The sequence below is a fragment of the Podarcis cretensis genome (assembly GCF_951804945.1).
Source record: "Podarcis cretensis genome assembly, chromosome: 15".
NCBI classification, from domain to species: Eukaryota; Metazoa; Chordata; class Lepidosauria; order Squamata; family Lacertidae; genus Podarcis; species Podarcis cretensis.
In genome coordinates this window covers 36,218,622-36,357,500 of record NC_137185.1, presented here as the reverse complement: position 1 = coordinate 36,357,500, position 138,879 = coordinate 36,218,622, and the positions used below count along the sequence as shown (strand labels likewise).

The 138,879-nt window shown below is 44.3% G+C and overlaps 3 long non-coding RNA genes across 4 annotated transcripts; 2 read left to right on the top strand and 1 right to left on the bottom strand.

The window, feature by feature from the left end:
* The first annotated feature begins 67,498 nt into the window (after window positions 1-67,498).
* LOC307204037 lies at window positions 67,499-87,503 on the top strand. 2 transcript variants are annotated; one of them, XR_013833478.1, is made up of 3 exons: window positions 67,499-68,476; window positions 81,590-81,789; window positions 87,468-87,503. It is a non-coding gene; the product is annotated as an uncharacterized lncRNA (long non-coding RNA). The 2 variants fall into 2 exon arrangements; XR_013833479.1 differs by lacking the exon at window positions 87,468-87,503 and adding an exon at window positions 82,552-83,711.
* On the bottom strand, window positions 81,709-120,609 carry LOC307204039. Its single transcript, XR_013833482.1, has 3 exons — window positions 120,135-120,609; window positions 118,902-118,944; window positions 81,709-81,795 (listed from the first exon to the last, which is right to left on the bottom strand). It is a non-coding gene; the product is annotated as an uncharacterized lncRNA (long non-coding RNA).
* LOC307203993 lies at window positions 111,270-116,682 on the top strand. Its single transcript, XR_013833429.1, has 3 exons — window positions 111,270-111,573; window positions 112,338-112,635; window positions 116,085-116,682. It is a non-coding gene; the product is annotated as an uncharacterized lncRNA (long non-coding RNA).
* Window positions 120,610-138,879: the final 18,270 nt, after the last annotated feature.

Here is a 138,879-nt window from a genome sequence, read left to right as displayed (position 1 = left end):
TATACAGAAAGTTAAAACCACAATAGAATAGACAAAAACGTAATTACTACTCATGCAAGCTTTCTAAATATTTGGGTAGAAATAAGATTGTCTTCAGCAAGTGCCAAAAAGAATACAGTGGTACCTCAGGTTAAGTACTTAATTCATTCCGGAGGTCTGTTCTTAACCTGGAACTGTTCTTAACCTGAAGCACCACTTTAGCTAATGGGGCCTCCTGCTGCCGCCGTGCCGCTGCAAAGTTCTTAACCTGAGGTACTATTTCTGGGTTAGTGGAGTCTGTAACCTGAAGCGTATGTAACCCGAGGTACCACTGTACAGTGAGTTCCAAAGTGTCAGTGCTGCCACACTAAACGATCGAGTTTTCATAGATGCAGCGCAGGTATTGTGTAGCAGCTGTCAATATGTGTGCTCTACACTCACCCAAAGCAGTTCTCAGCTCCTTGCATGATGTCAACTGTGCTGCGATGTGCCCCACTATTCCCAATCATTCCTGCAATGTGCTCTGTGGGCTGCTGCTCTTGAGGTTGGCCCAGAAGCTGTAGATTGTGCCAGAGCAATAAAATGTGGCTGCTCAACTGCTCACTGGAGCAGGGAATTGTTTTTGTACCTCTTATGGGTTTGGCTGTTTTATTTGTTTTATCATGGTGGGCCCTTGTGGCGAAGGGTGAGTAAGAAATCTAATAAATGCAAGGCCATTGTGCATCTTTCAGGGGAATCTCAGGAGTTGAATGTGGCTTTCCAGGCCTTTGTGACTCCCCTCATATTACACTTCCTCCTTAGTCTCACTCCATATTCCTAGACCACATTTCTTGCCAGCTTGGCTTTGCACTCTTTTTGAGTGTCTTTGCCTGGCTGGAATTTGTCCTTGAACTCGGATAATGCCTTTTGCTTGCCTGGATGGTAGACAGAAAAAAATGAATTTATGTGTACAGCTAGCCTACTGCACAAGGGTAAAAATATTTCTTGTTGCCCTGTTCACATTTTAGCCTGTAGCCCTGCTTACCACTGGCATGTGGTCTTTAGAAGATTGCCCAGAATGGAAGGTGGCCCTGGGCCTGATATACACCAAAATATGTGGTCATTCTTTCCAATTTGTAATCCTTAAAGTAGTCATTTGTGCCTTATCAAGAAGATGAAGACAAAGAAATGCATCAACAGACCAGAGGGGGAAAGAGGACTCTGAGTTCTGTAGTGTGTGTGTGTGTGTGCGTGCGCGCGCACACACAAATTTTGAAATAATTAGCAGTCATGGACTGGCTGGACACAGAGGAATGGTGTTAGGACCCACCAAGGGAAGAAGGTTCAGAGTCTGGGAGGTGGTGGTGGGACAACAATGAGGTGTCGGAAGTTGAGGAGGTAACAGGGCTTAGTGAGCGGAGGAGTCTGTGGCAGGGAGAAGTCCAGTATCAGAGACAGAAGCTGAAGCAGGAGAGTGGAAGAAGGGAGACCAAGAGGCAGAGTTGAGTCAAACTGGTGAAGAGTCACAGTTGTCTCTCCAGTGCTATTTTTATAGAAAATGAGGTGGCAGAAGCCACCATGAACGCCTCCCTTGTTCTCTTATAATGGCAATGGTGCCCACCTGAGGGGTGCCTTCCAAGAAAGCAACTGCCATTATCAGAATTCAAGGGTATATTTCAATCTGGTGGAAACATCCAAGGGTGCAAAGCAGGGCCAATTGGGTGGGGGTGTGGTAGGGGTTGTGGCCTATGAGAATCCTAGAGGCCAGATAGAGAGGTCTGTAGAGTCTCATTCAGCCTCTGTGCCATCCCACGCTAATTTATATGCAAAGTGCCTTGGGGAAATTGACAAGGTTGATGCATAGGATCTCACCACCACTGGTTTGTATCCAACAATAGTCATGAGTAGACCTGTTGAAATTATTAAGCATGCCTAACTTATGTCCATTAATATATATATTTTCATTGTGTTTATATATTCTGCCAAGGCACCCAAGGCAGTTTACAATTTTAGAATACTAAGCAAATGATATAACATGTAAAATAGGAGTGGAGCAGTCTGACTGGAGCAGGCCCTGAGAGTGTCTGTGCCTCCCTCCCTCATATTCTTCTGTTTCCTTACGGGGCAAATGGTGTCCATTAGCCTTGCCAAGAGAAAGGGGGCAGTCCAAGTGGAACAGGCCCTATGTTGTCTATGCCTGCCTGCCATGGGTCTGCTCTGCATAGATGTTAGTTGGATCAAGCCTATTGTCTTTTGCACCTATAACCAAAGCAAAAGTTAAATTTAAATAAAAGGTGAAGAAGCAGGAGATCTTGGCTCCACCACCAAAGATCCAGGGCTTGACCCTGCTACCAGGATACCACCTCAACAATGCCTCTGGTTGCAGTGGTACTAGTCAGTCTCCTTTTCTATATGTACCCAAAGGCCCGAGATACCCAAAGCTATATCGTATCGGGGTGGGTCATAGGATCTGCAGCAAAGGATTTTCACAGCAGTCTCCAGGAGAAGTCATTTAAAAAAGAAGCATTTTGTAACAAAGAACAGCAGGTTTGGTAAAGAGACTCAGATCAAGAGGTCCAGATTTTGAAGACTTTCCTAGCTGTGGGCGTTTATTATTGCTGGTGCAGTTCGTACTGGTTGAATAAAAGTGACATTTTGGCATTGCCAACCAAGCTTCACCATGCCAGTAAACAAGGTTGCTTGTTATCCTCCAATAACTATTGAAGACAATGGCAAGACTGCCTCTGGCGTCAGTAGGCTTTGGCTCAGGCGTGGTGTGGATACATGTTGCCATCTTCGAGGCTGGAAATAGCCTAAGAAGTCAAATGTCCTGGACGATTTGTGTGATGAGGCTGGGACTCTTTTTAACAGACGTTCTGGTAACCTTAGCCAATAGCTACCTGTCATCCACTTTCCGCGCAGTAACACTAGGAGACAACTAAAATTGAAAGACATATAAATATACTGAAATGAATCCACAGAGAATAAATAGAAACATGTCACACCCATGCACTTGAATTTCCTCTACCACTAAAGAGAGGCTTCCCACCTGTGAGGTTCGTGAGTTATGGGTCTTTTCCACTTGCGGAAGAAATGTAATATGGAGCTGTCCCCAAGCAGGTCCAGGGCTTGGAGCCTGTGCTTCATGCAGACACGTGGCCTCAAAGGATATATAATTAGATCCCTCACCACGTTAACAAAAATCCCTGCCAATTAATCACGTGCATTTTAGTCAATTAGTGACTGAATCAATCCATTTAATCTGCTTAATTTTGCATATTAATAAACCAGGACCAAAGAAAGGGTGGAAATGCTATTTTTTAGCCAATGCACGCACATGTAAACAGTCTGCAAGAGAATGGGACTGCCTCTTCTTAGATGGTATCTTCTACCTGCAGGAGTTTACCAGTTCTGTAAGGTTTGTAATTAGAAGTGGAAGGAAACGCACTCTTTAAATTCTCCACCTTATTTGTGAGTTAAGGACAAAGTGGGGAGCATCACTCCTGGAGGAAAAGAAATTCTCCAACAGTTTTGGGGGACTGGGGTTCACAATTCACACAGCTTCTGCCTTACCCACTAATGATGTTTTTTTGGGGGGTGTCGTTGCTGTTTCAGCTGTTTTTATGGACAAAGTAGGGGAAGTTTCCCCTACTGCCAAGCTAGCAGTTCGAAAGCACCTCCGGGTGCAAGTAGATAAATAGGGACCGCTTACCAGCGGGAAGGTAAACGGCGTTTCCGTGTGCAGCTCTGGCTCTGGCCAGAGCAGTGATGTCACGCTGGCCACGTGACCCGGAAGTGTCTCCGGACAGCGCTGGCCCTCGGCCTCTTAAGTGAGATGGGCACACAACCCCAGAGTCTGTCAAGACTGGCCCGTATGGGCAGGGGTACCTTTACCTTTACCTTTTTAGGGGAAGTTTCGGGAACGGACCATTGCTCAAAGGCTGAAGAGAAGGTTAAGAGTCAGTACAGTGTAGTTGTTAGAATGTTAGACCACAACCTGGGAAAGCAGGGTTCAAATCTAGGGTTGCCATACATCTGGAATTTCCCCAGACATATCCAGAATACCACATTCATCAGTAATGTCTGGGCAGAAATCAACCAAATGTCAAGGAAAATGCAGATGTATGGCAGCCCATGTTGGCAGTGCTGATTTTCAACCTTTCTGTCTGGATTTTCATTGTTTGAAATGTGGCAACATTATTCAAATCCCACTCAGTCACTGGGGCAGTCACTGTCTCTCAGCCCCATCTACCTCACAGGGTTTGTTGGGAGAATAATAAGGTATGTGCCACTTTGAGCCCCAAAGGTGGGATAAAAAAGCAATAAATAAACAACATAAATATGATTTTCAGGTTTAGAAGTTTCCAGGTTTAATTCCTGCAACCTCAAGATACAAAACATATTAGCTCAGGGGAAAATGTGTACTCTTCCTCAGGAAATTATTTCTTCAGCTTTCTTTATTTTTTAATTTTTAAAAGATCTTCTGTTTCTGTTAGAACTTTCCGAAGATACATAAATAACTCAACAATCTAGTGAACAAATCTCTTTCTTACTCTCTTTCTTTCGGCATTTGATGGCTTCCGCCTCCCAAGCAAATGACATTGCAATGGAGGTTTTTAAAGTCAGGAGTCAAATGGCGGTTTAAGTGGAGACCAGGCTTAAATGGGTCTCATTATTCAGAGAGAGCAAGAAACTCAGACGTCATCTGCAACGGTTCAGAACAAAGACTAGGAACATAGCATCCTGACACAGAGGAATTTTATAAGTGTTGATATATGGCTTACATTATTAACTATAATTTCTGTAACTACAACTAGAGGAAATAGACAGGCAGATGCACTGAGAATATTAATGCTCATTCCCAAATTACTTGCAGTTCACTCCAGGTTCTCTTGTGAGCCAGGGCTGACGTCTCGTTTTGTAACAGATTGCCTTTCGTTCAGGTGCTTTGGCCTTTGTGAGAGAGCTGCTGCTCTACATGCTCTGCTGTGCATCATAAGGACATCTCATCACTGCTTACATTCATACTTGCAATTCACCTTTGAACGTTGACAGTACTACTCAAAGCAGCCATATAGTTATGATGTCAATGGTCGGTCAGGCTGAGAGGCCCAGGGGCTCAAGAACCTAATTTGGACTTTGCAAAACAGTACAGTGGTGCCTCGCAAGCTGAAATTAATCCGTTCCGTGAGGCTCTTCGTCTAGCGGTTTTTTCGTCTTGCGAAGCAAGCCTATTGACAGCTTAGCGGATTAGCGCTATTAGCGGTTTAGCGGCTTTTAGCGATCAGCTGTTAAGCGGCTTATCAGCGGATCAACTGATAAGCGGCTTAGCGGCTTAGGAAAAGGGGGGGAAGGGGGGAAAACCCGCAGGAACTCGCAAGACATTTTCGTCTTGCGAAGCAAGCCCATAGGGAAATTCGTTTTGCGAAGCGCCTCCAAAACAGAAAACCCTTTCGTCTAGCGGGTTTTCCGTCTTGCGAGGCGTTCGTCTTGCGGGGCACCACTGTATGTGAAAGGCAACACAGACATCTTTTGAATTATTATTTTTTAATCAGTTTTTATAGGTTTATCTTTATTGTTGAATTTGATGATTAAGCGGTATATAAATTGTTTAAATAAATTAATAAAATAGACGCTTCCTCAGAACTGGGGATCTTGCCATATACTAGTCCCTGTTCAGTGTCAGTTTGCATTTCTTAGTGCAGAAAGTATTGATCTGATGTGTAGGGATCTTTCCTATTCTAATTGATTCAAGAGGGTTATGGAAGCTTCTCTGTGTGAAAGAAACAAGCAGAAGGTTCCTGATGTTTGGGTTATTCCTTCAGAGAAGCTGAGCACAGCTGGTTTAAACTAGTTCTCTGATCTCTTTCTGTCAAGGTCATGCTGACTATAAAAGTAGGGCCAGAAGGAGCCTGGGTTTCTCTCTTTCTTTCTGGTGTGGTGTTCTATATGTAGTGTTAAGGTTTTAGACTTATTATAAGTTATTGTAAGTTTAAGTTAAGTCTGCTGCAACTGGATTTCTTATGGACAGTGCCAATCTAGAAGGTATTGGGTTTGTGACCATTATGCTCATTTGCCTTCAGTAGCAGTAAAGCTCTGCTGGGTGAAATATAATTGCCTGTGGTCTATTTTCTGGGAATCCTGCAACATGTTTAAGTTGTTACTCTGCTACCTATACATTGGAATCTACTCTGGCTCAATATTGAGTAGAATTTCCATGACATTCAGTTCAGTGTGGCCCCATATCCTTTACTCATGTACTCATTACTTCTGAACGTTCTCTAATAGGAGGCCGTTTCTTGATTTCATCTGTGAAATGATAGAGAGGGTATACCGCCCCATGTGTTCTATCCATCCGCTCTCTGCGTTTTCTTCCAAGCCATCCCACATGGCTCTTGCAGTGGGCGCAGTTCCTCAGAAGCACATAAAAGAAAATGCTGGACCACTGTGGTGTGTGTTTTTCAACAGAAAGTATGTAATTGTTCCAAGACTCCCACCCCAACTCTTTGTCATTCTGTTAAAATCTAATTACCAAGACAACTCTCTTCATTTTAAGTCATCATCGGGCCCAATTATTTCTAATGCATGCACGCAAAGAAAATTAACAAAAAAAAAAAAATAACAAGAGGGAGGGAGCGAAAGGGGAAAATATGTATACAACAAAACAGCACATATGCACTCACACACAAAAGACATTGAACAATGAAAAGGCATTCGGTAACCTCCACCTTTTTTCACAGTCAGACTTCAAGTTTGTATGTGAATTTATGCCAGTTTTGACATTAGCAAAGAGAATTAACAGTTCTCGCAAAACAAAACAAAAAAAATGTATTTTTTTTTTAAAGAAAGGAATGAAACTTACACAAAAGAGATTTTGTGTTTCAGGCAGAATAAATTATAGAATGATGTTATTAAAACACTTAGTTGTTAAGTTGCCAAGAAAAAATCCAGTATATTCACACGGACTCGAGGACCTGTCTCCATGCAAAGTAATTAAATTAGATTTATGGGCTGCATTACATCAGTGTTTGATAGTTCATTTTTCCTTTCTTCATATTTTGTCCTGCTTTATTAGAGCATGTGACAGATGGTAAAAATAGTGTGAAGTTTCTTGGCCCTGTGCTAAATCCCCCTTCGGTAGTATATCTCTCTTCTGTCAGTTCTCCCCAGCGATGATAAATTAACCTCTCCTCCTTTATCCCAAGTGTGGCAGTAAAGCAGTCTTTGACACAGAACTATCACTTTATCTTAATCTGTGCTGTTCTAGGGGTGGGGCAGAGCACAGGGGGATGGCGGGGAAGAGAGAGAGAAAGAGAGGATGCAATCAGGAGTCTGAATTGATAGCAGCAGGAAAGGGTCTGTACATGGGACAGAAAACAGGGGGATGAGCTTGGAGATGTTGCTCCCCATTGGTTTGTCGAATTCGTTATGGGGCTGGTGTCCAACTTAAAGTATTCCATCAGTGCAAGGATATCTGCTTGCATAATGAGCTCTCCCCCCTCCATGCCCCCCCCGAAATCTGGTTTGGAGGGATAGGGAAAACCCCAAAACCGATTTAGGAGGACAGGACAGGAGGACAGGCCAGAGGAGAAGGTCCATTGTGCAAGTGTAAATCCTTGTGCTGATGGGACATGGTGCTTAGGCACGGCATTGGATACAACTCATAGATGATGATGATGATGATGATGATGATGATGATGATGATGATTTGCTGGTCTCCCTTTGGCTGTTGGTCAGGTGAAGGTGGATGAAAACAGCATTGTATCCAAGGAAATTGTTTTACAAAAGTGTATTTGGGAAAATACAATAGAAAAAAATATGTCTATTGGGAGAAAATTACCCAAAAATGCTGGTGGGTTTTCATGAGGACTTTCAAAAGAAGAACTGGTGCAGAGAACTAAACTTAGAACTAGAAAAATGAGAAACACGGAGAAACTGAAATTGGGAGTTTCTCCCATCCCTACTCCCTAATAACATTGTTTAGATCCGCGGCTGTAGAATATAAGTGATTTTTGGTATGAGAACCAGTTGTTCCTATTTCCATTTTGTAATGTTAAAGGATATGTAAATACACACAGCTGAGGAGTGTCTGCTATTGCCACGCCATCTGTGCATTTATGCAGGCAGGCAGGCAGCACTAAGGCTGCGTTCATGTTGTTGTTGTTTAGTCGTGTCCGACTCTTCGTGACCCCATGGACCAGAGCACTCCAGGCACTTCTGTCTTCCACTGCCTCCCGCAGTTTGGTCAGACTCATGTTTGTAGCTTCGAAGACACTGTCCAACCACCTCGTCCTCTGTCGTCCCCTTCTCCTTGTGCCCTCCATCTTTCCCAACATCAGGATCTTTTCCAGGGAGTCTTCTCTTCTCATGAGGTGGCCAAAGTATTGGAGCCTCAGCTTCACGATCTGTCCTTCCGGTGAGCACTCAGGCCTGATTTCCTTCAGAATGGATAGGTTTGATCTTCTTGCAGTCCATGGGACTCTCAAGAGTCTCCTCCAGCACCATAATTCAAAAGCATCCATTCTTCGGCGATCAGCCTTCTTTATGGTCCACCTCTCACTTCCATACATCACTACTGGGAAAACCATGGCTTTTACTATACGGACCTTTGTTGGCAAGGTGATGTCTCTACTTCTTAAGATGCTGAAGGCTGCGTTCACACATGAGGTTAATTCTGTTACTTTTACTGAATACAAGGCAAGTGCTTTTGTCTCATTTTCTCACGTTCCTTTCAAACTGCAGTCAGGGTCATAGCAAGTGGGGCAGTGGGGGCGGTCAACCCTGGGTGACATCTCTAAGGGGGGTGACAACATCCCCCCTGGGAGGATCGCTGTGCAGTCTCCCTGGGTGCCGATCGGCCCTCTGGGCGCTGATCACCATGCCGATCGCACCCAATGGTCTCTGGCCACAGGCTCTGCGCTGCCTGCCGGCTGCCTCCCCCCCCCCCGCCAGCTGTAGGGAAGATGAGGCCCTGCAGTGTGCACCTCTCTGGGTGCCTGAGAGGCTTCCTCCGCCATTGACTGCAGTACAGTGGTACCTCTGGTTATGAACTTAATTCATTCCAGAGGTCTGCTTGTAACCTGAAACTGTTCTTAACCTGAAGCACCACTTTAGCTAATGGGGCCTCCCGTTGCCACCGCATGATTTCTGTTCTGATCCTCAAGCAAAGTTCTTAACCCGAGGTACTATTTCTGGGTTAGCGGAGTCTGTAACCTGAAGCGTCTGTAACCTGAAGCGTCTGTAACCCGAGGTACCACTGTACCAATACAGTGGTACCTCGGGTTATGTACTTAATTCGTTCTGGAGGTCCGTACGTAACCTGAAACTGTTCTTAACCTGAAGCACCACTTTAGCTAATGGGTCCTCCTGCTGCTGCCGTGCTGCCGAAGCACGATTTCTGTTCTCATCCTGAAGCAAAGTTCTTAACCTGAAGCCCTATTTCTGGGTTAGCGGAGTCTGTAACATGAAGCGTCTGTTACCTGAAGCGTATGTAACCCGAGGTACCACTGTATATCGCTATGTTGCACTAAGTTTCAGCCACACCAATAGTTACCGCAGCATGAACAGAACACTAAAAATCAGGACAGAAGCTCCTCTGCTCAACAGTTGTTTAGTTGGGAATACATTAGGGAAGTATATTCAATCCTTAAGTCCCACGTGTGGGGCTTGACTCACTCTCTAGCCAAAAGAGCCCCCAGCAGAGTATTAAAACACAAGTACAGTATATGCGGGTGGTACTGTGGGTTAAACCACAGAGCCTAGGACTTGCCGATCAGAAGGTCGGCGGTTCGAATCCCCACGACAGGGTGAGCTCCCGTTGCTCGGTCCCTGCTCCTGCCAACCTTGCAGTTCAAAAGCACGTCAAAGTGCAAGTAGATGAATAGGTACTACTCCTGCAGGAAGGTAAACAGTGTTTCCGTGCACTGCTCTGGTTCACCAGAAGCGGCTTAGTCATCCTGGCCACATGACCCGGAAGCTGTACGCCGGCTTCCTCGGCCAATAAAGCGAGATGAACGCCGCAACCCCAGAGTCGGTCACGACTGGACCAAATGGTCAGGGGTCCCTTTACCTTTACCTTACAATATATGCAGTATATGCAGAAGCATGGGGAATATAGGTTACTGAACCTTTCAATATCCCGCTTTAGATGCTTACAGTGTGTACAAAATACAAAGTTGTTCTCAAAATATGGAGTCTGGGCTTCGACCAAGGGTAGCTTGGTCAGGGTGCTTGTTCACTTTGGGGTAGACGGACTTTTCTGAGGTTGTTCCAAGTTTGACAAAATATTGAGCTGAAGAGAAAGGCATGCAGAAACTAAGCACAGAACTCCTGCAATTTTCCGAGTTAAGGGAGCCACAAACAGATTATTTCTGGAATCATAAAACATGAAAGTGAGCGATAACCTCGCGCTATATTCCATTCCATTAGTTTTGCAGAAGTGGCTTTTACATTGTGTGAAAGCTCAAATATAATGCGCAAAATAACGGAAGCATCAGGAAAATGGAACAAACTGCAATGTGAATGCAGCCGAAGAAGTGTGGGATTGGTCTCCCTGATGCGCTGCTTCGTCTCTGAACTTGTCCAGTTTGGACAAGCAACGAATGGAAGGTGCTCTGCGCACCCACAAATATAATGAGGGATCTGCACACATCCACACATGTGCACACAGTTTCTGCCTTTTCAGACTTCCAGAAGATTTGATTCTGTGTATTCCTTCATTATGAAGACCAATCAGTCTCCAGTCATGACAGGACCTGCTCTCTGTTCAAAAATCAGTTTTTTCTCCTATTTAACAAAGGCCGTTTTTGGTACATCTTTCTTTTCTTGTCAGCCTCAGCTGAAAGGCATTGATCAAACTGTTCAGCTGCTTGGACCATAACTAAAGAACACAGACTATTTTGTCACAGACAGGAATGTAATCTCCCGCCTGGGCAAAGTAGTTCTGTTCCCTTTGTGTCTCACTTTGGCAAGGAGGCTGAGGAGAACATGTGCAGATGTACAGACAAAAGAGATGACTTCAGTCTAGTTATACCAGCGTGAATCAATAGTTCTTTTGCTGAACTTTAAGCAGAGGTCCTTGTTATGGGCCACTTTAATTTAATATTAGTTTTAATCTTTGCTTCCCAAGTATAAAGATGGAGTGTCCATCAGTAAGTCCTATTAGGACAATCTTCTCATTGAATGTTGGTACGCAGAGTTTCTGTGCAGTTTTTATTATCACTGAAGTACCAGGTGGATGATCTCTTGAGCAAACAGTAGTAACTAGTTATAGAAAATTCCCATCAACTCAAATGAGGACAGGCTCAGCATGTATAAGCTATTCTGGTGAGTGTTTAGTAGGGATGTATGAAGGTATCATTTTCCGGATTGCTCTGCATTAATCATGTGCAACACTGTTTCCATTCCACTGCAATTCATATGCTGCCCAAAACTATTTTATTCATCTCAGTGTCCGCTGTGATGAAATTATGTGCTTTGCACAATTTAATTGATTAATTATGCAAATCACATATATTAAATTATTTGGCCCCGTTCATTTCAAGGCAAAAGAAACGCAACGCAAATGATTGGGGGAGCAATCATTTGAAAACTGAAAGCCACAGCTACAGTGAATACGAGTCATGGTTGCTAGACTGATTTATTTCCAGACATGGGATGAATAAGCAAGCACTGACAAGTTATGCTCTTCTCAGAATCCTGCAACATCCCTGTTAATGGTAGGGGAAACTCATCTGTATTCCATTATTATTACCATCATCAGGGGACGTGGGTGGCGCTGTGGCTTAAACCACAGAGCCTAGGACTTGCCGATCAGAAGGTCGGCAGTTCGAATCCCCGCGACGGGGTGAGCTCCCGTTGCTCAGTCCCTGCTCCTGCCAACCTAGCAGTTTGAAAGCATTTTAAGTGCAAGTAGATAAATAGTTACCGCTGCAGCGGGAAGATAAACGTCATTTCCGTGCACTGCTCTGGTTCGCCAGAGGTGGCTCAGTCATTCTGGCCACATGACCCGGAAGCTGTACGCCAGCTCCCTCGGCCAATAAAGCGAGATGAGCGCCACAACCCCAGAGTCGGTCACGACTGGCCCTAATGGTCAGGGGTCCCTTTACCTTTTATTACCATCATCATCATCATCATCACCAAATACAATAATAATCATAGTAATCATAGAAAGCTTTAAAAAGAATATGGTATATTCTATAATGGAATGCAAGGTTCATATTTGTACCAAAAACACCAAATATCCATGAATGTTGCCAAATAAACTCATATTTAGTGGGAATGTGCCAGCTATGAGATTGTTTGGTCATATAAATCACAAACGGCGCCCAAGCAGAAGCAAAGTGAGAGGATTCCTTGGCAGCATGTATTTTGATTCAGTTTTTTGGAAATGGCAATGAACATGACTTCTTTAAACCGTATAGCCATAGGATAATGAGATGCATCCTTCCACCTTTGATACATCACTAGATGAGTGGTAACCAACAGATATAAAATTAATTATCAGGAAGAAAGGTCAGCATCAAAAATGGATAAGAGACATAGCTTAGTGTCCAAGATGACCTGTTTGCCAACAATAATACCAATCTCCATTGCAGCCTGCTTCCAGAACTTGTGTACATAGTTACCTACTCACCACATTTGTCAATATATTTCTCATACTTCTTTCTCTTTAGTCCACATCACAGCAACTCTAACTCTAATCTCTCTTCTGAAATCTCTGGCTTTATCTGTTGAGGGAGAGAGGGGGCACATCCATTTGTAGTCTCAGAGAGAGTCACTTGATCATATGCTCTCCTTAATCACACATCACCCCAGGGTATCACCTCAACACAGGAAGCTTAGCCTAGCTTAATTAGTTTTTAACACTTGCTGATTCCAGGCAATTAAAAGTATCCAGCACACATCTTAATGCCCACAGATCTGGCTTAATACGCACCAACTTAATATACACAGATCTGGCAAAATGCACCCAGTCTGGCACCCAGTCTCAACACTCCAAGCATTGATTAATCCTAACACGAGCCCAATCCACAGAGTATAGAGGTCTATTATTATTATTTTTTTATAAATGTTTATTAAAATTTTTTGAATACAAATGCAAAAATAATCAACAATATAGCATATATCATGACATATTTTCAAAACCTCTTTGGACTCCCTCACATCTCCCGCTCCCACTTACATCTTCTTAAATTTTAACCAGCAAATTATCATCTTATTTATATTCCTAGGTCCCATTCTTTTAAACATAGTCTAATCGTTCTCCAAATGGTTTATATTTTCCTTGATCTACTTATCATCCTAATTCCATCTAATTTAGTGGTGGTCAATTATTTATGATCTAGCATCCTTCTTAACATTCAACCAAATTACAATGCTTTTTTAAATAAATCTTAAATTTCTTCCAGTCTTCTTCAACCTTCTCTTCTCCCAGGTCTCGGATTCTGCCAGTCATCTCGGCTAATTCCATATAGTCTATCAGCTGCATCTGCCACTCTTCCAGTGTGGGTAGATCTTGGGTTTTCCAGTGTTTAGCGATAAGTATCCTTGCTGCTGTTGTTGCATACATAAAAAATGTTTGGTCCTTCCTGAACACCTTCTGGCCGACAATACCCAAAAGGAAGGCCTCTGGTTTCTTAGTGAAGGTATACTTAAATACCTTTTTCAGCTCATTATATATCATTTCCCAGAAAGCCTTCACTCTAGGGCAAGTCCACCAGAGGTGAAAGAATGTTCCTTCATTTTCTTTACATTTCCAACATTTATTATCAGACAAATGGTATATTTTGGCAAGTTTAACTGGGGTCATGTACCATCTATATATCATTTTCATTACATTTTCCTTCAAAGCATTACATGCAGTGAAGTTCAACCCAATGGTCCACAACCTTTCCCAGTCCTCAAACATAATGTTGTGCCCAATGTCCTGTGCCCACTTTATCATAGCCGATTTAACCATTTCATCTTGTGTATTCCATTTTAACAGCAAGTTGTACATTCTTGAGAGTATCTTAGTCTTAGATTCTAACAGTTCTGTTTCCAATTTCGATTTCTCCACCCGGAACCCTAACTTTTTGTCATTTTTAAAAACTTCATTAATCTGAGCGTAATGTAACCAGTCTCGCACTTTGTCTTTAATTTTCTCCAAACTCTGCAATTTCCAATTGTCTCCATCTTTTTCTAATATTTCCCAATATTTTGGCCATTTGGCCTCCATATTGGGTCTTTTTCGGGCCTTAGCTTCCAGCGGTGAAAGCCACCTTGGAGTTTTATTTTCCAGTAAGTCTTTGTATTTTGTCCAGACATTAAGCACTGCTTTTCTGACAATATGGTTCTTAAAGGCCTTATTGATCTTAACCTTGTCATACCATAAATATGCATGCCAACCAAAAGCATTGTTAAAACCTTCCAAATCCAATACATCGGTGTCCTCGAGAAGTAGCCAATCTTTTAGCCAGCAGAAAGCTGCGGCCTCATAGTACAACTTTAAGTCTGGCAGGGCAAAGCCCCCTCTTTCTTTCGCATCAGTTAATATCTTAAACTTGATTCTTGGCTTTTTGCCCTGCCAGACAAACTTAGAAATATCTCTCTGCCACTTCCGGAAGCACTCCGTCTTGTCCACAATCTGCAATGTTTGGAACAAAAACAACATTTATTATTATCACAAACTCATATCACTACGTTTGAGGACTGGAGGTAATTTAAATGAAACTGTTTGTTCAGATTCCCAAGAATTCCTAGGAATCTGAACCCCCAATTATCGCAAGGAGGTAGAACAAGTCTTGATGCCAGTGGACCATCTAATAGCTAGTTGGGTCTGGAAGTTTACATTTGAAAATAAGAACTCTGATTTGTCATAGTTTATGCAGAGACCAGACACTGCCCCAAAATAATTTATAGTTTTAATTACCTCTGAAAAAGCAGCTTTTAGGTCTTGAAGCATGATTGCAATACCATCAGTAAATAAATATATTATTTTTATCCTATCTTGTAATGCTGTTGCATGCATATTGATGAACATGGTCATCCTATTGTCCTCTTGGGATTGTAGTTCTTAGTGCCAGTCATGGCAGAGAGCCATCTTGATGTTCAGCTACTCTAAACATACCTGGGCTCTAGATAAGTTTTAAGATCTGGACATGGGCTTTTGCAATAAGCAAGAGAATTGACTCAGGGCGTTTCTAGACTGTTGCTGATTTGGAGAATGTGCATTTTTTTGGTACACATTACTTGGCTGAAGAACAGCATTGCACAGCTGGGTGAAGTGGGCATTTCAAGTGTTCAAGTGTTCAAGTATTGCTTTGGAAAGTGTGAATTATCTAGCTTTGCCTTTAAACATGAACTGAATTGAATTCCCCATCTCTACCCATAATTTAAAAATTCTGAGCTCAGGAATTTGTTCTGAAATCCAGAACTGAACTGAGATTACAGTCCTTCCTTCAAAAAAGAAAAGAAAAATTCATCTGGTTCACACGCTCACAGCTTCCCCCCGCCCCCATTTATTGTTAACAGTTGGGAGACAGAAATTCATGTCAAAGTACCTAAAATCAACCTGAAATCTCCCCATTTACTTTCTGTCCACTACTGCTTTATGACATATCAGGGTTCTGGGTGCCAATTTATATTTCATGAAATTTAGGAATGAGATGAAATGTCCCTCATTCCATTCCTTTATTGGGGTTCCCTCTGCCCTTTAAAACACATTGTAAAGCATTGCAGGACAGCTTTCAAAATAGATCAATAAAACTAAGCAGAACAGAGACCATTGTTGAGCCAGGTATATGCCTGAATGTCTTGAGCTACCTATGGATTGCCTAAGCTGTATTATCTAAGAACATCTGGGAGAGATGCTCCATAGAACCAGCCTCAGTAAACTACCACTTGCATTTTGTACTAACCAAAGCTTCAGAGAGGTCTTCAAAGACAGTCTCATAACAATGCATTACAGTAGTCTAATCTGTTGTTGTTGTTGTTTAGTCATTTAGTCGTGTCCGACTCTTCATGACCCCATGGACCAGAGCACGCCAGGCACTCCTGTCTTCCACTGCCTCCTGCAGTTTGGTCAAACTCATGCTGTTAGCTTCGAGAACACTGTCCAACCATCTCGTCCTCTGTCGTCCCCTTCTCCTTGTGCCCTCCATCTTTCCCAACATCAGGGTCTTTTCCAGAGAGTCTTCTCTTCTCATGAGGTGGCCAAAGTATTGGAGCCTCAGCTTCAGGATCTGTCCTTCCAGTGAGCATAGTCTAATCTAGTGATTGTCAAATCACAGAGCATGCTCTCTGTGACTGGGCTGGATCAGTCTGGAAGCTCATGTAATAAGGGAGGAAACAATCTCATCGCACTCTCCCTACCTGGAGGAATTTAGTTTCTTCTTCTGAGTACTCACCATTTATTTTATTTTATTTTAAGTGATGTTCTCCCATTTCCGTGCTGCTCCAGTCTGAGTGTCGCACCACATTAAGTAGCCAATCCAATTCCATTATCAGTCTAAGTAATTCTTATCATTAAACGTGTAATTTATTTCCTCTGCATTTTCCAAAATGTGAAATATTACTGCTCATTGTGTGCCCAGAGAGAAGGGGAATGCTCCATTAAGTTCAACACGGCTCCTCCATAAGACACAGTAATTATATGCATTTTTTACTGCTAACTTCCTACTTGTAGATGCTAACAAAAGAAATAAGCTTTTAATCCAAACATAATTAATATGAATTACCTTCAAACTATACCCTGGCTTTGCACCATTAAACTTAATTTTTGTTTTGCCTGATAATTGTGTTATCATTACCATTTATAAGAGGACTCTGGGACCTTTACTCTCTTCTTCGCCAGGACCAAAACAACCAGCAAGGGAAACCTATGCTGCCTTGTGTTTCTGGTGGTGAAGCCTTGGATGCTGATTGGCTGAGCCAATGCAATGGCTTCAGTACAAAATGGAGCAGTTTGATGTCCAGCTTCTGTGTGGGAAGAGAAGGTTGTCTGTTTGGCTGGGATTAAGAATTCACACAAGGGATGGCTGAGAACTGAGATGGGAGTAAGACAGGGTTTCCATAACTCCTGAGCTCTGTGATGAGCTTATAAAGTTGTCAGTGACCCCAACTCTCAAGGAGTGTGTGTGTTTGTAGGTGTGGTGGTGAAGTACATCTTTGAAGGCTGGTTCCAACATCTGTTGAAATGCTCCTTGAAATTTTCCACAAAGCTTATTGAAATTGAAATTCTCCTTGAAATTTTCCCTTTTACAGCAAGAATACTCATCGCAAAGTATTGGAAGACACAAGATCTACCCACCCGGGAAGAATGGCAGATGAAGGTGATGGAGTACATGGAGTTGGCAGAAATGACTGGCAGAATCCGAGACCTGGGAGAAGAGTCGGTAGAAGAAGATTGGAAGAAATTTAAAGACTATCTACAAAAATATTGTAAAATTAAGGAATCTTAGAAGGATGTTGGAATGAAGTTATGTGGTTTTAGCAGTAATGTTATAAAGGAGTATTTAAAGATGGATTGTTAACAGGTGAGAATGTGAAGTTATAATATATTAAGATAAATTATTAAAATAAAAGCAAAAATGGAAAGGATTTGCTGAAATAACTAATTGAACTAGAATACAGAAAAGGGAGGTGTGAGGAGGTCAGGGAAACAAGTAAGTGAAATTCAAGACTTGGAAAGGTTGATTTGTTTTTAATTGTTTTTACTTGGTGGCGCTGTGGGTTAAAGCCTCAGCGCCTAGGACTTGCTGATCGAAAGGTCGGCGGTTCGAATCCCCGCGGCGGGGTGCGCTCCCGCTGCTCGGTCCCAGCGCCTGCCAACCTAGCAGTTCGAAAGCACCTCCGGGTGCAAGTAGATAAATAGGGACCGCTTACCAGCGGGAAGGTAAACGGCGTTTCCGTGTGCGACTCTGGCTCGCCAGAGCAGCGATGTCACGCTGGCCACGTGACCCGGAAGTGTCTGCGGACAGCGCTGGCCCCTGGCCTCTTAAGTGAGATGGGCGCACAACCCCAGAGTCTGTCAAGACTGGCCCGTATGGGCAGGGGTACCTTTACCTTTACCTTACTTTTTTGTATTTTGTATTTTTTGCTTCTTTTTGCTTTGTTTTTTCTTCTTTTATTCTTGTAACTTTTTTGAAACTTTAATAAATATTATTTAAAAAAAAAGAAATTTTCCCTTTTACTATATATCTTTGAATCTTTGGAGGAAAGGGAAATGTTAGAATTATTCTTTTGACACTGTAAAAAATAATTGTTTAAAAGTGAAACTCTGCACCTGTATACATTTTTTTAAACGATAAAGCAGCATGGTCTGAGAATACTGTTGTATTGTGAAATCATGTTATTAAATAAAATAGTTCCTCACTGACAAGGGAGGTAAACTCTGTACATGCACATGCCTTATATTTCTTAGGTTTATGGTTCCTTATTAGTATTCGGGGGGGCACTGTACAAGCATGCCCCCACTTGTGTGTGATCAACTCACCCATGACCACATATCTACGTGGTGTCGGGAAATAAATAAATAAGTTCTAACCTGAAATGGTGGGAGAGAGCTGGAAACTCCTCATGGCTTGTGGGGAGACCCTCTCCAGGTTCTGAAGTGGACGTCAGTGAGCCCAAAGTCCAGGGAGAAAAAAGATGTCATGGGCTCCAGAATGGTGTGAGGTCTGGAGGGTTGCAACACGAAAAGGGGCCTTTTTTGCAATGGCTCCCTGTTTCTGGAATGCCCTCCCCAGGGAGGTTCCATGGGTGCTTTCACTAAAAAAAATCTTTAGGCGCCAGGCAATAACATTCCTCTTCAGCCAGGCCTTTAGCTGATTAACATCCTACACACTTTAAAACATGTTGTGGGAAAGGGTGACAAATATATGACAAATTGACAAATTGCTGGAGGAATGAGGATAACTGAATTTAAGATTAGAAAAGAAAAAGAACTGGAGAGAACCAAAAGTGATAGATGCTTCCAGGCCTAATCCTGGCACTCACACGTTTGCTAAAGAGGGAGTGATACACCAAGTGAGGGTATGCTACAAAGCTAGATTTGGAAAGCTGAAAGGCTAACTTGTGGTTCTACAAAACATAGCTAGACTAGAGTGAAGAGGAGTACCAAATACAGGAATACAGGAAGACCACATCTTTACCATCAGTCAAGCCCTAGGGCAGCTCCTTCTGCCCCTTCCTTCTGAAGAGCAGAGCCAGATACTGGGATTGCATCACCAACTGCCAGGGCCAAAAGAGACAAGCAGCTCCACATGTTTCAACATGTCCAGATTCACGGAATCCTTTTTTCTTGATGGTTTCAACTGTTTTCAAGCAAGCTTGACTGAAGAGGTGGGGGAGGGGCAAACCCTGTTTTCCAGTAATGAGTCTAGATCTAGATCTAGTCTGTGACAAGGACTGGGGTGGGAGGTTGGAAGGTTGAGCAATTAAAGTTGACTCAGAACTTTTGCACCACAGATCCACTGCCCACTCCCCACTGACTTTTCGCTGTAAAGAAAATTCATTGGAAAGGATGGGATAACACCGTGTTGATGCCACACTGTCAAACCTCCCTGTAAACAAACCAGAATGAATAAACAGGTCATCTGGAAGTGACCCTTGTATAAAGCACGATGGAGAAGAGAAGACCCTGATCTCTTATGCGACATGGGAACTCTTGTCGAAGGTCAGTCCCCTTCTTTGAATAGAAATATTACGGACCACCAAAGATAATGGAAGGGAGGGGGTTGCCTCCCCACTGTCACCAACAGTGCACAATTGCTTCCCAACTGAACAGGGCAGAGCTAATTGGCTCGTAATGCCCGTGACTGAATGATGAATATTCTGGAGCAGACCCCAGAAGAAGGAAAAAAGACAATTCAATTAGCTGGCCCATTTGGAGGAACAGCTGAGCCAGACAAAAAGCTTTTCCGCATTCTCCTCCAATGAGCCTGGGGTGTGGGGTAGCCTTGGCTTGATGCTGGCAAGCGGGCAGGTGTTGAGAGACCCATCTAATAAAACATCCATGAGTCATTCAACCGAACGTGCCATAACATGTGTGGATCTGCTTGGAATATGAGGTTTGTGAAGTAGAGGGGACACAACCATTTCTACTAGTGTGGCTTCATGATGGTACATGTAAACTGAGGGGAATAGCAAACTGGGTGGGCAGCTGCTATCCTGGCATGCATGGGGTGTAGTTGGAAAGCCTTCTGAGCTACTAAATCATTTCTCACAATTTTCTGGACCCAGCCAGGCCCCACATGCTCCATGTGCAAACAAATACCAGACTGTTTGTGTCATATTCCTGATTCCTGTGATTCCCTGTGCTCCATAGAGGACAATGGCAGTAGAAAGCAAAAAGGTAGTTGAGTAAGGGGATGGCTGAATCAGTTAATTTCAGTTTCTCATTCTTCTTAAGTTAAGTTCAGTTCTTCATATTTCTGCATCCATTTGCAATGTTTCTTTTTTAAAAAAGAAGAAGAAGAAATCTTCATGAGCATTCATCAGCATTTCCCCATGTTCCTCCAAATATACACAATCTGCATTCAGCTTTGCATAATATACAGCATTTTGTGTTGTGAACCGCCCCAATATCTATGGATGAAGGGCAGTATACAACTTTAATAAATAAGAAATGATAATAAAATGTAGTGCACATTTTTTTGCAAGGAACTTTGCAAGGAATTTTGTCTGTCATGGTCAGAAAGGCAACCTCACTGATGCATCAAGGTGCTGGTGGTCTGGCCAGAAGGTGAGGGATATTGTGGGAAGAGCGAGGATGCAGCGCCACTCAGCCTGACTGGTGGACAAGGCGGGGCAAGAGAGCCACTGGGTGTGGGTCCCAGCCAGGCATGAAGGATAGAGTGAAGATGAGCAAATGAGAAACGCGGACTGGAATGGAGCATAGAAAGCAAGCATGAATATGTGAGGACAGTGGGGGGAGGCCACTAGGTGGCACATCGGAAGATGGCTGACAATAACATCTCTCCAACCCACACGAGGTAATCTGGAGGCTATGATGGGGGTAATCTGGAGGCTATGATGGGGGTAATCCTTAACCCCCCCCCCAGGATTGTGGGGGGGGGGGCGGCCCTTGCCTGCTGTGCCCTATACCACCCCCAAATTTGTGGGGGTGGGGGCACTAGGCACAAAGCCCTCCTGTGGGGTTCCGGCACTCCTGGACGCCATCCCTGATTCGCGCCTCTAGTTGCAAGAATCTTCAAAAGAAACAATTTGGATGAGAAGACTTGCACATACTTCAAGGAAGGAGGGGGAGTAAAGACTGCTGACAGAAGAGATCTCTGATAACAAGACAAGAATAAAATATGAGAAGATACATCAAGATACGGTACGGCAAATGACTGAGGGGTGAGGAGGAAAAAAACTTTCCTCTTTTCTTATGTGATTAAACAAGAATCCCCTCCCCTAACGAGTCAGAAATGTCGTTTTAAGGATTTAAGCTGTGGATTTAAGGCTGTGTGGAGATAAACTTTCGAACCAAAGCAATGTTTCAAGACGAAGCTGGAAAGTTAAGAGTTTTGGAATGACACAGTTAAAAATGCCGTCGCCATTTTGGGAGGCATTGTTGGAGCTCTTGAGTCTGGGAGGAGAAAGAAAGAAATAGAGCTGTTTACATATCGTGGATTAACTCCTCAGTGGAACTTAAGAGTGACAAATGCCCTAATTTATGATGGAAAGAGCGATGTTATCTACGAAGAAGATATATGGAAACCATCTGGACTTAGATTGGAAGAACGGGAAATTCACACAGGATTATTATATTTGTTTATCGGCTTAAGGAGACTAACAGAAGAGATCGTAAAAGAAAAAGAGAAATTATATGAACAAGATATGACGTGGAAACACCAAGATAAGACTGGATAGAATTATGAACTTTGTCTGGACTGATTGGGACTGATTTGGACATTAACGCAGTAATAAGAAGATGATCTGAATCCCCCTTTGGATCTTGAAGTATGGGTTCCCCCAACAAAATTTAAAAATTTGGCTTTGTAATTTGGAATTTATGTGATGTGATTTAATTTGATGTGATTGGCCAGTTAATAAAAATTACCTCGGGTTACAGACACTTCAGGTTACAGACGCTTCAGGTTACAGACTCCACTAACCCAGAAATAGTATCTTGGGTTAAGAACTTTGCTTCAGGATGAGAACAGAAATCGTGCTCCAGCGGTGTGGCGGCAGCAGGAGGCCCCTTTAGCTAGAGTGGTACCTCAGGTTAAGAACAGTTTCAGGTTAAGAATGAACCTCCAGAACGAATTAAGTTCTTAACCCCAGGTACCACTGTACAAGAAACATGGGACAGTGATTGAAACAGAAAAAAGAGGAAAGAGCATCGCCTGAGGTGAATGAGGAAAGTTTACAGCTGAGTAATTGCCCTTTTCTCCTCACAGAGCTACAGTTCCTAGAATGGCTCAACAATCAATACCTCTTCCCAGGGAATTCTGGGAATTGTAGCTCCTTGAAGGGAATAAGGGTCTCCTAACAACTCTCAGCGCCCTTAACTAGTTTCCAGGATCATTTGGGGGAAGCCATGACTGTTAAAGACTGGTATGATTCTACTTTAAATGCACAGTGCAGATGTTGTGTGTCTGTGAAAGAGAGACTCTGTGTCCATAACTGTCAATAGCCGTATAAATGGCCACACCCACCGGAAGCTCTGGTCATGCTTATTGGCATATGTTCCATCACCCCACGCCACCCGACCACATGGGCAACATCGCCCATCCCTGTCCTAGATATGGCATCCTAGATATTGCAGAATCAGGTGTGGGGTGACGATGACCACCAAAATATGGCAAAATCAAGTAGAAGAAATACAGAGACATCTGCCACCCCCACTAATGTGACTAATGAAAATGAATGTGATCTTAATGAATGAGTAATGAAACAAATGTGATTTTAATGAATGGATAATGAAACGAATGATTTAAAAAAAGAGAGAGAGAAGCAAACAGAGAAACAAATTATCTACCTATCTGTCTGTATCTTGCGCCACCCATATTGGTGGACCTGCCTTGTAGATGTTGGAGATTTCTTTATTCTAATAAGCCATGAAAGCCCGGTGACGAGACCACAAGAAAGAGGCAAAATGACGTCTCATAATTATTTATTGAAATTACTGCTGCTGTCAAGCAAGTCTGAATTATTGCCCGACTCCATTAGCTGACTTGCTATATGTGTGTGAGACAGAGGGAATGAGAAAATGATGAATGAGAGAGAGAGAGAGAGAGAAAATTAGAAAGGGAGAAGACAGAATGAAAGAAGAGGGGGGGGGGAGATACCCTGATCCAATTTATTTCTGCCAGTGGAACTCTCCTGTCAGAACACGCAGGTGATGGTTTGTTCTGGCAAACCACTGTCATTTCAGCTGCCTGCAAATCTAGCTTTGCTGTACTCATTCTTTTCCCAGGTAGATGCTTTTCAGAGTTGCAGGAAACATGGAGCAGCTTTTACAGGGTTACTTTCCTTGGAAGGAGAAACTGCAAGAGCTATAAGGTACTTTAGCAATAAACTGTTTATTGATGAGTGTGCAGGATGAGCAGGCATTCAGCCTTAATTTTAAAGATCCAGCATCCTCACATAAAATAAAGAGCCCTCTCCCTACGCCAGGAATGCAGGAGGAGAAAGAAATACAGACCAGGGGATGAATGGTGGGAACCTGGGTTGAAGGTGGGGGATCTCCCCTTTCTGTCCAACTTCAGCCACTTTTGAAGGGAAATCAGGGATGCTGGCTCTTTTCCCTCTGACCTGAAGGCTGAGGTGGGGGGGGGGGTTGGTCAACTGAGGGGAGGAGGATGAACAGGATGTGGCAGCAACTGAACAGAAGGTTGCAGTCTTGTCACCTAGAACCAAGCTCCACTTCTGAAGATGAGAGCCCTAATGGAGCACATATTTGCAATCTCAACATTTGGTCACTACCATGCATCTATTTGTCTTGATCACCTCTGTGTTCCATATTCTGCCTGAGGTTCTGTGGTTTTTATTTCTCTCTGCATGCAACTTTGAAAAGTGATGGAGAAATAACTGGGGTAAAGACAACAAACAAGTAAGTGTAACTCATGCTACAGTCCAATCACAAGCAAGACCCAGTAATGTGGAAGAACGTGGTAGAGGGGAAAATCGCCATGTAAAAATTTAAAATGGAAAACTTTGTTTTATTGGCCTCACTCTATGATAGGTTAGTCAAGTGTCCTACTTTACAAGGACAGTCCTCTGTCTGAAAGGCTTCTCCTCTAAGTCTGGTTTAAAGTTGGAGAACCATCCAATGGGGGAACAGAGGCCTCGGCACCTGGAGAGAAGGCACCAGAGAAGGTATGGAGAACCTTTGATGATTGGATATTAAAGGTAAAGGTAAAGGTACCCCTGCCCGTACGGGCCAGTCTTGACAGACTCTGGGGTTGTGCGCCCATCTCACTTAAGAGGCCAGGGGCCAGCGCTGTCCGGAGACACTTCCGGGTCACGTGGCCAGCGTGACATCGCTGCTCTGGTGAGCCAGAGCCGCACACGGAAACGCCGTTTACCTTCCCGCTGGTAAGCGGTCCCTATTTATCTACTTGCACCCGGAGGTGCTTTCGAACTGCTAGGTTGGCAGGCGCTGGGACCGAGCAGCGGGAGCGCACCCCGCCGCAGGGATTCGAACCGCCGACCTTTCGATCGGCACTGAACTACGATTCCCATCATCTCCGGTCATGCTTGCTGAGGCTTGGTTCCACTGAAAATATGAACAATTCTCACCAATTATATCTATTATCATACAGGTTATTATACCTATAATATTATGCACATATTCACTCCAGGTTTCCTAATGTAACAAGCACATAAACAGATGCATGCAGCAATGCATAAAACGGTATAAGAATGTATATGTATTAATATACTTATAAAATTATACTGAAGAAATATAGAACCGCATGGGGCTCAGCTCAACATATAAGCAAAAAAATGTTTTTTGTAAGTGTATAATTTTGCATAGCATTAAAAAGGTAAAGGTACCCCTGCTCGTACGGGCCAGTCTTGACAGACTCTGGGGTTGTGCGCCCATCTCACTCAAGAGGCCGGGGGCCAGCGCTGTCCGGAGACACTTCCGGGTCACGTGGCCAGCGTGACATCACTGCTCTGGCGAGCCAGAGCCGCACACGGAAACACCGTTTACCTTCCCGCTAGTAAGCGGTCCCTATTTATCTACTTGCACCCGGGGGTGCTTTCGAACTGCTAGGTTGGCAGGCGCTGGGACCGAGCAGCGGGAGCGCACCCCACCGCGGGGATTCGAACCGCCGACCTTTCGATCAGCAAGCCCTAGGCGCTGAGGCTTTTACCCACAGTGCCACCCGCGTCCACTGCATAAAAAAAGAAAAAGAAAACACAAGCAGCTCAGACATAAGAGGGTGCTCAACACAAGAGGTTGATCAAAGCTCAGTTGGGTCAGACCTGATTCCTTCTCCTTCTCCTTCCCTCGCAGGCACATGGGTCATCTGGCAAGAGTCTTGTCCCCCAGTGCCATGGTGAGATGTGTTTCTGCTGCAACTGCAGTAATTCGATATAATTTTTCAGCTCTTCATAGAAGTCTGCTAATCTTCCCCAGTGGGCAGTGCTGCGGCCGGGCATCCGCAGTGATCTGGCTGGGGGCGGATGGGTGACGCCCGCCTCACGCTGACCCCAGCTGTGTCATGTCCCCGCCAGCCAATCAGTGCCAGCGGGGGCATGGCCGTGGGTGATTTAAACCACAGTGCAGCCAAGGGGCTGCCCTCTTTCACCACATGCACGTTTTATGCAAATCCCTGTCCTCCTTGGGCAGCGCATAACCCAACTACATGAGCAGTCTCAAAGTCATGCAAATATTTAATCATTTATAAATTTGTTGTTGTTTAGTCGTTTAGTCGTGTCCGACTCTTCGTGCCCCCATGGACCTGAGCACGCCAGGCACTTCTGTCTTCCACTGCCTCCCGCAGTTTGGTCAAACTCATACTGGTAGCTTCGAGAACACTATCCAACCATCTCATCCTCTGTCATCCCCTTCTCCTTGTGCCCTCCATCTTTCCCAACATCAGGTCTTTTCCAGGGAGTCTTCTCTTCTCATGAGGTGGCCAAAGTATTGGAGCTTCAGCCTCAGCTTCAGGATCCCCCTTCATGGATCGCTGCCTTGCCGTGGCAAAGGGGCTTTAATAACTCAGAGAAGCTATGAACTATGCCGAACAAGGCACCCAAGATGAACAGGTCATAATGGAGAGTTTTGACCAAACGTGATCAACCTGGAGGAGGAACTGGCACGCCACTCCACTATCCCTGCCAAGAAAACTCCATGGACAAAGACAACAGGCATTTATAAATATTGTGGACTAAATAGGGGAAGTTGTTCAGAAGTGGGAAGTTTCTAGCACCAGGGAGTCATGGGGAGTTTCCTGCACCACAAGACTCCAGCACTTTGCCTCCTACACCAACAGCCAAAATTCTACCTCAAGCCTTGCAGGCTGGAAAGTGTTTCTTGACGCAATCTTAAGTTGCAGTGCAAGCTGGGTCAACACAGTCACTTTACTTTTGACCTTTTAGTCAGCCACTTGACCTCAGCCACTCACACTAAGCTTTCGAAAATCACATAATCACTGTATGGTCTTCAGTCTGAGCAACTTGCCTCACTGCAGAGGACCAGCCTGGCTGAGGGCCTGTTGCCCTTCCTACACTGCTGCCTTTAGAGGTTGCCTCACACCAGACAACAGTGCTTGTTTCTGGCCCTTCTGAATGTCAGAATGCCAAACGGCATGACCTCATCCATGCTAGATGGGGATATCAGCAAGCTTAGAGAAGCCCCCCAAAAAATTTGGTAGTGGAACCCAACTGGGAAAAAAAATCACCCTGTAGCAACGAGGATCATGCTCGGTGTGCATGAAATATTGACTAGCCATGTGATGGAAGATGGGAATACTTTTGTTGCCAGTCAAATATAGGCTGCATTCAGATGCTTGTTTTATTGTGTTTCTTTCACTCTGCAGTACCTGTTGTGTTTGATCAATATACTTTTTGATCAATATACTGCCATGTCACACTAAACCTCTGCTGCCATGCTATACTCATTTGTAAACCCTGAGGGAAAATCTGTATACCCACTCCCTTGTGGAGCATCTTCAGGAGAAAAAAAGGCTAAGGACTAAAGGTAAAGGTAAAGGAACCCCTGATCATTAGGTCCAGTCGTGACCGACTCGGGTTGCGGCGCTCATCTCGCTTTATTGGCCGAGGGAGCTGGCGTACAGCTTCCGGGTCATGTGGCCAGCATGACTAAGCTGCTTCTGGTGAACCAGAGCAGCGCACAGAAACACCGTTTACCTTCCCGCCGGAGCGGTACCTATTTATTTATTTACTTGCACTTTGAGGTGCTTTCGAACTGCTAGGTTGGCAGGAGCTGGGACCGAGCAATGGGAGCTCACCCCGTTGCGGGGATTCGAACCGCCAACCTTCTGATCGGCAAGCCCTAGGCTCTGTGATTTAACCCACAGCACCACACAAATGTGGAGTGGAGTCCCAAAGACGGTTGAATTGTGCCTTGTACTTCCAGCAACTCCTGCAGCCAAGCTGGTGCCCAACATATTGCTCTGCTTTCCTTTGGACCACATCAGTGAGGCTGAAGGGGGGGGTTTTGTCATCAGTGAGGCTGAAAGGGGGGGAGCCCAGGACCCCCATACATACTGCCCAGACTTGTGCCCTGGAGAGGTCACTACAAGGTTTGATTTCATCCCTGAAGGCGCACTCCATTGTCTTTCAAGATAGACAGATGCCAACAACAACAAGCTAAATTTTAAATGGCTGCAAAGAACTGTACGCTGAGATACCACCCCAGTTTTCATCACATGAGAATCAGTGGCATGATCATGAAAGCCACAGGAAAATTATATCATAAAACTCAGACAGTGTAGTTTTTCTAGAAACAATTGTTCTGGAAACAGTTAACATGGAAATGTGTACTAAACCACCATGAGGTTCCACCAGATTTCCAGGAGTAGCTTTGGTATCATGTGAAAGACAGCAGAAATGTGAAAATTAACAGGTAAGGAAATGTCAGGAAGACAGAATAAATTGCAATCTGCAGGCAGCCATAGTGATAGAAAACTCACAAGCTGAGTTGTGACTGATCTGTAGTGAAGACAATATGATCAAATTCAGAAATTCTAATTCATGCTGTTCATGAGTAGTGAAATTGGAGAGGAGGGTTTTCCACCAAATATTATTGGGAGGAGGTGAAATTATTACATGTGTCCAATTCTTGCCATACTCAGGGTAGACCCACTGAAATTAATAGACATAGCTAACTTGGATCTATTAATTTCACTGGGTCTTCTCCGAGTCGAGCTTAGGTGGGAACAACCCGTTATTATATTTGTTGATCACTTTTCACAAAATGAATCAAAGCAGATGACAAAAAGAATTAAAATGCATAAACACATTTAAAACCCACAACACAGAGTAAAACAAAAGAATAAAAACGTGCCTGTCCACCAATAAAAATAAAAAGGACGAACCCTTGGTGGAAGATGAACTGCAGTGGAGTGGAAACAGTGCTACAAGCAACTTGTAGGGCATGGAAATGGAAATCCAAGCCTTATTACCTTTGTATCATAGCTACAGACTGGCAAACCATCTCACCACAACTGCCTCTTCACACATACATATCCAGGAAACCTGAAGGTTTCCCTGATGTTCCATGAGGGCCAATCGGCTTCTTGCCCACTCCCAGTTCTCTGAAAGGCTCCTCAAATCTTACTCTAGAGAAAGTGAGGGGGCTTAAAAAAACCTGTGGCCCCCTGACTCCCCCCACATGTGCTTCCTTTCCCCAACCTGCTTACTGATAATAATGAGCCCAGACACTTTTATTATCATTATTAATTAGCACTTTCAAGCAATGGAATTAAATCAATATGGTGGACTGAAACTAATTTTAACAAGCCATTGAGATCAATCATCGGGACTTTTATCTACATAAATGCCACTAAACTCAGCTCGTTAGTGTAACATTAGCTGGGGAAAGGGGTGGGGGAGAGAAAAGGAAGACTGGCGGGGTTTTAATTAGGGAGACATAAACCGTGCCATGATTTTTCTTCTTTGATTTGCTTTTAATCTCATCTGCAAGTTCTGCCAGTGCCCGACTTGATTATTACTCCCTTCAAAGGCAGCAGGGGGAGAGCAGGAGAGAGAGACACGCAGAGAGAGAGAGGACAGAAGCAAGGAGACACTCAGAACTGCTTGGCAAACTTAACTGGCTGTCTAGCACTTTCCCCCATTTATATCACTAATGGCTTCCAACTGCCAAGTGACCTTCGCCTCAAGGTAGAGTAGAGTCAAGGGAACATTGGACAAGAGGAGTAAGGTCTGCTCTGGCTCCCCTGGGAGAGCACACATATACAACAATGTATAATTTTGACATTCAGTTCTGAATCCAGCCCTATGGTGCTGATGTGGTGGGGAATGCTGGGGTCTGAAACAGTCTTTCCTCCAAGGACTGCCACTCATAGAAGGGCGTTTCTGTAGCCCAGCGATGGGGCACCTGTGGCTCTCCAGTTGTTGTTGGACTACAAATTCCCTGACTGTTGGCCATGCATGCTGGGGCTTATGGGAGCTGTAGTCCAGCAACATCTGGAGGGTGGCAGGTTCCCCGTCCCTGCTGTAGTCAGTCACCACCATTATGTCAAACAACGGTCATAATTGCCCACCTCATGGATGAAGCTACCAACACAAACACATTTGTCTGTTCTGCTGAAACTGGGCACAAATGACCCATTCTAGTTATACCTATACAAAGGTCTGTATAGTTAAAGCTATGGCTTTCCTAGTGGTGATGTATGGAAGTGAGAGCTGAGCCATAAAGAAGGCTGATCACCAAAGAATTGATGCTTTTGAATTATGGTGCTGGAGGAGGCTCTTGAGAGTCCCGTGAACTGCAAGAAGATCAAACCTATCCATTCTGAAGGAAATCAGCCCTGAGTGCTCACTGGAAGGAAAGATCCTGAAGCTGAGGCTCCAATACTTTGGCCACCTCATGAGAAGAGATGGCTCACTGGAAAAGACCCTGATGTTGGGAAAGATTGGGAGAAAGGAACCACAAAGGATGAGATGGTTGGACAGTGTTCTCGAAGCTACTAACATGAGTTTGACCAAACTGCGGGAGGCAGTGGAAGACAGGAGTGCCTGGCGTGTTCTGGTCCATGGGGTCACAAAGAGTCGGATATGACTAAACAACTAAACAACAACAGTTATACTATACTATAAACCTTAAGAACATGTGAAGACCCTGCTGGATCAGATCAAAAGCTCATCTAGTCTAGCATCCTGTTCTCACCATTTGAGAAGCTCACAAGCAGAACTAGAACACCACAGCACCCTTCCCAGTTGTTATTCTCCCTGACATCTAGTTTTCTGTGTGCAATGATTTTTTGAATATGGGGTATGGAGGAAAGCATTCAGTAATGTGAGTCTCCGCCAGCAGTATGAAGTGACAAAGCTCCACCATTAGCCTAGCAAAAAAGTGAGCAGCTTACTTGCAAAATATCAGCTTGAGTAATACTTCATTGGCTGCTTGAATGTTTAGGAGTAAAAGTATGAGTTTGTTGGTACATTGGTTTGATCCAGGGGTGGGAAATGTGAGTCCCACCAGATGTCCCATCATCCCAAACCACTGACCACTTTGGATGGAGCTGATGGAAGTTGGACTCCAACAACATCTTGAGGGCAGCATGTTACCCATCCCTGTCTTAATGAACGGCCAAGCTAGACTGCTACCAGAGGCAAACTTGCCATTTGTATCCATTTGGTTCTCCTTTTCTCCCTTCCTTTCTTCACCAGCTTCAATAAATTGTATTTATTTATTTTTACTGTGGTACTTAACTGGTGAAGATGTGATGGATTAGTAGAACACCATGTGTGATGTGCCCTTGTGAATGCTTCAGTCTGTGTCAAGATGTTTCAATTCTGGTTTGAGGATTTGCAAATGGGTTCATCATGTTCCAGAAGTCAACTTAAAAGTAGCTGTGACATGGATCCAGATCAACAAAACTATATTCTGCAGACTTTCACAACAAATCCAGAATATCATTAAAAATTGTATACTTCTACCCAGAAAGTAAGCCTCATTTAGTATACATTTACTACCAGGTAGGTGTATAGATTTGCAGCCTGAGAAAATAACAATTTACATATATTTGATTCCCACCCACCCCCATCTTTAGCCATGGACTAGATATTCAAAAGGCCATTCATCTACAGGAATTAACATTTTTTCCTGTTAGACATATTACAAATGATGACCACAGAATATCTGACTAGTACATACCAATGGCCATCTTTGTGGGGGTGGGGTCAGACTAGATTGAACGTATGGTGCATCATATTCTTTACTGCCATTTATACAATTCACCTAGCAAATTTACAAATAATTACTATAATTTAAATAGAAATATGGCTTCCTAGAATGGGGAACAAGACTGTGACCAGGTGGTGTGTGCCTGCTCAGTCCCCTTCTGGGTGCTGTGAAAGGGCAAGCTCAAGGCTTCTGCTCTCCCTTCTGAAGGTACTTTATTTTTAAACCAGACTTGGAATGGCAACCATTTGAAGAGAGGTAGCCTTCGGACAAAAGGACTGTTCTCTGCAAAGTTGGACAGATGGCCACCCTTGTCTCAGCTTAGCTTAAAATTTAGGATCTGTCCCCCATTGCCATGTTTACTCTACACATTCCTTTCATTCATATCTATGAAACAAGAGCCACTTCACCTCCTTTTTTTGTTTCCAGTCAGAGGTCATCACTTTCCATTTGGAATCAGAGCTGAACAGGATCTCAAAGGTCATTTAGTCCAGTCCACTGCCAACGCAGAGAATCTCTAATAGGTAGACATCCAACCTCTCTTTAAAAGCTAAGCAGAGTCCACCACGTTCCAAGGCAGTCTCTTCCCATATTGAACAGTTCCTCCTCATATTTATTCAAAATCCTGTTTTTTGTAATTTGAACCCATTATCTTGACTCCTAGAATTCTGGAGCCAGGATAATCAGTGTGAAACCCACCAGTTGTTGTTGGACTCCAAGTCCTATAATTCCTGATCACTGGCCATGTTGGCTGAGGCTGGTGGGAGTCCAAGAACATCTAAAGGGCGCCAAGTTGGTTGTCCCTGTTCTAGAGCAACAGAAATTGCATTTGTTCCATCATCCATCAGACAGCCCTTTAAATAGTTATCATTGCTCTCCAGGTTGAATATATCAAATTCTTCCAAATTATCCTCATGGGATTTGGACATCTCAACAGGAATAGATCAGAAATGAAACATCCCCTTGTCACGTACATGAAAGTGTTCTTCAGTTTCCTTGGCCAGTGTGGTGTAGTGGTTAAGAGCGGTAGTCTCGTAATCTGGGGAACCAGGTTCGCGTCTCCGCTCCTCCACATGCAGCTGTTGGGTGACCTTGGGCCAGTCACACTTCTTTGAAGTCTCTCAGCCCCTCTCACCTCACAGAGTGTTTGTTGTGGGGGAGGAAGGGAAAGGAGAATGTTAGCCGCTTTGAGACTCCTTAAAGGGAGTGAAAGGCGGGATATCAAATCCAAACTCTTCTTCTTCTTCTTCTTGGCAGGTTATTTCCTACAATCCCTAACAAAAATGCTTCAGGCTTTTTTACAAATGTTAATTGGAACATTTTCTTCAACTCATTGTATATCATTTCCCATAACTTTTCATTTCCCATATGATAAAAAGTCCCTTTTTCCTTACATTTCCAACATTGCAACAACGGCAATGTCTTAATAGCACAAGGATAGAAGAACGAAGAAATCCTGACCAAAGAACTGTGGCAAGAGAAACTGATGGACTATGTGGAACTGGTGAAATTGACACACAAACTGTGTGATAAGGACAACTGTAACTTTAAAGAAGAATGGGAACCCTTTACAAAGTGCCTAAAGAAACAACAAAGTGAACCGGACTCCTTGATAGGTTTTGAATAAAGGTAAAGGTAAAGGTACCCCTGCCCGTACAGGCCAGTCTTGACAGACTCTGGGGTTGTGCGCCCATCTCACTTAAGAGGCCAGGGGCCAGCGCTGTCCGGAGACACTTCCGGGTCACATGGCCAGCGTGACATCGCTGCTCTGGCGAGCCAGAGACGCACACAGAAACGCCATTTACCTTCCCGCTGGTAAGCGGTCCCTATTTATCTACTTGCACCTGGAGGTGCTTTCGAACTGCTAGGTTGGCAGGCGCTGGGACCGAGCAGCGGGAGCGCACCCCGCCGCAGGGATTCGAACCGCCGACCTTTCGATCGGCAAGCCCTAGGCGCTGAGGCTTTAACCCACAGCGCCACCTGCGTCCCACAGGTTTTGAATAAACATACACAAATTTATTATTGGTAACATACAAATAGATAAATTAAGGATCTTTACATTTTTATAATATGCAGAGAATAACATGTGCTGAAAAAACAGATAGGGGAACTGAGGGAAGTTTGGGGGTGGGTTTTTTTCTTTCTTTTTGGGGAGGGGGAGGGGATAATAGGGGGAATTAGGATGACACATTTTTGATAAATTGTTATGTTGAAGTTCCTAATAAAAAATATTTTTAAAAAGAAAGAAAGAAATGAAACTTCCCCCAGATAACAGCCCCCTCCCCGCAAAAGCGGGGGGAAGAATCACTATGACAGGATCAGTTTGTGACAGCTGACTTCTTTTGAGAGATCTCCTCTGCAGGATCTATTCTACAAATGAATTTGGTAAAACTCCCAATCCTTTGTTCCTCCTGGCCCAGTTCCTCCTGTGGGGTTCTTCATGTGTGTTCACCTATCTTCTCGAAGCAAGGTAAGCAATGAGAGGAGTGAGCAGGCACAATAACTTGCACACACTTTGGTCTCTCCTCTGGGAAGTAGTGTGGATCACACCCCAGAGGAAGATGGGAGTGAATGGGTGGCAGCAGCAGTGGCATGGCAGTAGCCACATTCAAGGGGTAGGGGTCCCACTTTGAACATCTACTGGAAACTGAGAGCCAGTGTGGTGTAGTGGTTAAGAGCGGTAGTCTTGTAATCTGGGGAACCGGGTTTGAGTCTCCGCTCCTCCACATGCAGCTGCTGGGTGACCTTGGGCCAGTCACACTTCTCTGAAGTCTCTCAGCCCCACTCACCTCACAGAGTGTTTGTTGTGGGGGAGGAAGGGAAAGGAGAATGTTAGCCGCTTTGAGACTCCTGAAGGGGAGTGAAAGGCGGGATATCAAATCCAAACTCTTCTTCTTCTTCAGTGATGGCTGCAGTGCAGGCTTCCCCAAGCTGGTGCCCTGCAGGTAATTTGGAATACAGCTCTTATCATCCCTGGTTACTGGTCGCATTGGCAGGGGGGCACCAGTTTGGGGAGCACTGCTATAGTGCATCTAGGTAATGGATGCTGCCCCTACTAGCCTTTGCATGTGATGTGGTTCAAAAAGAGAGAGTTAATATTTGTATGCAGCAGAGGGGTGGGGGTGCGGATATTGAGAACATCAGGATGGCACTGGGATTTTAAATCACTGAGCCCTGCCTGTCAGCCAGTTTCTCTGCAGAAAGCTCTTAGCAGTTAATTTCTGGGTAATTTATTATCCTTCAGCTTAGCCCCACAGTACCATTAACAGTACAGTGACACAACTGAGTGAAATATTGTCTAATTTATTATCTTATTACTCCTCTGGAACAGGATCAATTAATTACCCATTAAAGTATTTCAGTTGCAGAGATTTATTAGGGGACTCAGCGTTTTAACAGATGATTAGTTATATATGTTTGTTTGCCGGAGGAACACAGACTAGCAAACAACTGGAGGGGAAGGGGAGAGGCACACTGTGCTAGGAGGGAGCTAATGGATCTTTTCTGGACTCTCTGAAAATGGAGCAGTCAATGACAAGAATTATCGACTCATTCACTTGTGGTTTGGAGATAACCATATGTACCAAGAGGGAAGGAGGGGGGAAGAGGGAGAGAGTGTGAAGGGAGAGGGGGAAAAACTCTCACTCAACTGCTTTTTCCATTCAATAAATTTGCTTCAGAATATATTGGATTGGGGTTTGATGGCTATTTCGTGTTTTGCAGAGTGCTGACACTGGTATGATTCAGTAATTATTGTTTCTTTTAAGTTATTGCTGTAATTTTGCTTTCTAAGATCCCAATCAATTCCTGCCTCTCAAGGGCACGCTTGAAAAGCGATATTTGAAAACAGCCCTCTGATAGATTGCGCCGTTAGACAGTGGCTGAGACAAATAGCCTAATCTGGCAGAAATTAGCTTGGCTTCCACAGATAGTTTTATACAGCAATGTAAATTATATTGTCAGGGCCAGTCACTTTCCTGCTTAGAGTGCAGCTAACAAGAAGCCATGGAGATATTACAGGGGCTGCCTTTCATCCCTAGAGCAAGCTGCTGCAAAGCCATTTATAAAAGGGGGGGGGGAGAAAGAACTCCACAGCAGGCGGCTGGGAGGAAGAATAGATCTGACTGTGCCTGAGCCTAGGCTCAGCTCATGATCAGCCATGACAAGGTGGGCATTGACAGGGGGTAGATGGAGAGTTCTAGAGTGTAACCCACACCACCTGTGCCTAAGTAGAGGAGGAGGTGCTGTTAGTGTTGTGCAGTGACTAGACTAGCATGGGGGAAACCCATGGTGGTGGATGGCGCCTCTCATCGAGCCTATACTGGGGAGTGGGCAGGCTTACTGAGGTGTAAGGTGGAATAGTAAAGGTAAGGGTAAAGGGAACCCTGACCATTAGATCCAGTCGTGGCTGACTCTGGGGTTGCAGCGCTCATCTCACTTTATTGGCTGAGGGAGCTGGCATACAGCTTCCGGGTCATGTGGCCAGCATGACTAAGCTGCTTCTGGCGAACCAGAGCAGCACATGGAAACGCCATTTACCTTCCCGCCGGAGCGGTCCCTATTTATCTACTTGCACTTTGACGTGCTTTCGAACTGCTAGGTTGGCAGGAGCAGGGACCAAGCAACGGGAGCTCACCCCATCACAGGGATTCGAACTGCCGACCTTCTGATTGGCAAGTCCTAGGCTCTGTGGTTTAACCCACAGCGCCATCCACGTCCCTTCCAGGGTGGAATAGTAACTTTCCTCAAATCAGGACCAGATTACCACCTTTCTAATAGTCCACACTGCCCTGGAATGGTATAGAGGAGTTGTGGACAATTTTGAGGCACAATTCTAGGACATTGTGGGCAACTGAAACAGCAAACACCTGGTGTTCATGGATAAACTGGGAAAGATTGCCCAAGGTGGTGGCATCAGCAGTCATGGGCTCTGAGGGGCTCCAATGCCTGCAAATTCCATCCACTTCTGTGAAACAGGGAAGGAAAAGCTACAGTGGTGCCTCGCAAGACGAAAAGAATCCATTCCGCGAGTCTCTTCTTCTAGCGGTTTTTTCGTCTTGCAAAGCAAGCCCATTGACGGCTTAGCGGATTAGCGCTATTAGCGGCTTATCGGCTTTTAGCGGCTTAGTGGCTTAGCGGATAAGCGGCTTAGCGGCTTAGAAAAAGGGGGGGAGGGAAAAAACCCTGCAGGAACTCGCAAGACATTTTCGTCTTGCAAAGCAAGCCCATAGGAAATTCGTTTTGCGAAGCACCTCCAAAACGGAAAACTCTTTCGTCTAGCGAGTTTTCCGTCTTGCGAGGCGTTCGTCTTGCGGAGCACTACTGTACTGCTGTTTTTAGATTCCCCATTTTAGTGAATGGGCAGGGAAGCATTTTTAACAAATCCGATTCAGTCCTGAATAATGAATTGTACTGAAAAGGCACAGATCAACTTTGAAACAGATTGGGATGCCCCCCAAAGCAGAAGCAAAAGAATGAGCAAATGCTCTGGGTTCAAAAGGGAATCCAATAATACAAACTCTGCCCCAGAAGGAACAGTAAGTGGCTATTTAATGACCACTTCAGGAATGCCAGAACCACATGAATGGACAGGAAGCAATTAATTTAAGAAGCAGAAGCAGTTTTAAAAGGAAGCGGTAAGGAGGAAACTACTAATTAAACAAGTTGTAGTAGGGAGAATCTGAAACAGGTATGTTGATAAATACTTTCAAAGGGTCTACACTGAGCATAACTGGCATTGGATACAAATCTTGATTTCTTCACTGATGCCACCAAAATAATATTGTTGACAATATAATATGATGGCTGTGTGTAGCTTACCCTGTTCCACCCAGTGACGCCCTGTGGGAATTTGACCTGTCACACCCCAGAGCCCACCCAACCTGGATCCATCCCTGAATCAATTCAGAGGGCGAAACTAAAGGTTTTTTAAAATATTTTTTTTCTTTTCACCCATCAAAACCATTTTAAAAGGCAGGGATGCACAGCACCTCGCAGGACTGAATCCTCCTGCTTAGCTATTGTTAAGTGAGGTGGTCCAATCCTGTGCAGGTGCTGCTTTACACTCCACAGGAGTGATGCCTGCTCCTGCAGGGTGAGGTGTCAAGCAAAAAGGAGAGACGTGGGAAGACACAGTTGCCAGTGAGGCAGGTCTTGACCTTTATCATGTGCGGCCTGCCTCTCTTTCCTGCTTGATGCCACACCTCCTGGGAGCCACAGGTGACTTTTGGCTGATACAACCCAACTCGCAGCAATCTGTGGCTGTGTGCACGTGATTCATCTGAGGCCCGGGGTCCTCTGAATATATGCAGTTGCGTGTCGAGGTCCCCAGGGCCACCCCAAATAACTCACACATCACACATACATTTTTTTTAAGGTTTTTGGCATAATTTTGGCCACAACTTTATTAAAATACAAAAATGTGAGTGGTTGCTTAGGCATTGGTTGCAACTATCTGCCCCCCAGTGGGGGACAGACTGACATTCCGAAAACCTGTGAAAGTCAGAAAAGGGGAATACATTTGGGGGTAGCAACGGAGCAGGGAACCTGCCCTCAGCCCTCCCTAAATGCAACCAGGGGCTCTTGCGTGGCCCTAGCCCCTTGACAGGATTCGGACAAAAGCAATAGTGAGCCCCTGATTCCTTTAACAGAATCCCTTGCAGCAGCAGCATTAGAGGTGCTGGCACAGCCAATCCATGCCCCTCAACCAACCATAGCTGTCAACTTACAGATTTGAAAATAAGGGACCAGCAGCCTTGAAAATAAGGGACCTGCAGCCAAAATAAGGGTCCTGTAGCCTCACCTGTTCCAGGCACTCCAGTCTTCCTGTCCTCCTGCAGTCTGGTAAAACTCATGCTGGTAGCTTTGAGAACACTGTCCAACCAACTTTGTAACCAGAGGTTCAACTGAATAGAATCTGAATCACATGCACCACAAGGCCTATGCAGCCTCAACTTAAGATGGCTCCCTGGCCTGGCTTTGCAATGCAAAGTTTGCAGCAGCACGTGCAACAAAATGGCGTCCAGCATTCAAAACCCCCCTCAGCTTGCATTAACTAGCCACACACAAGGCATGCAAGCTCCACCCCCCAGTCGTTCTTAGACTTCTTATTGGGTGAGCAACACAGCCAAGCAACACAGTTGGAGCCTCCCTCCTCCCTGGCCAGCAGGGAGGGAGGGAGAGGAGCTGCTTCCTTTGAAATTTAAGGGACATCATTTAAGGGACATTTAAGGGACATCTATCAATAAGGGACAGCAGCGGGACATGGCGCTGGAATAAGGGACTGTCCCTTCAAATAAGGGACACTTGACAGCTATGCAACCAACCAAACCATAAACCAATGCCTAATCGCAACCTTACAAGTTGTGACGATTTGCTACGCAGTAGGCAAAAACCAAATGGCCCCAGCCAATCAGCCAGATCGACAAAATTCCTACCGGGCCCCTGCCCCAAGAGCAGATGGCCCCATTATAGGCATAGCAAGGTCAAAGCGAACAAACGTAAATATAGGGAGGGGGGACGGGCAATCCCATGCCCGGGGCAAAAAGAGGAAGCTCTGTGCCTCGTGCAAGGAGTTTTAACATTCCTGGCTGTCAATCAACAAATGGCAACATTAACTTCTTCCCAACAACAAGGGAAGCCCAATCACAACAGTGGCCAGCGATCAATTAGCCCGCCCCACAACTTTGGAGTGTCCTGTCCTGCGGCCCCTACCACAACACGTGCTCTCCATGAAAGAGAACACGCTTTTTCCTCAGGTTTCAGCCGAATCTGGTGTGCAGCCCTAGATAATATTGCAGGAGGTGATCTTGGTGACCCTCTGTGCAAGACCTCTTCTGCAAGTTAAGATAATAAGATTACCCCCAAGAGGTGAGCTTCCAATTTTATGATTCTAATCAACTATGATTCCAACTTGTTAACAGAGCATTCTTGCCCCACCCCCCAATATGGTTTTCATAGTATATTCATCATGATTTGTGCCCATGATGGTGTCAGGCTGATTATATAAAAACCTGCTTTCAACACAGTTGGCCCCTGCAGCGTTTTTTGGACATTTCAAACCAGCGAATCTCCTGCTTTTTATACCTCTTTTTTTTGGGGGGGGGGGAGTTCCACGCTTGCTGTGTTATACTGCAAAAGTGCCCCTCCAAACGACAAAAATGTGATAACATCAGGAAGCATCCCGGACTGATGTGTGGACAGTCCACCACTAATATTCTATTATTGCATTCATGGCATTTTGCAGAATACACCTGTGAAAAACAAAAATGAAAAGCAGACTGGAGGGTCCTTGTGCTTTTAAATGTATCATTACAAAGTCCCCCCCCCCTTTTTGTGTGTAGACATTCAAAATTTGATTCAAATGAATTCAGACATCAACATTACACACCTTATACTGGCTTTGTTGTTGCCAGTGGGAGACAAGAGACCATCTTCCAGTTTATGGGGTGGAGCCTTCTGAATATAGAACTGTCAGCAAATATGAGATAGCTGTTTTGCACGTCTCGCGTTTCTGCTGATGCAAGCTAGAAACAGCTCTATGATCTGCAGGTATAACACGCTGCATTGCCTCAGTGTTTCTTAACAGCTCCCAAGGAGATGCACACAAACACACACACACGCACACACAGAGGAACCTTTCGAAAAGCAGAAGGCAGCTGCTCTTTTACAGGTGTAGGTCAGGGAAATCAAGGGGTTTGCCCAGAAGCGTTCAGAATCCGTGTTTATGCAGTATCCATTAGTGTATGGTTTCTCAGATAGCCCTCGAGTTGGAATGGGGAATCCCAATTCTGCTCGACTGATAAAGCTCTAAAATCTTAGAAAATGTTGCAGCTGTGCTTTAGTATTTATGAAGGGCTGCCTTGCTTCCAATATGAACACTTCTCTGGCCTTGAGAAGGGAGAGTGGAGTTGCTTCTGTCAACCCCATCCCATATATTGGCAAACCCACCCATGCTTCCACTCGTTATGAATTTGAAAAGTATGAGAAGGGGTGCCACATGGAATCATAGAATTGTAGACCTGGAAGGGACCCTAAGGCTCATCTAGTCCAACCCCCATAAATGCAGGAATCTTACCTAAAACATCCATGACAGATGGCCACCCAACCTCGACTTAAATCCTAAGTCTAAGTAGAGAACCTTACATTTGTCCTTACTGAAATTCACTTGGTTAGTTTTGGCCTAGTTCTCCACTCTGTTAAGCTCATATTGAATCCTGGTGTTCACTTCTGAAGCATTAGCTACCCATTTTGATCCTTCATCCAAGTCATTTATAAATATGGACTGGTGACCTTGGCCCTGACACCAGGAAAGGTCCTCAAACAGATAAGTAAACAGTCGGTCTGTGAGTACTTAGAAAAAGATGCTGTGATTACTAAGACCCAGCATGGATTTCTCAAAAACAAGTCATGCTAAATGAATCTTTTCTTTCTTTCTTTCTTTCTTTCTTTCTTTCTTTCTTTCTTTCTTTCTTTCTTATTTTCCTACCTCCCTTCCCTTCCCCTCCCCTATGTTTTTTAAGAATATTTATTAAGATTTTACAAGATCATACATACAAAAATACATAATAAAACAGAAAAACAGAAAAAAATACAAAAAATAAACAATAAACAATAAACAAAAAAAGTTAAAACAAATCCACTTTTTTTGTAACCTTAAACTCATTAGCTTGTTTCTTTGACCTCCTCACACCTCCCGTTTTTGTATTCCCATTAATATAATCAAATCAGCAAATCCTTACCCTCTTTCAATTATCTTGACTCTATATCTTAACATGTTAAAACTCTATGTTTTCACCCATTATCAATTCCCTTCCCCTCCCCTATGATGGAGTTACAACCTTGGTGGATCAGGGTAATGCTGTGGATATAGTGTATCTTGGTTTCAGTAAGTCAGCTTGTTTGTATTTATAAACAACTTGGATTCAGGGATTCATGGGTCACCAATGACTTTTGATCCATTTGCCCCTTCTTAGGCAGGACCAGACCACCCACCCCCCAATGAAGCAAGACAAGGCGACCACCTCAAGCAGCAGGATCCACAGGGGCAGCAGATCTAGCCTCCAAGGAATGTGTCACAAGAGCTGTGGCAAGCTCCTTGAAGGCTAGATCTGCCGGTTCCCTCCCCACAATGCCACTTCTACATCACCCTCTTGGTGAATAGGAGGCACTGATGCACTTCCACTCATGTTCCTGATGTAGACATTTATTCCTCCTTTGTTCCTGATGTAGATCTTCACTCACCCATTCTTCCCTCACTCACTCAGCCATTTTGTGCTTAGTCTCGGTTGCTAAAATGTCTTGGGTCAGCCCTTTCCTCAGTCTCCTCACTATGGTAACCTGGAAGTAACAGAACTACAGTGGTACCTTGGGTTAAGTACTTAATTCGTTCCAGAGGTCCATTCGTAACCTGAAACTGTTCTTAACCTGAAGCACCACTTTAGCTAATGGGGCCTCCTGCTGCTGCCGCGCCGCCGGAGCACAATTTCTGTTCTTATCCTGAAGCAAAGTTCTTAACCCGAGGTAATATTTCTGGGTTAGCGGAGTCTGTAACCTAAAGCGTCTGTAACCTGAAGTGTCTGTAACCCGAGGTACCACTGTAGAAGAAAACCTGCCCCCAACTTCTGCCCTGGCTTTAGGGAACTAGCAGGGCTTCCAGTGTGGTGGAGGGTCCCTCACTCTGCGTCTCCCCAGCCCCTCATTAGAATTGTGCTGCCCCCCATTCATTTACTGGCAAGACAATGAGCAATTTAGCTTTGCAACTGCCATAAGTGAAATCTGGAAATATTGCTACAGATCTGCAGTAACAAAGTTTGGAGGTGCAAGGGCACCCCAAATGGCTAGAGTGAACAAGCTATTAATAAATGGTAGGATTTAGAAATATTTGGAGTATGGAAGGGGAGATGCCAGGACAGTCAAAAAATACAGGCTAAGCTTCTTTTCCAGGCCAGGGCCTCACCTGGGATAGAAGTCCTTAAGACAGGCATGTCCAAAGGGGTCTAATCTGCTCCGCCAGTTAGTTTAATCTGGCAGTTAATTTCCTGTGGTAAAATCCTTTTAAAAAAACCCTCAACAACATCAAATAAAAAAAAAAAGGTCAACAACTTTGGTCGGCCCTCACGGCCCTTCAATTCATCAAATCTGGCCCTCTTTGCAAAAAGTTTGAACACCCTGCCTTAAGAGAAACAAAAGGTGCTGGAAGCGAGTCATTAACCCGTCAATGGAAACCGCGAACCAGGCAGGAGGTTCTGCCAGTGAGGGAAGGAGGTTGACAAGGTGATGGGGGCATGATGTCACACAGGAAAAATGTTGTCCTTTTTTTAAAAAAAGGACTGGATGGGGGGTGGCAAGCAGACAGATGGGGAGGAGTTACTTGGAGCAGGGGGGTTGGGGAAGTGGAAAGGAAGCAGGCAGATCTCCATGAGCTACTCTGAAGGCCAGAACCATCTTAGCAGGCTGGTACAGAGGCACGGAGATGGCAGTCAGGATGCCTTGGGAATCCAGAGCTGCACTGCTGAGGGAACAAGCCCCTCTCTCCAAAGTAGACCCGGGTGTAAATACATGTACAGACAATAAACTGTATTTCTCAAAGCCACTGGTCTCTGCTGTACCTTGCTTTCCCACCCAAAGCACAGCCCAATGTGAGCACCTCCTAGAACCACCTGGAATATTGCTTCCACTCGGCTTGCAACCTTTGCAACAATAGGTAATCAACCTTGTTTATTCTTTTTTTTTTAAAAAAGTGTATTTCTACTTTTCAAGTTTATACATTTCACTGATTGTACAATCATTTTGACATTTCTAAAACTTGACTTCCTCCCCCCTCTTTCTGCGGTTTCTTATATTTATTTTTAATATCTTCTGCATATCCTAATTAACTTAATTTGCTCATTTATTCATCTTCTTTAAATATATATTCTTATGAAACTGCAGGTTATTACAATAATCCTGGCAGTGTTTTTATCTGTTTACAATTTATCTGTAAATATTCAATAAACCATTTCCATTTTTTAATATAAAGTTTGTTATCTTGATTTCTTATTCTTCCAGTAAGTTTCGCCATTTCTGCATATTCCATTAAGTTTTTGTATCCATTCTTCCTTTGCTGGGGCTTCGCTTCTTTCCATTTTGGGGTGAGTAGCATTCTTGCTGCTGTAGTAGCATACATAAATAAATTTCTATACAGTTTACGTAATGCTGTCCCTATAATTCCCCAAGGAAAAGCTTCTTGTTTTTATTTTATTTTTTACAAAGGTTATTTTGAACATCCTTTTCAATTCATTATATATCATTTCCCCGTAAGCTTTAACTTTACTACAAGACCACCACATATGCTAAAAAGAACCTTCTTTCTCTTTACATTTCCAACACTTGTTTGATTTAGATTTATACCTTTTTATAGTAAGAAAACCCACACAAGTGACACTGACACAAATGCCCCCCACATACACTACATAGAAGAATAGAAGCATTCCCACCCCACCCCACTCACCATAGCCACCCCCTCTTGCCCCTTTTTCTTCCTAACCTAACACTGTATGTAACACTAATGTCTCACAACAAATGAAGCTGATCTGTGGAAACCGCAGCTTGAAAAATGAGACAATGCACATATGTTTCAAAACTCATAATTCTTTAATGACAAATATATATATTTTTGAAAAGAAATGAAGCAAAGTGAGACTTGGACTTGCGAGTCGGTGAAGGGGGGCGTGTCAGACGGAGCCGATTGGCAGACCTTAGCGATGTGGCCCCTTCTGGAACACTTCCGACAGATGGCGTCACTGAATCGACACTTGGCACGGGAATGGTTGCCTCCGCAGCCGGCACATCCCGGTTGGCCCTTGGACTTCTGTTGGAACTTCCTGCGCTCCCGCTTTGTCTGATGCACGTCATCGTCTTCACTGGAGGATGCCTCATCACTGCTGGCCTCTTCATGATGCACTGGGACTGGCTTCCTAGTAAGACGCGGGCTGCTGGCCTTGCGGATCTCCTGGGCGGAGCTTTCAGCAGCTTCCGAGGCCAGGGCCTTCTCAATGGCTTTCTGCAGTGTGAGGTCTGGCTTGGCGAGGAGACACCGTTGCAGACAGATGTCCCAGACCCCGCAAACAATTTGATCCATCAGGGCACCGTCTAAGACTCGGAAATCGCAGTGCATTGCAACCTGTTGGAGGGTGGCGGTGTAGTTGTTAATTGACTCCCCCTCTGCCTACTTCTGGTGGAAGAACGCATGGCGGGCAGCAATCTTGGACGGCTTTGGCACGTAGTGGTTGCGGAGCTTCCCTTGAATCGTGTCCCACAGTGTTGCCTGGACTGCTACAGGCGCAACCAATGCTTGGGCCGTCTCAAACACCTCAGGCCCACAGAGGCTGAGTAATACGCCCCGCTTATGCTCCTGTGATATTTCCGTCAGCTCGTTGGCTTGGAGGTAGCAGTCGAACCGAGCGAGGTAGGAGTCCCATGATTCAGAGGCTGGTGCAAATGGTGGTAGAGGCACAAGTGAAGCCATGGTTCCGATGCCGATGTGGAGGCGATGGATGGAACACAGTACTCTAGCCAGAACGGTCAGCTCTGAATTGGTTCTGTTCAGTGATTTCGCTCGGTGTTTCGGTGTTTCTGATGGGCTGGGGTTGGATGGGGTGGGCTGGAGGGGCTACATCAGGGGGCTGGGTGTATGGAGGTTGGGAGGGGGGCAAAGGTGATGGGGCAGGTAGGGGGGACCACAGCCAGAAATGCTAGACAGGGGTCTCCAGCGGGTGGGGAGAGAAGGGTGAGGGGGGGTGCTCACCCATGTGGATGCAAGCCAGATGTTCAGGGCTTCCGGCAATCCACATGGGTGGGCAGGGAGAGGAGTGCCAGCCTCCACCGACATGGGGCTGATGGCTTGGGCAGGGAGAGGCGCTGGGGAGGGGGGACTGGGCGAAAGAAGTTTTGGGGATGTTTTTTGGGTCTTTCCTCCAAGATGATTTTGTTCCCTCAGATTCCTTGGAGGAGGCCCCCTTTCTCTACTTTGGGGGCTTCCTTTTGGGCCTTTTCTATGTTTCTCTTTGGGGGTTCTCTTTTTTGGGGATAGGTATTCCTATCACAGCATCCACTTCCGTGTATGTTACGTTCTCTAAGTTATCCAAAGATTTCATCCATTCCCCAGCTTGGTTTCCCCAGCCACTCTGGGCGGCTTCCACAGAGACCAAAAATACACCAAAATGTCACACATTAAAAACTTCCCTGAACAGGGCTGCCTTAAGATGTCTTCTGAATGTCAGGTAGTTGTTTATCGCTTTGACATCTGCTGGGAGGGCGTTCCACAGGGCGGGCACCACTACCGAGAAGGCCCTCTGCCTGGTTCCCTGTAGCTTTGCTTCTCACAATGAGGGAACTGCCAGAAGGCCCTCGGCACTGGACCTCAGCGTCCGGGCAGAACGATGGGGGTGGAGACGCTCCTTCAGGTATTCTGGGCCGAGGCTGTATTTTCTAATCTTAAATCCAGGCTTCCTCAACCTCAGCCCTCCAGATGTTTTTGGCCTACAACTCCCATACACCTAGCTAGCAGGACCAGTGGTCAGGGATGATGGGAATTGTAGTCTCAAAACATCTGGAGGGCCGAGGTTGAGGAAGCCTGTCTTAAACCATAGCATGCTGTAAATTTTATATCCATATTTCATCTAGAACTCCCAGCAGGGAGGAAGGGCCATAGCTAAGTGGTGGAGCATCTACTTTGCATATAGAAGATCCCATGTTTAATCCCTGACATCTCTCTGCAGAGCTGGTAGAATCCCGTCTGGAATCCTAGGGAGCTGCTGCCAGTCAGAGTAGACTGTACAAAGCTAGATGGGCCAATGATCTGACTTGGTGCAAGGCAGCATTCTATGCTCCTGTGACAGATGGGCAAAAGGTCCAATCTTTTCATGAGGCTGCTTTGTATGGTCCCATGCAGTCTTTCTCTTATGCAGTTGAAGGATGGCTTTCTAACCCTGACATGGTCTGGATTTAATGGCTTGACCTTGGGAAGGCTTCAGCAGCAAGTCTCCTTCCCCCAGCACCACTTCTGCGTCTCCTTTTATGCACATTTTACAGGTTGCACATATATTTGGATATATAGCATCTAAATGGAGGGGGAGGACAGAGAGTGCATGCGGGGAAGGAGAGAGAAAGGGAGGGGGGAAAGTCCCTTTTATATCTGCGGGCTGCCTTCAGCAGCAGCAGCATTCCTAAATAGAAGAGGTTAAATATATTACTGCCATTACACTCTACAAGGAACACATTCCATAAAAACCAAGGTGCTGTAAATTATACAAATATGATGCTAACAAGGCAGGAAATGCACTGCTAATGAGGTCAGTGATAGAACTCCTGCAGTTCTGCAAATCATGTGCCAACCCAGCGCAGGAGGGGTACAAGCAGGCCTGGGTCAGCATTTTCTGAGCTGCATTCGCAGCCTGCTGTTTAGAGAATAGTTATACAGGTAGATAAAAAAATCTCCCCCCACCTTCTCTCCTTATTTATGTGTCAAATAACCAAGGCACCAGACGAGCCCGCTTTGCATTAATGTACTTTGCTATTATGCCTATTGTTCTGCAGTGTGGGGTAGGGAATTAGTCACTGCAATGTGCAAATATTGGTTACACTTTGGAAGCAAGCTTGCTTTTGTGTTCCTATCAAGCTTCCTTCTTGGAGGTATTAAACATGCTGCCATCAGAAAGGTTGTGTGTTGGGCTCTCGCTTTTTTAAAAATATATCTTTCTGGTTTAAACACAAAACGCACACACATATATTTGCTGAAGCTTTAGAAAACATCAGACAGCTATCCACTCAGCTGATGAGTTTCCAGTGAGGCATCTAATCATAGCCTGCATTTTTATTAAGGCTTGATCAGGGCCTGTATTTTAAAATGAGCTTAAAGATTTTCAAATGTTCATGCCAGGCAGAAGACCAGCTGCCTAAGAACCTTGGCAAGATGTTTATTCTCCTGGACAAGGGGGCCCCCTGATTTATAGCAGAAAACAATTCTCAAAGTCGTAAAAAGGGAATTACAGGCTGACAGCCAAGGTTACACTGACCCTACATATTACAGAAGATAAAAAAAGCAGAGAAAAACATAATTAAGAGTGGGTAAATAGTAAAATAAAACCATGTGCCTCCCATTAAACTTGAGCCATATTTTCCTAAGGTTGAAAGGTCAAGAGCAGTGAAAAAGGCAACTGGCTTGGCTGGAGAAGAGGTTTTCTTTCTATCTTATTTTGAGGCTGGAAACTGTTCCTTCCTTTTTTTACTTTGAAAAGGTTTATTCTTCTAAAAAGCTATCTATGTTATGTATTAAATATATTGGCTTAAATGTAATTATGCAAAGGAATTAGAAGCTAAGAAATGTTAAATCCTTATGCTAGATTCTTATTTCATATAGTTGGAAGAGATCACAGGGGCCATCAGCCACCAGCCCAGCCCCCCTGCCAAGCAGGAAACATCATTAGAGCACACATATGGTTATCTGTTTAAAGACCTTCAAGAGAAGGAGATCTTTCAATGATGATGTGAACTCAAGATCCTTGACATCTGTTTAAGATAAAAATTTAAGATTAAACCATTTGTTTTGGAGGGCAATAGGGCGAGGTGAGCTGGTAATTAAGGTTCCTTGTTGAGACACATGTAAGATATATTACTACTTATTTGTCATTTATAGATAGAAGAATATATATCTTTTTGTTTCCCATAAAAGGACAAGAGGAAATGGGTGTATCTTTTGTGATTGGTTCTAGCAAACAGCCAATAGGAATTTCAACCAGGCTGATTGGACAGAGGCAGCCACAGAAGGAGCAAGGGGGCTGGATTAAGGAAATATAAGTGCTGGCCAGAATGGCAGGAGGCCAGGCCAGAGCTTGGTAACCATATACCACTGTGCCTCTCATTTATTTGTCTGACAAATAAATTATTATTTTAATTTCTCTATTGCTGCGTTGAATATTTCATTCCAGCTAAGCGTTAACCACAAGCAGGGTGCTACACCAGCAGCCTTCCTCTGCAAGGCAAGCAAGGGAGACAAAGGGCAAAACAGAAGAGGAACATAGGAAGCTGCCTTATGCCAACCATGTTGTCCATCTAGTTCAGTACTGCCTGCACTGGCTGGCAGCAGCTTTCCAGGGTTTCAGGCAGGAGTCTTTCCCAGACCTAGGGCTGGGATGCACATGCCTTTGTTATATCATAGTTGGACTACTGCAATACACTCTACATGGAGCTGCCTTGGAAAAGTGTTCAGAAGCTTCAGCTGGTCCAGAATGCTCCCACCGGATTGCTGACTGGGGCCAGTTACAGGGATTATGTTACACCCCTGATAAAACAACTGATCCATTTCCAGGCACAATTCAAAGTGCTGGTTATGGCCTATAAATCCTTCCTATTTCTAAGATAAAGTTCAGAGAGAAGGCTGTGCCCAAGTAATACTCAAAGTAAACCTGTTGAATAAAAGGGGCTTAAGTTAGTCATGCTCAATGAATCTCCCTGGGCCTACTGTGAGAAAGGCTAACATAGGCACTGGGCAGCCCTTCATCTGATGGGCTGCTGGAGGACAGTCCTCTATTTGAATCGAGACATTTTTGCACCGGCGGCAAACCACAAAATGGCGCTCTTCTCCCCTGCCAGGGAAGGAGGGGTAAGCAAAGATCTGCATCAGGAACAAGGGGGTGTCAACAGTGGCGTAGCGTGGGGGGTGCAGGGGGGGCCGGCCGCACCGGGCGCAACATCTGGGGGTTAGGGAAATCCACGGGTTAGGGGGCGCAAATCCACGGGTTAGGGGGCGCAAATCCACAGGTTAGGGGGCGCAAATCCATGGGTTAGGGGGCGCAAATTACTTGCCTTGCCCCGGGTGCTGATAACCCACGCTACGCCACTGGGTGTCAAATCAACCGTATTCGGCAGTTGAAGTGGGATTCTGAGGCTGCTGCAGGGAGGGAAGGGGCCCACTCTGAATCACACCAGGCAGATGGCAGATGAAGATGATGGACTATATGGGACTGGCAGAGATGACCGGCAGAATCTGAGACCAGGGAAAAGAGTCGACGGAAGAAGATTGGAAGAAATTTAAAGACTACTTACAGAAATACTGTAAAATTAATGAATGTTAGAGCGATGTTGGACAGAAATTAAGTGGTTTCCAGCTGTAATGTTTAAGAGATATGAAAAAGAAAGTTTTAGAAATAAGTAAAAATTAATGGTGAGGATTTGCTGAACTAACAATTTGAATTGGAATACAAGAAAGGGAGGTACGAGGAGGTCTGGAAAATAAGTTAAAAGAAAATAAGTAATGGAAATTCTATGTGTTTTTAATTATTTTTGTATTTTTGTTATTTTTTTCTTTTTATTTTACATTGTATTATTTTTTGAAAACTTTAATAAATATTCTATAAAAAAAAATGAATCACACCAGGCAGGAGCACAGCCAGGAGTCAGCAGAGGGCAGATGTATTACAGTATTTTAATATTTTTTTGGAAGCAGCCCAGAGTGGCTGGGGAAGCCCAGCCAGATGGGCGGGGTATAAATAAATTATTAATATTATTATTATTATTATTATTATTATTATTATTATTATGGTGTGGGGATACCAGCAGCGCCTCCTATTTGCCAACAGGCCACTGTAGAGGCAGCAGTGAGGGGGCTGGCAAGGAGGTGGCACATCCAGCCTCCAAGGAGTGTGCCACAGCCATTTCTGCTAGCGCAGCAGCAGCAGCAGGCAATGCATTTCTTGGAGGCCAGATCTGCTGCCTCTGTGAATCCTGCAGCTCGGGGTGGCCGGATAACCTTGCCTTATGGGTGGGCCGGCCCTATGCAGAAGCAGCAAAGCAGGCTGGGAAGTGCTGGGACTGCACAGTCATTTGGGCCTACGAAAGTTATTCAGGACTAACTGCTAACGGTTGAATCACTCTGACATGTGGCTTAGCAGCCATTTTCTCTGTTATTATTATTATTATTATTATTATTATTTCTCTGTGTGTTCTCTGTAAGATTTCAGTCAGTCTGCCTCAGTTGTGAGCAGTATGTAATCTCAGTGAAACGGTTTGGAACCATGTTGTTTACGAAGAAGTTTATTTTAACTCAGTAAAGCTCTTATTCTTTAAAACTCTGCCCCGAGTCCAAAGATGAAGAGCCAAATGTGGAGAGGGCAGGAGAGGCCTTGTAGTTGTCCATCAACAATGAGCACCTGAAGAGGCTGAGGAGGCAGAACTGCCACCCGGTCACAGTCTTTCCCACTAGGAAGAGATGTGTTGTCCTTCTAATTAAAAGTAAAGGGACCCCTGACCATTAGTCCAGTCGTGACCGACTCTGGGGTTGCGGCGCTCATCTCGCTTCATTGGCCAAGGGAGCTGGCGTACAGCTTCCGGGTCATGTGGCCAGCATGACTAAGCCGCTTCTGGCGAACCAGAGCAGCGCACAGAAACACCGTTTACCTTCCCGCCAGAGTGGTACCTATTTATCTACTTGCACTTTTTGGCATGCTTTCGAACTGCTAGGTTGGCAGGAGCAGGGACCGAGCAACGGGAGCTCACCCCGTCGTGGGGATTCAAACCGCCGACCTTCTGATCGGCAAGCCCTAGGCTCTGTGGTTTAACCCACAGCACCACCCGCGTCCTGTTGTCCTTCTAATTAAATCATAGTAATTTAACTTCTAAATTTGCATCCAGGCATATCAATTAGGATGGACCAATTTTATGCATATCTTTGTCACCCCTTTTATCCTTTTTGGGGTGATGTGTAAGTGCCCCTCCTCAGCCTAAACATGCAGCAGAATATGGCAGGAGTAGAGTGGGGTACCGTTTCAGCCTGCTATTTATTAGAAAGTCTGCATTTCTGGTCCCAATCTCTGGAAAATCCAGTGACTCCTCATCACGCCCCTGTGTTTTGCCTTTCCGTGTTAACAGGCTAACATTTTGCTAGTGGAAAAATTAAGTGACTTTAGACTCCAGGCTTAAATGCCTTATGGCGGAACTTCTGGACTCAATGGGCCAAACAACCCCTGATTGTCTTCTTAAATACCTGACTCATTTCAAGTGGTCTTACAGATACCCGCCCAGACCATTTAGATGGCAATATGTGTTACTTTAAAATGTGGCAAGCCAGCCCTGCTGCTTTGGGGTGACCTGCTCTTTCTGCTTAGTGGGCCCTGGACATCTGCCCCAAAGTCCTGCCCAGATGCCACCACTACATTTTGTTAGTGTGAATTGCAAGAGCGGTCGTTCACCAAGATTTAGCATTCTGGAATTCTGTTCCGGCAACGGTACACACAGACTTGTATGCCCTGAAAAGATACATGTAGGCACAACACCACAATATTTGAATCTTATTATTGACACTAGCTGACCAGAAGGAAGGAGACCTTTTTAAAAAACTTTTTTCCACTACAATAGACCAATGCACTAACCAGCATTACTTTTACCCACCTTTCATTTCAGACAGAGCCACCCATTTTCATATACATTTGCTCTTTTCAGAGATCAAATTAATCACATGAATATCCAATGGAAAGATAGTTGCGCTCCAGATATTGTCAGACTCCAAATCTCATCAGCCCCAGCCAGCATGGGGAGTGGTCAGGGAAGATGGGAGTTGTAGTCCAACAACTTCTAGAGGACCAAAGGTTCCCCAGCCCTGATATATGGAACTGGGTTTTGCAAGACTTTTACACATCCAGTTTTTAGACTCAACATATACCAAAAATAGGAACCTTTCTTTCATCGAGAAATCATACTTAACATGAGGGTGCAAAGCAGACCAGCAGCTCTAATTTGGATAAATATTTTTGCCCACTGCAAACAATTTCTATGCTTCTTTCAAAATGCTTATTATTATTATTATTATTATTATTATTATTATTATTATATGAATGGCATACTTGTGACCTTCCAGATGCGGTTGGACTACAGCTCCCATCACCCCTGATCATTGAGCATGCCAGTCTTGGGTTGTTGGGAGCTGGGAATTCAAAAACTCCTAGAAGGCAACAGTTTCCCCATTCCTGCCTCAAGAAGCGGCACATGGAGGCATTTCCATTGCGAAGCAGTTGGAATTGGGCAGCTTTTATCAAGAGACATACTAATTCCAGTTGTGTGCAAGGGATATTATTTCTTCTAAGTACCCCAGCAGAATGGTATTCGGGTTCAAGGAGATTGTATGTATGTATAACTAAGAGCTGGATTGGCATGTCCACCAAATATGTATGTGAATATGTTCTGGTGTTGTCACACATCTTCCAGAATGCCACATCCTGCTTCACAATTATAATTGTGGAATGGCATGCACACTGCTGACAACTCTCCTATCAGATTTCTAAGACACACACCCCCACCCCCACACAAACATCATGTAAGCAACCAGTCAACCCAGCCACCATGTTCCATAATCCACCACTGAGGGGCAGAAATATATCCCCTGACCATCCCAGTGCAGCCTGGTGCCCATTGGGCCTGGTGGGGTGGAAGGAGTGAGAGTAGCTCAGTCAGTAGAGCATGGGACTCTTAATACCAGGGCCGTGGGTTCATGTCCCATGTTGGGCAAACTATTCCTCCATTGCACGGAATTGGACAAGATTACCTTTGTGGTCCCATCCAGCTGTACAGTTCTATGATTCTACGAAGGTAGAGAGCCCAATAATAGGTGGAGGCAGAGCCAATGACAGGCAGAGCCAACTCATTCTGGATTTGTCTCCCCACTGCTCCCTGCTGAGTTCTACAAAGGCAACATTGAGACAAAGGAAGCTGACTGCCAGGCTATCCCCTGAACTGGTTCCAAGTAGGAAGGAAAGTAGACTGAGTGAGGGTGCATGTGCTCTCATGGGTGAGGCTGAACTGGCCCATCTATTCCAGGAAACTGAGGGTGACTCTCTAGTTGCTGTGAGGACACCTTTGGGATGACTACAGAACTCTTGTTGTCTTTAAAAAGCAAAAACCGAGGAAGATGTCCTCCTCGGTGGCTTTTCCACTGCAAACAACTGTGGCACGTAGAAAAGTATTTCATATTTAATAAGCATGATATTTATTTTAACTAACCAGCCGCTAATTATGAAAACCCACTTTAGAAGCTGAGCAATTATGCAGTAATATTTTGCACAGTCGCTAAGCTTCCCATACACATGTCCCTAATAGTCAACATATTAATTGTAGGCACTCCTCCATTACACAGAAATGCAACTATTACATGGAGACTTTCCAGGGAATTTATATTCTGTAGCTAGGCAAAAATGGGGGACACTTGTTGGAGCGTTTTTCCTAAGATCTGCTACGGGGAATCCTTGCAGGACATCGCATAAGCAGCATGCCTTTTTGACATTCATGCCTTGTTAATAACCAGTGGATTTTGCAGAACCCAGCAGCACCCAAAGTATTATCAGAAATAAGATGAGTGATTGTATGAAATTCATAGATATCATAGAATCAGAGTGTTAGAAGGGATCTCAAAGGTCCAACCTAGTCCAACCTCCTGGTGATGCTGGAATTCCTCTTCTACATCATGTTGGGCAAAAAATTCCTGCATTGCATCGGATTGGACTAGATGAGCTTCGTGGTACCTCCTAACTCTACAGTTCTATGATTCTATGATCACCCTTGGTGTCCATTCCATGTTTTGTTGAAATCCTCTAACAAAGAAGAATCCACCACCTCCCACGGCCATCTGCTCCACAGTCAGGAAGTTTTCCCTAATTTACTGCAACAAGATGGGACTTAGCCAAGTCTATGGAGGAAAATTAGATAACGAAAGCCCTGCCAGATTATCCCAAAGGCCAGCATCCTGTCCTCACAGTGGCCAACCAGATGTTTATGGGAAGCCTGTAAACAGAACGTGAGGGCAACAGCACGCTACCTACCTGTGATTCCCCAGAAACTGGTTTTCAAAGGAATACTGCCTCTGACAGTGGAGGTAGAATATAGCCATTAGGGCTAGCAGCCATGGACAGAGTGAATCTTTCCATTGCTATTAACCCAGAAAGCTGTGGGGATCCTCCAGGTTCAAAGATGGTAAACCTCTGAGTATCAGCTGCTAGGAGGAGGCAACAAAACAGTGGGCTATTACCTTCATGCTCAGCTGGTAGGCTTCTCAAAAGCTTCTGACTGGCCAATGTAGGAGTCACAATGCACTGCTGGGCTAGACAGACTATTGGTCCTATTTAGCAGGGCTCCTTCTTGTGTTGTTAGAAGAACACATGGCCACCAAGACTGGAGAACCATGACTGAGAATGCAGCAAAGCTTTTATTGGGTTAGGGCAGTTAACTTATTTGCATCTGTAGTGGCTGCTCTCTATTCATGTCAGGTGGTATCATGGAAGGTTAGAGGACACCACAGTCAATAAGCTGGTTCTGCCCCTGTTGCCTTTCATACTCCATGAATCGGAGGATGAACTTGTGAAGTGGGGAGCCTCCTGCATTCACAAGTTTGCCCTCTACGTTATGGAGGATGGTAGAGATGCTGCTGTGGAGCAGAGATACTTCACTCATTCCCACATTCACTAATACCAGGAGTGGGAATCCTCAGTACTCTGGTCCTCCAGGCCTCTCTATCTGGTCCACAGAACTCTCCACAGGCTGGACCCCATTTCATAACCTGTGTGTTTTTTGCCTGGCTGGAATGTGTCTTTGAACTATGAATAGGGTTCTTGCTTGTCTGAATGGAAGAAGTGTATGCGTGTACAAATTAGCCTATTGTACAAAGCTAAAATTTGTACAATCGCTCTACCCACTTTTGTCTCTGGCCTCTCCCATCACCGGCATGTGGCCCATGAAAGGTTGCTCCTCTGACTAAAAAGGTTCCCCAGTCCTGACTAACACAGAAAGAGGAATGGCAAACCCCAAGTTGAGATCACTGCTAGGAATATGATCCAAACTGCGGTTCCAGCAGCTCACCAACATGTGGCAGCTGTGCAGAGAGGAAGGGGGAGAGAGCTGGGGAGGGGCTCCAGTTTTTAGCCCCTGTGGCTCCTGACATTATTGGAACGAAGTGCAAAAGTCGTTTTTATTATTTATTTATTTAGTTGCCCCTTGAAAAAAGACCACTTGATTCAACATCCACTTGTATTTTAATATGAATTTTGTTGACTTTGGGGTGATTATTATTATCCTTCACACTAACAGTTGTCTCAAAGTGACTTACAAGGCCATAAAATACAAATACAGTGGTGCCTCGGGTTACATACGCGTCAGGTTACAGACGCTTCAGGTTACAGACTCCGCTAACCCAGAAATATTACTGCGGGTTAAGAACTTTGCTTCAGGATGAGAACAGAAATTGTGCTCCAGCGGCACGGCGGCAGCAGGAGGCCCCATTAGCTAAAGTGGTGCTTCAGGTTAAGAACAGTTTCAGGTTAAGAACGAACCCCCGGAATGAATTAAGTCCTTAACCTGAGGTACCACTGTAGTGTAACAATCATTAAAAACTAACAGCAAAATGCCTGGACATGTTTGCCCCTCCATGACTATAAAAAGGGTTAATCCGAACCACCCCACTGCTGGATGAGCACTGTAATACAGGCAAGAAATCAGATGATAATAATGCTTGCAACAGATTTTCTCTTCAAAAAAAAAGAGAGTGCTAATAATGCTAATACCATTAAATAATGACAACAGCAGTGCAGCAGGGGGGGGGGCTGAAAAGGGGTGTCTGGGAAGGTGATTCTGCCACTTCCTGCCCTTTCTCTCTCTTATCTTCTTTCCAGGAGGGTCTGTTCCGCCTGCCCGCTGCTGCTGGCGGTCATGTGTTTCTAAGCGCTTCTCTGCCATATGGCTCCTAGTTGGGATGATTTATGAGGTGAAGAAAGCAGGCTGATAAATTTTACTGCTAGTCCCAGCATAGACCAGGGTATCAACAGCCCAATCCAGACAGCCCTAATGGAAACTGCCGGCACCACAGAGCAAGGCATTATTTATGACTGTCTGTAATGCCACTGTTGGAAATTTATCATCACTTCTCTTGCGCAAGCTGGAATCACAGCAGAATGGCCAGAGGAAGGAGGAGGAGGAGGAGGTGGCGGTGTGGTGGACTGGGCAGCCTTGTTCTTGGGAATCGACTCCCTTCCTGCACTGTAACAGGCCAAAGGTTTCTTGAGAAACAGGAGGGATGCTGGTGAAATGTTTCATTGGACCCCACATACTGTGATATTTACCAAGGGAGGAAATGACACGTTACAGGAGGAAAGGGGATCATCAACAAGCACAGCACGCAAAGTGCAGCAGATGCCGGATTATGAGAAACTCGGGGCATATTCACAAGTGACACTTTAAAACCGCATTTGGAAACCAAATGCTCATAAATTAAAGGACAAATATATATTTCCTAGAAAGTGTGGTTTTAGGAACATAGGGAGCTGTCTTATACTGAGTCAGACGCAGGTTTGATGAGGCCCTAAACTACTGAAGGTTTTGGGCCCCTTTATATGTGATATTTTAGGGAGCAGGCTAGCAGATGGGGCCCATTACTTACATCATAGGAGCCTACACAACACAAAACACTGTTGCTGTATGTAGGTTTTGTTTTATTTGTTTTTTATCTTTTATCTTGGAAATGTACATCCAGGGGTTTTTTTCTTTAAATTTTTAGGGGCCCCGCAAAAGAGTGGGGCCCTAAGCTATAGCTTGTTTAGCTTATACATAAATCCGGCACTGATCAGACCATTGTCCCATCTATCTCAGTACTGGCAGAGGGCCTTCTCGGTAGTGGCACCCGCCCTGTGGAACGCCCTCCCATCAGATGTCAAAGAGACAAACAACTACCAGACTTTTAGAAGACATCTGAAGGCAGCCTTGTTTAGGGAAGCTTTTAATGTTTAATAGGTTTTGTATTTTAATATTCTGTTGGAAGCCGCCCAGAGTGGCTGGGGAAACCCAGCCAGATGGGCGGGGTATAAATAATAAAATTATTATTATTATTATTATTATTATTATTATTATTATTATTATTAAACCGGCTGGCAGCAGCACTCTGGGGTTTCAAGCAACATAGTATTTCCCAGCCCTACCTGGAAAGTGCCAAGGATTAAACCTGGTACCTTCTGCTGGAACAACAGATGCTCTTCCACTAAGCTTTGGCACTTTTCTCAAACAGCTCTTTCACTAATTCATTTCATGGCAGGATTCCTAGAATCATAGAGTCGGAAGGGTTCCCAGGAGTCATCTAGTCTAGCCTCCTTGCAAGGCATTAATTTCAACTAAAGCATCCCTGACACACGGCCGTCCAACCTTGGCTCCAAGGAACGAGAGTCTGCCATCTTCCAAGGGAGTCCATTCCACTGTCAAACAGCTCTTACCATCAGAATGTTCTTCCTGATGTTTAGTCAGGCTCTCCGTTCTAGTAACTTGAAGCCATTGGTTCAAGTATTACCCTCCGGAGCAGGAGAAAACCAGCTTGCTCCATCTTCCATGTGACAGCCCTTCAGATATTTGAAGATGGCTTTCATATCTCCTCTCAGTCTGCTCCTTCTTCTTCAGGCTAAACATACCCAATTCCCTCAACCATTCCTTATATGGCTTGGTTTCCAGACCCTTTATCATCTTTGTTGCCCTCCTCTGCACATGTACGGTAAAGGGTAAAGGGACCCCTGACCATTAGGTCCAGTCGTGGCTGACTCTGGGGTTGCGGCGCTCATCTTGCCAGCGTACAGCTTCCGGGTCATGTGGCCAGCATGACTAAGCTGCTTCTGGCGAACCAGAGCAGCACACGGAAACGCCGTTTACCTTCCCGCCAGAGCGGTACCTATTTATCTACTTGCACTTTGACGTGCTTTCGAACTGCTAGGTTGGCAGGAGCAGGGACCAAGCAACAGGAGCTCACCCTGTAGCAGGGATTCGAACCACCAACCTTCTGATCGGCAAGTCCTAGGCTCAGTGGTTTAACCCACAGCACCACCCGTGTCCCTTCTGCACATGTACTACCTTGTCAATAACCTTCTCAAATTGTGGCCCCCAGAACTGGACACAATACTCCAGCTGTACTCTGACCAAGGCAGAAGAGAGTGGTACTATGACTTTCATTGATCAGGACACTGTACAGCCTAGACTAGCATTAGCCTTTTTTTTTACTGTTGCATCACCCTGTTTGCTCATGTTAACTTGTGGTCTAAGACTCCTGAAACCTTTTCACGTGTACTACTGGCAAGCCATGTGTCTCCCTTCCCCCCATCTTCAATTTGTGCAGTCTATGAGTGGATGAAGAAGAATAAATGAGGGGACATATGAAAACAAGGCTTTTTCATCTAACATTAAACCAGGGTTTGGAACTGCATGTGAACGGATCTACTAGTACATCTAAGCTCTCTAGCCATCTTGGAAGGGCATTTTCTCTGAAAAGTGGTGTTATAAATCTGTTCCTAAGTAATTAAGATGGTGTTACGTGTGAATGCTTCTATACAAGATAAGAGGGATAAATTATGGTGAGAAAAGATACAGAGTTGTTTAAAAAACAGTAGCCATGGCTTCATCCCACATAGATAGTTGGAATCCATCAGTCTTTAAAGACAATGGGGTGCATTGTCAAACTGCTGCATTGGCAGCACTGTAGTTACCTCCCCAGGGCCCAAACCTGGGCAGTGTGTATGGAGGTGCTGCGCTGCCCAGATAACAAGATCCCCCCTCTTAGCCTCACTGATGTGGTCCAAAGGAAATGGTATACTAGGTGCCATCCAACCATCTTAGAGATTCCACTTAGAGATATGGTTTACTCCTTAACTTTTTCTTCTCCCAAAGATATCCCGCAAGGCAGCAGAGGTTTAGAATCAGAGCCTTCCTTCTCTTAGATGGGCTAGCTTCTTAGGTTGAAGAGCCCCAGCTGCCACTCATTTCTGTCTGCAGCACCTGCGGAAAGTACCTTCTTGACTATTGGGCCCACTATTTGGGTTTGACACCCATCGGCCACTCTCACCTGGTTTAGCTAGCCAATTGAAGCTATTCCCAAGGTGTGGCCGTTTTTGCATGCTGACAGCTTCTAGGAGCCACAGGTGAGAGATGAATGCAGGGTGGAGACCAAAGGTGGACAAACAACCCAGAAGGATAAAGATGTGTCTCCCACCGGAGGTACCAACCCTCCCCTAACAACCCCTACGTAGATAATGCATCTGAATTAACATGAGGAAATGAAGGAGGGTGTTCTTAGCATCACTTACGAAAATGCCATAAGCAATTGATCTCAAGATCTCAAGTTGGAGCATCTCACTCAGCCCCTGAAAACTAAAAGAACAGATGGAAACCCGCTGTGTGAGACAAAACATCTCAAAATCAAGGATGCAGTGCAAACCATCAAATCTTTTTTTAAAAAAGCAATAAATTATGGAGATCTGCAAGCGTACAGTAGTCACTGTCTCAATGTGGAAATCTAACTTCAATGAGGGTACTCAAACCCTAACTCTAAAGCATGCATTTTGTAAGAGGCTAGGCTTACTGGATGAACAGATCTTATTCACAGGATAGTGATAAAAGCAAATATCAGAAAAGATTCCAGCAACTGTATTCCTTTTATGGTTGCCCCAGCCTAATTTTCTCTCTACTTCCTCAGTTGTTTCCCCATGTGTAATTTTAAATTGTAAGCTTCTCAGGGCAGGGAGCTCTCAAACACTAAATTCACCAAATAATCTCCTCTACAGACAACTGTTGCATGGCCTATGCCTTTGGGAATAATCAAACAAAATTAAAAATTATGCGTACAACATTACTCTGTGCTTAGCTGTAGCAGGTAGGAGTGCAGGAGAAGTTCAATGCTGTTCACAATTACAGTGGTACCTCAGGTTACATATGCTTCAGTTTACAGAAGCTTCAGGTTACAGACTCTGCTAACCCAGAAATAGTACTGGGGTTAAGAACTTTGCTTCAGGATAAGAACAGAAATCGTGCTCCGGTGGCGCGGTGGCAGCAGGAGGCCCCATTAGCTAAAGTGGAGCTTCAGGTTAAGAACAGTTTCAGGTTAAGTACGGACCTCCGGAACGAATTAAGTACTTAACCTGAGGTACCACTGTAAAGGCAAACCTAACTAATTTGCAATTTCTGAAACAACATATGAACCAAAGCACAACCTTCCTTTGAAATTCACAATGCAGCTCTCCAGCAAAGTAATGCATACACAAATGCATACTGGAATTAAGCGTATATATAAATGCATATATTAGTTAAAATAACATATACAAATGCAATTACTTTTGGGGAAATTGCTTAGCAGTGATGCATCTGCTAGGCAAACTTGCACACAAGCATTAGGAGAAATTCACACTTAAATGTTGATTAATTTTCATGAAGACACACACATATATATATATATATATATATATATATATATATGGAAAACTGCAGTTAAGGCTGGAAAAATGAGAAACTAATATTTACAGATTCTCTGTCCATGGGCTATAGCCAACATTTGATGTGTGAGTTTCAAATACTGGGCAACAGAGGAATCAGATGCAACAGTTGTGCTAGCAGAAACTCATTGCACAACAGACTGCGCAGCCTGTTGCAGTCTGTTCTGCAGCAAAGTTCAGAGCAACCTGCTTGTGCATTATCTTGTGCCATATCATTTTTCCAGTGGAACACATCTACTGCTAAGTACTTTACATTGGATAAAACCTCCTGTTCCCAGATGCCTCAAAGGAAATGAGAAGTAGTCTGAGAAGTTAAGGGCAGAAGTGGAGTTCATTCTTATATTTCAGTATGAGCAGTCAACTCACCAAGCATATTCCCACCGGAACTAAAGATTGGTCAACTCCAGCCTCGTGGCAGTCTATAGCCAGGCCCCTCTGAACAGGCTGGATGCATCATTTGACGATGCTAAGGATGCCCTCTTTGATTAGGCACCTCAACTTGTTATATGCACCCAGCTGGGCATGCCCACAGTCGGATTGTGGATCAAAACATTGTTGCAAAATACAAACCAAAGCAATTCTAGAATAAGGCTACTAATAACATACATTGACAGGAGATGAGTTCATCCACTAGAAATTGTGACGTCCTTTACCAAAATGTTCCACAAATACATTTTCAACATGTCCCGTGTGACATTATTTGTAGGCTTTTGGGCAATCCTTGTCAACAGATTTCTGATAAAGATGGAGACACCAAGCTGTGTGCTAATGCTGTGAGTTTAAAGAAGTGTCAACGGTTCTGTATTTATGGAGCAATCTCTAGACTTCCTGATGCAGTTGATGCCAAGGTTTTTATCTCTCTCCCTCCCTCTGTGCCGGACTTTGGAGGTAATAATACTGAAGCTGTTTTGGGGAGAACACTGACTAATTCTAGGGATGTAGAAGTCATGCTCAGCAGACAAATCTTACCAAGTAGGAAAATCCATCAGCAGAGGGGGAAGAAAACTCCCATCTTGGTAGTGATCAGAATTCTCAGCACTAACAACATTTGCTCAACTTCTTCAACAGTCCCCATGGGCAGAAGTGATTAAGGCCTTTGTCAACCGGACAATGATGCTAGAAACTGGCTGATCAAATACTAAATATACTTCCGGGAGGGGGTGGCATCCAAAAAAAGTAAAGATAGAATTTCTTTTTAGCACCTACTCACACTACATAGTGATATAAACTGCAACAGTAAAACTTCATGAAATAGTTTAATTTTCATATTGATGTCTTTCTGATGCAGCTAGAGCAGAGTTGCCAACCTCCTTTGGCACACGGACACAATTGGAATTTGAGAAAGTGTCGCGGTTGGCAGTCAGAAAATGGTTGCCATGGAGGAGTGGCAGGAACACAAAATGGCTGACACATCTGAAATAGCAGAAAAATAGAGACAAGACCACAAAATGGTGCCTCTTTTCATATTCAGCAGTATATAATAAGAATAAGAATAATAAAAATAATAATAATTTTTATTTATACCCTGCCCTCCCCAGCCAAGGCCGGGCTCAGAGCGGCTAACAAGCAATAATAAAAACAAGTTGAATGAATACAACTTAAATACAACATTAAAATACAACATTAAAATATTGAAACATTAAAATATTAAAATGCAGCCTCAATCACAGGAGGAGAAAGGAAAAAGAAAAAAGAAAGAGGGGGAGGGAATCAAATTGGCTCTAAGCAAAAGGCCAGGTGGAACAACTCTGTCTTACAGGCCCTGCAGAAAGAAATCAGATCCTGCAGGGTCCTGGTCTCATGAGGCAGAGCTTTCCACCAGGCTGGAGCCAGTGTTGAAAAGGCCCTGGCTCTGGTTGAAGCTAATCTAACTTCCTTAGGGCCCGGGACCCCTAGGGTGTTGCTATTTATGGACCTTGAGGCTCTCCGTGGGGCATACCGGGAGAGGCGGTCCCATAGGTACGAGGGTCCTAGGCATAATAATAATAATATCATCAAATAATAGTCTCTCATGTATTCTGGATTTTTGAGGGGATGCTTACCGATACTTTTACAAGTGACATACAAGGCACTGGTGGGCTCCCTAGTGCTCCTTATCACCATATTGGCCATCCCTGAGCTAGAGTGAGACCCAAAGGGCAGATTGGATGTGGGCAGACAGAAAGAGGGAAGGCTGGAAAGTGTAGAAAGGAGAAATGTACTTTCAATATAATGGGGAAGAGATGGAGGGGGGTGCAACAGACTAGGCCATGGGCAGCAATCTGAGGTGGGCTAGGAGCTGGAAATGAGGAGGCCAAAAGACAAAGCCAATCATCTGAACAGCAAGTAAGAACCAAAGCATAAGCCAGGAGATAAGACTGAAGAGGAACTAAGAAGTCAGGACAGGAGAGTCATTGGAGGAACTGGGAGACAAGGGTTCAAATCCCCACTCAGCCATGAAGCTCACTGGGTGACGTTTCGGCACTCGCTGTCTCTCAGCCTAACCTACCTCACAGGTTTGTTGTGAGAATGCAATCTGGGGGAGCTATGTATGTTACCTTGACCTCCCTGGATGCAATAATAAATAAACCAAGAATACAGAAACCCACAGGAGCTCAAGTAAGACTTTGTTGCCCAGGGATGGCTTAACATGTGCAGGAAGCTGTCTTATAGCGCTCCCTGTCCAGGAGGATTCAATGGGCAGGGTCCATGCAGGGCACAAGGTCACTTCACCCAAAAGCTGTCACCTGCTTTTAGTGGCTCAATACACTGGGCAGCTGTGCACAGATATCAGCAGCTCCTGATATTGTGCATGGAACCAGTTGCGTACTTTCTCAATGTCCAAGGCCTTTTTTGAGAAAGCTGCTGCGTGGGGAGAGAGCAGTGGCAGAGCACGTGCAGAAGATCTCAGCTTCAATTCTTCAGCAATTCCTGGTCGGTTAGAGAAATTTCAGGGCCCTTTAGTACATAGCTTTATTCCGAACAAGATTAATTTTTGATCTGATCCAGCAGAAGTCTTGCTATTTATTATATTTTAAAGTATTTATATACTGCTTGCTATTTCAAACATCTCTCTCTCTATATATATGTCAAAAACACAGTATAAAATTAGTAAATAAAAAAAAGAAAGCAAATAGAAGTGGATTAAACAGAAATTCAAAAGATACAAACACAAAACCTGAGCAAACAGGTAAGTCTCCACATGACATCTGGTACAACCGATGGTTCTACTTCATGGTTGACAAAGAGAAGGGCATTCCACATTTTTTAAAAAAATGCCAGTTTTCAGGTCCCCACCCTGTCAAATGTTTTGCCAAAAAAGCATATGGCTAGTCTCCTAGCCAGTCCAAAAGAATTCTTGCTCTGCCCTTGATCATAATGAAACAGCTTGCCAAAAAACCCCTCTTTTCTAGTCCCCCAAACTATGCAGTTTGGGAGGAAATATCATGCTTGAAAATGCAAATTTGCTTGTTGGGTTTCTGGCAAGGGTCAGAATGTAAGAATACAAGCAATTCACATGGAGGGGGGGCGGGGGAGTCTGATATCATGGGACCAGAGACAGAAACGCATGTGACAACAAAGTCAGCTCTTCAGATATATTATCAAGCCTCTCAGTCTGCTGGTGCAAGTCTGGCCTCCCAGGTGTTGCTCTTCAAAGCCAGCCCACAAAATTCAAATGGCGCATCCATCATTGGCTTTCATAAGCAACCGTATCTCCCTGGGCAACCCTCCCCACCCTCGCACCCCTCAAATTTCATTCCTGGTAGATTTCCACTGGAGCCACTATGAGTCTGCATTCCAAGTGAGATTCCTTTGATCACAGTGATTCTGCAAATCTGGCTTGGGCTGACAGGCTAGCAGGGAGGAAGAACATTGTTTATTGCCTTCCAGGATATGGATTCAGTTCTTCTGGAACCACAAGGAGGTCACTTAGGTTGACTCTAAAGTTTTGATCAAGCACAATGGGAAACAAGTTTTGCTAGCACAAGCAAAGTCTTTAAAGCTTCCTGACCCTTATAACCCCTTCATCCACTGAGAAGCAGGTACTGGAGACAGCTGTTTTCCTCAAATGACTTTAAACCTTTGTCATCAAGGAATTCTCTGCCTTAATGGTGGATATAGCTTTACCTTGAGGTCCAATGTAACGCTAGGTATGTTCTCCAGGAAAAAAAAATGTTCTTATATCCTGAGAAGTTGGCAGAGGATTGGCCTAATTTGCCCTTCATTTTCAAGCTGTAGGACAAAAGTAACTACGGTGTCTGTCCACACTGACTAGTTTAGGTTCTTTAATCAAGAACCCAAACATAGGCATGCATACCATTAAAAAAAAAAAATCTTACAAATATTCACTGCTTTTTAATACCCATGTCACGGGCAGATATCATGGGACCAGGAACAAAAATACATGTAACAATGAAGATGGCTCTAAGTTAACAATTTAGGTGATGCGTGAATAAGTGTTTTCTTGTGTCTGTCTTGATTCTTCCAGCATTCACTTACGTTCATTCAATGAACCCAGGTTGTAGTATTCTGAGGAAGGGAGAAAAACATATTCCTATACACTTTTTCCACTATCCCAGACACCTCTGTCTGTCCTTCCTTGCCTTTTCCCCCCTAAAACATAAAGTTTAGCACTAATTTCTGTGTTATTTGCAAGCAGATTTTTTTCCACCTGGAAGCAAATGACATTGAAATGTGCACTAAACTTGCACTTTTTCTGCTACATTCCATGCGAAGGCTCAAATATAATGTGAAAATTAACAGTTAGGGAAATTTTGGGGAAGGAAAATAAACTGTTGTATGACTGCAGCCTTGCCTTATATTCCTCTATATTTCTGGAAGTATATTGTGAAATTAACAGTTGGGGAAATGGAATAAACTGCCCTATGGATGCAGCCACGGAGAGTAAACTTGCACTTAGGGGTGCAAATTCTGCAGGTGATGTTGACAGCAGCATCATTCATAGGCTGGAAGCAAGTTAATTCAGAGTCGGACCTCTCAAGGTCAGCCCAGGAAGATTCACTTGCTCTTCCTCGTTCTGGATCAAATGAACTCCCAGCTCTCCTTCCCCAGTCAGTGCTGTTTTATGTTTACACCTCCAGTGACAAGCAAAAAAAACCTTGACAGACCAATTACAATCCACTTGGGTGTTCCTCTCCCCGACACAAAAGGATCTCTAAATGTTCTCTCAGTGAGCCCTTAAAACTCACCACTCGCTGAGGAGCAGCATTGACAGGTACAGCACGAGGCCCTTATTAAGAGTGCAAGGAAGATCATTCAGGTTTGAACACACAGGCTGCCATCGGAGTCCAGCCTGAGAAAATTTGGTTGTTGTAATTCCATTCTGAGATTCCCAATTAGCAAGCAACAGCCTGTCAGCAAGCTGTTAACACACAGAGTTTCGGAGGAAGAGCAGCACAGAGCAAAGCAGAAAGGGAGGCGGGTGGAGAGAGAGAGAGAGGGACTGATACTAAGGGTAAGCAGCATGACAAGTACTTTGGTTGTTGCACTGACAGGACTGAACATATTACACGCCGTTCAACAGTGCCTGGGTTGAATAGGAGCCATGCCTGCTTTTTTCAGGTTGCTGGTGGTTGCTCTGAGGAGATTATTCCCAATTAAATGTTCCTCTGGATTTGGAGGCTCACAATGGCCTGTTCTTCTTCTTCTTATTTTTCCAGAGCAACACTGATAAGTTATAAATCTACAATTCACCTCCCATTGCTTTCTAGATTATGTACAGTCAAGACTCCTTCATTCCTTCTCTGTGTGTACATGGAGGAGGGAGGAGGGGCAGGTCTCTGTAATATTCAGTGCATCACACAAGCAGAGTGAGGCTCCGGTTTGAAAGATCTCAGCCGCTGGAGCAAAAACCTAAATGGGGAAACTGAGACAGCTGCCTACTGTAGACGACAAGCCGTACACTGCAATGTCCAAGTGCAAACCTACTTCTCAATCAGGATTCCGAAATTCTATCTTTGATATGGGGGGGGGGGGGTTGGTTCTTCCTCCTGTTAAAATACAGGCAGCTCCCCATTTGTGCGCATTCAAGTCATCCTGCCAACAGACATGGTACCTCGGAACAAAACCCCATGAAAATGGGGAATTGCCTGTAATGACATGTGGGGAACTCCTTGCTGATCTAATTCCATTCATCCTGTGTATATGATGTCAGTTGTAGGGCACGTGGTCATGGCTTGGACCAAACAGCCTTGTGGGTGTGCCTTGGGCCAAGCAGCCTTGCAGGTCAAATGGGGAAGCCTGGTGGGCTGGCCACTCCCCACTGCAGCAATAGATTCTGATCTCCTGCCCAGCCCTGGCATAACAGTTCAATGATGCATTGAGCAAGGTTATTCAACACCCATAGGTCCCCAGATCCTCAACATTTGAATCTAGCTTCCCAAATTTGACTTGGTAAATACATAGGCAATTATATTGCATCAACATATTTTCTTTTTCTTCAGGAGACGTCCGTCTGGGAGGGACAAATGGGAGGGGAACTATGTGTCATAAAAGGATTGTTGACTCTTCCATGTTCTGGCCTCCCTAACCTAACAGGTAAGCTTATAACAAACCCACCCTCTCCCACATTTTTGTGTTGTGGTTATGCAATAATGAGGAGGGTTTGGTGTGTAAGTACATGAATAAAGACATGTTTACCTGTTGCACCTCGGCTTTCCCCAAGGTGATGTAGTTTATTCTAATTAATGGTTTAACATTGTTGCAGAAATGTAATAAAGGAGCATAACTCTTCAAAGGGAAGGTCTAAAGCAAAGCTAAGTCCCCTTCATTCCAAGGGAACCATGTGATTACTGAGTGGTCTCAGGCACTAATGCAGTGTGGGAGCTGACCACAGGGAGGTAGTGGTTTGGTGAGAAAACTAACATATCCTAGTGTTCGCTAGTTATCGTAATCCAAAAGGCATAAATCCCATCCCTAGCAAATAATGGCAAAAGAATTCTGTTTTGCAGATCCCGTTTTTAACTGAGGCATGTGTTGCTCATTTAGGGCCTCTGCAATTAATTAATTAATGCTGCAACCTCCCGAGAGCTGCAAGGGGGATTTGCCATCTGTTGTGTCTCTTCTCCCACCAACTCATAGAGCCACATTTCCAGGTTGGCAGAATCATTGTAATTAACGCTGTATCTGGACGTTAAGAGAGGCTGCCTTCTGGCATTCGCTATTACCAAGAGTCAGACCCCGTGTTGCAGCAAAGCCTATCCAACAGGTTGAGATTTTTAAAAAAATAGGTTTTCTCGGCCCCATCATAAAAAAAATTGATGCAGGGCAAGAATACAGCCCCCAATTGTCAGGGTATCATTGTCCCATCCTGAGTAGCAGCCAAGATCCAAGTAACAGAGGAAAAGGTGCCAGTCAAGGATCTCTCAGTGTATGGAGGATCTATCAATTACGGCTATGCGCAGCTTCCCCACAACCCAGGGACCACCTACCCCTCGCCCCCCGATCTGCCCCCAAATCAGTTCAGGGGTGGGGCTAATGTTTCACTAGAGTTTTTTAAACCCTGAGTAAAAAATACAGTTGGAAGGGGGCTAGAGACACTGTGTCACCAAAAGAAGGAGGGTTCGAGCCTGCAGGGTGTCCCTTCACGAGCGCCTTCCCCGCTAAGAATGCATTTGCAAAGCACAGGGGCCTGCAAAATCAAATTCTATGCTCAGCAGGATTCAATCCTGCCGGGCTTTGCTTCTGTAGTTTATTCCCTGTGGTGGGGCTGCCTGCCTCACCTTCTTTCTGCCTCTGACAGTCCAAGATTGCTTTAGGAGGCCCAACCCACAGCAAAACAGGGCTGGCTCTACCAGACTCTACCAAAGCCTGGCTCTACCTGACTCTGCCCAAGCCTGGATCCCCCCAAACTGGCGTGGTTCAGTTCAGGATTCAGGTAAATCTTACCTCAACACCGGCAATGGGGTAGCAGACTTTGCTTCATTTCAGGGCAGCAAGCTAGCTTCTTTAGGTGTCTCAAGGGAGATGGAGGAGGGAATTGCTGACCTACCCCTACCCCTTCTGCCTCTCATGGCAGAACCAGCCCTGTAGCCCAGGGGTCTGCAAACTTTTTCAGCCAGGGGCCAGTCCACTGTCCCTCAGACCTTGTGTGGGGCCAGACTATATTTTGGAGAGAGAAAATGAACGAATTCCTATGCCCCACAAATAACCCAGAGATGCGTTTTAAATAAAAGCACACATTCTACTCATGTAAAAACACCAGGCAGGCCCCACAAATAACCCAGAGATGCATTTTAAATAAAAGCACACATTCTACTCATGTAAAAACATACCGATTCCTGGACCATCTGTGGGCCAGATTTAGAAGGTGATTGGGCCGGATCCGGCCCCTGGGCCTTAGTTTGCCTACCCATGCTGTAGCCCAAGGAGGTGAGCAGGCTGGAGAAGAAAAATGGGGGCTGCAGAAAAGGGAAGTGGCGAAAGAGGTGGCAAGTGGAAAATGAGAGGAGAGTTCCTAGCTCATAAAATGCATTTAGCACTTTAAAAAGCAGACGCAATCTCCCATTTGCTTTTGGACTCTGGAACTCAGCCGACTATTGGAAAAAGCACTGGGAATCGATCAAAAGTGACAAAGCCACCAACTGCAAAACAGCCAGCGGGGCTGAGGGAGGCCGGCTGATCGGCTGCGCGTCAGTCACATAGCTTCAGAGAGTCTTGTACACATCATGCTCAAAGAATGTGCAATCTTTTGATTTCCACATGACATTTCCCCTCTAGCAGTGAAAATAAGAGCATTGCATTCATGCTCATGGAGAAACTGGGAGGTTGGCTGGGGCAGCAATTCCACACACCCTTCATCTTTTGTATCTCCCAAGGCTAGGAGTGCAACCAAATGCCTACATTCTCTTTGGCCAGCACAGTGCCTGACATATGTGACATTTCCTTTTAAAAGCATGAAAACATGCAGAGGACGGGAACAAAGATCCCACTCATCAGCAGGCCTAATGAGTGAGAACTCATCCTTCTCAAAGGAATTCTTGGAAATATAAATTTGCTAAGATCTTTTTTATAAAAAAAGCAAAATAAAATCACTCAAATGGATAAAGATAGGCGCATCTAGCTGAGGAGCCCTTCTGTGAAAATACGCAGTTGTTTCCAAGAGATGGGCACAACATCAGCTAGTCTAAGATGCCCAAAGCCAATCACCATTTCACATCGCCATTTGGGTTACATTTGTTTTGATCCAATCAGGCATGGAGTGTCAATGCTCAGCCTGCCATGTCCAAATCTGAGAGAGGTAGCCTTTGAGATGCAAACAGATCCTTTCCATTCTTATCCAAAACACATAGGAGAGTGGGCAGACACCAGGATTTTCCACATGTCACTCTCAGGAAACCAATATATATCTAAATCAGAAAGCAATGCTCTGTGTCTTCTTCCCCAAGCCGGCTTGCAAGTAGGGAATTTCAGTTTCTCTCTGTTTCCCATTTTTCCTGTCTTAAGTTCCGTTCTACACCTTTCCACATCACTTAGTGGGTTGTTTTTTAAAGTCCCCATGAAAATTATTTAGCACACTTTTTTTTTTACTTTTTTTTGCAGAGCAATATTCCCTGATGTGAGGCAGATTCACAAATATATGCATTTTATGTCCATTCCACCATTAAAAACAAACTTGTCTGGAGAACTGCATGGCAAAATCTGGAGATGCGCAAATTTCAAAGGATGGCTAAGTTTCAGTTCATGTACTGTTTCAGAAAGTGGAAACTGGGCAGGTTCACCTTTGAATGCAAATTTAACTGATTCCCAACATCCCTACCCACAAGTAATGCGTTTCCAGTACTCTTTGTGCCACAGCAACTGGAGAGCACCAGGTTGGCAAAGGATGCCCATAAAATCTTCCGAAAATACAGAAATAGGGACTATCCCTAGAAAACAGGGCAATTGGAGTATACAGGTCATCATGGGATCTGGTCATCTTTGGTTCCCTCCTTGTCAATAACATAAGCTCCTGCATTGGTGGGGGGTCCTTGTTTAGCTATGGATCAGGCAGATATATGTTGGAACAGAAACATACACAGTGGGTTTCTAAAATGTTCTACACATAAAGGCATTTGATTTATAGAGCGTGCTTAACCATTACTGAATGCGACAGTAAATTACATTTGAACCAGTCTTGGAACAAGGCTTGAAATATCAGTCTGCAGTTAGTGAAAGGTTGCCTTGCCCTGCTCTGACGCTACCTTATCCCCAAGTTTGTTAAATATTTGTTTAATATCATATTATTACACTTCGTAGCCAAGACCATTATACATCAAACAAACCTGCTTGCCAAGAAAAAAGAAAACAAGTGAAGTAGAAAGGGGAAAGAAAAAAGAAAAATGAGGACTTCCGGTTGGCGCCGGCGCTAATGGCGGCTCGCTCTCCGTTCTCCGGAGAGAGAGCTGCTCCGCGAGTTCGGGTCTGACCGCTACGGCGAAGCGGGGACCCCTAAAATCACAGGCGCGGAAGCCTGTGAGCAAGGAGACTCGGTGGGCATCGTTTGCGCCCCCTTTTACTGCGAAAGAGCCTTTTTAAAGGCTCCGGAGGAGCATCGGGGGAGCGCAGAGCTGAGAGTCGTCACCCAGCTCGTGGAGTGAAGCCGCATCGCCATTAGCGGAGAGCGCCGACTTCTTCCTGTTATTTGGACTGAAAGAGATTCCCGTGAGTAGGATTGGCAACCCTTTCGGGACTTTAAATCTAACTTTTTTAAAAATTTGGCCGAAAGTGGGGACGGTAAACAAAGGAAGTCTGCCTTCCCCAGATTGCATGACTGCTAAAGCAACGGACTTGGTAAGCTGCAATTGACATTTTTTAAGAAAAATTTTAAAAAAAAGGGATTAACCCCAGCATTGACTTAAGTCCCCCCCCCTAGGGAGCAGGAACGGGGGGGGGGTGAAAAAGAAAGGAAACCTGCAGGGAAACTTTTTAAGGGACAATTTACCGCAGACTCTGTCTCTGGGAACGGACTGCCTGAGTGAAACACTTTGACAGGGAGCTGTCAAAGACTTTGCAAAGAGGAGACTTTATTTGATACAATCTATTGAGACATTGTAAAATTATACGGTTGCAACTAAAAAGTCTGAGAGAAGTTTTTAGTAACTTTTCCCTCTGAGGGTTCTTGGATTCATTGTTTCTTTGCTATATTGAAGATCTCAGCTCCCTCTAGAGGGCTGGAAGTAACAGTTGCAACACGATTGTTAACAACAAAGTCACTGGATTTTTCCACTCAAACCTGTTCCTGTGAGAACGACCTTGGGACATGAGCGGCCCTGGAGATGAGATAGCAACAAGATCTAAGTCTAAAGCAGCACATAAGAAAAGGGGCTCCTTATCAGGACTATTGCCAACAGGCCCAGGTGGACAGGAAAAGGGAATAAGTGCATTCATGGAGTCAGTGACGCAGGCATTATTGAAGATAAATGAATCTCTAGAAAGATTGAACAAACAGAGTACAGAAAATACTAAGCAATTGGCAGATCTAACGGCAAAATTGGATTTAAACACGAAGAGCGTAACGTCTAACACAGAGATTATACAACAGTTGGTAGAGGAGAACGCCACAATAAGGAAAATTGCAGAAGAGGCTAAATCTACTGCGGAATCCACACAGGAAAATTTAGTTCCTGTTTGTAGGAGGCTTGACCAGCATGAGGCGACCCTCTCTTTATGGGACATGCAGCGTAAGGAGAAGAATTTAAGACTTAGGTTGGTTCCTGAGAGTGAAGGGGACAACCTAGTGGACTTTCTCACAAAAGAAATTTCAGACTTTTGGCAGGAAAACCTAGAGGGAACAGAATTTGAGATTAAAACCGCCTTCAGATTGGGTAGAAGGCAAGGCAGGAAGATCCCAAGGGATTGCCTGATTACATTGAGGTCGAAAGAGGAGAGAGACAAGATACTTAGTTTGCATTACCAGAAAACACTCCAGATTCAAAACGTCTCTGTGCAAATTTACAGGGATATCCCAAAATATATTTTGGAGGTGAGAACTCAGTTCAAGACTTTGGTGGACCTGCTGAAGAAGAACAACATACCTTTCAGGTGGGAATTTCCACAGGGTTTGTCTTTCAACTTCAGAGGAAAGAAAGTCAAGATAAAAACTGTACAAGATAAAGAACAGTTCCTACATAAACACGGAGAAGACCTGGTGAAAGGGGTCCTCAACTCAACTGCAGACACAGATTTGAGGAATTTGACATTTGGACTCAAATCACCAACGGACGAAGAACAGCTGCAGGGTGCAGTTGGAGGTAACTAACCAATAATGTCTCTGAAAATTTTAACTTGGAACTGTAATGGACTGAACCTTCCCAGAAAAAGGCGTGAGGTCTTTCACATTTTGAAGAAAGAACAATTGGATCTAATTTGTTTACAAGAAACCCACGTGACAAGAGCACAAAGAAGATTACTTATAAATAAAAGACTGGGACAAGAATTTATTTCATCAGATAAAGTTAAGAAAAGAGGAGTGGTGATATATGCAAAAGAGAAATTGGCTCCAAGACAGATTTTCAAAGATGAACAGGGCAGAATCTTGGCAATTGAGATACAGATTCAAGGAGAAAAAATCTTGATATTTGGAATTTATGCACCAAATGAAGGGAAGGCAGAATTTTATAAGAATTTACATGAGACATTAACAAACTATCTGGATTATAAGGTGATCTTATTAGGCGATATGAACGGGGTCGTCTCTACAAACATGGATAAAGCACAAAGACAGGTGATCTCCAAGGACGGGAGACTACCTAAGACTTTTTTTGAAATGACTGACAACTTGGACCTGATCGACATTTGGAGAACAAGAAATCCCCTCGAGAGGGAGGGAACATTCTTTTCAGAATCACAGATGACCTGGACAAGAATAGATCAAATATGGATTACTAGTGGGATGGCTCCTAAGATAAAGAAAGTGGAAATCTGCCCAAAGACATGCTCCGACCATAATGCAGTAAAGATGGAAATGAAAACAACAACAGCTGGCTCCTTCAGATGGAGAATGAATGACACCCTATTTAAAGATCCAGAGGTGTACCAAAAGGCCCAAAAGACTTTGAAGGACTATTTTGAGATAAATCTAAGGACAGAAGTGGAGAAACGAGTGATCTGGGACGCAAGCAAGGCCGTGATGAGGGGTTTCCTGATACAGCAGAATTCCTTGAAAAGGAGGAAACAACAGGAGAAGAAAGATAAAATTTTGGAAAAGATAAAAGACAGTGAAAAGAAATTGAGATCTAACCCAAAGTCACATGAGATCTTGAGACAAATCAAATTGTACCAGAAGCAATATATGGAATTGATGAACCAGGAGATTGAATGGAAAATTAAACGAATGAGACAAAAGACATTTGAATCGGCAGATAAATGTGGGAAACTCCTGTCATGGCAATTGAAGAAGAGACAGAAATTGAACACAGTCACAAGCTTGGAGGTAGATGGAAAGAATATTTCGAAACCAAATGAGATCAGCAATTGCTTTCAGAGCTATTTCAGAAGATTGTATGCACAAGGGCCGGAAAACGAAAGAGACATTGAAGAATTTCTTAAGAAATATGGATTACAAAAAATTTCGCAACAAAGTATGGCGTTTTTAAATGAGAAAATAACTGAACAAGAAATTGAGGGTGCCATTCAAAACATGCAACTGGGGAAATCTCCAGGGCCAGATGGACTAACCTCCAGATATTACAAAGCCTTGAAAGACTGGATAATTCAGCCACTTAAGGAGGTTTGTAACGAGATATTAGAGGGGAAAAGGGCACCTGAGACGTGGAAAGAAGCCTTCATCACACTTATACCAAAGACTGAGGTTGATAAAAAACAGATCAAAAACTACCGCCCTATATCATTACTTAATGTGGATTACAAAATTTTTGCAGACATTTTGGCAAAAAGATTAAAGAAGGTGCTGGTGGAGGAGATTCATAAAGATCAGGCAGGCTTTCTCCCGGGTAGGCATATATCTACTAATGTAAGGAATATAATTGACATCATAGAAATGTTGACAGTGAACATTAATACGAAGGCAGTTTTAATTTTCGTGGACGCGGAGAAAGCCTTTGACAATATATCTTGGAAATTTATGAAAAAGAATCTCCATGGGATGGGGGTAGGCCAAAGGTTTGAAAATGGTATAAGTGCAATCTATTCTGAGCAAAAGGCGAAGTTAATTGTAAATAATGTGGTTATGGATGAATTACCTATAGAAAAAGGGACACGTCAGGGGTGCCCAATATCCCCATTACTTTTTATATCGGTCCTGGAGGTCCTGTTAAATATGATTAGGGGAGATCAGCTGGTAAAAGGGATTCAGGTTGGAGCCAGACATTACAAATTAAAGGCTTTTGCAGATGATTTAGTACTGACCTTGCAAGAGCCAGACACTAGTACCAAAAGAGCTTTGGAATTAATTCAAATATTTGGCCAGGTCGCAGGATTTAAGTTGAATAAACAAAAAACCAAGGTACTGGAAAAGAACTTAACAAATGTTGAAAGGGAAAGATTCCAAGAGGAAACTGGGTTAGTGGTGGCAAAGAGTGTAAAATACCTGGGGATTAACATGACATCTAAGAATGTGAACTTATTTAAGGACAACTATGACAAGTGCTGGACTGAGATAAAGAAAGATTTAGAAATATGGTCAAACCTGAAGCTTTCCTTGTTAGGTCGAATCGCTGTGATCAAAATGAATGTATTGCCTAGAATGTTATTTTTGTTTCAGACATTACAAATTGTTGATAAACTGGACTGTTTCAAGAAGTGGCAGAAAGACATATCTAAATTTGTCTGGCAGGGCAAAAAGCCCAGAATTAAGTTTAAGATACTTACTGACTCTAAAGAAAGAGGGGGGTTTGCCCTGCCGGACTTAAGACTTTACTATGAATCGGCAGCTTTCTGCTGGTTAAAAGATTGGCTACTTCTTGAAAATGCAGACATTCTAGATTTGGAAGGATTCGATAATAATTTTGGTTGGCATGCATATATCTGGTATGACAAGGTTAAAGTGTATAAGGGTTTTAAAAATCACATTGTCAGGAAAGCACTATACAATGTATGGATACGGTATAAAGATTTATTGGAAAACAGAACTCCCAGGTGGCTTTCACCTATGGAGGCTAAGGAGGTAAAGAAACTTAATATGACAACCAATTGGCCGAAATATTCTGAGATTTTAGAACAAGAAGGTGGTGAATTTAGATTACAAAGTTATGAGAAAATAAAGTCCAAGGTACGAGATTGGCTCCATTATTTTCAAATAATGGAGGCTTTCAAACAAGACAGGAAAATTGGTTTCCAGGTGGAGAAATCGAAATTAGAAACAGAATTGTTAGAACCCAATACTAGGAATTTATCAAGAATGTACAACTTGCTGTTGAAGTGGAATACAATAGATGAGACAGTGAAGTCTGCTATGGTTAAATGGGCACAGGACATAGGTCATGACATTATGTTTGCTGACTGGGAGCAGTTATGGACCACAGGTATTAAATTTACGGCATGCAATGCCTTACGAGAAAACATAATGAAAATGATTTATAGGTGGTACATGACCCCAGTCAAGCTTGCGAAGATTTATCATTTGCCCAATAACAAATGCTGGAAATGTAAAGAGACTGAGGGTACCTTCTTCCACCTTTGGTGGACCTGCCCAAAGATTAAGGCCTTCTGGGAAATGATTTACAATGAAATTAAGAAAGTGCTTAAGTGCACCTTTAACAAGAAACCAGAGGCATTTCTCTTGGGTATGGTCGGCCAGTTGGTGCCGAAGAAGGACAAGAACTTCTTTTTGTACGCTACTACGGCAGCAAGGATTCTTCTAGCAAAGTATTGGAAGACACAAGAGCTACCCACGCTGGAGGAATGGCAGGCGAAAGTGATTGACTTTATGGGACTGGCAGAAATGACCGGCAGAATCCGCGACCAAGAGAAAGAGACTGTGGAAGAAGATTGGAAGAAATTTAAGATGTATCTTAAGAATTATTATAAAACTGAGGAGTGTTAAAATGCTGAGGGAAAAGAAGACGTAGAATTGCAGCGATAATTGGGTTTAAAATTTAGGGTGGAATAGAGAAAGAGGACGAATTTATATTTAATTGGGCAAGATAGGTTGCTGAATAAGGGTACTAAATTAAGGATGCAAAAAGGGAAAGGTATGGGGAAGTCCGGGAAAAGAGGGTTATGAAAATAAGGTTATGAAAATATGAGTTTTTTGTTTGTCTGTTTTTTGTTGTCTTTTGTTTTTGTTAAAAAATTGGAAATTAATAAAAATCTTTATAAAAAAAAAAAAGAAAAAAGAAAAATGACACATGAAGGAGGAAAGGGGCAACATGAGGGGGGGGACCCTCTAAAGTACATTGAATAGACTAAAAGAAAAAATATTCAATATTCAAAAAAAGTATTTTCAACGTTATCTCCAGTTTTAAGAAACTGTTTCATAGACAAGCAATTATACTGTAGTAGCTGGTTTGGGCAGGATCAAATCATTTCATATGAACAGGCAGCAATAATAATCATAGATGCTCACCATTATTTCATTTTTTTTTCAACTGAGACATATAGTAGAACAACTCAAAGTTAACTGGGGGTTACCATGTGGAAGAACCTCATATGAACGTCTTCTTGAGCAAAATGATTAAATTAATAGCAAAGATCTATTTAATACTCTCAATATGTGCAAAAGAATTTCTCCATCCTTCATATAAAAGGAATGGGACTAAACAAATAGTGGGTTAATAATCTTTGAATCAGAATGGATGTGGGCATTCAAAAATATCCCCGGAACATTTACTAGTGTGAACCTGAAAGAGAATTATCTTAAGACAATTTTCCAATCCTACTTAACTCCACCCAGAATAGTTTTTATTTTTATTTTGCCAAAACATGGCCTGCATTGCTGGAGGTATAATGGAATTAACGTGGATTTAATACATATTTTTGGAGCCATGTTGGTTGCTTTTATTTGTGCTCATTTCTGGAGCCTCTAAGAACTAGAGTTAGCACTACTTGGAAATAAGGGTCAATATTAAAGAACCAGTGTGATGGAGTGGTTAGTGTTGGACTATAATTTAGGAAAATAAGTCCCCAGAGGTATTAAGTTCACAGGGGGACCTTGGGTCTAACCTAGCCTCACAGGCAGGCTATTCCCACATTGCAGCTGGCTGGACCAGTGACTCTTGGAGTCATTTTCATCTCTGCAATTTATGATTCTAAGTATAAAATCGGGGTTGGAGGGGGAACCATGTACACCACCCAGAGTTCCCTGGATATAAATGTAATAATGAGTTTAGTTTTAGTTAGGAGTTTAGTTTTTGGCAATTACTATATATATCAGGGATGGGGACCTGATAGAGCAGGTTCTTATTTCCCCTACTCCCACCCCTGGGCCCAAATTTGACAAGTAGGAATCCATCTGATGTCACAATGATGTCAGGTGACACAACATTCTAAAGCAGAAAGACCAGCTGTTTGGGGAGACTTTAAAGCACCTATCTTTTTACCTGAGCACACCTGGTGCCATTACTGTCAGTTAGCATTTCTTAGTACAGAAAGTATTGATCTGATGTGTAGAGATCTTTCCTGTTCTGCTTAGTTCAAGAGGGTTCTGGAAGGTTTCTTCTCTGTGTGGAAGACGGTTCTTGTTTGGGTTATTCCTTCTGAGAAGCTGAGTAAAGCGGGTTTAAATTGGTTCTGTTACCCTTCTGTCAAGGTCACGCTGACTATAATAGTCAGGCCAGAAGGAACCTGGGTTTCACTTACGTTCTTTTTCTGTCTCTTTGTTTGGGTGTGGTGTTCTGTTCTGTATATAGTGTTAAGTTTAGTCTTATAAGTTATTGTTAAGTTTAAGTTAAGTCCGCTGCAACTGGATTTCTGATGAACTGTGCCAATCCTGAATGTATTGGATTTGTGACCATTATGTTCATTTTACTTCAGTAGCAGTAAATGGATGGAAGGGGGGGAAGTAATAATGAAAATGAAAGTTAGTGATCATGGCTGCTTATTGGCACTAGTAGATGGCAACTTCATATCAGAGTTTCTTCAAAAGTTCTTGGGAGATGCCATCTGTTTTTGGTGACATGTTGCTGCTTAAACTATCAATTTACCCTGGAACCTCTCCTATGGTTTTGTAAATATGGAGATCTATCACAAATTGATTATATACAGGTGCAGGAAGCATGTTGCTAACACCCTCTTCAGTGAAAACAGATACAACAAATCCGTTGTTTGACTCAATCACTTGTGACATTTTAATGAACGTCTTTCTCTGCGGTGGCTTTTATGTCTCTTTGTGTGTTTTCCAGAATTCTTGCAGTTCCTCCACAAATTCCATTCTCTTCTTACATTTAAGCTGCCATAATTTATGCTGTTTTTTTTGTTTTTCCACATTTGGATTTGCAATCCACTTTGTAAATTATGTCCTTTCCCCCCCTTCTTTTAATAGCTTCCGTAATGCTGCAATTTAGCTGGGTGGGTTTGCTTTTTAGATCTCTTTCTGCCTTTCTCAAAAATTTGTAGCGTCCATATATTTTTCTTTACTTTGTGGCATACATATATTTTTTTGTCAAATAGTGCTGTTAGAGCATTATCTAAGTCTCTGCCTGGTGTGCTTGTTTTAAAGAGTATCCATTAATTTCTTTAAAGCACTTTTTTATTTTATTACCTGACCATTCCTTCAGGCAATCAATCATTGTAACTAGTGCCTCTTAATCTTGATGTAGGCGTCCTTGCTGAACTTAGTTCATTTCACTCCAGTGAACTGGGTGCTTTGGCAGCTATAGAAATATGTGGGAATTGCAACAGAAAGTTGTAGCTAGAGAAGGAGGGAAAGGATTCCATTTATTTCACATTGAAGGTGAACCTACCAAATTTGCACTTTCTGAAACTACCGTATTTTTTGCTCTATAAGACTCACTTTTTCCCTCCTAAAAAGTAAGGGGTAATGTGTGTGCATCTTATGGAGCGAATGCAGGCTGCGCAGCTATCCCAGAAGCCAGAACAGCAAGAGGGATTGCTGCTTTCACTGTGCAGCGATCCCTCTTGCTTTTCTGGCTTCTGAGATTCAGAATTTTTTTTTTCTTGTTTTCCTCCTCCAAAAACTAGGTGTGTCTTGTGGTCTGGTGCGTCTTATAGAGCGAAAAATACAGTATGTGCAAACTAAAACACAGCCATCCTTTGACATTCACACTTCTCCATATTTCGCAATGCAGTTGTCCAGCCATGTAATGAGCACTCACACTTTACATTGTGGGTGCCCTTTGTGGGATCACGCGTGGTGCTACAGTTCCCAGGGAGCTTACTGGCAAACAGGGGCTGGCTTGCCCCTCAGTGTGGATTTCTGGAGGTTCATGCCCAGCCTCAGTAATCAAGTTTCTTGCTGGGAGGTGGGGCAAGCCCCATTTATAAATAGGGGGTGGAGCCAACAATAGCCAGGCAGTCGGCTCTGGAGATTCACCCTCCCTTTCAGAGGACGAGATGGTTGGACAGTGTTCTCGAAGCTACCAGCATGAGTCTGACCAAACTGCGGGAGGCAGTGGAAGACAGGAGTGCCTGGCGTGCTCTGGTCCATGGGGTCACGAAGAGTCGGACACGACTAAACAACAACACCCTCCCTTTGTTTAATGTTTTCTTGTATGCAGGTTAACTTTTTCTTCCTGTTTAGTGGGCTCTGCCAGTCTTTGACAGGCTGCTGTTGAAGGACCGGGAAGAAATTTTCCTGCATTGGCAGGTTTTGTCTTCCCCGTAGCAATTCATCACAACTTTGACCGTTATGGCCTTGGGTGGAATCCTTTAGTCTTTTCTTCCCTGTTGCGGGGTGTGTGTGTGTGTGAGTGTGTGAAGTGGTGACTCATCCCCCCACAGTGGCAATTCCAGGGTCCCCCTCTTAAAGGGGTTTTATATATATGGGTGTCACTGGCCATACGCTGAAAGGTCATCAGTGAACTACCCTGCGTGCGGGGATATGGGGTGGGCTGCCTTCTACAATTACGTCTCACAGAGCACCCCACATCCCATTTACCCTGATGAGCCCCAGTTCCCCCCGGCTGGGGGGCTGGGAGGGATACATGCCCAAGGCATAAGCCGAGGTCTTCCTACATTCGGAAGTTTAATAAAGTTGTGGCCTAATTTTAATGGAAATATAATGTTGTCAAAGTCTTTATTCATTCCTTATGATCCCTGGGGGCTGGGGCTGTCGCCCTCGGGTCACGCAATGTATACATAAATGTATATGCTAGGGTAAAGTGTGCATAAAATGCATATATTCGTGAAAATAACTGCAGTTTTCTTCGTGTCTTGTTAGTATTCTGATCAAAATTTTGTTTGTCCCCATGGATCAAAAGCAAAGCCAGCAAGTGAAGCTCTACACACTTTTTCAGTGAATGAAGGAGGTTATTGGAACACCCCTTCTGTGTGGCTTTCTACATTTTATTTCCCCCTAATATGCTGCCATATTTCATAAGTATGGGTAACGATTATGTAAGCAACACCTCTGGGCTGCTTGGATACCCTGCAAGCCATTCATAAAGTTTGTTTCTCCAAGCAAGTGTTACAGAAAACAACACCCAGGCTCCTTTCTCATTTTAATATATATCCTAGGCCAACTTCCTTCCTCTGTGTAAAAATGCCTGCTATCCCGCTGGTGGTAATAGATGTCTCATTTTCCCCCTCTAACTTTCTAATTTCAAACTGTGAAAGATCTCGGCATACTGATCCAGGTGGTCTTAACAAGTCTGATAAAAAATAATAATACTGGACCTGAAAATATTCAAACAGTGATTCCATCTCTTCTCCAAAATTGAATTTAAGATTTAACTCATTCATTTACTACCCAGTCCTAGGGAGGTTTATTTTGAAGAGTTCTCAATGGGTTGTGGAAATATGGAGGAGAAATTTGTGTGGCTTATATCTGAATGCAAACCCACCCAATTTACACTTTCCAAACCAATACACAAACTCTGAAACATGACTATCCTTTAAAATCTACCCCTCCAATTTTTCTACAATGCAGTTACAGTGGCACCTTCATTCTCGATCTTAGTCCATTCTGGGAGTCCGTTCGACTCCCGAAACCATTCAAAAACCAAGGCACAGCTTCCAATTGGCTGCAGGAGCTTCCTGAACTCAAGCAGAAGCTGCGTCAGACGTTCACTTACTTCTGGGTATGTAGCATTTGGGAACCGATTTGTTCGACAACTAAGCTGTTCGAAAACCCAGGTACAGCTGTATAAAAAGTATACATGGGTAAATGCTCACAAAAATGTGTATATTACTGCAAATAACGTATAAAAGTGCATTAAGTTGGGCAAAACTATATACAAAATGTGGGTATTTGCAAAGCTGTGCATTAAAAGAGAAATATTTTTTGCCAACTTTTAAATAGAGCTTCCAAACTGGTGTGGAAATGTAGCAAACTGTACATAAGGCTGGAAAAACTGGAAACTGGAAATGGGAGATTCATCCATCCCTAATTATGGGACTGTAACAGAACAAACCCCATATCTTTTTCTCCCTTGGGGGAAAAAATCCATTTTTTGCCATGGAGTCATTTCCTCAGTGATATCTTAAGTGAGCCAATTAATTCTACTTTTGTCCCCATCCTCCTCTCTGCTGAGTTCTACAATAACAAAACTGAGACAAAGGGAAAGGAAGTTGGCAGGTATTGCTGCAACACGCTGGACTTGGTTGTAAGAACAAAGTCTGGGTGAGGGCAGATCTAGACAGGTGGGGTGATGTTGCAGTTGCCCTAAGAGATCAACCCTCCGCAACTTCCCTCTCATTTTTTGGTTTCTGCTACTTTCCCTCCTGGGAATCAACATAAAAATGGATAATTTCAAAGATGCATTCACCACAAGATGGAACCCAGGCCCTTGACCTGTAGAAATGCACTTCACTTTCACATCTTTATGATTTAATTCAAGTAAATATGAATTAGGCAAGCAATATTTCTTCATTTTTTGTAACCCGTCTTTTTCTTAGATCAGATCTTTGGAGTGATATAACTTTTGCTCTGAAGTTTCCTCACTCACCCTTCTAACCAGCTGAGGTCCATCTATAGATTTTTAAGGCAAGGTTCACAATAAAGACAGGGTGAAGTCCAGCTGATGGTGACTTGTGGACTTAAAGTAGGCATAAGGAACTTCAGACCCAGGAGGTAACCCTCCAGGAATCTCTCTGTGACCCTCGGAGCTCTTCCCAGCTCCTTCCCCCAAACCACACTCATCACTGGCTCTGCTTTGCACCATCCTTGAGTGTTTTTGCCTGGCTAGAATGTGTCCTTTAATGCTAATCATGCTTTGTGCGTGCCTGGGTGGATAATAGAGAGCAGGGTGCAAGAGTGAAGAAACTGGCCCACTGCACAAAAAATAAAATTTGTATTCATCCATCTGCTGGTTCCACCCGCAACTAGCATGTGGTACCTGGAAGATGGTCCAAAAAGGAATGTGGCCATTGAGCTGAAAACACCTCTCCATCCCCGACTTAAGGAGAGAACATTCCTGCTCACAAGGAATCTCACAGGACGACAACTTCAAAGTCAGGGAAACGGTGGTGGTAGAAGCTTCTCCAATAACAATTTCAGTTTTCATGTTTCTTAATCTAAAGAACACCAAACGTCTTGGCTCATAGAACAGTAAGAATACAGCAGCTGGAGTAGCCTCCAGCAACACATAAGTTATGGAGGGGGTTGGAGGGAAGGGTGTCTTGGGCAGTGATCCTTGGTATGAAAAATAGGGGTGTCACAAGTTTGACCTCATTTCCATCTGTGCAAGGTGTGAGGGTATGGACTCTACCCCTTCATTCCTCTGCATGTGTAGACCAGGCCTTATTAAATCTGATCTTCTGGCTGCAATTTCCTAGTTGTCTCAGCTGTTGTTACTTATTCAACTGCTTCTTATGCTTCACTAAAGATTGCTAAGCAGTTCTTAATGTCCTTAAGTCCCTTTCCTTTGTGGCTTTTATGCTGCTGACAAACTCACTACCAAACCCCACCTATTACTTTAGACACTGCAGAAGTTTGTTTGTTTGTTTGTTTGTTTTAAATTGATTGCTTTTTTCAATGGAAAATGAAGACCTTTAGGGATATGTTACTATTTTAAAATGTAATGTGGCAGCCTTCATCCTATTGCAGGATGTGCAGAACCAGCCTGGGTATATTGATTCCAAGTCCCACTAAGTTAAATGAGATTTGGGGTACAATCCTGGCCCCAGCCACTGCCTGGCAGGATCTAATGGAGTGGATGCATCTGCAGCTCTGCTCAGATTTCCAGCCAGGGTGGAGGGGGGCCAGTTGCACAGCCATCAGGCCTGATGATGTCACATAACACCCAAGGAACCAATGGATTGCAGGCCATCTCAGCCCCTCCCTCTCCAGAACACTTCATTTCATGGCTTTCTGCTGATTGCTTCAAGTGGGTAACTCAGTGGCACAGTTTCCACCTACCCAACTACCCTAAGGAAATGGAAGGCCGGGGGGGGGCAGGGCACTGTGCTGGCATCACTCCATAAGCAGAGACTGGTGGAGGTTGACAGTGCTTGGCAAAGAGACACCTCTGCCCCATCCAACTCGTCCCCAACCTCACCCAAAGGGAGTTTAGAATTGCTCTGCAATTCTGAAGGATTGCGGACTTAGTTCTAGATAATATTGTGTGTGTGTTTTACTAGCTTATATTCTTTTTATTTATTTTTATTTAAAATGTCTGTAAGGAGACATACAGTCCAAAATGAAATAATGCCAGATCAAAGCTGCATATGTTAACGGCACGATTGCATACATACCTAGATGTGATTGCAATCTGAACTCCAGTTATGCTGGATAAGGGGAAGGTGGGGTGTTGGTTGCTGTTGCTGCTACACCAATGTAATATAGCTCTATGTAACCTATAGAAGTATAACCTAGCAAGGGAGAAGAAAACATAGTGGTGCAAAAATGTCAGACATGCCCCATGGGATTGGTGGAGAATACGTCAGTTTCACTTTTTCAATCTTAAATTTGCCTCTCCACACTTCCACATCAGGCTGCAATTTTTTTAAAAAAAACTTTGCCTGAAAATTCATAAGAACTTCAGTTCTAATCTCTCCCGATAAACACACGTTTGCATGCACATTTTTGCAAAACAATTTGTCCAACTATATGGCATATTTTTTACTAATATATGCATTTATAGTTTATGCATTTTAGTACATATTAGTTGGAAGGAGAACTCGGTTGCAAAATTCAGAAACAGGCAGATTTGGAAGGATATTTTGTTTCAAACAGTGGAGATTAGGCAAATTTGCCTTTAAATGTGGGCTTTTCTTTTTTAAAAAAATCTCGCCCACTAGTAGAGATGGACTAATCTGTTATTTTTGGGTTCCCTCGGTTTCTGACTTTTCTAATCTTAAATTCAGTTATTCACGTCAAATTATTATTTTTAAATTTATCTGTATTTTAGGACACATTTCTCTTAATATACACATTATTATAAGCAAATTTCCCTAATATAATGTATTTTTATATGTTATCATTACTTAAAAAGTATGTATTTACATGCACACGTTCCCCTAATATATACATTTTTGTACACATTATAAAATGTCAGCGTTGGGCTGTTTAGCTGGTGTTTGCAGCACCACATTCTTGCCTTGACCCAGGGGAGGAAGAGGTGAGAGAGGCTTTGCCTTGTCATCATGATTTCACAAAGCAAGAACAACAACAAGGGCTACAAGTCAGGATGATGGTGCACATGCTGCAATAAAAGAGACCTCACCTCTGGAAGATCAGCATCTTCTCTGGGTCACAGAAACATGGAAAAGACCTATTCATTGCTACAAATCAAAACACTCCCCCCCTCCTCCTCTCAAGAGCCTTGGTTGAATGCTCTCTCTCCTCCCTTGCCATCTTTCCCATAAGAGGCTTTCAGGGGAATTTCTGTCTATGTTTGGGTTATTGAGATTTGTTTATTTTTTAAAAAAACCAAATTGGCAAGGATGTTGACTGCAAATCTAAAAACCCAGAAACATGAAAAAGAGATGTTAACAACAGAACAAACAAAAGTTTTCAATTAACCATTTCAAATCTTTGGATCAACTAAGCTGGTTCCCCTCGATTTATTGAGCAACATGCCTTTTAAAATAACAAGAACCCTTTAACTCATTTGAAATCTATGTTCTTGGGAAAAAAGCTATACATTGCAGGGCCCACCGAGGAAGAAGCCTCCCCGTTGCTCTCACTAAAGAAGGAATGTCTCTCCTAAATATTGATCCCTGCTGAACCTTGGCTCCCATGGCTGCTTTGTGATCACCTTGACTTTCTGCCTGAACTTGCATTTGGATCATATTTTGGACCAATTTCCTGTTTGTAGCCCTCGTTTGTCTTGGGCTGTGACACTTCATCACCCCTGCTTTCCTTCTTGAGTTGGAGACTTGTACCAAGTGGTGTCTGGTGCCCATGAGGATTAGTAGGGTGGAAGGCTAGGAGGCTACTGGTAGGTAGACTCAGAGTACATGGCAGCAGTCAGGTGAAAAAGAGGGGAGGGTTACTACACCTTTAATAGTTGCAAGGAAGAGGGAATGTCCATTGGTGTAGAATGGTTTGGCAACTATTCTACACAACTTATTGAAGGTGCAGGATCCCCCTTCTCTTTTCCACCTCATTGCCCTACCTGTGTGGTGTAAGCTCTGGTGAGATACCTAGAAGCCGAGCTGTGGCCATGGTTGCTCTTTGAGGAGCAGCTTTTAGGACTGGGGGATTCTTTGCTGAGGAGATTTCTGAGACAGTTTAAACCCCAAAGCTTTTGCAACATGCTCCACCTCCTCCTCTGACAGTTCCAGAAGTTTTTCATCAGATATTAAGAAAGAGGAACCCCTGCGTTGATAATTGTGTAAGGGGGTGGAGAAATAAGAACTGTTTAATGTATTTTTAATCTCTTGTTGGAAGCCGCCTAGAGTGGCTGGGGGAGCCCAGCCAGATGGGTGGGATATAAGTTATAAAAATTATTATTATTATTATTATTATTATTATTATTATTATTATTAGTGTTCCAAATACTCAGCGAATAATGAAATAACAACAGCATGCACAGAGCTGTCTCACAAATGCATACACACCTCATCTTAAAGTGAATGTGGCTTACATTTTCCTTTCAGACAAGCTGGTTTGAGGAAAACCAAATCAAACTGCAGTGTTTTTCAAGAAACTACAGGCTAGCTCTGCATCATGAGCCAGTGTGGAGTAGTGGTTAAGAGCGGTGGACTCGTAATCTGGTGAACCAGGTTCGTTTCCCCGCTCCTCCACATGCAGCTGCTGGGTGACCTTGGGCCAGTCACACTTCTCTGAAGTCTCTCAGCCCCACTCACCTCACAGAGTGTTTGTCGTGGGGGAGGAAGGGAAAGGAGAATGTTAGCCGCTTTGAGACTCCTTAGGGTAGTGATAAAGTGGGATATCAAATCCAAACTCTTCTTCTTTTTCTTCATGGGTAACATCTGTATGTGGATTCACATATAAGCATTGGGAGTGCACAGAGTAAATGGTCATGTGTGCACAGCCTACATGCTAAGAACACATGCTTTCCATGCAGAAGACCTCAGTTTCAATTCTTGGTATGGTATCACTGGGTAGACCATGAGGGGAAAGAGTTGCACTGAAAACCCTGGAAAGCCACTGCCAGTCAGAGAAGACACTACTAGGCTAGATGGACAAACATAGTAACTTTGTTTAAGGCAGCTTCCTATGTCATCCACATAGGAAAAGATTATTATCTTAAAGGCAGCTGCTTAGTAACTCAGAATAATCCATTTCTTCTGTAAAGGGTTCTGCTTTGCCATTTGAAAGATCTTTGACTAGCAGCGACGGATGACGGTACTTCAAACGTTTCAGTGTTGCTCTTTCAGATAAGCATTTAAAATCTTTTTCACAGGATCTCCAGACATCTTTGATACGGAATTAAGGCTGGATGAATCATGAACCAAACTGGCAGACGTCTAGAGCTTCCACTTCTGATGTGACATTCATCAAAGAGTAATTGGGAACTCAGAGAAGCTGTTAGATATTAAGAAACGACCTCAGGGGAAATGTCAAGGGTGTGTCTATATAGGTGTGTAGATGTTTGCAATACTTATAACTTTCTAGTGTTCTATCAAACCCAAAGCCGCTAATATTTGTCAGAATATTGTACGTCCCATTGAGAGAAGTGGGACTTACTACCAAATAAATATTAAATTTATTTCCCTTCCTCCGCTATATGCACAAATAAGATTTTTCAAGGTGGTTCACATTGGTCTGTTTTCACTTAGACTGGACCATGATGAAGATGATGACGTCATGGCCATGACAGCCGAGGAATGTCCAGAATGAGGAATTAACTCTCTATTGATCTCAACTAGGGCCAGGGCCTTTTCAGTACTGGCCCCGACTTGGTGGAATGCTCTGTCACAAGAGACTAGGGCCCTGTGAGACTTGACATCTTTCTGCAGGGCCTGCAAGACAGAGCTGTTCCGCCTGGCCTTTGGTTTGGACTCAGTCTGACCCTTATGTTTCCCTCCCCTTATGGTTTTGATCTATGGGCTACTTTTAAAATGAGGCTGCATTTTAAATTGCATTTTAACCTGTATTTTAAATTGGGTTTGTTTTTTTCTTCCTCTTTCCCCCCTATTATGTTTTTACTGTGATTTTATTGGTGTTAGCTGCCCTGAGCCCAGCTCTGGCTGGGGAGGGCAGGGTATAAATAAAATTTGTTGTTGTTGTTGTTGTCAAAAGTACACTTTCAAGTTAGGAAAGTCATGTCTCTCAGTCCTATGTCATAGAATGGTAGAGTGAGATGTGACTACGAGGATCATCTAGTGCAATGCAGGAATCTCTTGCCCAACATGAGACTTGAACCCACAACCCATGAGATTAAGAATCTCATGATCTACCAACTGTGCTACTCCTAGGTGAGCATCCAGTGAGGCAGTTGCAGCAGCAGACAGGCCCCACCCCCAACCAGGGGCGGAGAAGGGGGTGGTGGGGGCGGTCCGGCCCAGGTGTCATCACTGAGGGGGGGGACATTCGGCGTGCCACCTGCCTGCGACTCCCAAGCCTACCCCGAGCTGTTGGGGGAAGGAGAAGAGCTACACCTCCTTGCCGGAGGCTTCCCCCTTCATTTTCACAGCTCAGGGGAAGCTTGGGAGATGCGGGCAGGTGGCGCCATTACCATCCCCCACCCCTGGGCTGCTTCCTGGGGGGATTTCCCCCGAGCTGTCAAAAGAAAGATGGAAGGGAGAAAGGCTGTTGGCAAAGCGGTGCGGCTCCCTCCCCACCGCCCTCTGGGACACTCACCCTGCCCCCATGGCCCCCGCCACTCCAAGTGCCAGATCAGCTAGTTCCGCCTCTGCCCCCAATCTCGGCTTATGTATCTTCCCCACCGGAGCTGCGAGCAAGCAGGTTCACACACTCCCTGTCTGTAACTTTCTGCTTCTCCCATTTCCATCCTCTTATGGTCTTAGGAGTCAGTGGAGCTAGGAGAGATGGGGCCAGGAGGAGGAGTGTGGAAACTCTTGACTCTACACTAGACTGTCCTATCTCTCATTCCTCCTCCACCAATTCTGCAGCTTTTCCTGACTCTGACTCTGGTCTCCTGGCTGTTACAGCACAATTCAAAGTGTTGGTGTTGACCTTTAAAGCCCTAAACGGCCTCGGCCCAGTATATCTGAAGGAGCGTTTCCACCTCCATCGTTCTGCCTGGATGCTGAGGTCCAGCGCTGAGGGCCTTCTGGTGGTTCCCTCACTGCGAGAAGCAAAGCTCCAGGGAACCATGCAGAGGGCCTTCTCGGTAGTGGCGCCCGCCCTGTGGAACGCCCTCCTGTAGGATGTCAAAGAGATAAACAACTACCTGACGTTTAGAAGACAACTGAAGGCAACCCTGTTCAGGGAAGTTTTTAATGTGTGACATTTTAATGTATTTTTAACCTTTGTTGGAAGACGCCCAGAGTGGATGGGGAAACCCAGCCAGATGGGCGGGGTACAAATAAATTACTATTATTATTATTATTATTATTATTATTATTATTATTATTATTGGCTCCCCCAGATCACAGGTCCCTTCTTCAAAGTCAGCCTCCAACCCCACCTTCTCCCAGTGCCCACCCATCAGAATCTAGCCACCATTCTTCAGTATCCATCTAGTCCCTGACATATTAGTATTAGTATTATTTTGAAGAACCAAACCAATAGTAAGCAAATGTTCACATGAAGCTGTCAAGAAGACCCTGTGAATCCCCGCTCTGAGCACAAATATAGAAGGGGGCGTATGGAGGAAGAGATGTGATTCTCATCCCTGGTTTTAAGTACAAAATGTGTCACACCTGGAAGCAATTAGAAGGAGACTTTACTAATTCAGAGCTAATTGCTCTTCTGTGGAAGCTCCAGCACTTGAATGGCACTTCAGGCTTCAGTAAAAGTTTCTCACTACTGGAAATGGCACAAAAACATTTGACTTGCTTTGAATATTTTATTGGCTGGTGATTAAGCAATTTTGTCTGCTGTTTCTGGGGGCAAATATGCGCTCAATTATGATGGGGAGATGTTTGCTGCTAATATTCAAAATGGAAGTGTCAACATCGCAACTAAAATAACAGACCAATCAATGGTGGGTGTGTGGGTGTGTAGAAAGAAAAAGAATATTTCTCCAGATATTTGTTAGGCTACAATCATCCTTTATCATTGGTCATGCTGGCCGCAGGATGGGGGGGGGAATAGAGGAAACCCAAGAAGACCTGGCGGTTCCCCACCCCAATGCAAAAGTTGTTTATCTCTCTTCGTCACTTTGCCACAGGAAAGCACAAAGCCAATGGTATCATTCTTCGTCACTGTTTATATATTGTCAGCATTTAGGTGCCGGGGAAAAATACTCCTGTTTATACAGGCTTTGGGATCACAAGTTGATATTAATATAGTATGATTCTGACCTGTTTTGGTGCAGCACCTTTTAGTGGAGTGGGGTGGAATTTCTACTTTTTATTCTTGTTGATGAATGAACACTTATTATTCTTTTATTCTGTTATGGATTTTGAATGTTCAATACATTGTTGTGTGTCTTAATATTTTGGAAGTCAGTTTCAGGCACTTTGTAAAAAGTGTTGAACAATAAATAAAAAGTAGAGGAGAAGACTTTACAGCCCAGGAAGGACATTGTTGTTTAAGCAAGGCTTTAACTGATGCAGAAAGCCATTTTATGTTCCTTCCTGTCCAGGAGGAACCAATGACCAGCCTTGGTGGGCAAAATCAGCCCAGGGCCTGAAGGTATTTCTATATGCTATATGGAGCAGCTGTGTGCACACAGATGTCAACAGCTTCTGAGATAGGCACAATATGGGTATCACTATTTGCAACCTAGACCAGTGTTTCCCAACCGTTTTCTGACCTTGTTTCCTTCCTGTGCCCAGAATTGCAGTAGGGAGTGGGGATATGATCTGAGGCCTCTGTGCTCTAACCACTACACTCTACTAGGATTGAGGAGCCACCCACCCAAGCCCAGTGTGACCAGCTGATAAGCAGGAAGCTCTTCATACGCATCGCATACCCCCCCATCACTGAGTACAGTAATATTGAAAACTTCTGGCGGCCTCAAAAGCAACCCTTTTCCTCACAACTCAGAGATTTCAGTGGCAGAACAGCATCTTCGCCGTAGAGTATCTCTTTGCGAAAACTTCTCCCCTCTTATTTGACGTTCCTGCTGGCATGTTGTCTATATCACCGATGCATTTGCAAATGATGTTTATTATTTCATAAAGCATGATGAGACTCTTCTGATACTTCAAAGCCAGCTGACAGTTTTGTTAGGGATAATCAAGAAACTTTTGGACAATTACGGCAAAGGGTTTGACAGCAAGAAAACGCACAAACCTTGTAACTGTAAAGTAGCACCAAAGTCAAAGAATCTTTGCTGAAAACAACTTGAATATTCATGTAATCCATCAGGGTTTCATTCCCCCCTCTCCACTTTTTTAATGCTTCATGTGTCTTCTCCCTGCAAGCTCAAGAAAGCTTATATTTATCTGTATAATATGAAGCTGTTGTCTTCCCTCCCCCTTTGCTCCTCTTACAATTCCTGTAGCTCTGCAGAAATCTTCCATTTTAATTTCTCACCACCCCTGCAGAAAATTTGGCAAAATTGCTCCCCCGATTTCATTGGCTGCAAATTGAATGGGAAATTTGAGGCCACTTTCATTCAGCCCTTTACTACATGGGTTGTTGATCGGATTCAATGACCCAGTCTCTGACTGCACTATAAGACCACCTGCCTTGAGTTACAGTAGATTCCCCAGCAAGATAGGGCTTCATTTTTGTTTTGTGTTTAATTTATTGTTATCTAGGCTTGGAATGTTCCATGGAAGAATCTCCCAGAGATAACTCTGTAAGTCATCCACTGTCTGAAGAATGCAGTCACACCCTGTGTGGGTAGACAAAGATAACACTGAGTTGCAATCACAGTAAACACCTCCTGATAAGGTTCTCTGAGCTGCTATAGAGCTCTGGAATGAGATAGAATGTACGGCTACACATTTCCATTGCTATCTGACCATATCTGCAGTATCGTTTCAATCTGACGGTTTCAGCTGATGTAAGTGGCTTCAGCTGAACCTCTACAAGTTTTCCACTTTGAAGTCCATGAGAACATAACCAAACAAAATGACGGAATTGCCGACACAGTAACATGATGGCCACAGTTCTATGAGGGGTTGAACCATAGAAATAAATGCAGGAGATTTGTATTTGTGTTGAAGTAGGTCACAATAGGGACGCAGGTGGCGCTGTGGGTTAAACCACAGAGCCTAGGACTTGCCGTGACGCAGGTGGTGCTGTGGGTTAAAGCCTCAGCGCCTAGGGCTTGCCGATCGAAAGGTCGGCGGTTCGAATCCCTGCAGCGGGGTGCGCTCCCGCTGCTCGGTCCCAGCGCCTGCCAACCTAGCAGTTCGAAAGCACCTCCGGGTGCAAGTAGATAAATAGGGACCGCTTACCAGCGGGAAGGTAAACGGCATTTCTGTGTGCGGCTCTGGCTCGCCAGAGCAGCGATGTCACGCTGGCCACGTGACCCGGAAGTGTCTCCGGACAGCGCTGGCCCCTGGCCTCTTAAGTGAGATGGGCGCACAACCCCAGAGTCTGTCAAGACTGGCCCGTACGGGCAGGGGTACCTTTACCTTTACTAGGACTTGCCGATCAGAAGGTCGGCGGTTTGAATCCCCACGACAGGGTGAGCTCCCGTTGCTCAGTCCCTGCTCCTGCCAACCTAGCAGTTCAAAAGCACATCAAAGTGCAAGTAGATAAATAGGTACCGCTCCAGCGGGAAGGTAAACGGTGTTTCTGTGCGCTGCTCTGGTTCGCCAGAAGCGGCTTAGTCATGCTGGCCACATGACCCGGAAGCTGTACGCCGGCTCCCTCAGCCAATAAAGCTGGACCTAATGGTCAGGGGTCCCTTTACCTTCAGGTCACAATTTTTCATTGATTAAAGGAACAAGACATTGGGCATGTATTGATAAGTAGGGTAGAGTCAACCGTGAGTTGGGGAATCGTCTCTGACATACACCAGGTGTTGCGATCACACTCAGGCCACCATTTGGAGAGGGACTGGGCTTCAGCCATGCTGCGCAGCAAACACCACTTCCCCTGATGCTGTACCAAGGGCACAGCAGGGTGAGACCAATGCCATCCTGCTCACCCACCCAGGTCTCAGTAATGCAAACCTTACACTGCCATATGTCAAAGAAACCAGCAACCATCACCAAGAACACCTGGGGGGGCTCATCTCAGAGAAGCACACCTGCTACCAAAGACCCACAACTGAAGGATGCAATCGGCAGAACATGCCTGGCGCAGCCCACCGGCCCCATGCAAGGCAAAGCCAGCCCTACCCTGATCTCCCTTTCTCAAGATTCATCCATTGGACTTTGAACTTGCATGTCAAGTAAATCAGCTCCTGGGTAGATCAGCTCCCTGCCAAAAGCAAAGGGGCTTGCATTGGAAACAGCCCCAAAGGCAAGTCACAGCTATGGAGGAACAACTGGGGGCAATTGGCACTGTTTAAAAGTTGGTGTTCAGTGCAACCCGTGCTGCTTTGGGGCAGGATCAAGTTAATATCAAAGCTCCTACATCTCTGGGCTGGGCAAGGTGTGGCAAACTATGGCTGGGGGACACGCATGCTGTGGCAGGAGCAGTTTGATGAATCAGTCTTCAGAAATGATAGGCTATAGGAGAAGAACTGATGGAGCTTACCCTCTTGTCACTCAGACACATTTCTCCTGGATCTGCCATGTTTCCAAAGAGGGTAATAGATCCACACATCTTTGAGAAGGTGCTTCACAGAGCTGGAACAAAGAGGGCAGTTCATAAATAATATTTAAAGCCCCAATTCTTCTGAGGCTTTGTAGTCTGCTCAATGGGGATGCAGGTGGTGCTGTGGTCTAAACCACTGAGCCTAGGGCTTGCCGATCGGAAGGTCGGCAGTTTGAATCCCTGCGACGGGGTGAGCTCCCGTTGCTCAGTCCCTGCTCCTGCCAACCTAGCAGTTCGAAAGCACGTCACAGTGCAAGTAGATAAATAGGAACCACTCCAGCAGGAAGGTAAACGACGTTTCCATGCGCCGCTCTGGTTTCGCCACATGACCCGGAAAAACTGTCTGCAGACAAACGTCGGCTCCCTCGGCCAGTAAAGCGAAATGAGTGCTGCAACCCCAAACCCTGGAGAACTGCAGCCAGCCAGTGGAGACAATGCTGTGCTAGATGGACCAGGAAGTTTGATTCAGAAGGCAGCTTTCCATGTTCTTATCATTCAAGGGGAGAATGTGTGAATAGGGCTAGTGATTTCCATTGAATGCCTGGCTCAGGGATGGGGAAGCCGTGGCGCTCCAGATGGCAACGCAGCTTGGATTCAACTCCCATCAGCCCCAGCTGCATTGCCAGTGGTCAGCTGGGCAGTCACTGGTTCTCTGATCCCTGTCCTAGCTATTCACTCAGTGTGCCACCTATCTTCCAGGGGCATCTTACCCATAGAGGATAGTGGTTCGGGCCACCAGGGTGCCAAGTTCTGCAGGGCGCCAGGGAGGAGGCGGAGACTGGACGCAGCGCCTTCCGGCATCAGCTGACTGCCCTCGCCCACCTCCGTCATGTCGTGCCGAAGCAGTGCCACGCCCGGAGCCTCCATCTGCCATGGCCACCACGGCACGAAGTGGCCAGCTGAGCCGGGAGGCACTGTATCCAGCCCCCGCCTCTTCTCTGCCAGAGGAGCCGCCCTCCAGCTGCTGCCCGCCTCCTTCAGCCCCGCAGGCAGCGCTGTCCTCCCTAAAAAAACTCTGGGAAATGGGGGTGCAGTGCTGGAGGGAGCTTTGCACCATGGTGCCAGATATGTTTAAGACGGCCCTGCTATCTTCCCATCTGCTCCTCTGAACATTCTTGTGCACCAGTTACGTCTTGTGCAAGTGGCTCCCTACACAAATTCTTCAGGGAATGTACTGTGGCAGAGTTATGTGCACTGGAGAGCTGCATATATCCATCTGGCCCCAGGCAGTGAATTTAACATTCACAAGGATTTCATGAGGTTGTGTGAACGCAACTACAGAGAGCTCTATTGCTGTGCAATTGCTTGTGTCAATAGCGGCAATCATAGCTACTTTAAGGGAAATGCAGAATCTGGGACTGAACAAGAGACAGGAATGAAAACCAGCTGAGCACATCCTCTGGGTCATCAGCTATGCTGATTGCCCCTCACATTGATTGATGTTCGACCCATAGACATGCTGTCAACTTGACATGCAAGAATTTCTCCTGGTTGATGTGCCCAGGGAGTGTTTCGTTTTATCACCAGCCTCGTGCCGTTGAGGGAGGGATTGGATAATAAGGATGTAAAAATCAAAGCCACTGATCTAATAAGACTTTTGTGCGGAATTAGTGGGAACAAATACTGACAGATTGCTAACATGTAACAGTGAAAATTACCGACATGATGAGACTCTTGCACCCTAACCAGCACCTCATGTTATCCCATTAACAAAACTGATGAGACAAAATTGCTAATAGGAGAAAACTTTCAGGTTGGATTATATCACTCCTGTATAGTATCGGTAATGGAACGAAAGAGAGGAAAGCGATATGATAAAAAAAAAATGATGGCCAAGCCTATCACCCAGGAGAAGCTGACATCATGTTTCAGTTCCAAAGCAACGAACATAGACTAAGGGCTGTTAACTGTTTAATTAATTGGTTAATGAATCTCTACCTTGCCTTTCAGACAAGGCTGACTGCCAAAGGAGCTTACATTTAAAACCCACTCCAAGCCTACAGCTAGGGCATTCTCACAAACACCATCATGTGTTAAGCATGGGTGGCAGGATCACGTGTTGCAACTTACCCTGGACAATGGTGCGCACACTTGCCGTGGCCTGTGAAGGGGAACTGCTTGGTGGACTGCTTGGTCTGGTCACCAAGCACATGACCAGGAGGGTGTGTTGGCTCAGGGTGCGTCGGTGACAGAAGGCAGGGCAAGTGAGTGCAGCCTAGAAATTCTACACAAATGTTTTGTCCCCATCCCCACCCAAAAGTACATTAACAATATATTAAATAACATAAGGAGAGTGCTGCTGGATGTCAGGGACTGACCCTCCCACGGAGGAGGAAGAGGAAGACAGAATAGATTTACAACAGTGGTTTGCGGGAGGTCACAGCTCAGAGACAGAGGAGGGGAAAAGTTGGGAAATCATGGGAGAGGAGGAGGAGGCAGAAGCGGAGCAGCAGCTGGCTGACACAGTGCCTTTAGAAAGCATTCCAGACCCTCCATCTCCCAGAACCCGGCGAGCATTAAAAGTAGGAGAGCAAAGAACTCAAAGACAGAGAGAACGAAGCAGCACCCATAGAGAAGAAGAAGAAGAAGAAGAAGAAGAAGAAGAAGAAGAAGAAGAAGAAGAAGAAGAGTAGTAGTAGTAGTAGTTTGGATTTGATATCCCTCTTTATTACTACCCTAAGGAGTCTTAAAGTGGCTCACAACCTCCTTTCTCTTCCTCCCCACAACAAACACTTTGTGTAGTGAGTGAGGTTCAGAGACTTCAGAGAAGTGTGACTAGCCCAAGGTCACCCAGCAGCTGCATGTGGAGGAGCGGGGATGCGAACCCGGTTCACCAGATTACGAGTCTGCCGCTCTTAACCACTACACCATGCTGGCTCTTTAGAGGAGATGATGAGAATGACAAATGAGGAAGTGGGAGAGACGGGGGTAGAGATTCACTTGGGACAACACCATTATCCAATAGGCTGGTTTCTATAGCCTCTCTCTGTAAAGATTGAAATACAAAAGGACGGTAAGAAACTTTATACTTTCCTGGGCAACCAGTTGGGAGCCGCTGACACTGGACCAAGCCAAAGGTCCACCTCCTCCAGCAGCCAGTCTTCACGGTCAATAACCAGCTGCCTACAAGCAGGACCTGTGATGGCCAATAACACAAGTGTGGAGAGTGTGTTGTGCTCAGGTCCCTGTGGGCTTCCTATAGGAATCCGGTTGATGACTCAGAGAACAGGATGCTGGACCAGGTGGGCCATTGGCCTGATCCAACAGACTCTTGTTTTGTTGTGTACTGCGAAGGAACACACATGTTAACAGCATCTTTTTAAGGCATCCTAGAATAGGGACAGAAAATAAGGGGTGTACCTGGAAACAAGGCTCATTGGGGCATATCCCATCACTCCTGATTTTGCACTTTGTATTTCATGTGCTTATTTTGTTGCTTGTACCAATGCAGGTGCTGCTTCAGCAACATCCCTCTCAAGGTGCTCATAAGACTGTGCAGCCCCAATGCAATGTCCTGGATTCCTTCCTCGCAAGATTTGGCATACACAGGCAAGCAGCCCTTATATGGTAATTTCCTGAATCTCAGCTTGAACTCAGTTGTGTTGCAGGCTTTAGGGAGAAGAAAAGGCTTCCAAACCACTGAAAGCTGAAGTCATTGCTTTTCTGTGATGATGAATTATCACCCTCTGTCCAAGAAACATTGCATAAGCAAAGAATTTATTCTAGTCCTGATAAATCCTCTCCAATGAATATGTGAGAGAATTCCAGTTCTCACTGGGGACAAAGGCTTTGCTGCCACCGAGCCATCCTTTCAACTGTTCCCAGCAATACTGGCTGTTGATTGAGATCCAGAGTCTTCCTACATGACCAAAAGGTCACAACAGTAGAGCTGCCATTATTATCCTAGCGGAGGTCCTGTGCCTTTAACTGCTTCTTCTTCTTCTGTGGTCACTCGTAGCCAAGTAAGATTGTCTTCCATAAACACGGTTTTAACAATGAGTCGTAAGTGACTGTGGAGGCCAATTCTGGACCCACACATCCTTCCACAGCGGGGACATTGGTTCCCGGGCGGGAGTTGATCACGGTGTGGATTTGCCAAGCGTGCCTTCCTCTTAGCACATTTCTCCCTTGCATTCTGAGTTCGAGTGTCTTCAAAGTCCATGACACCTTTAGTGAATATGTGAATAAAGTAGATTAGCCAAAATGCTGAGTTGCTGAGGTCTGTCACGTGATGATGCGCAAAATCTGTGGATCCCTAAGTGTGCCGGTGTCAGTTGGCATTGGTTGCTGTGATGTTCGGGCAGAAGAAAGCTTTTGAAGCTCCCAAACGAAAGACCAGGAGGGAGAGAACATGCCAGTTGGGCATGTGTCTCTACCAGGGTCCTACTTGAGTGTAGGCTGAACTCCTGACACGCCATGCCCCCGCAGGCAGTGTGCCACGCCCCAGGATGTGTGCAAGCCCCGCCCCCGCCTGCTCTCTGCCCCCCCCCCCGGTGCCAGAGCATGAAGCTCCACCGCTGCCAAGAGAAGGCTGTTTAGAGATCTCAGCAACATCTAAGCCTTCTTCAGATGTTCTTCTTCCCACAGGATGAGGAGGGAAAGCACCTAGATCCACCTTCTCCATGCATTGGAAGGTAAATGTCTGCTGCTGAAGCACAGAAGACTCCTCACTACAAATATGCTATTAGTGTGAACACATACAGAGATGATACGTTCAAATGACCACTGTCCAGTAAACAAACACGATGGCAGATCCTGGCAAACAATGCACAGGAGCCAGGAGTTGGTGGCAGGGACGCCATTCCCTACTGAACCTGTAAATTCCAAAGCAGACAAACAGAGGTGTTTGCCAGTCAGCTCTGCCTCTTTCTCTCCCTCTCCCCCAGTTTTAAACTAGAATTTCTCATAGTTGGGAAACAGATCTCAAAACATTGCTGGTCTGCAGGGAATTCTGGAAGTCTGCATATGTTACCATTTGGAAAGAGGAATGTTCTGTGACAACCAAAATTTATGGTATCGAAATGTGCTTTCTGTCAGGGCATGGCAGCAAACCACATGGAAATGGCTTAGTCATTTGGTGTTCTCACTAGTTTACCATGAACTCCTTGTGCCCTGTGTGTGTGTGTGTGTGTGTGTGTGTGTGTGTGTGTGCTGGGTGGGGGGACGTTCTGTTTTAATTCTGGTGCCACCAGGTCACTTCCTGGGGAATTGGAGAATAGGGGCTTTTGGCTTGGTTTTCCCCACCCACCCTGTCCTTGGATAATATGGTACATTTTGCAAAGGCCAACAGATGCAAATGAACAAACAGCGTATCTCTTTTTCTCTCTCTCTTTTTGTGGGAAAGAGAACAGCAGCTGTGAATTTTAAGAAACAGACAGCTGAACCAGGACAAAGGCAACAATCCTAACCTCACTTACCCAGAAGTAAGACCCATTGACTTCAATAGGGATGGGATCCCCCTGAGGAGATGAATCCGTCCATTTCAGTTTCGCTCAGTTTCTCATATTGCCAATCTTAAATTCAACTCTCCACATTTCCAGAGAAACTAGCATTTTTAGGGGGCAAGAAACAAAATAAAATCTTCATGTAAGTTAATCAGCATTTTAGCATTCATTTTTCCTAGTATACACTTTTGTGTATGCAGTCTTGATTAACACACACACTTTTGCAAGCAATTCCCCTAATATACATTTTTTTATACATGTTATTGGACTTTTTGTTTCTGTTAAAGTGTCGGTTTTGTGAAGTGCTAATTCAGTAAGCTGAATTTCTCCTCCACTCTTGATTCTGAGTAGATACAATTTAAGCCAGGCTCACAGAGGCTCATGCAACCAAATTGACTTATTGAGGAGGTGGTTCATGTGCAAGCATGTCATGTTGCCTATATGTCTGGAAGAGTTGTATGCATTGTTTCTTTGTTAGTTTAAATATCTGTCCTCTTCTAACCTCAAAGCCAGAGTGGTCTATGGTACAAGCACATCATCATCAGAGCAGTGGAAGAAGGCAGAAACCAAAACATTTTGCTCTAATAATTTCATATCTGCTTTGTTAGTCACTGTAATAAATATATTTATTAGAGCTATGTTGAAATTTCCCAGCATTTGTTTTCAAGCCATTTCTTGAGCAGGTGAGGATGAAATAAAACATCCCTACAAAGTCTTTTGGTGAATGAAATGTCTCCAAGAGGGGATTTTTACCTACTTTATTTAACTTTACAGAGTAGCCACAAGTTTTCCATTTTCTTTCTGTACATATTAAATTCTGCTGCTTCCTACAAACTGCACTTGGGGAGAGATGCTTCATCTTGACACACAGTTCTGTTCCCTAAGGCATTCTGGAAAGTGTGACTGTGGGAAATGGCCTGTGGCTATCTCCACAGTGTTACTCTGCTCTGCATTTCTGCTCTGCAGATGATAGAGGGGTAGGGATCATATTTAAACAAAACCACCATTAAGAGAATCTGCTAGCTGCCCCTGACCATTCAACACCCTCAGAAGACAAGCTTGGGTTTTAGTTACAGGTAGGTTGCCGTGTTAGTCTGTCGTAGTCGAAACAAAATAAAAAAATTCCTTCCAGTAGCACCTTAGAGACCAACTAAGTTAGTTATTGGTATAACTAACTTACCAATACCAATAACTACGGTAATTTAGTTGGTCTCTAAGGTGCTACTGGAAGGAATTTTTTCATTTTGTTTCAAGCTTGGGTTTTGTCAGACATACGGATGATGCAAGTTGCACACCTAGAGAGAGCAGCCACCAGTAGATGTCATGGTGTTCTGGCAAAAGATCCAGAAGATCATTCTTATGTGTAGAACAGTGATGGATAACTCAGCCCTCAACCCACCAGATGTTGATGAACTACAACTCCTGTCATCCCCGACCATTGACCATGCTGGCTGAGGCAGGATAGAAATTAGAAATTAGAGTACAGCAACATCTGGAGCATCACGGGTTCCCCATCCTTGTGTAGTCCTTTTGGTTGAGCAAAATCAAGCAGGTGTTCTTTGAAGGATGCAGAACGCTCTCAAGGATGTAAACATTGACATAAGTTCACATGAACAATTACATGATCACCTTCAATGCATGGCAAACTCTGCACTCATTCATCTTGCTCACATTTCTAACATGTCAACTGGGTTGTGTGAACTAGCCCTAAGGCAAGTGAATGGCTTTTGTGACCAGCTTGAAGGATAAGATATTATTCCTCTATGCCACTACAGCCGCAAGAATTATGTTGGCACAAAATTGGAAAACGGAAACTATACCCAGCATAAGCGATTGGCAGGTTAAAATGGTAAATTATGCTGAGCTCGCTAGATTAACAGGAAGAATAAGAGATCAAGATGAACAGAAATATCATGACATTTGGAATAAATATTGGAAGTATATTGGAACTAATTTGTAAATGACACTGGCGGGGTTGGAATAACTTTAACAGTAAACGGTTAATACGAAAAAGTAAAAATAAAATACGTGATTATAGGTTTTATTTGATACTTACCAAAAGGGTGGAGGGGGGTCCAAGGGTTTATATATATATATATATATATATATATATATATATATATATATATATATATTTGTATAATTTGGGGAGTGGATATAATATGTGCAAGTTATGTAAATGAATTATATTTATATTGCAATGTTTATCTGTGTAATTTGAATAAAAATGTAATAATAAAAAAAGAAGGATAAGAGCCCTAGTTCAGATGTAGCAATCCAGGTGCAACGAACCATAGCTTAGCTTTATCGCAATGCTTTGTAGTTTGTTAAACCACAGTTTCCTGTGATCTCCAAATTAGGAAACTGGTTTGTGTGCTCTCTAAAAACCAGAATACTAATCTTGATTTTTATTCCAATTTACTATCCTGCTTTGTAGGAGCAAACCACAATTTCCCAGTTCAGATGCCATAGGTAACTGTAGTGTAACAAACTAGGAAGCATTGAGTTAAGATCTGAGTGAGAGGGAATGAGCAAGTACCCAGGTGCCCAGTTTGCTCCTGATCCAAGAAGCTACAGTTTATTAGGGAAAGGTCATTACATCAGAAGCAGGCCATAGCGCTTGATGTAATCTCTAGACCCTTTCATGCTCTTTAACCTCAAGTTGCAATAGGAGAACACACACAACCTCCCTTTTGTATTCTATACCCTCTGCACTAAAAAAAAATAAAAATAAATGTAAAGGTCTTCTTGAACTCTTCCTTCTCCAAGTTTCTGTACAGTTCAGCTTTAGGCCCAATGAACAAAAAAAATATGTGGCAGCTGTGCATTGTATTCGCCAGTAGTCAGTCAGGAAAGTAATTGGCCAAAGATTATTCTGTATAATTGAATGGCAGGGGCTTTGTATACCAAAGAGGGACGTGTCTTTGTCAGAAAAGTCTTTACAAAGTATCCAAGCTCCGGGTGTCACAGAGGACAAGTTTTTTAATCATGTTAAAATGATTTATTTAAACGTCAAGACGTGTCACCTCACTTCCTTTCATTTTTCAAACTGTTTGTGTTTTTTCTGGATGATAAATTTATCTTCAGACAGCCTCAATATGACTAATTAACTTTGAAATATAAGAACCAGATGTGTGAGCTGGAGAGCTTTCTGAACTCCTGCCAGACATTCCCCCCCTCCCTCCTTCCCTCTCCATTGCTTGCTCCTTCCTGCTGGCGGAGCTCATCTCGCTAAGTAGACTACACTCTGTACTCTCATACGAGGAAATCCACATCATACTTTAGCAACCCAAATTGATTTCTTTCCCTCTCTCGTTAGATTCGTTTTTAAAAGGAAAACACATTGAAAGTGACCAAAGTATGTTCAAGGCACATCACCATGGCCTAGAAAGCAGGAAAGGGGTTGGCGTACCTGCCATAATGGTATTTAAAGCACGGCATGAGCCATTATAGTGTGCTTGCTGCATTGAAGTAGCTGAAGCTACACAGTGACATCAAATGATGGGCTTTTAAAGGAAATCTTTCTGTGTGAAGCGTTCCTCCCCCTCCTCCATCTCTCTCTTTTGATGGCAAGGCACAGCACATGGGAGCTGTCAATTAAACCAAACCTCCTGTACGCCAAGGGTAGGAGAATCTCAAACCCAGGACTGAATGTGGTCATCGAGGCCACTGTATCTGGACCACAGGACTCTCTCCTGGCCACAGCCCCTCCCCCCAGACTACACCCCTCACTGTCCTTGATTCATACCATCCTTGAGTGTTTTTGCCTTGCTGGAATGTGTCCTTCAACTCTGAAAATGCTTCTTGATTGTCTGAATGGAGGATAGTGTGGGGTTTGTGACTGCTTGGAAACTAATCTAATATGCAAAGGTTACATACATACGTGTGTGTGTGTGTGTGTGTGTGTGTAAAGTAAAGTAAAGGTAAAGGAACCCCTGACCATTAGGTCCAGTCGTGGCCAACTCTGGGGTTGCGGCGCTCATCTTGCTTTATTGGCTGAGGGAGCTGGCATACAGCTTCCAGGTCATGTGGCCAGCATGACTAAGCCGCTTCTGGCGAACCAGAGCAGTGCACGGAAACGCCATGTACCTTCCCGCCAGAGCAGTACTTATTTATCTACTTGCACTTTGACGTGCTTTCGAACTGCTAGGTTGGCAGGAGCAGGGACCGAGCAACAGGAGCTCACCCCATCGCGGGGATTCGAACTGCCGACCTTCCGATCGGCAAATCCTAGGCTCTGTGGTTTAACCCACAGCACCACCTGCGTGTGTGTGTGTGTGTGTGTGTGTGTGTATGTGTGTGTATATATATATATATATATATATATATATACCGTATTTTTCACTCTATAAGACGCACCAGACCACAAGACGCACCTAGTTTTTGGAGGAGGAAAACAAGAAAAAAAATATTCTGAATCTCAGAAGCCAGAACAGCAAGAGGGATCGCTGTGCAGTGAAAGGAGCAATCCCTCTTGCTGTTCTGGCTTCTGGGATAGCTGCGCAGCCTGCATTCGCTCCATAAGACGCACACACATTTCCACTTACTTTTTAGGAGGGAAAAAGTGAGTCTTATAGAGCAAAAAATATGGTATATATATATATTTCAACCCACTTTTGCCTCTGGCTGCACCCACCCAATGCATGTGGCCCCCCAAATATTTCTCAGAAGGGAATGTGTCCCTCAAGCTGAATAATGTCCCATCCCCCACATTGTGGCCTTGCCACTTTAAATCTGCACAATAGCTAGGGACGGACAAATCAGTCTATTTCTGGTTCATGACACTTTGACATGTGCAAGTCCATCCTGTCCCATTTCAACACAGATCTCTCTTTACAAAAAGAACAGTGAAAGACAGGCCCTCCAGAGCTTCTTTGATAGGGTTGCCATATTTCAAACATTTGGACAGAAAATCCGGACAGAAAAGTTTTTGGCTTTTTTAAAGTTTTGAGCTATTTTTAAGGATCAATGGCAAAAACGGAACTGCCAACATGCACTAACCCAACTGCAGTATTCTGGATATGTCTTGGAAAAACCAGATGTATGGCAACCCTATTCTTGGACTACAACTCCCATAGTCCCTGCCCAATGGCCAAGTAGGTAGGAGTGATGGGATCTGGAGTACAGCAACATCTCATGGACAACAGCATGCCTCCAACCATTTGGTGCTGTAAATATATTTTAAATAAAGCAAGTTTAGAACATACTACATTGTAGTAGTAGTAGTAGTAGTTAAAGCATTGTAGGGCTGTATTTAGTTACATGCACTCACAGCACAGTCTTAACCATGTCTACTCAGAAGTAAGTTATACTGAATTCAATGGGCCTTATTCCCAGGAAAGTGGGGTTAGGATTGCAGCTTTAATCCTTTAACCATTTGCCTGCTCTGTGGCATTTCAGGGTGTGGAAATGCATTGAGTCCCTCTGTGCAACACATCTTACTGCAGTTGTGTGCTCCTGCTGGTGCCCTGGCACTGCTTCACACTCCCCCGCCCCCGTCTCCCTCCCAGTAAGCAGCAGCAATGCAGCTGACGGGAGGTCAGGTGAGTGTCGCACTCCACCAAGCCATCTGCTCCTACTTTACTGTCCCCCTCTTGTTTACCCCTCTAGCAACAGCCCTGTGAGACAGGATATTCCACTTCCTGTATTGTAGCTGGGACGTTCCAAGCCATGAAATCTTGACTCATGCAAAGCCATGGAATGAGTTGGTGACAGAGGCACAGCTAGTAGCGATACAGGCAGCGCCTGAAGACTTAGGTTAGTTAACACCTCTCCGAGAGAAAAGGGGCAATTCATTTGCATCTGTTGCTTCGCTGAGATGGATGCAGATGTAAATCTGTGCAGTCCCTGAATCTGTAGCTGAAGTATGTTGCTTCCTTGAGGTGTATGCAAAGGTACACTTGTGTAATCCCTGAACGTGAAGCTGAATTAGGAAGGAGCTGGGGCAAAAGCAAACATAACCTTTTGCTTGCACACATGCAAACACACTTCTCTTCCCTTCTGCAGCCTGGGGAAAGTACCTGCTTTGCATGCAGGCTCAATGCCTGACTTTTCCAGGCGGGGCTCAGACAGACCCCAGATTGAACCCTGGGACAGCCGCTGCCAGTCAGTGAGATCTATAATGATCTAGATAGCATCTCTCAAAAATGACACCTATACATCGAACTGATGTGACAAGCAATACCTGGAGATCAAATGTGTTTTGACTCCCGAGATGTCTTCCTCAGTGGTCAAGGAATTTGTAGGATTCAATCTAGCACCCAAAGTTAGTCACTTGACTGTTCTATATATAGAAGAGGTTGTTGCAGGTGTATGTAGGAACCCCTGTAACTGCCAACTATATCCATATGTTTACTGTGTGTGCATGCATGGTAAACATAAAGCTGATATAAAAATATGAATTTCTACTAGTGCCCAATCATATATTTTTAGGCCATCCTCCAAGACTGAGAGGGATCTGGAGAGCTGCTCCTGAGCTAGATGGACCATTGGACTGACTTCTTATAAGGCAACTTTTTCTGTTCCTTATTGGCTATAAAGCCACTTGCACTCAGAAATTGTGGCCCAGGTGGGAAGATTCACAATGTTGCTTCATTCTCATTGCATCACCACAGAACTCCTTGCTCATGCTGGAAAGAAAAACTCAGCAGAAGAAACTATGGTGGCAATTTGATGACAGGTTGTTCTGGGTATGACTAATTAGTGCATATGTGCACACATGGCTTCCAGGGCCTTCCTAATTATAACCATAGAACTGAAAGGCTGGAAGGAGATAGAGAAATCATGTAATCGAACCCTGTGCATTGAGGGAGGGCTCACAAATCAATACTATCCTATCTAAAAGGGCATGGGTAGGCAAACTAAGGCCCAGGGGCCGGATCCAGCCCAATCACCTTGTAAATTCAGCCCACAAAATCAGCATGTTTTTACATGAGTAGAATGTGTCCTTTTATTTAAAATGCATCTCTGGGTTATTTGTGGGGCATAGGAATTTGCTCATTTTTATTTTTTCCCCAAAATATAGTCTGGCCCCCCACAAGGTCTGAGGGATAGTGGACTGGCCCCCTGCTGAAAAAGTTTGCTGACCCCTATAAAAGGGGAACAGAGACAGTCACAATCCAGCATCTAATATGATCCTTATTATACTCAATATGCCCCAAGACCTGCTGTTGACATTATTTAAAATAAAAATAAAAATAAAAATGTGATTTAGGCTTGTTCCGAACATCTCTGGAGCCACATTCAGATGGTTCAAGTCACTGAGATGAACCAGTGGTTTTCCAAGGGTGTGGTGTACCACACAGGTGTGGTAGGAGAGGATGGCAAGTGTGGCAGGAAGATTCAAGAATGATCAAAGAAACATTTAAACATTTCAGTGTAGTATAATATAGTATCAAAATAACTCCCCCCCCCCGATATACAGTCAGAAACATAATCCATGCTTCTTTTCAAGAGCACTGGCTATTCTTCTACAGCTCTCCATGACATATTGTTGTGAACAGGAATTTGTGTTGATGAGAAGATAAGAGGTTGTTTGTCTCAAATTAGACCTAATAGAAATGAGATCACCTGGCAAAATCAAGCTCACACCTCTCATTGAATTTGTATACATACATATGCAAGAGGCTCATTTATAATTATATTATGGATATGATTCATGTTCTTACGTGGCTACATTGCATTATACTTTCTGGATGTCCCATGATCATATTACAAAGTAGTTGTGTTCTATGTTATAAATCAAGCGGTGCTTTTTGTTATAAATCAAGCGGTGCTTTTTGTTTTCCGATGTATTTGCTACCAATAAAAAGATTCAGTGTGGTGTGGGCAAAATTTTATTCTGAAAGTGGCACAGAGAAAAAAGTTTGTGAACCACTGAGCTGAAGGAATGCAGGAGTGTGGCCATGTCAGCCAGCACTACTCCAATTCCATATGCTCACCTTACACTGGCCCATAGGCATCTGCACATGCAGCATGAAGATCTGTAGCAAAGGTGGGAGACCTCTAGGCTATGGACCAAACTTGGCCCATTAGGCCTTCCCATTTGGCTCACCAGGCCATTTTGAAAAAGCCACACCCACCTGCCCTACACTTGGCATAATAAATGACATCAGGTATGAGGTTGGTGAGGGTGGGGCTTCAAAGGGCCAATCAGGAGGTTCAAGTGAGTGCTTGATTGTTCCTTTGCTGGAGCAAGGTGTGCTCCCACATGCCCAACATTGAATCCATAGATACTAAGGGGGTGCTAATGAAAGTACAGGCAACTCCCCATTTCTGTGGAGGTTGCGTTCCGAGGCACCACACATGTCACTTTGGTGCGCATAAGCTTGCCCCACCCCCTTCCAGCGCCAAAAATGGTGTGTCCAACATGCAAAAATGGGGAGTTGCCTGTACACAATGCTGGGGGCAGGGCTAGCTGGGGAAAGTGGGTGGAATAAAGAATGCAACTTTTATCTGTGCAAAGTAGGCTAGTTTCTACACAAACCTCTCTATCATGCATCCAGATCAAAGCAGGAGTCATTAACAGAGTCCATGGATGCATTCCAACCAGGAAGAAACACTCAAGGTGGGAGCAAAGCAAGGCCAGTGGAGTGTACGGCCGGGGGGGAAGCATGTCACTCGGAAGGAGGTGTGACCAAATGACCAGTCAGAGAGGCCTGGAGGGCCACATTTGGGCCTGGGTTTGAGGTGCTTCATATCTGTTCTATATTCTCTTTCATAACTAAGAATGCAAGAAGGCAGTGATTTCTGTTCAATCCAGTGTCTGTCGCAAACAGCGCTCCTTCTGTTCAGATACAGTTTGACTTCTGCTAAAACCTACTGTGTTCCTCTCATTGTTCTGTAGGGCCAAAACTAACACCATCAGTTATGTGACTCACTATAACTTTGATGCATTTCAATGGACAGGAAGCAGCAAAAACAATGCAGAAAATAATAAAATTATTTAGGTAATGTTTGCAGACTAAAAATGAAATAATGGTGAATACCATCCCTGACCTTGGGCAAACATGTGAACTGTGGTGATTTCTGATCTCGTTTCTGCTAGGGGTAGACTCCAGATCTGGCTGAAGCTTGAACTGAATCAAGCTAAAACAAAATAAAAAAATCCCTTCCAGTAGCACCTTAAAGACCAACTAAGTTAGTTCTTGGTATGAGCTTTCGTGTGCATGCACACTTCTTCAGATAGAAGAATATTCAGATAGATAGGTATCTGAAGAAGTGTGCATGCACACGAAAGCTCATACCAAGAACTAACTTAGTTGGTCTTTAAGATGCTACTGGAAGGAATTTTTTTATTTTGTTTTGACTATGGCAGACCAACACGGCTACCTATCTGTAACTGAATCAAGCTAATTCAGGAGGATCCAGACATGGGCCAAGTCTAGTAAAAATAATAATCCCAGAGTGATCTGGGGCTGTCAATGGGAAGGCTGCAGGGACCATGCTGGGGAAACAGACCCCATCAGGATTGTATCGTCCTTTCACCAACTGTATCACTGGCCCAGATAAGGGGGAGTCTTTTGCATAGTCCTAATTTCGGCTTCCAATGGAATCATCCAACATCCCTATTCATAACCCACCATCAGGAGGAGCTTGACAATATTCTTGCTAACTTTATGCCAATGGATAAAAGATAAGCCATGCTGAGCACCTTTTTCACCAAAGTAAAAGAGAGTTATTCTGCTGTGGAACCTGAGGAAAACTGCAGAAAATCCCACTTTTTAACCTGGCTTTTCCTGCCTTCTTTTGCAGCATTTTAGCATTTTCCTTTAAAAAACAAAACAAAAACCTTCTATGTACCCTCAGCAAATGCTGAGCTCCCCACCACCGCCCCCAAAAAATGTTCAAAACAGAATCCTCTGAAACTCATTCTGCCACATTGATCATGCTTGTCAAGAGATCAAACTGAATGGTTGAAATACTGAAGGGCGATGATGTTGGGCTAAAATTTTGTCTCTCTGGCTTGCCCACTGAGTTATCCCCATTGCAAGCTGAGAAGCTTCATTCAATAAGAAGCAGAGGCTATCTCTGCAGGCTGTCAGCCTTGACAAGCAGAAGACTGGTTTCCAATGGCATCTCCCACTTTCTGGCGCTATGTATTTAATAAAGCAAAACCTAGGATCAAGGAACAGGGAGGGACCAGAACCTCCTTTCTTCTGCTGTTACTCGAGTTCTTTAAAGCTTGCTTCCCGTCTGGCTCAGTCTCTCTCTCTCACTCTCTCTCCAGAAAATCCTTTCATGCCTCCCTCGCCAGACTGACATTTTGACAAGTTGCCACAAGTGACATCTGATTTGTACAAATTTCAAGACTAATAAATCTACCTGTCAAAGCGGAAACTTTAAAAGGAGCTAAGCCCAGCGGGTATAGTTTAACAGAACTCAAGTTGATGAAACTGTGGGATGGAGAAATTATATCTGTCACAATCCACCCACATTAGTTCTGCAGAGATGTTGGCAACTGAAACAAACGTCTTTCACAGCTTAGCAAAAAACATACACATACATGCGCACACACACAGAGAGAGAGAGCAAGCCAGCCAGTGAGGTAGAAGGGGGGAAAGGAAAAGCGATGTTTAATACTCTGAGTAACAAGTAACAGTTCTGTTTGTAAACTAACACATTTATGTATTTACTTAATTCCTCATCTGCTAAGAGTTTGTTTGTGTGTTCATGTGGGTGTCTGAGCATGTGTGCAGAGGGAGGACGTTTGTTGCTCTGTGCTCTCCAGCCCATTAAGAGATTGGAGCTTATCTAGGTCTGGATCCAGTAAGCCCCGAAGCGCAGGCTTAACTTCAAACAGAGAAGACATTCCAGCAAATTCAGCTGTCCCATTTGCGTGCTTAATTAAGAGCTCCACCACATCAACGGTGCAGGGCTGAGGCAGCTGTGACATTCAGAGAAACATCAGAGGCTGTAATGGATCACAACAGTCCTGGAATCAGAGGGAGAGCCTTAGCACGTGTTAACTAAAAGCTTCCAACCCCCTCCAGACGCACCCTCAAAGATCCAGGTCCAACGGTGTTCATTTCTCCCGTAGCTCACAAGAGACATATTCCATGAGCCAGGTCTTTCTGCAATGTTCTCACTGTTAGGAGAAAAGGTTGTCTTTATACAACCCAGAAACATCCAATAAATTAGCCTCCAGCAACCTGATATCCTCTAGTTGCGTTGCACTACAATTCCCATCAGGCCTAGCCAGCACATGAGCCGGCTGGGGCTGATGGGAGTTGTAGTGCAAAGCACCTGGAGGGCACCAGGTTCCCAAAGGCAGATTAATAATCTGCTTATTCCTTCAGGGTCTACACAGATAGGGGATCCAAATGTAGCTCCATCCTAGGTCATTGTGTGCTTTGAGGGAGTTTGTTTATGCTCAGGGACTCTGGACAAGGTGACTTCGGGGCCTTTCCCCTCCTTGATAAGCCTCACTTTCTCCTTATTGCTGCTTCTGTTTCTGCTACTCATTCACCTGCCCAGTCCCTTTGGTACCAATTCATGCCACCACCCAGTAGCAGAGGACATAGGAAGCTGCCTTGAACTTTGCCCATCTAGCTCAGTATCCAGTGTCTGGCAGTGGCTCTCCTCAGCCCTATCTAGAGATGCACAAAGGTCTCTTCAGCCCTACCTGGTTGAACCTGGGATCTTCTGCATGCAAAGCAGATACTGTACCACTGAGCTATGGCCCTTCCCCATAAGCTGAGCGGAAACTGTCACTCCTTTTCCTTAGTCCCATCACACAGTTTGGGAGGGCAGGTGAACAGGCAACAATACAAGGGGGTGAGGAGTAGTAAGGCTGAGGGTATTAGTAATGCACTCCCTAGCAGTGGTTAAGCTAGAGCAGATGCCCAATGATTCTGACTGCTGATGCAAACTCTGTCTACACGTCTCATCACATTATCTATTGTGCAGTCACAGTTATCCCAAGGTGACTCAGAAACAGTTCAAAGATCCTAATTACCCAGGGGCTCTTTGAACTCCATTTTGGCTATTTATGACTCATGCAACCATGAAAGAAAGAGAGAAAGATGCAATTTTGCTGAACTTTCTCTCCTTTGAAAGATGTGGTAGGGACTTTTACTGCAAACAGAACGTTAAGCTGTTGAACATGAAGTCCCACTGTTAAGACTTATCAAAATATACATAGCATAAGAAGTCAGCATGATTTCTTAGGTCTGAGTGAACATGTCAATATAAACATCTTAGTACAACAAAAATCCTTTGCTGTGTGATTGCTTTTGTAACGTATCAGAGGTGAAGGATCTGCACGCAAAGGTGAGCTTCTTATATATGTGTCCCAAGGACCATAGCCTACAAATTCTGTGAGGTAAGTATATATGGAAATGTGTGGTGCATTATGGGATATATAACTGTAAACAAAGACCTTTCCTCTTTTGCAGCGTTCTGCTTCAGAGTGGTTTTTTTACCACTAAGAGAGGGATGGGAAACCTCTGGTCCTCCAGAGATGTGCCAATGTATTTGTGACATATTCAGATGCGGTTTGGCCAGCAGGGGGTCTCCATTTGACTGGCAAGCATATGATGAGAATTGACAAACATGTGATGGCCATTGGTGAGGGATAATAGGAGCAATCATCCAGCAGCATTTGGTGGCAGAAACGGAATGGTGGAGCATCAGCACTCAGCTGACCTCCCAGCAGCTGAGTCAGGGCTGCTTTTACTAGGAAGAAGGGGGGAAGTGGAGGGGAGATCAGTGACACCAGCAAAGCCAATCCGGCACTCCTGCCTGAGTATTTGCACAATGCTGCCCTCCTTGCTGTGTCAGGTGAGTGCCACCCCACCATCACATGACCGTCTGGAGGGTCACAGTTTTCCCACCCCTTCTATTTCGGCTTAAAGAGATCTGAGAATCCCATTTGTTGTTCTCTCCTGTGGTTGATGCGTAGCACAAAATGGCCTTATCCCTGGCTCCAGCACTGAGGATGTCTTCAGGTATGTCTCATAACAGCAAGGAATTGCTGAGATGATTATTTATGACAGCTGGCTCAGTTGTAACTTGCCCGTTGCCTTTCATTACAGGGGAGGCACGAGTGTTTGCTCTTTCCACTCCAATCCTATCTGCCAAGAACATGCCAGTTCCTTTCCTCCTCCTCCCACCGCTCCCTTTCTATGTGTGATCATCCTGATCTGCCTTCGTTAAACAATGTATGTAAGGCAAAAGAAGAAACAGCTTTGATGTACAGTATGCATGCTATCTGATAACTGAATTGGAGCTTTTGATTCGTAAATGTGTGGCATTTTGATGGGGCCTATGGAATAGCAAATCAGAGGGAGTAGAGGACAAAAGATATGTGAGACACAAATGCAGGCTACAAAGGTAAAGGTAAGGTAAAGGTAAAGGACCCTTGGATGGTTAAGTCCAGTCAAAGGTGACTATGGGGTTGCGGCGCTCATCTCACTTTCAGGCCAAGGGAGGCGGTGTTTATCCACAGACAGCTTTCCGGGTCATGTGGCCAGCAGGACTAAACTACTGCTGACATAATGGAACACAGTGATGGAAACCAGGGTGCACAGAAAGGCCATTTGCCATCCCGCCACAGCAGTACCTATTTATCTACTTGCACTGACATGCTTTCGAACTGCTAGGTTGGCAGGAGCTGGGACTGAGCAACGGGAGCTCACGCCGTCGTGGGGATTTGAACCGCTGACCTTCTGATCAGCAAGCCCAAGAGGCTCAGTGGTTTACACCACAGAATTTAGCTGGATACAACTCATGTTTTTTAACTGTTTCCTCACCAGCTGTTTTCCCACTCAAAAACTCCTCCCTCCACCTGCTTATTCCATGGTGGATTTTTGGGTATGCTGTAATACTTCCATTAGAGAAACAAACTTCATTATTGCTTGCAAGTAAGTATGGGGGAGAATTTCAATCCAGTTCACATTTAAAGGTGAATCTGCCTAATTTGCGCTTTCTGACATGGTACATGGCCTGAAACACAGCTGTCCTTTGAAATTTGCATTTCTCCTTATTTTGAAATGCAGTTCTCCAGCAAAGTAATGTGTACAAAAATGCATATACTAGGGTTAAGCGTGCACAAAGTGCAAATATTTCTGGAAATAAAATGCATTATATGAAAAATGTGTGTATATGGCAAAGCAGTAAGGATATAGAACAGCAGCACCTATTGGCTGGAGGAGTTGCTTTTATGATCATGAAAATGAAAAATGAATAAGAAGCCAATGGCAAATATGGAAGAAGAAGGAGGAGGAGGAGGAGGAGGAGGAGGAGGAGGAGGAAGAAGAAACTCTAAAATAGTCAAAATAATCATGTGTATTTAATGCAAAATGTCTTTAACGCTGACCAACAATTCAAAGGCTGCAGTAAAACTGCCCCAAAAGTATACAGCTGCTTTCAGCAGGGCTCATGTGACCTAAGGAACCAATAGGGTCCCATCTGCCCTCATATAATTGCTCGCTGGCCTGTTTCCTGAGTGCAAGCTGCTCAAGGACCATCTGAAGTCCTGCTTAGCCTCTACTGTACTGAGTTGCCAGCCTGCACAGTAATCAAGGTGGAGGGAACAGAGCACAGTTTTGTTATTTCATGACGCTATGCTCTCCTGGGTCAGTGTTTTGAGACACATGCTATTGCTGGGTATGTTATTTGTAATCATATTGTTTGTTCAGTGAGTCCTCCAGCTCTGGGACTTTTTGCTCTGCGGCTGTAGCTGGACTTTTCATGGCTTCGAAAGGGGACCAGGAGAGACACGCCTCTTCCATATTTCACTGAGATGGAAACCACATTGCTTTTCTGCAATGACTCAGTTCAGAGGCTGGCTTCCCCCTCCCCCACGCTTTTGTTTTAATTTATATTTAAAAAAGAAAAAAGAATTTCGAAACTGACAAGCCTGTTTGATTTCCCAGGCATTTTCCTGCCTACTGAGCTTCCTCACATGTCCACAGGCAGAACGGGGAATGGTGAAGTCCATGAATTTTTTGTCCAAGATTGATTTGGCCTGTAGCACCATCTGAACATTTCTGCTGGCCTGAACCCACTCCCCCCCCCCCCATCCTTTCTGTCAAAAGACCTCCTAGTGACTCATGCTCAGAAAAAGCACAAGGCCTGGAGATTATCCCAGAAGGATTTAACCCATTTTTCAAAGCTAAACTCTGCTTAGGAAGATTATAGCACAGTTTATCCAAGAGTAAATAGTGCTTATTTCAAACTCTGACTACACAACAGGGCCTGGCTTCCTAGGGTGGCCATGCATTCTGTTTTACAGAAGGAGGTCCTCTATTTGAAGGCTGGTCAGAAGACAATCCTCTGTTTGAAGTACTGCCTGGTCCAATTCTGGTTTAAAGGTCAAGAACCATACATAGCAGGAGCTGGGGCCTAAAGATTCCTATTAGCACAGTAAGGGATGCGGGTGGGGCTGTGGGTTAAACTGCAGAGCCTAGGACTTGCCGATCAGAAGGTTGGCGGTTCAAATACCCGCAATGGAGTGACCTCCTGTTGCTCGGTCCCTGCTCCTGCCAACCTAGCAGTTCGAAAGCACCTCAAAGTGCAAGCAGATAAATAGGTACCGCTCTGGCGGGAAGGTAAACGGTGTTTCCGTGCGCTGCTGTGGTTCGCAAGAAGCGGCTTAGTCATGCTGGCCACATGATCCGGAAGCTGTACACTGGTTCCCTCGGCCAATAAAGCGAGATGAGCGCCGCAACCCCAGAGTCGGCCACGACTGGACCTAGTAGTCAGGGGTACCATTTTAGTCCATATGGTGCCCAACTCCCATCATCCCTTAGCTTTGGGCCAGGCAGACTGGAAAGGTCAATCAGGAGTAGCTATTGTATTGCCCTTCAGATGTTCTGCACTCCTGTTATTCCCAGCCAGCAGGGCTGATGGTCAAGGATGATGAGAGTTGCAACCCCAAAGCTTCTGGTGTTGGCTACCCATGATCTAAATTAGGGTTGCCATACGTCCGGAATTTTCCAGACGTATCCGGAATACTGCATTCGGCAGCAGCTCAATAACTTTGGCCAAAAAACACAACTCAACAACTTTTCTTTCCTGATTTTCACTGTTTGAAATATGGCAACCCTGTCTAAAGAGCGGTTTGGATGATTATTTTAAATCCCATGAATTACCTGAGTTCTTGCTTCTTGAACTCTTGTTACTGCATTAGTGGAGTAGTGGCGGATTTGCTCTGCTTCAGATTGTTCTGTGACTCTTCCCCAATGCTGACACATTGCACAACCAATGCAGGACCAAAATACACCAGGGTGCTATGACCGAAAATGAAGCCGTGTGGCCATTTCCAAACGTTTGCAAGTGCAAACAGTGTTGAGAGTAGGATTGGGTGCATGTACCCCAATATCATCAAAAGCACAAATCATCATGAATGTTCAATAAGCTTGATATTTGAAGAAACCCTTATTCACATTTTATAGTTGAAATGGGAAAGAGTGGCAAAGGGCATACATTGTATTATTTAATAGATTTTATTTTCATATATTCATATCCTGCATTTTGAGCCTAGACCCCTCTCCTGCCAGCCAGTTAGCATGACCAGTGCTGAAAACAATTCATAAAATGAGCAATCTGTCTTCTTAAGAAAGAATAACAATGAATTGGAAACATGTTTATGTCCTGTGCAATTCTACACATGTTCACTCAGACATAAGCTTCACTGTGTTCATTGGGGCTTGCTCCCAGGTAAGTGCTCGTAAGATTGGAGCTGTAAGCATGCACGGGCACACACACACACACACACACACACACACACACACACAAATCCCATAACAGCAGTCAGGCTTGAACTATTTTTTTTTCAGGACCACCCAGCAACAGAACAAAATCTTGCTGACTCTGATATTGACTCTCCTTTTAGAAAAGTTGTCCTAGACATTTTCTTTATGGAAGATGGATCACACTGAGTTGACAGCCATCCAAAATTGACATGAACTGTATGGCTTTGTCTAGTGTTCAACCCAGTTATTGGCCCATATAGAGATGTACAGGAAATAGTGGGATGAGCAGTAAATGTATATTGAATGGTGAACTGTATGCACAGTGAAGAAATTGCAGGACAAATTTGACCACATGCCAAAATGCCCACATATTCCCAACATGGCAGTCTGGCCAGTGGTGATTCAACTTGCTACAAAGTTATGCCTCATGGTCATAATATTAAAGAATTGTTAGTTTGGGAGCACCAGCTGTATGTATGAAGTATCCGGGTATATTAAGGGTATATTAAGTCAGACCATTGGTCCTTCTTGTTCAGTATTGCCTACAATGACTGACAGTGACTTTTCAATGGTTTCAGACTGGGAATATTCCCAACCCTAGAGATGCTGGGGATTTATCTGAAAGGGTGACATATACACCATGGATTACACAGGATCATCATGAAGGAGGAGGAGGAGCACAAGACAAAGCCCTTTCCGAGCCTGCAGAGGAGAGGGTGTTGCGGGCAGGACACTCCCACACTCGCGGGGGCTTCCATCGCCCCCGCGAGAACTGGGGAATCCCTGGGCGTGCCTGCAACCCAGCCCGCCAATCGGCGGGCGAGGGGAGGCGCGGCCTGGGCTACTTAAGGCCAGGCACGCCCAGGGACCGCCCTCTTTTCCCCCTCGCCCAGCCATTGCCAAGGCCAAGACAATGGCAACTACTACAGCAAAGTGAGTTGCATAAGGTTGGCACAGTCCCAGAACGCAGCAGGCCTGCGCAGCTTACACAATCTCTGGCAGCCTGGAATGGCATCACAAACCCATTTCCATGCCTACCCAAGACTTCAGAAACAGAGGCTACACCCACAGCAACACAGCAGAGGGCTTGCATCCTGCTCGGTGGGTGGGAAGCTCAACAGGCCTGAGCCACATTTGTAGCAAACTTTTGGGAATCCCCTGTCCTGCTTTGATGTGCCTCAAAAAGCCAGACCATCAAGGATTATTCTGCTTGCCAAGAAACAGAGCTTAGCTGGCTTTGGAAGGGCAGGCCATTGCGATAGATGAGAAAGAAGGCATGCGGGTAGAGCTCTCTCTGTCCTATCTCATCTATCTTGGAGGTGGCTCTTCTCGATTAAGGCTTCCCCTGCCTTTCTCAAAAACCATCTGCCGTTGTGGAGTCCAGCTCTGGTCTGTTACATGGAGCTGCCTCGTAGCAGATCAGACTATCTGTCCAGGGAGAGCCATTTTGTCTACTCTGAGTGGCAGCAAATCTCCCAGGTCTCACACTCTGCTACCTGGTCATTTTAAGTGTGGATGCTAGAGAGTAAATCTGTAAGTAAGGGCTATAGCACAGTAGCACAGCGAGTTCCTTATATGCCGAAGGTCCCAGGTTCAACCCCTCCAGGAAAGGCTGGCAGGGAAGAGTCCCATCTGAAACCTTGGATAGTTTCTGCCATCTCAGTGTAGACAAGGGTTGTTGTTGTTTAGTCGTTTAGTTGTGTCCGCCTCTTCGTGACCCCCTGGACCTAAGCACACCAGGCACTCCTGTCTTCCACTGCCTCCCGCAGTTTGGTCAGACTCATGTTTGTAGCTTCGAGAACACTGTCCGTCCATCTCGTCCTCTGTCGTCCCCTTCTCCTTGTGCCCTCCATCTTTCCCAACATGAGGGTCTTTCCCAAGGAGTCTTCTCTTCTCATGAGGTGGCCAAAGTATTGGAGCCTCAGCTTCAGGATCTGTCCTTCCAGTGAGTACTCAGGGCTGATTTCCTTAAGAATGGAGAGGTTTGATCTTCTTGCAGTCCATGGGACTCTCAAGAGTCTCCTCCAGCACCATAATTCAAAAGCATCAATTCTTCGGCGATCAGCCTTCTTTATGGTCCAGCTCTCACTTCCATACATCACCACTGGGAATGTAGACAAGGGTAGGTAAGCTGTTTCAGTCCAAAGGCTATATTCCCTCCTAGGTAGCCTTCCAGGGGCCACATGCCACTGGTCAGTGGGGCCAGAGGCAATGGTGGGTGGAGTAATGAATGCATAGACTATAGTGATCCAGTAACTACAGCCTCCCCCATCCTCCTTCCAGCAGAGTTCACTGGTACATTTCAGCCAGGCAAAAAGGGGGGTGCAAAGTAAAAGAAGGGGTGGCTGGAGAAAGGGTACATAGCCTCCAATATGTCAAGGCAAAAAAACAGGCCACGCATCTCCAGGGGCCACACTCCTTCACAAGTCACAAGATCCGCACAAGATCATGGTCTCAGAAGACGTGCTTTTTTTCAGGCTTCATAATCTCGTGCGAAAATGTAGGATGTCCCGATTTTATCGGGGCGATTGAGGGGTATGAGTGTGTGATCTGGGTAGGAAGAACCTCAAAGGCCAGATAGAGAGGTTTGGAGGGATGCCTGTGGCTCCTAGACTCAAGTCCCCCCCTCCCCCGCTATGGACCAACTTGGTATCAGGCAAATGCCTATATCAGTGGTTCCCAACCTTTTTTTTTTTTTTTTGCCATACCCACCTAAGCATCTCTAAAATCCTGATGCCTGCCCCCATGACATATAATTCTTATTATTCAAAAAGTGAGCTGCTATTCATGTGGAGGAAGCCAAAAAGGCCATTAACTTGGTCTAAACAAACTTCCAAATTGTCCCCCTTAAAAATCAAATTGCCCCCCTGTGGGGCATGTCTGGCATACAAAAAAAATCACCTTATGATTTGCCCTGTCTGTCCTCAAGTAGAGATGGAAAGGCCTCAGATAAAACCAGAAAAAAAATTTAGGTCCATGAGAAAAATGACAAAGAGGAAGAGCAACCAGAAATGGAAAATGATAGCAGTACAGTGGTACCTCGGATTAAGTACTTAATTCGTTCTGGAGGACCGTTCTTAACCTGAAACTGTTCTTAACCTGAAGCACCACTTTAGCTAATGGGGCCTCCTGCTTCCGCCACAGCACCGCCGGGCGATTTTTGTTCTTACCCTGAAGCAAAGTTCTTAACCTGAAGCACTATTTCTGGGTTAGCGGAGTCTGTAACCTGAAGCGTATGTAACCCAAGGTACCACTGTAGTTCAGAAAATGAGATAGAATAAATCGCATGTATATGTTGTGTCTTCTGGTTTTGTTTTTTTAAAAAAGCACTACTCAAAGGGTAGACCTTCTATGGAGCTTAAATACTGAGGTGGACCTTAAATTTATTTGCTGTTGGTGCTAAGGGGCAAATCTGATTATTTTTTATGTTGATGGTTTCTTGCTTTTTTTCTTTTTTCTTTTTAGGGAAAGGGGGTGGTTACCTGTTTTATTGCAAGCACAATACTTTTATCTACACTGTGTTTCACCCAATTTGTAAAACTACTCCACACTGAACTTTTTTTCAATTTTTCCAAAATTTCCATTTTTCCCGGAAAAAAACCAGGAGAAAAAACGTTTTTTCCTCATGGCTTCAAAATTTCCGGAAATTTTACATCTCTAGGCATGTGCCCCATGTTGTGAACTACTGGCCTATATCCTAGAAATACACCACCATCAGTTCATGCCTGATGGATATGTGATCATTAAAGAGTTGGAGGCGTTTGAATGGACCATTTCATTCTTAGTTTTCTTCACATAAACAGGCCAAGGGCCTAATGATTTCAAGGTAAAGCTTTTTTATATTTATTAAGACAATTCAGGGAACATTTTCAAGCCCTGCTGACATCACTGTAATAAATCACCATCTTGTCTTGCGGTTGAAGAAAAGCCAAAATACTGTCAGGTCTGATTTTTTCTGGCTACTCAAGTCTCATGAGCAAACCATGTGTTTTTAATCAACAAATCTTTGTTTTGCATTGCTGGGACCCCAGAACTCTTTAAATAGTTAGCTTTTACCAGAGGGATACTTTAAATTCAACGCGCTGCTTCCTCACTGGAAAGATTAGGAAACAGGACACCACATTACAGATTTACCAGGCTTGTCTTGGTCTTTGGGAAACTTGTTTTTGTTACAGTCCTTGATGGCCTGGAGGGCTTCCCGTTTCTTTCCTCTGGCTTAATTGGACAAGTCCTTCCCTCATCCATGCACACACACACACACACACACACACGTGCACACACCCCTACCTATCAACATTTGTTGCTCATGTCATAACACGCAAATCAACCTCGGCCAAAACAGAGGGGCCCGGTTCTTCCAGCAGAAGGTGTCGAGCATGATGAGAGAGGAAATGGTTAAGTGTGGTCTGCTTTGCAAGTGAAGCAGCATAAAGCCATCGTGGGTTTTCCATTCCCAACCAAGTACTCAAAAGCAGGGGTTGGGGACCTTTTTCAGCTCAAGGGCCACATTCCATTTGCCGCAACTTCCCAGGCACCACATGTCAGTGGTCAGAGGCCAATGTGAGCAGAAAAACAAAAGCAATAGTAGGCTAGTTTACAAACACACACACACACACACACACACAGAGAGAGAGAGAGAGAGAGAGCTTTCTCAATCCTTCATCCAGGCAAGCAAAAGGCATTATCAGAGTTCAAGGACACATTCCAGCCAGGCAAAAACATCCAGAACACAACTCAAGGCCCATGAGGGGTGCAGCCTGGCCTGGTGTCCATTTCTCACTGGGCACCTGAGAAACCAGGGGACAGCAGCAGCAACACCAATGTGGGCAGCAAATAGAGCATTGTCCAGTGCCCGTGTCCAGGCAGCAGGGTGTACAACGAAGGGTCAGGCAAGAGGCAAAATTGCAGCAGTCCAAAGTCAGAGTCCATGCCAACTGGGAAGAGATAGAGAGGGTTGGAGAGGGGCCATAAGAATTTAAGAAAATCTCCGTTAGTTCAAACAAAAGAGCTTCCTAATACAGCATCCTTTTTCATACAGTGATCAAGCAGAGGCTTTGGAGAAGTCCATGACTGGGTCAAAAAGGCTATGGTTGCCTCTCAGCAATTGGTGTTGAGCTGCACACTGCTTTAGAGCCTCAAAGTTCATGATTAACAGCCACAGAGAGATCTACTGACAGATCTAAGCATCTGGTTAGATATACAGATTCAGAGCACTGGTCCATCCAGCTCAGTATTGCATACACTGGCTCGCAGTAGCTCTTTGGGGTTACAGACAGGGTTCCCTCCTAGTCCCACCTAAGGACACCAGGAATTGAACCTGGGATGTTCTGGGCACAAAGCAACTTGCGTGTCGAGGTCCCCAAGCCACCCCCCAAATAACTCACAACGCACACTTAATTTTTGTTTAAGGTTTTTGGCATAATTTTGGCCACAACTTTATTTAAATACAAAACTGTGAGTGGTTGTTTAGGCATTGGTTAAGACTATCTGTCCCCCCGCCTGGGGACAGAACTGACTTCCGGGCACCACCGAAAGACAGTGCGGGGGAAAGCAAGTCGGGGAGAAATGGAGCTGAGCCACAGACCCTCAATTCTCATCCGCATGCTCCCCGAAGGCTTGCCAGCCCTAGTCCCATTCCAGGGATTGGACGAAAAGATGGCAAGCCCCAGGATTCCTTTAATGGAATTCCCTTTCCGCAGCAACCATGGAGGGGCAGGCCCAGCCTATCCTAACCCCTCCTCCACCAATTTATAACCAATGCCTAACCGCAACCTTACAAGTTGTGACGATTTGCTACGCAGTAGGCAAAAACCAAATGACCCAGCCAATCAGCCAGATGGACAAAATTCCTACCAAGCCCCTGCCCCAATGGCAGACAATCCCATGACAGGCATAGCAAGGTCAATGCAACAACCCCTTACTCAAGGGCGGGTGATCCGTTGCACGCAGCAAAGAGAAAGCTCCAGGCTGCATGCAGAGTATTTAAACATTTTACCCCTCCCACCAAAATTGCAACATAACTTTTACCCCAGCAACCCAGTGAACCAATCACTGCCCCAGGCCATCTTTAGAGACCCTGCCTGGTAACAGAGGGGTGGCTCAGCAGACCCCACCGCAACACGTGCTCTCCATGAAGCAGAACACGCTTTCTCTACCACTGAGTTACAGCCTTTCACAATTTGCAAGAGTGCAGCAGGCGGTTGCCGGGCTGGACAAGTAGTAGACCTCTCTTCATTAGTGGATCCACCACCTCCTTGCCACTCTTGCTGCAGCATATTCACTTCTCTCTCTCGCTCTTTCTGTGGGCCCAACCTGCACCATGTCTCCAAAGGAGAGGACCACGCATGCAGTGTCACTCAGGGAAGGAAGATGATTGGACAAGGAGGAGGTGCGGGCCCAGAAAACTTCAGGAGCTGGCAGTGGACACACACACACCCCTCTATATTTATGCACCTCACTGATGCCAACTCTCCTGGCCTTTCCCCTATGAATATATCTATTCCCATTTTAAAAACCATCTAAGTTAGCAGTCGTGGCCTCATATCACTCAGTCAGGGAGGTAAGTTGACTCAAATCCTAAACCATGCCTTTATTGTCCTCCAAACTTGGGGAGGGGGGGCAGTTTTTGTCTCTCAAATACAAGGTTGCTGCTGTAGGACCTTATGTTAGCCCCTCTATACTGAAAAAAGCCGTTGAGATACTGTATGATGCCATAGCAGGAACCACAGTGGCTGGCATGAATGCAGTATTTATAATCATGAAGAGAAGAGGTGGCATTTCTGTAGGAATTTCCTAGGAACACATCACAATTTACGTCACTGCAGTTTAAGCTGAGCCATAGGATGAAGCTGTTAATCATTTTAGTCTCCATCTTATATGGAAGATGTTCTGTATGGTTGACCCAACTGACTTGTTCTTTCTGTGGCTGTCTACTTTTACTAAATCAATTTTTTCCCATATTTAAGGAGAGCCTTTCCAGATGACCAAACAAAACAAAACAGACCCCAACTTCTGACTGCAGCCTCCAGAAATATTAGCTGGCCTCTAGAAGAGCTAGCTTTTATCTAGTTCTCTGGTTATATACTGGGGGAGGCAGGGGCTTTACATTCCAGACTCTGGTTTCAAGGTCATAATGAAACGGGAGATACCTGGATCTTCTTTCATGCCCCTTCAGATAGTCTCCTCAGCTTGCTTGTAAATGCAACATGTTCTGCCCACTTGGCACACAAATGTCAAGGCTGAGAATAAATTTGGAACACAACCCCATGCAAGCACATGGGTGATAGTCATGGGGTGACTCAACATTCACTGAGCAGGCACAGCTAAGGAAAATGTGCACGATGACCACCAACCAAAAAACATTTATAGGAACACAAGAGGAGCAGCATGCAGTGCCCCCGGACTGTCACTGTTTTGCAGGAAGGATTCAAACGCATACCAGAGATTTAGATTTGCATAATTAACTTGGATTAAAGTGCTCTGTCACCCTAATAAAACAAAGCCACTTTTTTTAAAGAAAGAAAAAAGAAACAGGCCTTTTGCAGTTAGGAAAGTGACAAGGAATGCCTTTAAAAGGGTGGGGCGGATGAATGAAGATGTATAAACACCCTGAAAATAAATCAAGGTGAATGCTCATTATCTGACAGTCTCCCTGAAAATAAAGCAGAACAAAGGTTCAATAAAGACTGGGCATAGGTGTTATGTACTAAGCTTGGATCCTAGAACAATAGGCAAGTAGGATCCTAGAATGCAACAACTGATTGGCTTGCAGGAGAAGACCAATCAGGCTCCAGGAGGAAGTTAATCAGCCTATTAGGCCGGAAGGATCGTAGAATGCAACAACTGATTGGCCTGCAGGAAAGACCAATCAGGCTCCAAGAGGGAAGCAGAATCAGCCAATCAGATGGGACTCATTTGTAAATAATGTATATAAAAAGCCTGAGGTTGGGGGGGGGGGGCAATAAAATCACTGTTTTACAAGCTGCAATAAAGAGCATGAAATCGCTACAGGACTCCGAGTATATTTCAATAGTCTAACCGCCACATAAGCTTTGTGCAAGCAAATTGGGATGAATGCTGAAAAAACAGGACAAGTTGTCTCACAAGCCATCTAGGTTTGTCTCTTGCCATCTAGGTTCCACTTCACAATTACCCCAAACAGGATAGAAGACCATTGTTCATTTAACATGTACAAATTATTTTATGTATGCATATCTGTCATCCTTTTGGGACAGTAGACTGCTGGTGCTACGACTAATTCTCTACTGCTTTTGAAACTTATTGAGATTGCCTTGATTTCAGACATTTCATCTATCTAGAGTGCTACAAAATACTTGGCTATATATCATGGGAGTATCCAAAGCAATACATACAGCAGGTAATTGTAAGGAATACGATAAGCATTGTGTGGCGAGAAGCTTCCTACCAGAACACAATAATTCTTTAAATTAATTAAGAAAAAACAAGCTCGGGGAATTAATATCTAATTTGTTGGTTAACCGCATGAACATAGATTGGGAAGTAAAAGGAATGCCATGAACATATTTTTTGAAAGTATTCAAGGTTCAAGAGTAGTAATGGATTGATCTATAGTCCATTATAGAGAACAAGCTGAAGTAGTTTTAACAACACATATGTCTGAGTCAAAGCACTGTACAAAATCAAATAAACAATTTAAAAGATTCCCACAAGTAACAAAATGCAAAAATAGCAACATTCGGAGTGCATTAACATAGCTGAGAGATCTAGTTCCAAAATAATGCTAGCTAAAAAGCTACCATCAGCAAGGAAAGTCACATGTTAAGTAAAAATTCAGTCCACACTGGCAACTCCATACAGTGACAAAAAATGTACTGTATCAACACCATACATTTAAAGTACATCCAATGCACATATAAAGCACATGACTTCCCTCCCCCCCAAAAAAATAAATCCTGGGAACCATTGCTTTCCCCTCAGAGATCTACAATCTGTAGCACCCTTAACAAACTACAGTCCTCAGAATTCTTTAGGGGCCGTTATGTGCTTTAACTGTGGTCTTGTCCACACTTCTGATTGCCCCGTGCCCAGAAAACATGGGACTGGGCGGTTTCCGACTTGACCAGCGTTTTCTAGGAATGGATGCACATGGTTTTCCCCTTGCCCCACTCCTTTTCCTGCAGTACATATTGGTAATGTTGTGAATGGGGTTCCCAATTTTTTATCCTATTACCCAAATAAATAGGAAGAGCAGGGAAGTGGCAACATTCAGTACAATCTTAGTACACACTGGCATCCTGGTTGCCCAGTGAAAGAATAAGTCCTATATTTGTGTGAGAGAGAAAGTTTCAGTGACCCAGCCATGTAGCTGTAGCCACCAACTTCTTCCGATCTATTCAGTCTCAAGGAATGTGAGGCTTCCCCTCCCACTAGATTATGGGTGAACTTTCCCCTCTCCATGAACTCCTGTTAGCTCTGGCATCTCCTGAGCACATCTGATCCAGAGGAGTTGGTTGTGAAGCTGGGAATATCCCCCCCCTCCACCCCTGCTAGCAAAGCATGAATGCAACTTTGAAACACACACTTCTGTGACCCCTCTCCCACACAGCCCGGAGAGATCAAAGCCCTCGTCAGGGAATCAAAGCATGTGACGGGCAGGTGTCCATCCCCCTCAACAGGCCTATGATGAATCAAACAGCCTGACCCACAAGGAGATCAAACAGGACTCCCACTGACTTTTGGTTAAAGCCAGCCTTCAAGCCACCCTAATTAAAGTTTCCTTCCCCCAACAAACACATACAGACTTTCTTCTAAGCTGACCACTGTCCCATGACCACCTCCATTTCCCTCTCCTTCATCTCACCTCAAACAAAGGATGCCTAAGAGTTTTGAGGAGGGAAAAATCAATCTGAGCTTCCAGAGGAGTCAGAGACACAGCACACCTCAGCCTGAGCCCTTTTACTTGGTTCCATTTCATTCCCCAAAAGTGCTGCAAACCCCATCAGATGGATGGGGGGCTCCTGGTTTCTGAGGATGGCTTCCTAGCAGAATACCTTTAGTACTTAGGTGCAGAAAGTTCAAAATAAGTATTTTGGCTCAGAAAGGGCCTCTTTGCCATCAGAATGGCAACATGAAAGCATTAAGAGCTATCAACCTCAGCAAAATACATGGATGATAAAGGATCTTACTTCCCAGTGTTCTCAAGAGAGAAATGGCCTATTTCAGCCACACATGTGCCATTCAACATGGGTAAGAGTCACATGTGTGCGTTACCCGTGTACTAGGCCCCAAATGCACCCTAATACATTTAAAGCTAGATCATACCACTTCAAACAATCACAGCTTCCCCCAAAGAATTATGGAAACTGCAGCTAGTTAAGGTTGCAGAGAGTCATTAGGAAACCCCTGTTCTCCCCCCGGGGCTGCAATTTCCAGAGTAGTTTATCAATCCCTCCTCCCATGGAACTCCGAAAATTGTTCTGATCAGGAAGTGCCTTTAATTTGGGGTTTGATATAGTGTGTGTGTGTGTGTGTGTGTGTGTGTGTGTGTGTGTGTGTAAAGCATAAACTATATTAAACATATTTTCTTTTTCCAAAGATGACAAGAAGTTACAGATTAGAAGAAAACAAACTATTAATATATACATCTAAATAGTACAGCACAAACAAATACAATGGCTGCATTCAAATATTGTCAATTAAGTGTGCAAACTGGGGGTAGAAAAAAAGGAACGTGTAAATTATGTAAACCCTAGCAGATTAGAAATATACACATTTGTATTTAGGAGCTATACATCTTTGTTGGCAAAGAGCTTCAACATAAGATATAAAAAGGGTCCAGGTTGCCATTGTGTTGGCATTTGACACTGGATTCCTGGCCTGCCCAACTTGTTAAGTAATGTAGGCTGGATGTTGTTCCTCCCATTAGCAAACTCACATGGTACATTCAGGAGAGCTAGCTCAGTTGGTTAGATCTTGGTGCTGATAACACCAAGGTTCCAAGTTTGATCCCCATATGGGATAGCTGCCTATTCTTAAATTGCAGGGAGTTGGGACTAGTCTCAGGGGTCAGCAAACTTTTTCAGCAGGAGGCTGGTCCACTGTCCCTCAGACCTTGTGGGGGGCCAGACTATTTTTTTGTGGGGGTGAATGAATTCCTATGCCCCACAAGTAACCCAGAGATGCATTTAAAATAAATCATACATTCTAGTCATGTAAAAACATGCTGATTCCTGGACCATCCATGGGCCGGATTTAGAAGGTGATTGGGCCCCTGGGCCTTAGTTTGCCTAGCAATGGACTAAGTGATCCTACGATTCTGGGCTGACAGGGTTGTAGCTAAAATGAGGCAACTGAGAAGCATGAATGAGGTATCACTATGTTCCAGGTTTGCAGAAGTACACAAAACATTTCAAAAATCAAAGGGGAACCCCTCACAATCAGCAGACAATGAGCAGTCCTTTTAGGAGAAAGGATGTGTCACAATATTTTGTTACAGGTCCTTGTCCATGTCACAATGCAACTCAGATCCCTAGTAGATCTTAATAATAATGAAGGCATATATGGGAGGATATGGCCCTGGTACCTCATATAATAACTTGATGCAGAGAATCTGTAATCAGATCTTCAAGTGCCTGTTCTATGAAGAGCAGCTGCAAGGGCCCCTGAATTTGATAGGGCTGGAGCAGGGACTTTTCCAACACAAGGGCCACACATTCCCTCACGGACAACCCTCCAGGGGAAACTTACCAGTGATGGATAGAGCTGTAGGCAAAAGTGGGCAAAGCAATGGATGAGACTTAGAACTAGGCCACATTTCAGCTGTGCAAAATTCAGCGGCTTTTACAGGTATGCACTTCATCATCCTGCTTCTACGCAGACAAGAGGCATTCTCACAGTTCAATAATAGTTCAAGGAAGGTGTGCTGCCAGGCTGGGAAACAGTGTGGGCTGAAGTTCCCTGCCTCTGGGATAGGGAGAGGAGTGCCAGGAGAAAGGTGTATTGCCCTTTCCCCAGTTCAGTTTTGGGAGAAATCCAGTCCCAGATCTCCTATATCATGTATAGTTTGGTCTTCAATATCTACACTTCAGTGAGATCTTCCCTCTGTGTGCAAAGAAAGGACAATCTTACTAAGATCTCCCTATTTTCTCTCTTTCTCTCTCTTCCTTTCTTTTGGGCATAGCTAAAAAGAATACGATTTTTCTATTAAAAAAAAGGAAATTACAAGTCTACTTCTATTGATAGAACCACTTGAATGCTCTCTATAACGGCCTTTTTTCTCTCTTAAATAATCAAGAAATAGCTTCCATGTTTATATTTTTAACCCAAATTTTGATGGAATCAAACCAGAATTTGCATGTTCAGACCCAAAAACCTCCCCCCTAAATAAATTCAAACAACTCAAATTTTTGGTTTGGTTTTTGGCAGAATTTAGGCCACAACTTTATTGATTACAGAACGTGACTGGTTGCATAGGCTCTGGTTCGACTAGCTCCCTGCACCCTTGCAGGTAGCGCTGACCCAGGGTTCCATCAAAGGTGATCCAAGGGTGAACACCTGGATAAGCAGAAAGCCGGGAACAGGCTTTCTCCACCACCCAAATGTCCCCCTGGACTCAGGCACGGGCACAACCCCCTCTCAGGGGTTGACCAAACCATCGAGTCCCTGGATTCCTTTAACGGAATACCCTTCACATAGGGATGGCGAGAGCATTCTCCCATCCCTATCACCTGAACCAGAGCCTCTCCGCAACCTTACAAGTTGTGACAATTTGCTACGCGGCAGGCGAAACCCAAATGGCAACAGCCAATCAGCCAAGTGGGGAAAATTCCTGCCATGCCCCTGTCCCAATGACAGACGACACATGGCGGCATAGCAAGGTCAAGCGCAAGCCCTAAAAGTAGGGAGAGGTGGGCAGGTGTTCCGAATGCACACGTCGAAAGAGGAAGCTCTGGGTCACGGGCATGGGCATAGATAGGTCCCTCAAACCATTTGGATTGCGTCCCATTGGCCAGATTGCACCCAGCTATGAGGGACCTACCAATCGGGTGTTGTGGCTTACCAATCGTACCCACCCACAACACAGGGTGTCAGTTTTCCAGGTCTCACCGCGATATGTGCCCTCTTTGAGGGAAGACCAGAATTTGTGGACCAGAATTTGAATGGACCCAAAATATTCTCCCAAAGGAAAGGCTCTCAGATAATTATTACATCAGGATCGGGGGGCCAGCAGAGTTTGGGTCAGACCCCATGCCACTGTGCTCTTTCGGCTGGCTCCCTGAGCGCACTATGGACCCCTTATTTGCTTAATGTAAGCCAACTGTGACTGTTTTCCTTTCATCGAACACTGAAGGGTTAGGGTCATCTTAATCCAGCCCAGACCCCAGACCACTTGCTGGGTTCTTCTTAGCCACAAGGAAATCCCTGCTGAGGATTGGCCTTCAGACTTTTACTCCTATCATCACTGTGTTTGTTATTCCCTTGCTCTTCACCACTTTTGAACTTGGTTCTCCTCCGAGGACTCCAGTTGTTCACATGCACCATGATCTGGAGGCTGGCAAACGGGGTCATCTGTCACTGGGAAAGGGGTCAGAGCTAGAGCAGTCACACAGGCTAAGCACTTGAATGGGGCACAGGTCAGCTTGGAGGCTTACAAATTGTTGAGCTGTCACTACTAGGTGTGATTGATGGTAATGAATGAGGGCCAGGAGAGACGCAGCCTTCCGTCATACGCTCATGCCTTCTGCTTTGATGCTGGCACTAGCACAAACCACCTTTCACAGCCTCTGCATGACCTCTTCCTCCTTCCCGGTTTACAGGCCATCCGTCAAACACTTGCCCTGAGGCTGACCTTTCTCCATAGAGGAGCCTGTCTATAGCTGCACCATTTTCTTTCCAAAAAAACCCCGCAAGAGGAATTTTATTAATACTGGCCAGGAGACATTGCAGACTTTTTCAAGGCTCATTGGCTTGTGCCAAGAAGGAAAAGCCACAGAGAATGCCAACTTCATTAGAAAGGGTTCCAGAGAGACCCCAAGATGCACCCGGCAGGCTATGGGTTTAAGTAGATAAACACAAAGGTATGTGTCTCTCCCTACTATTTCCCGACAATTTACACAGCTGCTTCCAATCACCGCTTTGATGTTCTCCATCTCTGTTTTCCTAGCTGATGGCTTCTCCGCATGGTTTCTGAGGTCGGAATGGGTGAACTTCAAAAGCTTGGGAAGTCAGGTTCAGAGAAGTGGTCAGAAGTTCACAAGTTGCTCCATTTTTAAATCCAGAGAGCAAACTCATGGGAAGTCACCAGTTTTCCTAGCATGAGTTGGGTCACAAAACACAACACATGGAAGGAGGCTCTGCAATAGGGGGAACACCTGACTGCTTTTAATTCAGCCCAATTTCTCTTTTGCTAGCTTGCTTTTTTTTAAAAAAAAAAGATACATACATGAAGCCTCAGTACTACCCAGTGCACCATTTTAAATGTGTGCACGTTAAAAGTGGCATTTGCAAAATGTGAAAAGGCTGCTTATTTTCTCCACCGGCAGAGGTGGTGAGGCAACGTCAGGAGAAAAGGAATAACCAGAGTCTCCATGCTCCCAATCCTGAAGGTGTTGTGTTTTTTACAGAGTCCTGAGTAGTTTCACCCAGGCAGCTTCTCCTATCAAACTGTTGTGAACAAAGGGGAACCTGGTTGCAATTCAGAGCAATTCAAATTTAAGTTGTGTCCCTTAAGTTGGGTACACATCAGCTAAAAAGGCAGCAAAAGAAACCACAGACCCGCCTAGCATGTTTTTATACTAAATTATTTGTTTACTTAGCATTCTTGTGATTTAAATACAATATATATCACCATTTGGGGGGGGGGGAACCTGTGTGCCTGCTCAGTCTGCTGTTGATGGGCTACTACAAGACCCTTCGTACTCTCCCCTCTTCTGGTTCTTTATCTTTAAACTGGACTTGGACCAGGAAGTCTTTTAATCTGAGGACTGCCCTCTATAAAGTAGGACACATGGCCATTTTCTAAATGGGGCAGGTAAGGTAGCTATCCTAGATGGAGAAGGGGACCCATCCATAGAAAGCCACTTTATACCAGGTTCCACTATCTGAATTGCTTTGAATTAACAGTGCTTGCCTCGCCCCCTACAAGAAACAGGGTGCTTATCATGTCTGCACCTTGTTTGTGGAACCCCTTGCCTATTAATATGAAGCAAGCACCATCAGTTGTTGAAAAGCCTGCTGTCCACACAGGTTTTTTTAAAAGTATAGTTCAATCCATCAGCTATTGTGCACCACTGTCCAGATGTTCAGTACTTTCATTCCGCTTTATGAATATGTGATGTTCGCCACCTAGATAATTGGTTTATTGTGCAGTGTATAAGCCTATGAAATAAATAAATAACATTGTGATAATGACAATAATTATTATAAGAAATTCATAATGAGAATACCAATTTCTGCCTGAAGGTTCAGAAGTCCTCCCACACACCCCACTCCCAAATAGGATTTCTCTGAGCTCATGAGACACTAGTGAAAATGGATATTGATCATTAGGAAGGATGGCAAGGAAGGTAATAGCTTTGGACAACCTTGGGGAAATGACATCTCCTGTTCCTACAAAGCTGGTAATGTTACGTCTCGTATTTAGTACTTCATTTGTGCTAATTGGTGAAATGTCTGGTCACTTTTTTAGTTCAGTGGACATAGTCATAGCCAGCATCTCTCTACTTGCCTGCTAGGACCAGCCCAAGACATTTTGTTGCCTGAGGCAAAGGACAAGATGGCAGCCCCTTCCCTCCATTCCAAACAGAGGCTGACTGGACTGACAAGGAGACAGCATCCCAATATGCCCCAGAGTGCAGTGGGCTAGCTTAAGGAGCACAGGATAAACTGTGTGGCACATAGGTGAAACAACCAGAAGGCAGGTGAAACTTCTGGGAAAAGCAGAAACATTGTAAAATTAATGAACGTTAGAAGGATGTTGGAATGAAGTTACATGGCCTTAGCAGAAATGTTATAAAGAATTAAGTATAATAGATTGTAATTGGATTAAAGGAAAAAATAATGTTAGAATTGGTTAAGTTAAATGATAGGACAGAAGTTTGAGGAAGATGGAAAGGATTTGCTGAAACAATTAATCGAAGTGGAATACAAAAAAGGGAGGTGTGAGGAGGTCGCTGAAACAAGTAAAAGAAAGTTAATAATTGAAAGTATAGGTTGTCGTTCTTTTTTATTTTTTTAATTGTTTTTGTTTTATTTTTGTTATGCATATGTAATATTTTTGTTTCTATATTGTATTGTATGGTTTTGTTATGTTTAACTTTTTTTCTTTTTCCTTTTTGTAACTTTCAAAACTTTAATAAATATTATTTTTTAAAAAAAGAAACTTCTGGGAAAAGATATATAATGAACTGGAAAAAGTGTTGAAAATAACTTTTCCTAAGAAACCAGAAGCTTTTATTTTAGGTATTACAGGACCAGAAATCACAAAGGACCAGATGAAACTATTTGTGTACGTGACCACAGCTGCGTGGACTCTCTTAGTCCAGAAATGGAAAGATGGCACAACTCTGACCAAAGAAGAGTGGCAGGCAAAATTTATGAACTATGCCAAGATGACAAAATTTACAGGAAGAATTAGAAATCAGGAAGAGGAGGTCTTTAATAAAGAATGGGGAAAGTTCATAATTTATTTGAAAAACTATTGTAAACAACTAAATACATTAGCAGGATTGACAGAAAACTTTTAGTAAAAATTTAGATTGACAAAGGATTTATAAAAATAGTTATGACAGAGATGCAGAGGGGAAAATCGTTACATTAAGATCCACAATTGGAGGGGGGGAGAGAAGTCAGAAGGGATTATATGTTTATGTATTTAATTCATTTGTTTATGTAAAATAGAAAAAGCAAAAATAAGATTTATTTTTTAAAAAGAAGGCAGGTGAAATGATGGAGGGATGGCATGGGAGGATGGCTAGTCCATTATGGCACCTGAGGCAAACCACAAAATGGTGCCTTCTTCTCTGCCAGGGAAGGGTGGAGTTGAAGGAACCAGGATGGGATAAAGATCTACATCTGCTGCCCCTGTGGATCCTGTTGCCTGTCCTTGTCTCGTGAGTGGACCACTCCTAGCAAGTGGAGCACTGCCCCACTAACTACAGTCTGCCGTCAGCCATATTTCTTACTTGCAACTAGTCCAGGGAGTGTCGCTGCTGTCAACTTCCTCCTCAACTCTTCTGTTGCCCTTGTAAAACTTACTGTGGGCAAACTATGAGGGGGGAGCCATTACCTTCATATCCTGCTTGTGAGCTTCCTGGTAGCATGGACCTAGCATGGCTAGATAGACCCCTGGTCTGATCCAGAAAAATAGTAATCCATGTACAAAGAAAGCTAGCAGGTCAGAGAGAAGGCTAAATTGGAACCCTTCCACCTAACATCTAGTTTTCTATTCAGGGAAGAATTATGTTGTGTGAGAGACCCCACCTATGGTATATGGCCTGGAGCTCATATAGAATTGACCACGTCAATCTGCCCAGCTGTTCCCACAAAACTGAACTCCTGAATTTTAAGCAGCCTGATGGTTTTACAAATCAGTAGCATGCGTGTATCATCAGGGCTTGAGGCAAGTCCTGAAAACACTTTGGTGCTAGTAGTCTCTGTACTGACCTTGATGAGTTTCAGCAGTCAGATTGAAATGTGCTTAACAAATAACAGTTGATTTAATAGGGTAAGGAAACAGGAAAGTTGCAGCCATCTAGATGGTGGCACCAAAGAACTGGGTTCAAAATGAAACAGTTCAGCCTTCTTTGTTTGTTGTGTGTTCCCCGCCCCCCCCTTTTTTTTTTGCCTCCTTTCTCCAAGACAACCCTCTTCTCTAGGCCAGAGATGCAGGTTGCTTCATGATCTGTTGGGCAAAGTAGTCCCAAAGCTTCCTGGTTCCCTTCTAACACTACCCCCAGTATAATGCTGGCCTGAACTTGGTCTGCAAAACCCAGTGAAGTCTGGACACTCCTTGAAAAGCCAAGAGCCTGTACCCCAACACAGAAGCAGACCTGACCATCTGGCAGCTCAATTCAGCCAGCAGCGCCTTGACCCCTTCCGAGACCACACAGTGTGCTCGACACACCGTTTAATGCAACACAATGAAATATTGAAAAGGGCTTTGAAACCCCAACGTGTTGAGGCAGAAATCTACGGGAGATGTTTAATACTAATTCTATTAGGCATCTGAGTTAATGAATCACAACTGTAAGAAATCATGATAATCCAAAAGGCATTAGTGACAGATTAGCTTCAGAGCTGCCATAAAAGTGCCATGATGCTTACCTAGCGGCATGATTAATTCCAGCAATACTTAGTGGCATTACGGTGAGGAACGAGGGCAAAGCCTGGTGTGTGACAGGCAGCCTTGTGCCAGCCAAAACCGTGGTGGGAGATCCATGGCTGAGCCAGAACGTATCAGAAGATTGCTTTTCTTTAGAGAATTTCTGAGATTTTTCTTATTCTCACCCCTCTACATACACTTATCATCTAGGAAAATTTTGTGTGCAGCAGCCACCATTTACCAACACAGAGTGTCCCAAAATGAGGTTCAGGACATTGTGAAGGATGGGAAATGATGCTCTGGTTGCCACTTTCAGCAGCAAAAGGAGCAGGGGTGAAAAGACAAAGAAGCTGTGCAACACCAATATGGCACAAACACCCATTCTCTCTCTCTCTCTCACACACACACACACACACACCCCTGTTGAAGAATTTATCCTCCCCATGAAGGAATTTGGTGCACTGATTCCTCCTCCCAAATATCTCTAACATAAATTGGGTGTCAAGAATTCTGACAGACAATTTGCACATGTTATAGCAGATACTGTATTTGGAACCTTTGGCCCTCCAGATGCTGCTGAACTACAACTCCCATCATCCCTGATCATTGGCCATGCTTGCTAGGGCTGATGGGACTTGTAGTTCAGCAACATCTGGAGGCCCAAAGGTTCCAGGTTAGATGATGTCAGGTGCCATTGGGGCTACAACCAGGAACCCAATCCTTTATTCCCGGCTGTTCCATGTCATGAGCCTCCAGGGCTGCAGATCCAAGTTGGTTCACCTCTACCTGGTGTCTCAAGTTCCAGCACAAAGTTCTTGAGAACTTGGCAGTGACATGACCTCCTCTCCCAGGTGTGCCCAGTTAGAATCATAGAATCATCGAATCATAGAGTTGGAAGAGACCACAAGGGCCATCGAGTCCAGCCCCCTGCCAAGCAGGAAACACCATCAGAGCACTCCTGACATATGGTTGTCAAGCCTCTGCTTAAAGACCTCCAAAGAAGGAGACTCCACCACACTCCTTGGCAGCAAATTCCACTGTCGAACAGCTCTTACTGTCAGGAAGTTCTTCCTAATGTTTAGGTGGAATCTTCTTTCTTGTAGTTTGGAACCATTGCTCCGTGTCCGCTTCTCTGGGTTTCTGTTCCATGTGTCTGCATGTAACTGAAGTTCATCCCTGAAACTGAGTGACAGTGGTTAAAATAAATAAACATTGGGCGGGGGGACTTTGCAAGCTAGTCTTCAGAATGAAAGGTGCTATTGCGAGAAATGCTCCTTGTCAGTTCTGATGCAGATCTTTATTTAGCAGTACATCACAGCTTGTTTCTCTAGCCTGCTTCTAGGATGTATGAAATTGGGCTGGGGGAGAGAATTATTGGGTAAGGAAATGTGTCTTTAGTGTAATTGGAGGTATGCATAGCTCCCCAAATTCACCTTGCATCATTTTCTAAAATCCCAACATATTTTTATGTTGCTTTGTGCCCTCTCCACTTCACTTTGTGCCTCAGATTCTGAATCACTCTGTATAAAATGATATTTGGCCCCAAAGTGGAAAGGGCAAACAAATAAACAATGACCGCTCCCCGCCTAAAACGGGGGGTGCCCTTTGCGTGGACGCGTGCAGCCCCTAGATCTGAAGCGGCTCCAACAGCATAGGCTTGGCTTTGCCTCCCTCAGGTGGGATACCTAGAGGTCTCCGCCTACCTCAGTCAATTGTCCAATCCCACCTGGGGGAGGTGTTGCCAAGGAGACCAGGCCAGGTAGGGGAGGGATTACCTGCCCACACAATAGAGGGAGGATCTTACCTGGGAATCCTCACTTGGCTCCAGAGCTTCTCCCGCCCTACCCACCCTCAGTTAATGTCTTATTTTGCAGGTTAATTTTTCTTCACAGGTTTTGCAGGTTAGCCTTTCTTCACAGGTATGTGGGCGCTGCTACGTTAAGGTCGCTGTTAAAGGGCCGGAAAGGAATTTCCCTGCATTGGCAGGTTTCGCCTTTCCCATAGCAAAACGTCACAACTTTGGCGGTATCAGGCCTTGGGCGGAATCCTTTAGTCCATCTTCCTCTTTGCGGCGGCGATACCAGGGTTCCCCATTAAAGGGGTTTCTGAAGGGAGGCTTTGACCGTACGCCGAAAGGTCATCATTGCTCTCCCCTGCGGCGGCGGCATAACGGGGGCGGCTATCTCTGCTTCAACATATGTTCTCCAGAGCTGGCCCATCCCCCCCCACACACACACACTGGATAACCCTGAAGCTCCCTAGGTCCCCGGCTGGGGACTGGGGAGGGAGAACGCCCAATGCCTGAGCCAAGGTCTACCCACATTTGAAATTTAATAAAGTTGTGGCCAATTTAATCCCATAGCACGTTGTCTTGAGTCGTTATTCCACATGATGGGGGGGACCGCGTGGGATCTGGGGACTCCGCCTGTCCACGCAATGGTAAAAGAAGCATAGAGGTGGGCACACTGAGGGTATATTGAATACAAACCCTTTCTAAAAAAAAACCACCAAAAACCACTATACAAAATAATATATGATGTCAACACACTGGAAAACTTTCCAATCCCAATAAGAAAGTGTTCAGGTACAATCCAGTTGAAGGGGCCAATCACTTTCCAAGCAGCCCATCATCATCATCATCCATTGACAGAGGTTACTCTTGACAGAGCTCACCTTCTCATACAAATATTTCCAACATGAAAGTAGCACTTGGGGGAGGGGATTCAGAAAATGCCTAACCCAAATGTACCCCCAATCCCAAACCCTGATTTCTGTTCACATGTATTTGCTCCTTGGAAGCCATGTTTGAGATATTCTTCTTTTTTGCTATGTGTTCCCACTCAGTCAGGGATCATGCAGTGACTATGAGGAAATCGCAGTGCTATAAAGCCAATCAGATATGGTTCTGTGATGATGTCACAAGGCCAGTTCAGAGTGAGGGCAATGCTTCCTGAGGAAATGAAGGTTGACTGAGCCCCTATTGAACCAAATAAAACGTTTCATTGCAGCTTTGGGGAATTGTTTTCCCACCTCTTTATTGCTCAGGTTTGCTTATTTCTCAAATGGGCATGTGCCAAATTGACTCTCAAATTACCTGCTGGCATGCGAGCTGAGATTAGCTCATCCAAGTGCAGCACCTCCATGTTTGACGTATGGCCAAGCAAAATATGGGTTTAATCAAGGGGGGAAATTAACATGATGTTTCAGCACAAGGTACTAGCATCTTATCCTGGCGATCAAGGCAGAATCTATTTGAAACCAGATGGCACTGATGAAAACTAGATGGTTTGGTTACAAAAAGAGAGACAGGTTACCACAGTAAAATGTGCAAAATCAACCTATGATTCCCACCAAATCTATGTCAATTTCCAATCCTAGAGGTGACTCTTTTTGCCTTGTGGTCTAATCACAAACATTTAGCACATCAAACCATTGTTTACCTTTCCTTAACCTTCTCCACATGTGAATGGTATTTTGCTGCAATGACCCAAGTAGGTTAGATCTCTTCTCCACCCAGTGGTCTTTGTAGCTGGTAAGCTTCTCTCCAGATCTGCCTTTTAAAGATGAGGTATATGTTTTACTAGGGAACAATGCAACATTCAGATAGCCCATAATCCAATAACGTAACTCTGTCATACTTACAATGTTTTATTTCCATGTCCTTTGCTCCTCTGATTTATTTTTCAGAGGTGTCCGTTCCAGGGGTGTTTTTGTCAATGTTCTTGTTTTTGTTCATATATTTTTAATGCTCAATTTAAAAAATATTTCTAAGAATTGGGGGGGGGGGGGCTGTAAAAAGGAAACTATGTACAATTATAACAAACACCAAATCAAAAAGAAATGCTGCCCCACAATTGATATGGTGTTCCTGCCCTGTTAGGTTTTGCTATCTCTCTTAGTGCTTTCAAGTCTCTCCTGATGAAATCCATTTCCCATGAAATCTTGGGTACAGTCCTTTAGCCCCACACCTTCCACAATGTGGAGTCCGCCATATGTTTCAGACTACAACTGTTATCACTCCAAGCCATTGGCCGGGGTTGTAATCTATTTGGAAGTCGTGTTGGGAAAGCCTGCCCTACTCTGATCATCCTAAATTCATGTAACTGAAATAAATGCATCTTCTTTCTCTGTTTACCCCACATTCTTCCTCCTTTGTCTCCTCATGTAAAAATTTAGTTCATAGGCACCTCAAGACAGGGTCTTCTATTTCATAATCATGCACTTTCTTTTGCCAAAGAGAGAACAAAAGAAGAAAACAATCTGCATCAACTAATTCAGGGGGACCCAATGCGTTGCTCACCAGATGTTGGGCTACAACTCCCACCGCACCTGCCCATTAACAACATCTGGAAGGCTCTACACTGGCTGTCCCTGAGCTCATTTATATGTCTAGATACAAATATAGAAGTCATAACTATATGACTTTTAAATGGAATGGAATGCATGTCACCATAGTGGGGAAGTCTGTGACCAAGTGAATTCTGTGCCTGCTCAGTCTGCTGTCCGGGTGTTAACTGTGGGTGGGTAACTTCACATTCCTGCTATTATGCCTGCTTATGATTCTTCTTCAACAGTTCT